The sequence below is a fragment of the Poecilia reticulata genome, chromosome 3, assembly GCF_904066995.2.
Source record: "Poecilia reticulata chromosome 3, P_reticulata-male-v2, whole genome shotgun sequence".
In the NCBI taxonomy this organism is placed as follows: domain Eukaryota; kingdom Metazoa; phylum Chordata; class Actinopteri; order Cyprinodontiformes; family Poeciliidae; genus Poecilia; species Poecilia reticulata.
In genome coordinates this window covers 29,114,801-29,229,053 of record NC_088832.1, presented here as the reverse complement: position 1 = coordinate 29,229,053, position 114,253 = coordinate 29,114,801, and the positions used below count along the sequence as shown (strand labels likewise).

General features: G+C 38.6%; 10 protein-coding genes and 1 pseudogene across 22 annotated transcripts; 10 read left to right on the top strand and 1 right to left on the bottom strand.

Annotated features, from left to right (window-relative positions):
* Positions 1 to 8,873: 8,873 nt before the first annotated feature.
* Positions 8,874 to 13,876, top strand: LOC103462681 (trans-1,2-dihydrobenzene-1,2-diol dehydrogenase-like; annotated as a pseudogene).
* A 1,441-nt stretch (positions 13,877 to 15,317) lies between these two features.
* LOC103462676 (trans-1,2-dihydrobenzene-1,2-diol dehydrogenase-like) lies at positions 15,318 to 24,639 on the top strand. 3 transcript variants are annotated; one of them, XM_008405604.3, is made up of 9 exons: positions 17,886 to 18,019; positions 20,068 to 20,173; positions 20,269 to 20,362; positions 20,922 to 21,033; positions 21,206 to 21,369; positions 21,481 to 21,733; positions 22,458 to 22,582; positions 22,730 to 22,880; positions 24,200 to 24,639. In XM_008405604.3, the coding sequence occupies exons 2-9, from the start codon at positions 20,121 to 20,123 to the stop codon at positions 24,307 to 24,309; spliced, it is 1,062 nt and encodes a 353-aa protein (XP_008403826.2). In that variant the 5' UTR covers positions 17,886 to 18,019; positions 20,068 to 20,120; the 3' UTR covers positions 24,310 to 24,639. The 3 variants fall into 3 exon arrangements, with proteins under 3 accessions (XP_008403822.2, XP_008403826.2, XP_008403823.2); XM_008405601.3 differs by having other exon boundaries at positions 20,257 to 20,362; XM_008405600.3 differs by lacking the exons at positions 20,269 to 20,362; positions 20,922 to 21,033; positions 21,206 to 21,369; ... (2 more) ...; positions 22,730 to 22,880; positions 24,200 to 24,639 and adding exons at positions 15,318 to 15,491; positions 16,084 to 16,192; positions 16,364 to 16,527; positions 16,619 to 16,871; positions 17,607 to 17,731 and having other exon boundaries at positions 17,869 to 18,019; positions 20,068 to 20,177.
* A 5,804-nt stretch (positions 24,640 to 30,443) lies between these two features.
* On the top strand, positions 30,444 to 34,543 carry LOC145551161 (trans-1,2-dihydrobenzene-1,2-diol dehydrogenase-like). The gene is made up of 7 exons (XM_081605423.1): positions 30,444 to 30,626; positions 30,692 to 30,803; positions 32,182 to 32,345; positions 32,457 to 32,706; positions 33,409 to 33,533; positions 33,671 to 33,821; positions 34,434 to 34,543. The coding sequence occupies exons 1-7, from the start codon at positions 30,537 to 30,539 to the stop codon at positions 34,541 to 34,543; spliced, it is 1,002 nt and encodes a 333-aa protein (XP_081461549.1). The 5' UTR covers positions 30,444 to 30,536.
* Positions 34,514 to 38,226, top strand: LOC145547539 (trans-1,2-dihydrobenzene-1,2-diol dehydrogenase-like). Its single transcript, XM_081605418.1, has 8 exons — positions 34,514 to 34,539; positions 34,634 to 34,727; positions 35,301 to 35,412; positions 35,585 to 35,748; positions 35,859 to 36,111; positions 36,825 to 36,949; positions 37,087 to 37,237; positions 37,771 to 38,226. Exons 2-8 carry the CDS (start codon positions 34,638 to 34,640, stop codon positions 37,878 to 37,880), a joined length of 1,005 nt encoding a protein of 334 aa, XP_081461544.1. The 5' UTR covers positions 34,514 to 34,539; positions 34,634 to 34,637; the 3' UTR covers positions 37,881 to 38,226.
* A 143-nt stretch (positions 38,227 to 38,369) lies between these two features.
* On the top strand, positions 38,370 to 47,280 carry LOC103462745 (trans-1,2-dihydrobenzene-1,2-diol dehydrogenase-like). The gene is made up of 8 exons (XM_081605422.1): positions 38,370 to 38,751; positions 43,792 to 43,945; positions 44,484 to 44,595; positions 44,765 to 44,928; positions 45,041 to 45,293; positions 45,989 to 46,113; positions 46,251 to 46,401; positions 46,853 to 47,280. Exons 2-8 carry the CDS (start codon positions 43,856 to 43,858, stop codon positions 46,960 to 46,962), a joined length of 1,005 nt encoding a protein of 334 aa, XP_081461548.1. The 5' UTR covers positions 38,370 to 38,751; positions 43,792 to 43,855; the 3' UTR covers positions 46,963 to 47,280.
* A 2,828-nt stretch (positions 47,281 to 50,108) lies between these two features.
* LOC145551160 (trans-1,2-dihydrobenzene-1,2-diol dehydrogenase-like) lies at positions 50,109 to 55,626 on the top strand. The gene is made up of 7 exons (XM_081605419.1): positions 50,109 to 50,246; positions 50,948 to 51,059; positions 51,604 to 51,767; positions 51,881 to 52,133; positions 52,790 to 52,914; positions 53,052 to 53,202; positions 54,607 to 55,626. The coding sequence occupies exons 1-7, from the start codon at positions 50,157 to 50,159 to the stop codon at positions 54,714 to 54,716; spliced, it is 1,005 nt and encodes a 334-aa protein (XP_081461545.1). The 5' UTR covers positions 50,109 to 50,156; the 3' UTR covers positions 54,717 to 55,626.
* Positions 55,627 to 55,955: 329 nt separating this feature from the next.
* On the top strand, positions 55,956 to 58,731 carry LOC103462677 (trans-1,2-dihydrobenzene-1,2-diol dehydrogenase-like). Of its 2 annotated transcripts, XM_081605421.1 has the most exons (8): positions 55,956 to 56,104; positions 56,672 to 56,783; positions 56,908 to 57,071; positions 57,386 to 57,457; positions 57,569 to 57,638; positions 57,713 to 57,837; positions 57,947 to 58,097; positions 58,266 to 58,731. In XM_081605421.1, exons 1-8 carry the CDS (start codon positions 56,015 to 56,017, stop codon positions 58,373 to 58,375), a joined length of 894 nt encoding a protein of 297 aa, XP_081461547.1. In that variant the 5' UTR covers positions 55,956 to 56,014; the 3' UTR covers positions 58,376 to 58,731. The 2 variants fall into 2 exon arrangements, with proteins under 2 accessions (XP_081461547.1, XP_081461546.1); XM_081605420.1 differs by having other exon boundaries at positions 57,386 to 57,638.
* A 930-nt stretch (positions 58,732 to 59,661) lies between these two features.
* On the top strand, positions 59,662 to 64,655 carry LOC103462679 (trans-1,2-dihydrobenzene-1,2-diol dehydrogenase-like). Its single transcript, XM_008405608.3, has 7 exons — positions 59,662 to 59,990; positions 60,765 to 60,876; positions 61,005 to 61,168; positions 61,713 to 61,965; positions 62,036 to 62,160; positions 62,246 to 62,396; positions 62,556 to 64,655. The coding sequence occupies exons 1-7, from the start codon at positions 59,901 to 59,903 to the stop codon at positions 62,663 to 62,665; spliced, it is 1,005 nt and encodes a 334-aa protein (XP_008403830.2). The 5' UTR covers positions 59,662 to 59,900; the 3' UTR covers positions 62,666 to 64,655.
* pkma (pyruvate kinase M1/2a) lies at positions 62,912 to 81,088 on the bottom strand. 4 transcript variants are annotated; one of them, XM_008405612.3, is made up of 11 exons: positions 81,030 to 81,088; positions 73,758 to 73,936; positions 73,453 to 73,544; positions 70,421 to 70,552; positions 70,151 to 70,337; positions 69,792 to 70,062; positions 69,541 to 69,691; positions 68,895 to 69,047; positions 66,673 to 66,839; positions 64,133 to 64,314; positions 62,912 to 64,023 (listed from the first exon to the last, which is right to left on the bottom strand). In XM_008405612.3, the coding sequence occupies exons 1-11, from the start codon at positions 81,071 to 81,073 to the stop codon at positions 63,917 to 63,919; spliced, it is 1,665 nt and encodes a 554-aa protein (XP_008403834.2). In that variant the 5' UTR covers positions 81,074 to 81,088; the 3' UTR covers positions 62,912 to 63,916. The 4 variants fall into 4 exon arrangements, with proteins under 4 accessions (XP_008403834.2, XP_008403835.2, XP_081461541.1 ...); XM_008405613.2 differs by lacking the exon at positions 81,030 to 81,088 and adding an exon at positions 79,739 to 79,848; XM_081605415.1 differs by lacking the exon at positions 81,030 to 81,088 and adding an exon at positions 77,536 to 77,813.
* A 1,072-nt stretch (positions 81,089 to 82,160) lies between these two features.
* On the top strand, positions 82,161 to 86,739 carry gjd6 (gap junction protein delta 6). The gene has a single exon (XM_081605417.1). The coding sequence runs from the start codon at positions 85,074 to 85,076 to the stop codon at positions 86,247 to 86,249; it is 1,176 nt and encodes a 391-aa protein (XP_081461543.1). The 5' UTR covers positions 82,161 to 85,073; the 3' UTR covers positions 86,250 to 86,739.
* A 2,503-nt stretch (positions 86,740 to 89,242) lies between these two features.
* On the top strand, positions 89,243 to 112,785 carry LOC103462675 (protein mono-ADP-ribosyltransferase PARP6). Of its 7 annotated transcripts, none has more exons than XM_008405599.3 (23): positions 89,243 to 89,559; positions 91,976 to 92,136; positions 92,570 to 92,647; positions 94,963 to 95,057; positions 95,271 to 95,331; positions 95,531 to 95,621; positions 95,810 to 95,876; positions 96,976 to 97,125; positions 98,691 to 98,841; positions 99,161 to 99,214; positions 102,329 to 102,424; positions 102,597 to 102,689; positions 102,873 to 102,998; positions 103,765 to 103,830; positions 103,972 to 104,039; positions 104,222 to 104,270; positions 104,385 to 104,497; positions 105,952 to 106,024; positions 107,927 to 107,996; positions 108,697 to 108,776; positions 109,003 to 109,066; positions 109,200 to 109,284; positions 109,691 to 112,785. In XM_008405599.3, exons 2-23 carry the CDS (start codon positions 92,134 to 92,136, stop codon positions 109,791 to 109,793), a joined length of 1,836 nt encoding a protein of 611 aa, XP_008403821.1. In that variant the 5' UTR covers positions 89,243 to 89,559; positions 91,976 to 92,133; the 3' UTR covers positions 109,794 to 112,785. The 7 variants fall into 7 exon arrangements, with proteins under 7 accessions (XP_008403821.1, XP_081461540.1, XP_008403820.1 ...); XM_081605414.1 differs by having other exon boundaries at positions 99,083 to 99,214; positions 103,768 to 103,830; XM_008405598.3 differs by having other exon boundaries at positions 94,948 to 95,057.
* Positions 112,786 to 114,253: the final 1,468 nt, after the last annotated feature.

Genomic DNA, 114,253 nt, shown 5'->3' with positions numbered 1-114,253 from the left:
TTTTTTTGTCTCTTTCATATTTTTCAAATAGTCACCTAACGAAGTATAAAGAAATTTTGTATTTTTGATAAATTGCTAGCAGCGAAGGGCCTAAAGATCCTGGTTTAGTTTGATTCTTTTTAAAGGTTTCTCCTATATGTAGAGACAACACTGGAATCAATAATCTTTCTTCCTGGAGGACTCATTGTCTCATGTGACCTACAACCAATTTAAAGAAAAAAAAATGTTTTGAAATGAAAATGTTCAGGTACTGGAGTGAAAAGTGAGAAATTTAGAAAAAAAAAGCAAGAAAGTATAGCAACATATGCAGAAATCAAATATCATTCAATATTTTTGCACAGTGCTTTACTGAATGACTGAAGACTCGCAAATATGTGTCCATATTTAGCACATTCAGATTTGCAAACATGTTTTTTCTAGTTCATCCATATAACAGATGGAAAGCACATGGCGAGAGTCAAAGCTAGCTCTGCCATGTTCCTCCTTATGTCAAGTGGCCTATAATGTTAGGACATTTATCCCAAGAGAGCTACATGTAGCAGCTCAGGGTAAAATCAGAATTGGTCATGACTGTTAGACCTCTGCAATGAAATTTTACCACAGCATTTTATTATGTAACATACAACTTCTCATTTACCTACTACTACTTCTACTCTGTTAAGAGTTAGAAATAGGTTTCATCATAAGGCAAGAGGACTGCTGGGCAATCAGCAGCACATTCAAAAAAAAGAGGCACCCAGAGAAGAGGAAGCAAAGAGGAGAATAATGAGCCCTGAGCCAAAAGGGAAACCTTGAGCAAAGATAATTAAGTTGAACATAATAACTACATAGTGTAAATTATAGAATACCTATGTACTAATTGACAGTCTGTACTGACTACTTTTGGTCTTCCGCTGACTGACGTTTGCGACAAGCACTTTCAAATGATTTCTGTGCTTTTTTCCAATATGACTTCACAGAGAATCAAATCACTTTCTGCTTGGGGAGATGCACAAATCACTCAGGCATTTGGTGATTCTCTCCCTCTGCTTGTCAGCTTTGCAAAGTTGTACCATTTATGTCAGACTCTTGTCTCTTTCCTGCACTGTATTAAATCAGCACTGGGAAGACGGAGCAGTTTCCGATCCTACATGAGTTTGTTCACTTAAACCATAAAAAACGACATGTTAGGCCAGCAGCAATGGCCGTGATCATTATTATTCTGTCACTTGGGGGCAGTAGAAACAAGTCAAGTTCATCAGTACAATAATAGCGTAACATTTATATTGTGTGCAAAATTAAATGTGGTCGTTTTTATATTTTTAGAAAAACTAAAACACAAAGACCCCAAAAAAGATGTAAGCTACAACATGAGATGAAAACGAGGTAATAAAGTTAGAGAAAACCCCACCGGGCAACTAAGTAGCAGGTTTCATCAAAACTAAGATAACAAAAATAGTCTCAGCAGAACATAAAGGCAGCACATTGTGCATAAATGAAGGAGAGTTGGTTTGCATTAGGAGGAATGAAACCTTCAGAGTATCTTTGATGTTTTTCACCCTAGGTGTTTCAAGACAAATTGTGTTTATGTGCAAAGTCTGCAAGACTCTTATTGTATGTAACTGTCTGTGTCAGCAAGTAGTCAGGGAGCTCATGAGAGGGAATTCAGTTCCTACAACACAGTCAACATCTCTACAGCTAAAAAAACAGAAAAGATGAAGACTTGAGGAAACTGAGCATGAATTATGCTTGACAGCACATATAGAGCCACATTTCTATTCATTTGAATCACATCAACAAGTTCATTTCTATCCAGGCAATTCAGTCCAAAAAGTGAAACCAATATATTTACAAATTCATTTCTGACGTAAAATACTTCCTGGTTTGCTTTGGTCAATTTTGTTATAGATATAACTCTGAAATCTGTCATTTCTGTGCCTTTTCTAATGCATGTTTTCCTTCCACTCATCTTTCTGTTAATATGCTTTGGTACTGAAGTCTGTGAGCAGTCGGCTTCATTTGCAGCTTCATTGACCTTTTGTGGCTAGACCTCCTTGTTGTCAATGACTGCTGGTGGACAACTGTCAAGAATTAATCTTGAGCAAAATGTTATGCAGTAGAACATTTTCCAAGAAACTGAATTTTGGGCTTTTATGAGCCATAATCATTCCTCATACAATGAGTGTGAGTTTTACTTAAAATTGGTTCTCTTGAGATAAAAACATTTTTATTTGTGAAGATTTGTTTTGTCCTACTCCACATGGTTTCGTATTGGGTTTACTTTGCAGTAGGAGGGATGAAGGAGGGGACCCTGAACAGAGATGGTTTATAACAGAGGAAGAAAGGAAACCAAAGAATTGGTGAGGTTCAGAGTGATTAATGGAGTGTTTCTGTAAACAGAGCGAGCATACTGTGCCTGTTTGCCAAACAGATGAAGAGACAAAAACATGACTTTTTTTTTTATATCCACTTATCTGATCACTTCATACTGTATCATTTCAGACTAAGGGAGGCAGGCTAATATTGATGTTTTTATTTTACACTCGATTTAATGATTTGCTCTTTCTATTATGATTACACTGTATAATAGAATGTTGTTTGTTGTCCTCTGATCAGAAATTTATCATTTTGTTTTGTTTGAGCTGTTTACTGTTCGCTTTATTTGAGTGAGTGCTTACTATGATGATTCTTATTTTCCACTGGAAACAAATTTACCCACATTCCCCTTACTCTTCATTACAATGGTAATACATATAAGAGTCCTTTCAGCATTGGGAGTAAAACTTAATGTGCCAATTAGCTGACATGTCTCTCACATAAAACCATCTTTGAGCTAAAAATCTACAGTAGGAATAATAAGCAATTGTTCAAATATGGTAAAACTGGTACCAGTTTTACCAAACTACTGTGTTCAAATGTAATTTGACAAAGTTAAAGTTTATGCAAAACAGAATCTAAGGATATATATATATATATATATATATATATATATATATATATATATATATATATATATATATATATATATATATATATATATATATATATGCTGCATTAAAACTTAAAACTTACAAGTTTTAATGCAGCATATATATATGCTGCATTAAAACTTGTAACAATGTATATTATTAAAAATGCAGTCAGGCGTATTTGAGATCAAGAGCATATCATTTCATTTCCTGCAATTTCACCACTTACAACCTCCTTCTGCTTTATCAGCTCGACTGAGCTAATTAAATTCAGTCACTGGATAAAATGCAGCTGCAGCTGACTTTGTAAATGATTGACTGAGTTTTAGCTGCCTTGTTTGAAAGCCCTGATCTTCTCAGAAGCATTCAGAAACACCAAAGTCAGTCACAGTTTGGAATCCAAACTATTTTCCTCAATCTCTGCTTCCCCTTTGAGACAGTGTGACTAAATGGCTGTATCCAATCACTGTGCTGAATCACGAGTGAAGGGAGTTCCAAAGTGAATTTTTATAATTCCCCACATAAGACGGAGCTTGGACTGAAAGCGCGATCCCAGCAAGGTGAAATCCACCTTCTAATCCCTTGCCAAAATCTCAGCTGGGAAAATAAGAGAGCTGTTCTTCCCTTGGTTTTATGTTGGTGGGTAGTGAGAAAACTAAAACTGCAATAAGAATCCTCTCTATTTCTCCAGCTCCCCCACTGACACTTCTTCTCTTCAGCTACTGCCAAACTCCAAAATCGCTCTGGCTGTGGACAAGCATACAGTTAATAAATCTAACAGCCAGCAGGGAAGAGCTTGCAATATAGTGTGCGTTTGTAAAAGTACCTCTATGTGTGAAAGGAACAGATAGTGACTAATAAAAGTAGCCATGAAAACAAAGTCGCCCAAAACTGCAAAGCGGTGAAAAAAGGTATATAGTTTTCAAAATGTTCTACAAATCTAAAAAAGACAAATAAAGGTTTTGGCTTTGAATAAAGATAAAAATAAAATCTAGTAAATCTAATTGCCCTCAGACATCTCTTTAGAGACTTGTGTTTGTCAAAACTTCAGTACAAACACAGTTATTCAGTGAACCCCTCAAAGGATTGTGACAAATGGCATTAAACAGAAAAAAAAAAACACAGATCAGGAATAAGGTCATGCAAGGGTACAATACACAAGAGGGATTGGTTTAATCAAAGTCTAGACTCAAATCCAATTGAGAATATTTGGCGAAACTTAAAATATGGTGTTCAGAAATGCTCTCTAATCAACCTGGCTGAGTTTAAAGTTATTCTGTAAGGAGAATGGTCCAAAGGTTTTGTCTTTCAATGCATGAGTGTGTAAAAGGTGTAAAAGAAAAGAATGTGGGTCTAACTAATAAGATCTCAGTAACTTATACACAAATTGCTGGTGGTTTTAACATGACTAAACATATGAGCATTGAGATGATTTCAGGCATTTTACCTGTTTTCTTAATCTGAAACCTTTGCCTTTGAATTTATTCAATGGACTGAAACATATTTCCACTGTGTGATGAAAAGCACCAAAAAAAAGTTTCAAAGTTCAGGTTATTCATTATCACATGACAAACTGATGACGAGGCATCAAAGCCATTCCGTATTTAGGTATGGATGTTCTTTGCCATGTCACGGCTGAAAGGATGGGTCATATAAATTGATATGCAGGTGCACGGAGGCACAGGGTTTCCTGCAGCATGCAGGCAGCTCTCTTGTCAGAGGTCTACTGAGGCATGACATGTAAAGCCACACACACTCGTACACACACACGAACACACGCCTCTTCCCTCTCGGCAGCCATCTACCGCATGACGACTGATAAAAATATCACAGGCCCTATCAGGCAATTAAACAGGGAGAGACAGCAGAGTGTGCTGGCTGCTTAATGGCTTCAACTTCCCCGCAGACACTGTGACTAGCCGTCTGGGGGGATTCAGACCCCTGATGGAGTGGGAATCACAAGGAGGGAGAAGCCCTTCCACTGGTCACAGTGAACAGTTTTCCTGTCATGTGCATGGAAGTTTCTTTGGACAGAGGCCAAAACTAAAAGTGGAGTTGTTTTATTCATTTAGCAATATATAAAGTGTTGCCTCTGAGTGTTAAATATAATTAAAAATTAATTGCTTGAGCATCAATATCATAAAAAAGGACAAAAAAGTCAAAGGTTGAACTCAATCATAAAAATGTATAGTTATATTTACATATATATATATATATATATATATATATATATATATATATATATATATATATATATATATATATATATATATATATATATCCAGCATATGAATCAGAGCTGAAAGTTTGAGAACAAGGGGGAACAAGTGCGCAAGTTTGAATTGCATTGGTTGGGAATTCCCTTCTTAATCCTAAACTGTAATTTTAGTTGTATGCAACTAAGTTTTAGAGGTTCAAACAAAGAAATTATATTTTTAAGTACTTAAAATAAAATCATGTATTCTCTTCTTTCCACTTCCCATAGGTACCCTGCTTTCAGTCGGTCTACTACATAATATCTCAATGAAGTAGACTAAGATTTGTTTCTATAATCAAAATAACATTGTGACAAAATTGAAAAAAAAAATTATAATTTTGCACATGTAGGTTATCCTGTAAACGGTCCAGTGCAACATGTTTTTTTTCCTCAATTAATTCTAGCATTCCTTGTAACCTTTTCAAATCAAATACATTGATTTATAATGTTTATATGTTTTATACTGACATAAAAATAAGGAAACATGACCAGCTGTTGCTGATCAGATGTCAGACACTATCTCCTTTGTGGAGACACCCCCCACTCTGATCTTGGGGCTTTGTAATCAATGAACAGCTCAGCTTTGTGTCGCAATCACTACCAAAATTGGTTTCGCCGTGATAAACAATTCTCAATCACCTCCACAACATTCCTGGAAACGTGGAAACGTTCTGACTCTGGAAGCCAGCCTGCCTGCATATGTGTGCAGCATCACATAGGTGACGTATCTACACTCCATAATGGACATTCTTGGAGGCCAAATGGACATTATCAGCAGGCTGAATGAGGTTGGTATCAGCTCCATGTCTCAGCCCCTGCCATGACCACCACTCTCACCTCAGCAGGGGTTCTTTGATGAACTCCATATAACCTCACACAATCACAGTGATACAAGGTGGTACCGTCCTGGACATGGACAGAGACATAGCTCTGTGTGGAGTTTGCGTGCAGCCGATACCATTGTGTACTTGAGAGACAGAGAAAGAGAGGCAGAAAATAAATCAAAGAGATACCGCAAGAATAAAAAAATAAAAAAAACGAAGTGAACGTGTGTTCAATGTTCCCTCGGTTTGGGCTTCAGCTAATGGACAGAGATAGTACGTTCTCCATTACAGAGCAGCATTGCCGATGACCCAAATGGACACAGACATTCTCCATGGAGGCGGAGAGTGTATTGAGGAGGGAGTGTTTTGGAAAAACCTCTCAACTGAGATATGAGCAATACAGAAAAAGTAGAAAAAGTGGAATATTGTACGTGTGAAATCATAAAAATTCTGACATGGATAAAGCCTTTTGAATTAAACAGGAAGGTTTTCAATCAGAGATGAAAATATTAAAACATCACAGTCCTAAACTAAAGCTTACTTACAGTTCTTCGTATGTTGGCTAATCTGAAGAATGAGGAGGTGGATTAGACGTTTGTATTTATATCCTGGAACATTTTTGCATATTTATTTCATTTATTTTACATGGATTTCAGGTGAAATTGCAACAAAAAGTAGTACATAATTGGAAAGTGGAACAAAAACAACATGGTTTGAAAATTAGTAAAAATCATAAGCAAGTTGGATGCAAATGCATCCAACAAATGCATCCAACTTGCTCTCCTGTAATACCCATAAATGAAGCTCAATCAGATTCATTACAGCACAAGAAGCAGCAATTTTCAAGACTTGCTACAGATTCTCAATGTGATCAATTCCTAAGATGAATACCCTTTATATGCTTAAGATCTTAGATCTTAGAAAGGTGAACTTCACCCTGATTATTTTGCAATCTTTAAACAGCCTTTCCAAAAGTTTAATTTTGTACTTATTGCCCTGTCCATGCCAAACTTCAAATGTCCTCTTTCTGACTTTATTTCATCACTGGCTTTCTTCTTGCTATTCTTCCATATATTTGTAAAGCTAATCATTTTCCTTTCAACTGCTTAAAAGACCTAAGCTTTGAATATCCACAGCTGTTTTGAAGTTACTATGTTAAGGTGGACTGTCCAGGCGTGGTAAGTTTGAAGTTATGCCACACTCTGTTTTTAAAATATGCATCATTTTTCTTAATCAGCTGATTATGTCAAACTTGCCTGGGGCATACTGAGAGATGTTGCTTCATCAGTGTAGATGTCAATTATAATGAAAGACAGATAAAGCCAAATATAACACACAGAATGAAAATCAAAATGGGGAAAATCATGTTTACATAATAGCGTAGTATCTACTTTCCTCTGATAATAACATCCAGAGTAAAAGAGCCCCCAAAGTCACTTGTGTTCCTGCCTGCGCTTCCTCCACAGCTCAGCCTCCCTGTGTGTGTGTGCTGCAGACAAAGATATGGCTCTCAAAGGGGCCTGCACAGAGCGGCTCAAAGGCTCCCATTTCTGCTTGCTCCTCTCAGTTTCCCTCAATCACACTTTTAATGGAAAAAAATCCAGTGTACACATTTCAACATGGTGTAGCACTGACAAAATGACTCATTACGCCTTGCTTCACACTTCCCTCTCCCCCTCCCAGGATTTTTCAAAATGGCTGGCACCTCCTTGTGCTGGTTTCAGTCAGTCACCCTGCCTTTGCAGTGACCTTGAGACGGAAATGAAGGCAGGATGTTGCTCCTGTAACTGCTGCAATACAGTTTCTCTCTCCCATTTGATTAACACCCACAGAGCAAAAATGTATCTCATTTACTGTGACATCCAGGGGGAGGGTGGAAAACACCCTGTTCATAACTATCAATCACAATAGGATTAGAAAGCCTCTTTCTGGTCCTTTTTATTTCTCATTAACTTAAAGTTGTTAATGAAGCACAGAACTGATTCATGACAACAAAGACTTTTTATAGCATCTACCATGACTATTCCAGCAAAGAACAAGTGTATAAAAAACATTCTAAAATCCCTAACTCTCCTTTATGTTCCCTCTGTTTCATTTAAAATACAGTACAATTTTTCATTCTTACAGCGATACATGGTCACTGCCATTGCTAATGGAAAAGAATGTTTCTGGCAGCAAGATGCTCAGATTAAGTGATGTGACCATGTGTGACACTAAACTGTCTGTTGTGATCAACCACTTCTGATGGCAAAAAGATCCACACCACCTGTGAAGAAACTTGAGACCATGTGATCCAGAAGGAACGCTATTCTTCCAAGTCTTGGTGGAATAAAGACGCAGACCCAGAAATAAACTAATCTATACATAAATGTGAAGCTGTAAAAGTGGAAGGCAATCGTACTGTCGGCTGAATTAATGAGGTGCTTCCTTCCATCCACATCTCAAGGTTTTTTAAAGCTCATCAGCCATCTTTACCATCCACTGATATTCTCGGGCTGAGCAGAGGAGACTGAAGGAAAAAAAAAAATCAAATGCCAGCCACTTTTTAAAAGAAATTAAAATCCGTTGAGCTTAAAGCTTCTTATTTTCAGCGGCTACTCATGGTTCAGCTGAGGATGAGGTTGAAATCAGGGGATCCCAGGGCGGAAAGGTCGGACCCCGTCCAAATCCTGTCCCACTCTGACCACCTGAGCCTCTGCTCTCACTGTTCTCTTTACTGGCACCTGTCTCAGGCAGCACAGAACCAATTTGTTGCTTCACACCAATTCAAGTTCCACTTACCCTGCTGGGTTACACCTATTCTCCTCTCACCTGTAGGACTTTTTTTTTTTCAGTACCGGAAGCGATTACACGGAAATACAGCAAAAGTAACTTTTACAGTTTGCTTAAACTAAAAAAGATTTAAAAAAGCATGTTGCATAGAGTAATTGGTGATCCCTATGGCAAGCAGGACTTGTGGTATATTCAGCATTATCAGGACAGGCCCAATGCCATTTGCATACAAATTGGCCAGATGGTACCTTGTTGTTATGACAACGGCACACAGCTCTCAGAATTCATTTGGAAGTGAACTATAAAAGGGGAGCAGGCACCAAGAACCACTATTATTGATACAATTCCTTTTGCTTTTATATAAAGAAAGGTGTTACTGAACCTTTTTACACACCTGAAGCTAGTTACAATAGCAGAGTCAATATACAGATACACTGACTGTGATACATTGGCCTTTGTATTAAATGGTGAACAAATTATTTCAAACCCTCAGCAGACAATATCCAAAAAACAACAGCCAAGTGCTTGAATATAACTATCCCGCCGTGATGCTCCAATTTCAGGGGTTCTTGTTTTATAAATCATTAGTAATTTACATCCAAGAGACTTTTTATAGAGCATTGTCCTCTTTCAGGGTTCCCTTGATTTTGTAAAAGTGTGTGCAATTCCTTGGTATGAGTCATATCAAATCCTGAGAGCCGGGGAGAGAACGCAAACTCTGCTGACGACACAGCGTCCTCTACTGGCAGAGTGTGGCAGGGAGTTTACACAACTGCTCGCCTTACTGAACAGATAATATTTACTGATGCTTTTCCTAAGTCATCGTGGCTCAGCTTACTGGTCAGGTAAATTGCTTTGCGTTGGACTCCTTGAGAATTCTTTTAACCCAGCATATTTATTTATTTCATAAACCCCCACGAGATGTTGGTTTAATCATTGGCCTCTGTGCAACAATCAACCATCATGGCAAAATATTTGTAGCCCGATTTGCAATGGGTTTTGGTTTGACCCCTCAGCTGATTTATGAAACACGTTACTTTTTCCTCCATAGTGTGTGAAATATTAGACTTCAATGACTGTCCTGTTACAGATTGTCAGAAACAACTGGCTCCAACTACTTCAGTCTGGACTGAAACACCTGTATCAGCAGCAATGCAACACTGAGGGTGTATTAGTATGTGCATGTGTGCATTACATCTAAACCTGAGGGTGGGAGCTAAAGGAAGGTGGCACATAGTGCCTCTCTAGCATATAAAAGGACCCCTCTGCCCTCTGGTGCAGCAGCATGACAGTTTTGTAAGTTTCTCCTCCACAAACGTGCAACATTTCTCAAGGTCATAACTTGCCTGCAGCACCGATTCTTGCCAAGGCAGCATCACACTAATTTGTCGCTTACCATCCAATTCAACATGGCAATTCGATGGGGACTCTGCGGAGCGGGAAAGATAAGCCATGACTTCAGTGTGGCCCTGAAGACTCTGCCGGCTGAAGATCATCAGGTAACAGAAGCAAGAAAGCTCACTCCGATGTCAATATTCAATTGTGTGTTGTATTCAGAACAAAAGCAGAAACATGTACTTTGTTCATTTTGCAGATAGCAGCCATTGCATCACGGAGCAGTGACCGTGCCAAAGAGTTTGCAAAGAAGCACAGTATTTTAAAAGTTTATGGAAGTCATGAGGAGCTGGCCAGAGATCCAGATATTGGTGAGCGAGAAGTTTAAAACAAGGAAGCTGTGCAAATACATAATAGGTTTTTGCTGTCAGCTAAAAATAAAACATCTGTGTCCTTAAACATTGTCTATTTGGGAGTGCTACACACAGAGCATAGGAAAGTTGGTCTCCTGTTCCTACAGGCTGGTTAGAATGTCCTGTGTGAGAAACCCTTTGCAATGAACTCCAGACAGGTCAAAGTCCTGGTGGAGGCCGCCAGGAAAACCAATGTGTTCCTGATGGAGGTAAGGTAGATTTCTGTCCATCGTCAAGTTTTGTGTAATTTATATTACACCCCATCACAATACTATGTTTCAACCTTTCATTTTAACAGTATAATATCATATAACAGTAACACTCCCATTTTGCCTTCCTTCATTTAACACAGCAGTATACATCATTTGATCAATTCATAAACTAACCAGCAACCGATATTTTCTAGACAAGTCATGTCATTTCCAGCTGGTCAATTTATCCTTTCATAGGAAGAAAAGTTTAACAACTTGGTGTTGTCTCCAAAAACTAACTTAACCAGTCATGATACTGTCGAACTTTGAACCTCCGCGTCTCATTATGCACACAGCATTCAGAACAGGCCGTGGATCAGAAGCGACTTGATTTCCCCACCTTTTGAACCAATGTGACATGTTTATTCAGAAAGTCTTCATGGGAAGTTAGGAAAAAGTGACATCAGCTTAAAATTCACCATGGAGTTAAAAGATGTATTTTCTGTACAACCTTTTCATGACATGCTGATGTCTATCAAGCAATTGGAGGTCTTGATTAGACAAATTGCTTTCTACGTAAAACCGGTCTCAACAAGACAGACTATGTTAAGAATTATCGTAGCAATTTGCAACATCAGCAAAAGTTGAGTTCTGCTGCTGTAGTGCTGGGTTGACTGTTTTGTCCCCTTTCAGGCCATCTGGTCCCGCTGTTTTCCAGTGCATGCCGAGGTGCGTAAGCTGTTGGCTGATGAGGCAGTAGGCGAGGTGAAGCTGGTGAAGTCCTACTTTGGCTCCCCTCAGCTCCACATCCCGCGCTCAGTTGAGAAGGAGCTGAGAGGAGGAGCTCTGCTGGATATTGGAGTGTACTGCCTGCAGTTTGTACTGATGGTGTTTAACGGCGAGAGGCCAGAGTCTATCCAGGCCTCGGGTGTGCTTCTTGACTTTGGTCATTTTCAGCATGCAGGACTTGAAGGAGGGCGTGGGCTGTACTTTATTATCATTAACCAAAGAGCATGAATCAGTTAATCGCAAACTGAGCATGACTGAAGTGGGAGTGAAAAATCCCTGAGTGACACATAAAAGTTACTTACACATAAACTTCAGAGTAAACACCTCCGGGTGTAATTGTTTTAACAGAGAATCCAAGATTTATTATCATTATGAAAATGTCAAACTCATACTAATGCTCACACGAGAACAGTTATGCTGTATATCTGGGAGGAAAGACTTTAGACCGTCTGATTATTATTTTTTATTTTATTTAACCACAAAAATTGAAGCTGAATTAATTAATGCATCCATATTATTATTTTTATTATTCTGTTGATTGTCATTGCTGTTTTCATTTGTATTTCCTCTTTGCTCTTGTAGTCTTTGTCATTTTCAATCTACTGCTTAAACCAAATATGGTTCGGCTATGTTAGTCAACTTTGAAATAGGGGGATTTTCTAATTTCTGCCCTTTTTAGAGCTAATCTGCCATTTACATTGATTGCAATCAGTCTCAACATGACAAGACATCTGAAAATAAATTACAATCATGTGACAATTGTCCACTGAAAACATTTTAATGCTTTGTATGTCACTGAAAGTATATAAATTTGTTTTTTGATTTTTGGCAGGAGTGGATGAGTCGGTAGTTGTGGTGATGAAAGAGGATGGTCCTCTGTGCCTTTTCAATAACTGCTCGTTTTTCAAATGATGTTATCATCAGTGGCACCCAGGGTTCTATTAGGGTATGTTTCACCTACACTGGGCAGAGCCATTTAACTTAATTAAGAAATAAATAATGCATATGCAAAGACACATTCAAAATAACTTTCTTGAAAAATCAAGTAGAAGATTTGAGACAAATATCTGATAACATAGTTAAGTCTGGACTGTTGAAAAAGCACCTTGCCTGTTCCCTTTAGGTGCTTGGGCCAATGCACTGCCCTACCACACTGGTGCTGAATGACAAGAAGACAGAGTACCCTCTGCCTGAACCGTGCCTTCCTCTGAACTTCACCAACAGCACTGGGCTTCGATACGAGGCAGAGGAAGTGAGGCAGTGCCTGTTAAAAGCTAGGTCAGGATGAAAGGGAAGGTGTGCATTTGTCTTCAATAGATTACAAGGTTTGAACGGCTCAAACCACTGTTTCAAAGAACACCGCAATTCAGGGAAATAGTTGCATTTTTGGTGGCTCCTGAAGAAACTTAAGATGAAAAATCATACACGATGTTACCTATCTTTCTGGATCAGTTTGGTTTCTGCTTTCTGTCCTTAGAATGTCCTCTACAGTATGTTATTATTAGATGCTTGTTTTTACCCCTTCTTGAAATTTGCATAATCTTTTTATCCCTGCTTTACCACACTCTTCACTTCATTATGAATATGTACATAAATTTTGCTGTGCTTCTGTCTCACTTTCTGATCGTCCTGCTTTGCTCGTCTGTTTGTGCAGGACTTAAGGAGAACCCACGGATGCCTCTGGCTGTCTCCGTCCTACTGACAGAAATCATAGATGAAATCAGGAAACAGGTGGGAGTTGTCTTCAGCCAGGACAGAAAATGACATCCATAGTCCATCGAAGTGAATTGTTCCTCTCCTACAGTGAACCTGCTCAGAAGGGGCAGAGGGAGTCCTTTGAGGCAGAGTTTGGATTGTTAGAAGAAGCAGATCACACATAAGCCTGAACACAGTAATTTTGTTTGGGATTTACTACCACAATCAATAGATTAGAATAAATATGTGAACTGTCTGAATTCTTTATTTATTTATTTAATTTTTTTTTTGTCTCTGGATTGTCACAGACATTTTTTTTGTAATGAGTATATTGGTACACATGACTGATTTATTAAAACATAGATAAAAGCACACATTTAATCAGAAAAATACCATCATAAACAAATAGACCAACTGTGTTGAGCTCCAGTATCATTTAATTCTTATTTGTGTCCTTTCCAGATAAACAAAGCAATCATTGTAAGATCCCAGATAACACACTATGAGTGAAACATTGACAGAGACACTGAATCTATGTAGAAGCCTGGCATTGAAACGGAATTGAAAGTGGTCGGTGACTTAATGTTGAATCAACTTCAGAGTTTCAACCATAACCGACTTTATATCAGTGTTGATTCAACAGTCATTTGTATGTCAATTTGCATGTATTTTTGTGTTGATTTTACATTGAATCAATGTTGATTCAACCATCATCTGAATGTGGATCTACATCCACATTAGGGTTGATTTTATATTGAATGAAAGCTAAGGATTTATGTACATTTTTCAGTCTGATTGATTTTTCAGCCCAATGATATGACGTAACATATCATTAAAGTTACTTCACTGGTGTAAAACACACTATTTTATTGGCACATGATGGGTATCATGGGTATATGTCATTCAAAATTATCTTGCATCAACATATTTCCAAAAATGTGTGTATAAAATGTTAAAATGGCATGTCACTGATGTAAAATTTTTTTAAGAAAAGAGGGGTAGATCTTTAAAACATTTGACTCCTTTTTGACTGTCAGAACAACAGTCTATTGTCCACAGAAGTGTTCATGAGGTTAAGCTTTGTACTGTATGAACCAGTGAAACTGTCAATCAGCAATCAATTAAAATGATGTGTGCTGAATCACTTAAATATCTAAAACTTGTAAGGCAGTGTGCCCTGAGGATCAGTGTTGAAAAACACTGGATTATACATTGGTATTTCAATCAATAGAGTTCGACCAGAAAACAACATTGATTCCATGACATATTTTCAGCATTAAGTTAATTGGCTGAAATCGGATGATTGTTTAATGGTGGATCCATTGTCAATTGTCAACCTCAACCAAAAACCAACTATTCTGACTACAATTCAACTTTGAATTACCATCGTGTGCCATCTGGGATGTGTGATTGATGAATCTAATAAATAACTGCTTGCAAACGTTTGTTTTATAGCATCATGAAATATGGAGATACTTCTGTCTATCAGTGTGTCAACATCAACTGCATTAAAATACATGTACTTCAAAAAATGATGTAAAAAAAACCCCGTCATGTTTGTAATAAAACAATGCATCATGATATAAGTGTTTTTAAATAATTCCCAATTTAAAAATGAAGTCTTTTATAGACCAAAATTATAATCTCAGTCAATTAGTGGATCATTCTTTTACCAAAAGAACTGGATGTATGTTTATGAACATTTCAAAACAGCTAGCAAAGGTAGATACAATTTTGTGGGAGAAATAAAGGCTCTATATTCTATTCGTTTGTTTATTTCTTAAGGGTTTATGATTATTGGTTGTGGTTATTCAGGCCGGAGAAATACTTTTGATACAGGCTCATGAATTATTATTGTAATTTTTACTTTTTTCTCTTGATTTTAAAGATCCTTATACTGAGAAGCATTGCAAATTAGCGATGGCTATGCTAATGTTTAAACACATTAATTGTTTCAACTTGTCCATATTAAATAAATCGACTTACCTGGAATAGTTTCCAAGCATCCATGCTGTTCACATATTAAATGCACGTGCAAGTCATTATTAGTGTGACGTTACTAGAAAACCGACCATATAAAAGGAAAATTGGCGCTCTATCGCCATCTGGTGACAGTGAACACTTACTACGGCGGCGCTTCCTTGTGAGGGCAGACAGCTGAGGACACTTGATTCAACATGGCAACCAGGTGGGGAATCTGCGGCGCAGGGAAGATCAGTGATGACTTCACTGTGGCTCTGAAAACTCGTCCTACAGAAGACCATCAGGTGGGTTTGTTAAGCTGCAGTGAAAATCACACAATTGAATTTATTCGCCGTTTGATTTAAAACATTATGTCGGGACCTCTCGGCAGTTCTTAGTAAAAGTTCAGCTAAAAATGTGTTTCTGCTTCCGAGCTCAACGGAGAGGCTTAAAATTTGCATGCAGTAGATGTTAGCGAGTTGTATACAAAGTTGCAAATTACAGGTCGACATTTATTTGGACAAACTAGAAGCTCTTGGCCTTTCAACGTAAAGTATGCAACATAGGGGCGTCTAAATGTTTCTCCCCCTTTTTTTTATATCCTCTTCAGAAATCATCTTACGGAAGACATTCATTTGAAATTTAGAGGACGCTGTAAAGAAATGTTCGGTGCATCAACTGCATATTTATGCCCCATGTTGTGTTAACATGGGAATTTTCAATAAAATGGATAAACATTTATTGTTGCATGATTGTGATTTGTGCTGTTAAAGTAACAAAACATTTAGTTGGAAATTGTCTATCATGTTGAAATGTCCGATTTCAATGGCGTTTAATACTTTTACAATGTACTGAGATCCTCAGGAAGGTGGTTGTACTGTAACTGACTATTTGCAGGTTGTGGCTGTAGCTTGTAAATTGGAGGACGCTCAGGAGTTTTCCAGAAAACACAACATCTCTCAGGCTTACGGCAGCTATGAGGAGCTGGCCAGAGATCCAGATGTAGGTCAGTGTCCGTCTGCCAGAGGTTTTTCAGTTTATTTTTAATTTAAAAACTTTGCAATACCTCCTGCTCAATATTAAATGTTTTGTTGTCCAGTTTTAATTTTCTCTATACATTTCATACTGTTTCTGAAAAAGATTGAAGAGTATCATTCAGTGTTTGACTTGTGTGCAGATGTTGTGTATGTTGGAGTCATCCACCCATACCATCTGAAGGCCTGTAAACTTTTTATAAATGCCAAAAAAAATGTTCTGTGTGAGAAGTCGCTGGCCATGAACACCAAGGAGGTGAAGGAGATTCTGGACTCTGCCAAAAAGAACAATGTCTTCCTCATGGAGGTAAGCATGTAGCAAACCAGGAAGAAATTATTTCTCTGTATACTGTGTACTATTAAACACTTGAACAGTTTAAAACATGTTTTCTCTCCAGGCTGCATGGACCCGTTTCTTTCAGGCCTCTGTGCAGATCAGAAATCTGCTGTCCTGGGAGTACATAGGGGAGGTGAAGATGGTCCGTGCGGACTATGGTGTGCCGCTGTTGCACATGTCAAGATCGGATCAGAAGGACCGTTGTGAAGGCGCATTACTAGGTCTTGGTATCTGCTGCCTTCAATTCATAAGTATGGTGTACAACGGAGAGAAGCCGGAGAGTATCCAAGCCAGCGGAACCTGCCTGGAGACGGGTAAGGAGTTAACAGGACGAGGCATTCATGTAACCTCAGAGGCTGTGCCAATTCAGTGAGATACTACTTTACATTCAAATGAGTTGAGAGTTTTGTAGTTGTGTGCTGATTCCTCCTGGGATGAATATTGAAAAGCTGCTTACTTTTAATTTTGACTTCTCACTGATCAACTTGTCAAGTATTGAAATCAGAAAATGTTACTTGTCTGATTCGATTAGTGAAATTCTAAAACATGCATTTTCCCCTGTTTAAATGTTTCAAAAGAACCAAACAACCATTTTTGGTAGGAGTTTGGTTTTAATGGGAAAAGTCAGATTGATGCATCTTGAGTTTTCACACAAACCTTGAGCTGTTCCTTTTTTTTCTGACTTTGTTACAGAAAATGATTCCCTACTGTAGTTGCATTTCTTTTACAACCTTCCTCTGCACTTAGAAGCTCTAAAATGCCAGAAAACTAATGTAAAGTCCTATTTTTAAAGTGAAGAAAATGTAGATCAAAAATCACAAATTAAAATAAGTACATCAGGTCAGACTTGGAAAATGGATAATTTCATACCTTACAAATCTGATGTAAAAGAAATGTAATCTAATTGGAATGTTCCCAATATTTACTTCCTGATAGAACTTGTAGAAACTTTAAATTAGCTCACAAGTCTTTACTTTCAGCTTTTGTGGCTGTATTTTGAGGTTTGGCACCTTTTATCTACACTGTGTTGTATATTCTCCTCCCTGTAGGGGTGGATGAGACTTTGGCAGTCATTCTTGGGTATTCTAAAAACAGAATGGCAATGTTTACCTGCTCTGCTGGAGTTGAGCTACACAGTGATGCCCTTATTGTTGGGACAAAAGGCACAATCCAGGTAGGTTACCAAAGATGGTATGGCAACAATTCAAAAAGACCATTGTGTATGTTTAGTAGCTTGAGTGTTTTTATGTAGAAGAAATTGGAAGCGTCTTCAAGCACTGGTTTGACATTAATCTTATGCATATGCTCCAGGTTCTTTCTCCTATGTGGTGCCCCACATCACTGGTTGTTAATAGGAAGGAGACCCAGCAGCTGGTACCTGAACCCTCCTTGTCTCTCAACTTTACCTACAGCACAGGGAAACGTTGCGAAATAGAGGAGGTCCGCCAATGTCTGCTCAAGGGTAATGAGACATCAGCATTTTGCCTTCTGTAGGTCTGGTACCATTAACTGCAGAACCTCTAAGATTCCAGAACCATCACAGAAGATAATGTTGTGCTTGAAGCTACTGTTTCTGTATAATCAACAAAGTTGTGATTTGTGGGGATGGCTTCTGTCAAAACAGTTTCATAAACTCAAGCAGACAAGATTCAGCAGAGTTGAATAACTGTTCAATATAGTGGTAGATATACAAACACCCTGCATATTGTACATGAATAGAAACATGATTTATAATGGCAATGGTTTGGAAGATCTACCAAACGATTATCAATCAGCATTTTTTTTTAAATAAAATGGACCTTGTAAAACAATTTTATACCTGACTAAATTTAAAGTGTTCCAAAATATACATGCAGAGGGAGCCTGAGGCATGTTATTTGGGTGGCAACAATTGTTGCAACCCAGATGGCTCTTGGTGATATTCTGTACTTAGTATTTGTGATCCAAACTGTCCACAAATGGCTAAAATCCACAAATTCCTGGGCTCCCCTATAAAAAAGTATACTGCCTATTGTAATGGTTCAAATACCAAATCAGTGATGTGCGGTCAGGTGAGGCAAAGCCTCAACTGCCATGAGAAAAAAATCATGCTAAAATAATTTATGTTGCTGTTTTCACCCTGTGGTTTAGTTTGTACTATAACTTACCTATTTTTCATTTGGCTTAACAAATTCTGATTGGAGTTTCCCATTCAAATGCTCTGAAGCAAAGCGGGTGAGACTGAAACGAGCTGAGTCTCACCTGAGATTGCGCAACCGCTCATTAACTGCGCTGGCTGCCATTCAATGAGAGCAGTTTTCTTGCCTCATGGCAGGGGACGCTCATGATCCCAGACATTGTGACTCCACAACTGCAGAGTAAGACTGTAACGGCGAGCTAGCCATTCAGTCAAGTGCAGCGATGTATTTTTCTTGTACCACTACCCTCACTGGTAACCCTTTATTTGAAGGGGTGTGCATAAGACTGACATGACACTGTCATAAACATAACACCTGTCATGAACATGAAGTCTTTTTGAATGTTTGACAGTTGTCATTAAGTCATTCAATAAATGAGACTTTTAATGCAAAGTTGCATTAAAAGTGCCAACTTTGCATGACTTTAAATGGCAATTTAATGCAAAATTGGCATTTTTAATGGACTTTTAGAGCAACATTGCATTAAGTCTCATTTATCAAATGACTTCATGACAGGTGTTATGTCATGTTTGACAGTGTCATGTCAGCCTTATGCGCACCCCTTCAAATAAAGTGTTACCCAATCACTTAATAATCGCAAAATAAACACTAGAAAATTCCTGAAGAAATTTAACCGGGTCCTGTCAAAGTGTGCCCGTCGGTTTGGACCCAGCATGCCGATGCTAAAATTAGCATCAATGCTAAAGAAAGCTGCAATGTAGTTGATGACGTGTGGAGTCGGAAGCATTTTGACAAAGCTGTACTTGTACCATTAAGTATGGTAAAATTAATGCAAAAATGACATTTCTGATATCAGTATTTTAATGGAGTCAATAAATCTAAATGCTTATCATAAGACATTTTTCATGATTAACAATACAATGACACTGGTATGACAAACATTTACACTTTTTTTTTTTTTTTAATTGGAAACACTAGTGTAAAAGTTGTACTAATCCTGAGTTGTCAGAAGACCCTGAGATTTTTTTTTTTTTTTTTTTTTTGATTTACCATTAGTGTTTAATAATTGGATGTCATACATATTCAATAAATGAAAACCATGAGTTCAGGTCTTTGTGTGAACTCATGTACTTTGTAGCAAACATCGGATAGCTGAGATATTAAAAAAGCCACTTTAGGAATACTCATGAAATATGGGATGCTTGGGGTTCAATGCAGTGGGAGGGTGTATGTGGGGGAAAATGGGAGGTATTGACAGGTGAACAATTAACATGTAAAACGGGGTTTAAAAGTCAACTGCAAAAACTCCTAATCTCTGAACTTCTGTGGAACATTTGTCTAGCAGCCGACTCATCAGTGTATCTCTTTGCAGGTCGGAAGGAGAGTCCAGACACGCCCCAGGCCTACACTCTGCTGCTGGCTGAAATGGGGGATGAGATCTGCCAGCAGGTGGGAGGGGTGTACAGCCAGGACTGCCAGTAAATGTTCAACTTATTCATGCTGTGATTAAATACAACCAGTTTACAATGGAGACCAACTTGCTCTGCTTCTGTTCCTGACGATCCTTTTGGAGGAACATGGCAACCAGGTGGGGAATCTGCGGCGCGGGAAAGATCAGTCACGACTTTACTGTGGCTCTGAAAACTCTTCCTGCTGAAGACCATCAAGTGAGTGAAACTGCTGCAACAGATATGAATCCAAAGTGTGATTCAGATTCAGTGTGCCTCCTTGTGTGTCATAGTAACATTCTTCTGGGTACTTGACACCCTCTTTTTGTAAGATGTATATTTTTTTTTATAAATTAAGTACACATGATCTTGAGTCGTGTCTTAATGATTTTGTAAAACATTTTCATTTTGATTAACTGCCAAGTTGCCAAACTTTCTACCGTACAGGACAAATGTAGTCATTTCTGGAAAATGAGTCTGGGAGTAACGTAACTGGAAATTAACAATTAAATTGAACGGCCTCAAGTCATGCATTTTTACCAGTCAGGCAAATGTGTTGCCGTTCCCCCCCCCCCCTCCCTCCCCCAACTGTGAAACAAAGTGAGTTTATATGAATGATGCCCTCTGCTGGATGACAAGTGGAAGTGCCAAAAAGATGTAAGGCCTAAAAACGGATTACTTGTGCAAGAGTTTTACTCAAATGGAATGGCTCTTTGTGAACTAAAAAACGATTTACCTCAGTATTTAGAATTATTCTATATCATCTGTGACTTCACAGGTTGTGGCTGTTGCAGCTCGTAAATTGGAGGACGCTCATGAGTTTTCCAGAAAACACAACATCTCTAAGGCTTACGGCAGCTATGAGGAGCTAGCCAGAGATCCAGACATAGGTCAGTGTCCATCTGCCAGAGGTTTTTCAGTTTATTTTTAATTTTGAACCTTTGCAATACCTCATATATTAAATGTTCTCTTTTATCTAGTTTTAATTTTCTCTATTTCATACTGTCATTTCTGAAAAATATTGAAGAGTATCATTAAGTGTTGTGTTTGACCTGTGTGCAGATGTTGTGTATGTTGGAGTCATCCACCCATACCATCTGAAGGCCTGTAAACTTTTCATAAATGCTAAAAAGAATGTTCTGTGTGAGAAGCCGCTGGCCATGAACACCAAGGAAGTGAAAGAGATTCTGGACTCTGCCAAAAAGAATGATGTCTTCCTCATGGAAGTGAGCATGTAGCAAACCAAGAAGAGAAAAATATTTCTCTGTATACAGTTTATTGTTACACACTTAAAGACCTTCAAAAGTTGAACAGTTTAAAACATGTTTTCTCTCCAGGCTGTGTGGACCCGTTTTTTCCCAGCCTCTGTAGAGATCAGAAAGCTGCTGGCTGAGGGGGAGATAGGAGAGGTGAAGATGGCCCGTGCAGACTTTGGTGCGCCACTGTTCCATGTGCCAAGATCGGATCAGAAGGACCTCGGCGGAGGCGCATTACTAGGTCTTGGCATCTCCTGTCTTCAATTCATAAGTATGGTGTACAATGGAGAGAAGCCAGAGAGTATCCAAGCCAGCGGGATCTGCCTGGAGGCGGGTAAGGAGTTAACAGGATGAGTCATTAAAGTAACCTCAGAGGCTGTGCCAATTCGGTGAGATTATTTTACACTCAAATGAGTTGAGATGTTTGTAATTGTGTGCTGATTCTTCTTGGGGTGAATATTGAAAAGAGAAGCTGCTTACTTTTTTAAATTTTGACTTGAGACTCACTGATCAACTTGTCAAGTATTGAAATCAGAAAGCTAACTTGTCTCTGGTTTGATTAATCAAATTGTAAAACGTGTTTCCACCCATCTAAATGTTTTAAAAGTAGGAACCAAACTACAATTTTTAGTAGGAGTTTAGTTTTAATGGGAAAATTTGGATTGAATCTTCAATTTTCACACAAACCTTGAGCTGTAATTTATTTATTTTTTCTGGCTTTGTTACAGTAAATAATTCCCTACGATAGTTGCATATCTTTTACATTTCTCTGCACATAGAAGCTCTGAAATGCCAAAAAATTAATGTAAAGTCCTCCTTTTAAAGTAAATGTAGATTAATCATCTCAAATTAAAATAAGTACATCAGGTCAGATTTAGAAAATGGATCATTTCAAATCTGATAAAGAAATGTAATCTAATTAGAATGTTCCCAATATTTACTTCCTGATGGACCTTGTAGAAACTCTAAATTGGCTTACAACTCTATTTTCAGCTTTTGTGGCTGTATTGAGGTTTGACATCTTTTCTCTACACTGTTGTATATTTTCATCCCTGTAGGAGTTGATGAGAGTGTTGCTGTCATTCTTCAGTATTCTAAAAACAGAATGGCAATGTTCACCTGCTCTGCTGGGGTCCATCTGCACGGTGAAGCCTTTATTGCTGGGACAAAAGGCATAATAGAGGTAGGTTACCAAGGATGGCATTGCAACAATTCAAAAAGACCATAGAGTATGTTTAGTAGTTTGAATGTCTTCATGTAGAGAAAATTGGAAGCATCTTCAAACTTTTTTTTTTTTTTTTTTAACATTAATCTTATGCACATGCTCCAGGTCCTTTCTCCTATGTGGTGCCCCATAGCACTGGTTGTTAATGAGAAGGTGACCCAATATCCAGTACCTGAACCCCACTTGCCTCTCAACTTTACCTACAGCACAGGGATGCGTTATGAAGCAGAGGAGGTTCGCCAATGTCTGCTCAAGGGTAATGAGACATCAGCATTTTGCACTCTGTAGATCTGGTACCATGAGCTGCAGAATCCAAGAATCCAGAACCATCACAGAAGATGATGTTGTGCTTGAAGCTACTGTTTCTGTGTAATCAAACTAAGTTGTGATTTGTGGGGATGGCTTCTGTCAACTGTTTCAGAAACGCAAGCAGACAAGATTCAAGAGAGTTGAATATATAGGTGGATATACAAACACCCTGTGTATCGTACATGAGTATTTCCATTAATATTTTGCAATGGTTTGGAAGATCTACCAGTCAATTATCGCAGCATTCTTTAAAAATGGAGCATGTTTCACAACTTCACCTTGTAAAACAATTTTATGCCTCGTTAAATATAGTGTTCCAAAATATACAAGCAGAGACCCTAAGGCATGTTTCTTTTGTAGCTAGCAATTGTTGCAAACCAGACAGCTCTTGGTGATATTCTGTACTTATTTGTGGGATTTGACCCAAATGGCTAAAATCCACAAATTCCTGGGCTCCTCTATAAAAAGTGGAACTGCCTATTGTAATAGTTCAAACAACAAATATATCTGCACTAAAACACACCATGGAAACCTTCTTGGCTCTTGTGCTGAAGCTAGCATCTACAGCCTTCATTATTTTTTGTTGGGTGTGAAAAGCTCCAAGAATAATCAAAGTTTCCTGGATTAACTGCTTTGTAAACGCCAGATAATAGTATCACGTAGCTCTGCTAATATTTATTAAACATTAGAGAAAAACCAAAAATGACATTTCTGATTTTTTTAAATGGAGTCCAACTCTAAATTGTCATAAAACATTTTTCATAATCAATACGACGATGCTGCCATTACAGAAACATGCTGGAGAGCAGCAATGATGAAGACATTTCCACTTTTTTTTTATTTTTTATTTTTTTATTGGAAACACTAACAGTTTTAGTAATCCCAGATTTGTTGGATTTACCCACATAAATTCTTTGTTTGGATGTTGTACATATCCAATAACCATGAGTTCAGGTCTTTGTGTGAATTCATGTACTTTGTTACAAACATCGTATAGCTGAGACATTAAAAAAAGCCACTTCAGGAATAGTCATAAAATATGAGATGCTTGCTTGTGGTTCAGTGCAGCAGGAGGGTGTATTTGGGGGGGAGGGGGGAATGGGAAGTATTGACAAAAGGTTGTACAAGAACATGACTAAAGAGGTGAACAACTAACATTTTGTAAAACGAGGTTTAAAAGTGACCTGCATAAGCTTCTCCCATCTCTGAACTTCTGTGGAGCATTTGTCTGTAGCAGCCGACTCATCAGTATGTTTGTCTTTGCAGGGCTGAAGGAGAGTCCAGTCATGTCCCATGCTGACTCTCTGCTGCTGGCTGAAATGGAGGATGAGATCCGTCAGCAGCTGGGAGTGGTGTACAGCCAGGACTTCCAGTAAAAGTTTGACTTATTCATGCTGTGCTTTAATGCGACCAGTTTACAATGGAGACTAACTTACTCAAGAATAGTAAATTTTGTGATTAAAAAGTTTGTATTTTTGTAGGAAAACGGCAATGCTTGACCTCAAAGTTTGATTAAGTTCATTTTTGAAATGTAAACCACTCAAAATGACCTCTTAACCACATGAGAAGTTGGGAAGCTGTTTTCACCAACTTTGTATACAGATGTATTGAAACTCACTGAGCACAGTCCACAATGAAAAAAAATGACAATCTGTCAAATGTTACAGCAAATTTCTGAAAAATAAAGCAAATCTTTTTCTTTGAAACGGTTTTAAAGTCTGTTCAGCAATGTGTCTATAAGGAGTTAATCTCCTTGAATGTGTTAAAATTTGTGTAAAAGTGGATTAGACTTTTTTTGCTGTTTTATATTATATTGGCAGCAAGTTATTTCTGAAATTGCAGTTTTCTTTAAATTGGTAATTGAGGGAAAATGTAAAACAAACCTGGTCTTGCGTTTTAAAAAAAAAGATCATGCCACAGGTGGTGTAGAACATGACGATGAGTCTTTACATCATGACTTTGTAGAGTTAAAGATTATGCTCTCAAAGGGAGTGGCTCACATTTCTGCTTTATCCTGTTTCCCTCAATCACATTTTTTTTGATGGGGGTGGGGGGAATCTAGTGTACACATTTCAACATGGTGTAGCACTGACAAAATGACTCATTACGCCTTGCTTCACACTTCCCTCTCCCAGGATTTTTCAAAATGGCTGGCACCTCCTTGTGCTGGTTTCAGTCAGTCACCCTGCCTTTGCAGTGACCTTGAGACAAATGAAGGCAGGATGTTGCTCCTGTAACTGCTGCAATACAGTTTCTCTCTCCATTTGATTAACACCCACAGAGCAAAAATGTATCTCATTTACTGTGACATCCAGGGGGAGGGTGGAAAACACCCTGTTCATAACTATCAATCACAATAGGATTAGAAAGCCTCTTTCTGGTCCTTTTTATTTCTCATTAACTTAAAGTTGTTAATGAAGCACAGAACTGATTCATGACAACAAAGACTTTTTATAGCATCTACCATGACTATTCCAGCAAAGAACAAGTGTATAAAAAACATTCTAAAATCCCTAACTCTCCTTTATGTTCCCTCTGTTTCATTTAAAATGCAGTACAATTTTTCATTCTTACAGCGATACATGGTCACTGCCATTGCTAATGGAAAATGTTTCTGGCAGCAAGATGCTCAGATTAAGTGATGTGACCATGTGTGACACTAAACTGTCTGTTGTGATCAACCACTTCTGATGGCAAAAAGATCCACACCACCTGTGAAGAAACTTGAGACCATGTGATCCAGAAGGAACGCCATTCTTCCAAGACTCTGTGGAATAAAGACGCAGACCCAGAAATAAACTAATCTATACATAAATGTGAAGCTGTAAAAGTGGAAGGCAATCGTACTGTCGGCTGAATTAATGAGGTGCTTCCTTCCATCCACATCTCAAGGTTTTTTTAAAATATGAGATGCTTGTGGTTCAATGCAGCAGGAGGTTGTATTTGGGGGGAAAAATGGGAAGTATTGACAAAAGTTTGTACAAGAACATGACTAAAGAGGTGAACAACTAACATTTTGTAAAACGAGGTTTAAAAGTGACCTGCATAAGCTTCTCCCATCTCTGAAATTCTGTGGAGCATTTCTCTGTAGCAGCCGACTCATTGGTATGTTTGTCTTTGCAGGTCTGAAGGAGAGTCCATCAGTCATCAGCCATCTTTACCGTCCACTAATATCCTCGGGCTGAGCAGAGGCTGAAGGGAAAAAAAATCAAATGCCAGCCACTTTTTAATAGAAATTAAAATCCGTTGACCTTAAAGCTTCTTATTTTCAGCAGCTACTCGTGGTTCAGCTGAGGATGAGGGTGAAATCAGGGGATCCCAACGCAGAGAGGTCGGACCCCATCCAAATCCTGTCCCACTCTGACCACCTGAGCCTCTGCTTTCACTGTTGTCTTTACTGGCTCCTGACTCAGGCAGCACAGAACCAAGTTGTTGCTTCACACCAATTCAAGTTGCACATACCCTGCTGGGTTGCACCTATTCTCTCACCTGTAGGACTTTTTTTTTCCAGTACCGGAAGCGATTACACGGAAATACAGCAAAAGTAACTTTACAGTTTGCTTAAACTAAAAAAAATAAAAAAGCATGTTGCATAGAGTAATTGGTGATCCCTATGGCAAGCAGGACTTGTGGTATATTCAGCATTATCAGGACAGGCCCAATGCCATTTGCATGTGTCCTATCAAATCCTGAGAGCAAGGGAGAGAACGCTAACTCTGCTGACGACAGCATCCTCTACTGGCAGAGTGTGGCAGGGAGTTTACACAACTGCTAGCCTGGCTGAACAGATAATATTTAGCTCAAGGGCAAGTGAACTGATGCTTTTCCTAAGTCATTGTGGCCCAGCTTACTGGTCGGGTAAATTGCTTTCTGTTAACCCAGCATAATTATATATTTCATAAACCCCCACGAGATGTTGGTTTAATCATTGGCCTCTGTGCAACAATCAAACATCACGGGAAAATGTTGTAGCCCACAGAGGAAGCAGTTTCTGACCTGTGATGGGTTTTGGTTTGACCCCTCAGCTGATCTATGAAACACATGTTACTTTCAGTGGCACCAAGGGTTCTATTAGGGTATGTTTCACCTACACTGGGCAGACACATTTAACTTAATTAAACAATGCATACGCAAATACAAATTCAAAATAACTTTCTAGTTCTTCAAGTGGAAGATTTGAGACAAATATCTGATAACATAGTTAAGTCTGGACTGTTGAAAAAGCACCTTGCCTGTTCCCTTTAGGTGCTTGGGCCAATGCACTGCCCTACCACACTGGTGCTGAATGACAAGAAGACAGAGTACCCTCTGCCTGAACCGTGCCTTCCTCTGAACTTCACCAACAGCACTGGGCTTCGATACGAGGCAGAGGAAGTGAGGCAGTGCCTGTTAAAAGGTAGGTCAGGATGAAAGGGAAGGTGTGCATTTGTCTTCAATAGATTATAAGGTTTGAATGGCTCAAACCACTGTTTCAAAGAACACCGCAATTCAGTGAAATAGTTGCATTTTTGGTGGCTCCTGAAAAACCTAAGATGAAAAATCATACACGATGTTACCTATCTTTCTGGATCAGTTTGGTTTCTGCTTTCTGTCCTTAGAATGTCCTCTATAGTATGTCATTATTAGATGCTTGTTTTTGCCCCTTCTTGCCATTTGCATAATCTTTTTATCCCGGCTCTAATATAAATACATTACTAAATCAGAATACCAAAGTCTTTATCATTTTTATTAATTCTGGCATAACTGGAACCACAGAAGATAAAGTCCCTCATAAAACACCATATCTTTTAATTTTCTTAAAGAAGTAGGGCTAATTAAATGATGTAAACAATACCTGAAAGTGGTTCCAATTTCACTCGTTGGCCAACCTGTTGAAACTATGGCAAATTTTAAATATCTTGGATCATTCCTGGACAGTCAGCTCAATTTTGCTGAAAACACTGTCTACATTTTTAAGAAACATCACTCTATTGTTTAAGAAGACCCAGTGCAACTCGTGCAAAACCTCTAGTTAGTTAGGTAACATTATCTAACATTACCTCTAGTTAAGTAACGTTAATATTTTAACACTGAGTTAAAATGTTAAAACTTAAAAATTTAACTTAAGTTTTAACTTAAATTTTAACTGTTGAGTGTTTTAGCTTTTCATCTCCTCGGCTGGTTTGGTCAAATGAGCTGCAGACTATCAGACAATCTTTTAAGAATACTTTGAATGGCAGGAAAAATAGTAGATAAATAGTGGTGAAACCAAACACAACTCTGTCTCAACTGTTTGCTGAAAGAACATGGAGGACGGCATAAAATATTTCAGCAGAGAGTATCCATCCTCTTTTTTTCGTCAGTTTGAGATCATGAAGGCGTTACTGTTTTCCTCTGGTAACTATAGAACATCTATTATAAGTCATTCATTGACAGTGCAATAATTATTCTTAGCCAAACTAAATTATAACATTTACCTATAGCATGCCAAGTGTTTTACTTGATGCAAAAATTGTTGATATTGTGATTCAATTAATTAGTTTTTTAGAGTCAAAGAAAAAATTCCACCTTGGAAGACTAAATAGTTTTTCCTGTATATAGGACTCTACCAACAAAACAAAAATGTGGATTATTGCTTGTATCTGTTTAACAATCCTGATTATTCATCTGTGAACCTAATTAATTTGTTCGTTACTGACTTTTGCTCAATTAAATTTCTTATGTATACATTGTATATGGTATTTTTTATTGTTGTTGATAATGTTGTTTTTCATGTTATTTTTTTTGTTCCTCCTTTAATTGATGGAGATATGGATATTATTTATAATGGATAAAGGTATTGTTTATGTCACCTAATTAGCTCTACATTCTGAAGAAAAATGTGGTATTTTAGAAGATAATTTATCTTTCACGTTGCCAGTAATGGCGAAATTAATAGTAAATAATAAAGATTTTGTGGCGTTCTCGTTTAATGACGTAATTATATTAGTTGTGTTACCACCCCCACGCCACTGGAGGCAGTAGCAGGCCCGAAAAGATGCGACTAAGAAGCAGATTTAGAAGTACACAGAAAGCTACGGAATTTGTTAAAAGCTGTGAGCTACGCTTAAGTAAATAAAAAAAAGAGAAGTTGAAATACATGCTGAGAGTGAAACTCCTTCCTACAGATGAAGCTATATCACAGATTTCAAAAGAAAGTTAAAGCGGGAGAACGCGGATAATATAGGAAATAGCGCCCCCTTCACTTCCGGAGAGCAATTGCCCCATTTCCAAATAAGGTAAGAGACTGACAGTGGTCCGTCCCGCCCCTTTCTGTTAGCTGCAGCGAGGTGTACTTGATATTATGTCTCTGCATATGCAGCGAACACATGCAACATAGACACATGCAACATTTACATGCAATATAGACTATAGACATCTATCAAAGACACATAGTAACAACATAGACCAACGACATCTACACAGATGACTTCTACTTATTTTTGACACAAATAGAACCTCATACAAAATTGATTAGATACTGGTCCTCAAGGCAAGCTGGCCTGCATGTTTTCAATTTAGCAAAACCCTGTCAATCATCAGTTAAAATCATGTGTGCTGAATCAGGGAAATATCTAAAACTTGCAAGGCAGTGTGTTGAAAAACACTGGCATTTCAATCAATAGAGTTTGACCAGAAAATTACATTGATTCAATTATATATTTTCAACATTAGTTAATTGGCTGGAATTGGATGATTGTTTGATGATGGATCAATTGTCGACCTGAACCAAAAACCAACTATTCTGACTACAATTCCACTTTGAATTACCATCGTGTGCCATCTGGGATGTGTGACTGATAAATCTAATAAATAACTGATTGCAAACGTTTGTTTTCAAATAGCATCATTTACAGAGAAGTATGCAGATATTTCTGTTTTCATTGTCAACATCAACTGCATTAAAATAGACGTACTCCACAAAATTATGTAAAAGAAAACGTCATGTTTGTTATAAAACAATTCATCATGATATAAATGTTTTTAAATACTTCCAAATTTAAAAATGAAGTCTTTTATAGACCAAAATGATCTCAGTCAATTAGTGGATCATTCTTTTACCAAAAGAAGAACTGAATGTATGTTCATGAAGATTTCAAGACAGCTAGCAAAGGTAGATAAAAGTTTGTGGGGGAAATAAAGGCTCTATATTCTATTCATTTGTTTATTTCTTAAGGGTTTATATTTATTAGTTGTGATTATTCAGGCTGGAGAAATACTTTTGATACAAACTCATGTATTATTGTTGTAATTTTTTTTTCTCTTGATTTTAAAGACCATTACTGACAAACATCGCAAAATAGCGATGGCTATGCTAATGTTTAAGCATATTGTTTCTACTTGTCCATATTAAATACATAAATAAAATAGATTTGCCTGGAATGGTTTCCAACCATCCATGCATTCATGCTGTTCACATATTAAATGCACGTGCAAGTCAATTATTTGAAAATTAGTATGACGTTAATAGAAAACCGACCATATAAAAGGAAAATTGGCGCTCTCTCGCCATCTGGTGACAGTGAACACTTACTACGGCGGCGCTACCTTGTGAGGGCAGACAGCTGAGGACACTTGATTCAACATGGCAACCAGGTGGGGAATCTGCGGCGCAGGGAAGATCAGTGATAACTTCACTGTGGCTCTGAAAAAACGTCCTGCAGAAGACCATCAGGTGGGTTTGTTAAGCTGCAGTGAAAATCAGGAAGGTGGTTGTATTGTAACTGACTGTATTTGCAGGTTGTAGCTGTTGCAGCTCATGAATTGGAAGATGCTCAGGAGTTTGCCAATAAACACAGCATCTCTCGAGTTTACGGCAGCTATGAGGAGCTGGCCAGAGATCCAGACATGGGTCAGTGTCCATCTGCCAGAGGTTTTTCAGTTTATTTTTAATTCAGTGATTCTTGAGATTGGGGGCAAAACGGGTCCTATGGATAAAGCACAAAATTTGAATAAAATGTACACTATATATATATATATATATATATATATATATATATATGACTAAACTAACCTGGGTCATGTGAGCACAACAATGTATATTTTCCTGGTGTTTGCTGAATATTTTTTATTTTAGACATTGTAGTAGGTGGCTGGTGTCTTTAAAATCCCTTGTCGAGGAGCAGAACTCGATGCATTATAATAGTTTAAAACTATTTAAAGAAATACTAAAATTATATATTATGACAATTAAGTATAAGTAGTCATATAAATAATTATAAAAGTATCAATGAATTGAAAATCATTTTATGTATTTTCCAACTTCATTGAAATTTGTCCCTAGTTTTTGTCAATACCATCAGACATGAAAAGAATGTAAAAAAAAAATAAAAATCAGGCATTATTGGGGGGCACCAGAACTTCTAAGGACCCCGTGACCTCTTTCTTTGCTAAGGGGGCTAGTTAGCTTATGTTATTCTTTAGTTTTTTCTTCTGCTTTATTCCTAAGTTGCTCGTCACAACCATGATGTGTCGACTCCATAACTGACAATTTACAAACTTTGAAATTTTGTGAAATAAGAGCTTAATTTTGGTATACAGTGAAGATTTCATGGACCTGATGAGCTACAATATGGCCTCCTTCAGAATAACATCATATAAATTGAGGTAATTTGGCTCTTTGTCAATTCCGTCAGTTTTTGAGACTCAGTGAAATTGTTGACAAATCTCACTTGAATGCGCAATTAATTCATTTTAATGTATTTTACATAAATTGCATTACTTCAAATGTATCAAGTTTTTCTTTTTACTCACTAGTTTGTCACCACCTTCAGCTGTCAACTCAATCATGCAGTGTCAACTCCGTCAGATGGACTTTTTTTTTGTTTGTTTAAAATATTTATTGTTTCTTGACAAGCATTTGTCTGTAAATATCGCTAATGGGGTATTTTAAAAATGATTTTATATTTATTTTTGTCAGATGGTGATGACAAAGTTCTGGGTCAGGTTGATTAAAAATTTATTTATTTATTTTTTTTAATGTTGCAACTGGGAGCCTGTACCTTAGCATCTTTAAATTTCCAAAACATTATTTGTCATATTTGCATACATAAGGTTGAGAAATAATCTCAAATTGGGGAAAATTAAAACCCTTTTTGTCCCTACTCTCAATCGCTGAATTATGAAACTTTACAATGCCTCCTGCTCTATATTAAATGTTTTCTTTTTGTTTTAATTTTATCTTTATTTCATACTGTTTCTGAAAGATTCAGTGTTTTACCTGTGTGCAGATATTGTCCATGTTGGAGTCATCCCCCCCTGCCATCTGAAGGCCTGTAAACTTTTCATAAATGCTAAAAAGAATGTTCTGTGTGAGAAGTCGCTGGCCATGAATGCTAAGGAAGTGAGGGAGATTCTGGATTCTGCCAAAAAGAATGATGTCTTCCTGATGGAGGTAAGCATGTAGCAAACCAGGAAGAAAAAAATATTTCTCTGTATACAGTTTACTATTACACACTTGAAGACCTTCAAAAGTTGAACAGTTTAAAACATGTTTTCTCTCCAGGCTGTGTGGACCCGTTTTTTCCAGGCCTCTGTGGAGATCAGAAATCTGCTGGCTCAGGAGTACATAGGGGAGGTGAAGATGGTCCGTGCTGACTATAGTTTGCCACTGTTGCACATGTCAAGATCGGATCAGAAGGACCTCAGTGGAGCATTACTAGGACTTGGTATCTATTGCCTTCAATTCATAAGTATGGTGTACAAAGGAGAGAAGCCAGAGAGTATCCAAGCCAGAGGGGTCTGCCTGGCGAAGGGTAAGGAGTTAACGGGATGAGACATTCATGTAACCTCAGAGGCTGTGCCAATACAGTGACATTATGTGAGATACTACTTTAAACTCGAATGAGTTAAGATTTTGTAATTGTGTGCTGATTCCTCCTGGGGTGAAAAGAGAAGCTGCTTACTTTTAACTTTTCACTGATCAACTTGTCAAGCATTGAAATCAGAAAATTTGATTTTGATTAGTCAAATTCTAAAACATGCATTTCCCAATGTTTCAAAAGTAAGAACCAAACTACCATTTTTGGTAGGAGTTTGGTTTTTAATTGGAAAAGTCAGTTTGATGCATCTTCAGTTTTCACACAAACCATGAGCTGTCAATACATTTTTTTTTCTGGCTTTGTTACAGTAATTCCCTACTGTAGTTGCATATATTTTACATTTCTCTGCTCATAGAAGCTCTGAAATGCCAGAAAACTAATGTAAAGTCCTCCTTTTAAAATAAAGAAAATGTAGATTAACCATCACAAATTAAAATAAGTACATCAGTTCAGACTTACAAATCTGATTATAAAAAATGTTATCTAATTAGAATGTTCCCAATACTATGTTCACCTCCTTATAGACCTTGTAGAAACTCTAAATTGGCTTACAGCTCTTCATTTTAAGCTTTTGTGCCTGTTATTTTGAGTTTTGGCATCTTTTATCTACATTGTTGTATATTCTCCTCCCTGTAGGAGTGGATGAGACTGTGGCTGTCATTCTTAAGTATTCTAAAAACAGAATGGCAACGTTTACCTGCTCTGCTGGGGTTGAGCTACACAGTGAAGCCATTATTATTGGGACAGAAGGCAAAATCCAGGTAGGTTACCAAAGATGGCATGGCAACAATTCAAAAAGACCATTGTGTATGTTTAGTAGTTTGAGTGTTTTTATGTAGAAGAAATTAGAAGTGTCTTCAAACTCTGGTTTGACATTAATCCGATGCACATGCTCCAGGTCCTTTCACCGATGTGGTGCCCCACATCAATCATTGTTGATAGGAAGGAGACTGAGCATCCGGTACCTGAACGCTGCTTGTCTCTCAACTTTACCTACAGCACAGGGAAGCGTTACGAAATAGAGGAGGCCCGCCAATGTCTGCTCAAAGGTAATGAGACATCAGCATTTTGCATTCTGCAAGTCTGGTACCATTAACTGCAGAATCTAAGATTCCAGAACCATCACAGAAGAAAATTTTGTGCTTGAAGCTGTTTCTGTATAATCACAAATAAAGAGTTGTGATTTGTGGAGATGGCTTCTGTCAAAACTGTTTCATAAACGCAACCAGACAAGATTCAACAGTCACTGTTCAATATAGTGCTGGATATATAGACACACTGTGTATCGTACATAAATAGAAACGTAATTTATAATGGAAATCCTTAATATTTAGCAATGGTTTGGAAGATCTACCAGTCAATTATTGATCAGTATTTTTAAAAAATAAAATATGAGATCATTTTTCACCACTTCACCTTGTAAAAAATTTTATGCGCAATTAGATATAAAGTGTCCCGAAATACGTAAGGCATGTTACTTGGGTAGCTAACAATTGTTGCAACCCAGACAGTTTTTGGCAAGATTTGTGATGCAGAAATTAGTGTTGAACAATTAACATCTTGTAAAACGAGGCTTAAAAGTCAAATGCATGAGCTCCTAATCTCTGAACTTTTGCGGAGCATTTGTCTAGCAGCTGACTCATCAGTGTATCTCTTTGCAGGGCTGAAGGAGAGTCCAGTCACGCCTCATGCCTACACTCTGCTGCTGGCTGAAATGGAGGATGAGATCCGCCAGCAGGTGGAAGTGGGGTACAGCCAGGACTGCCAGTAAATGTTCAACTTATTCATGCTTAATTAAATACAAGAAGTTTACAATGGAGACCAACTTGCTCTGCTTTTGTTCTTGACAATCATTTTGGAGGAACATGGCAACCAGGTGGGGAATCTGCAGCGCAGGAAAGATCAGTCATGACTTTACTGTGGCTCTGAAAACTCTTCCTGCAGAAGACCATCAGGTGAGTGCACCTGCTGCAACAGATATATGAATCCCAAGTGTGATTGAGATCAAACACGCCTCCTTGTGTGTGTGTGTCATAGTAACATTCTTCCAGGTATTTATTTCCCTCCTAGTACTTAAGATTTTTTTCCCTTTAATTACTTAAGCACGCATGTTGAGCCGTGAAGCAGACGACCATCAATTTTGTAAAATGTTTTCATTTTGATTAACAGCCAAGTTACCAAACTATCTACCATAAAGCAAAGAATAGGACGCATGTAGCTTTTTCTGGAAAATGAGTGTGGAAGTAACAGAACTGGAAATTAAGAATTAACTTGAACAGTCTGTCATGCATTTTTACCAGTCAGGCAAATGTCACTTTTTTTTCCCCAACTACAAAACAAATTCAGTCATTATGAATGATGCCCTCTGCTGGATGACCAGTGAAAGTGCCAAAAAGATGTAAGGCCCAAAAACTGATTACTTGTGCAGGATTTTTAATAAAGTGGAATGGATGTCTTTACCAAATAAGAAAATAACGATTTACCTCTAAAGTATTTAGAGTTATTGTGCATCATTTGTGACTTCACAGGTTGTGGCTGCTGCAGCTCGTAAATTGGAGGACGCTCAGGAATTTGCCAGAAAACACAACATCTCTAAGGCTTACGGCAGCTATGAGGAGCTAGCCAGAGATCCAGATGTAGGTCAGTGTCCATCTGCCAGAGGTTTTTCAGTTTATTTTTAATGTTGAACCTTTACAATATCTCCAGTATTAAATGTTTCCTTTTATCCAGTTTTAATTTTCTCAATATTTCACACCGTTTCTGGAAAAATATTGAAGAGCATCAGTCAGCGTTATGTTTGACTTGTGTGCAGATGTTGTGTTTATTGGAGTCATCCACCCATACCATCTGAAGGCCTGTAAACTTTTCATAAATGCCAAAAAGAATGTTCTGTGTGAGAAGCCGCTGGCCATGAACACCAAGGAAGTGAAAGAGATTCTGGACTCTGCCAAAAAGAATGACGTCTTCCTCATGGAGGTAAGCATGTAGCAAACCAGGAAGGAAAATATTATTTCTCTGTATAGTTTACTATTGCAAGCTTGAAGACCTTCAAAAGTTAAACAGTTTAAAACATGTTTTCTTTCCAGGGTGTGTGGACCCGTTTTTTCCCAGCCTCTGTGCAGATCGGAAAGCTGCTGGCTCAGGAGTACATAGGGGAGGTAAAGATGGTCCGTGCAGACTTTGGTGTGCCACTGTTCCACATGCCAAGATCAGATCAGAAGGACCTCGGTGGGGGAGCATTACTAGATCTTGGTATCTATTGCCTTCAATTCATAAGTATGGTGTACAAAGGAGAGAAGCCAGAGAGTATCCAAGCCAGCAGGGTCTGCCTGGAAACTGGTAAGGAGTTAACGGGATGAGGCTTTCATGTAACCTCAGAGGCTGTGCCAACTCGGTGACATAATGTGAGATGCTACTTTACACTTAAGTGAGTTAAGATTTTATATTTGTGTGCAGATTCCTCCTGGGATGAATATTGAAAAGAAAAGCTGCTTACTTTTTAAAATTTTGACTTGAGACTTGCTGATCAACTTGTATTGAAATCAGAAAATATTTACTTGCCTCTGATTTGATTAGTGAAATTCTAAAGACTTTTCCACCCTGTTTCAAAAGTAAGATTTTTGGTTTTTAAAAGGAAAAGTTGGATTGATGCATCTTCAGCTTTCACACAAACCTTGAGCTTTCTGTCAACTTTATTTTTCTGGCTTTGTTACAGTAAATAATTCCCTACTGTAGTTGAATATATTTTATAACCTTTCTCTGCACATAGTTTTCTGTCATTTCAGAGCTTCTAACTAATGTAAAAAAAGATGCTTTTAAAATAAAGAAAATGTAGATTAATCATCATAAATTAAACTGAAGGACTTCAGGTCTTAGAAAATGGATCATTTCATACCTTACAAATCTGATATAAAAGGAATGTTCCCAAAGCTATGTTGACCTCCTGATAGACCTTGTAGAAACTCTAAATTGGCTAACTTTTTATTTTCAGCTTTTGCAGCTGTATTTTGTGTATTTTCTCTACACTGTGTTGTATATTCTCATCACTGTAGGAGTGGATGAGACTTTGGCTGTCATTCTTAAGTATTCTAAAAACAGAATGGCGATGTTCACCTGCTTTGCTGGGGTCCAGCTGCACAATGATGCCATTATTGTTGGGACAAAAGGCAAAATCCAGGTAGGTTAACAAAGATGGCATGGCAACAATTCAAAAAGACCGTTGAGTATGTTTAGTAGTTTGAGTGTTTTTATGTAGAAAAAATTAGAAGTGTCTTCAAGCACTGGTTTGACTTTAATCTTATGCACATGCTCCAGGTCCCTTCACCGATGTGGTGCCCCACATCACTGATTGTTAATAAGAAGGAGACCCAATATCCGGTACCTGAACCCTACTTGCCTCTAAACTTTGCCAACAGCACAGGGAAGCGTTACGAAGCAGAGGAGGTCCGCCAATGTCTGCTCAAGGGTAATGAGACATCAGCATTTTGCTCCAACTCGAGGGCCGGTCGCCTGCAACTTTTAGATGTGTCTCAACTTCAACACATCTGAGTCAAATAATGAGATTGTTAGCAGGACCCTGGAGAACTTGACTGCACGTAGGAGGTGAATCGGCTGTTGGATTAAAGTGTGTTGGACCAGAGAGACATCTAGGAGTTGCAGAACACCGGCCCTCGAGGACCAGTATTATCTACAACCTTTCTTATTTTTCTTGGATGAACAGCTCCAAGAAAAACCAATGAGTTTTCTGCATTACCTGCTTTGTAAACACCAGCTAAAGGCATAAAGTAGCTCTGCTAATATTAATAAACATTTATGATATCAAAAACATTTGTGGAAAAATAGAAAGTATTGACAAAAGGTTGTACTGAACATAACTAGAGGTGAACAATTGACATCTTGTAAAACAAGGTTTAAAATTCAACTGCATAAACTCATCTCTGACCTTCTGTGGAACATTTGTCTGTAGCAGCCGACTCATCAGTATGTTTGTCTTTGTAGGGCTGAAGGAGAGTCCAGTCATGCCTCATGCTGACTCTCTGCTGCTGGCTGAAATGGAGGATGAGATCCGCCGGCAGGTGGGAGGGGTGTACAGCCAGGACTGCCAGTAAAAGTTCAACTTGCTCATGCTGTGCTTTAATATGACCAGTTTACAATGAAGACCAACTTACTCTGTTTAATTCCGGAATAGTCCATTTCATGTGATTAAAAGTGTTTATTTTTGTAGGAAAACGCTGCTTGACCTCCAACTTTGATTAACTTATTTTTTGAAATGTAAACCACTCGATGACCTCTCTCAACCACATGAGAGCAGTTAGGAAGCTGTTTAATATTTACATGTTACACACCAGCTTTGTATACAGATTTATTGAAACTCGCTGAACACTGTCAACAATGAAATGTAAAATCTTTGACAACCTGTGAAATAAATTTATTGCAAAGTTCTAAAATTGCAAATCTCTTTATCCCATCTGTAATGTTTTGTTCAGCAACATCTTATGGTAGGAGTTCGTCTCCTTGAATGTGTTAAAATTTGTGTAAAAGCGGACAATGGAGACTACCATTTTGTTTTATATGAATTGTATCTGCAGCAAGTTATGAAAAAATGCAGTTTTCTTTAAATTGGTGTTGTCCTCTGGTCAAAATGACCGAGATTTGAATGCGTTTTCCCTATACACAGAAAATGAGGACAACTGGAGGGTTAAGAGAAAATGTAAAAAAAAAAATCATGGTCTTGCAACAGGTGGTTGCAGAACATGACAGTGAGTCTTTATGTAACCTAGTTGTCTTTCTCTTGTTATAATTACACAATACATTTTTGTCCTTTCTAGTGTTCCTTACCTGACTGAAACGCCTCTAAAAATTAGTCATTGTTTTTAAGAGCGGAAGCCCCTCCTTTATATTTCTTCTTCTGTGGTATTGTCTTTAAATTGTTTGCGCCCCTTGGACCCTCCCCTTTTGACCTGTTGTCCTGTGGGAGAGGTGAGTATTGTTTTCATCTAAATGCATCCAGTTTATTTATAGATCTGTTAATTATTGTTTGTGTCGGACTTGGAGCGGGCAGCCTATAATACGGTTGTTTGCTGTATGTTCTCGTCAGGTATGTTGTGTAAAAAGGGTTTATTTTGCTTATTTGAAAGTTGAGACATAGCCCCCTCCCCCTCCTTTTGTCATGTTGTCCTGGGGGAGAAGACTCAGCCGGCAGCCTATAACACGGTTGTTTTCTGTATGTACTCTCAGAATCGGGGTCATTCTCTGAATTCGGTGCATTTTGTGTCCCACAGGTTTATCTCAAATATTTTCATATAATGCAAACCACCTTTATGAGAAAATCAAGAAATGGAAATATCCATATATTTGCAACATGCAAATATATTTAAAAATGTTTTTAAAAATGTTATGAGTTGTTGTAGAGGTCAGCCAAATGAGCATGTCCTCGCTGACCAATATTTGTCAAATAATGCCCAGTAACTGTTATTTGTACCATCTTTGGTAAACTTTAACCTAGATAAAAGAAATCTGAGAAAAATAAATGAATTGTTCATAAAATCGCACTTTTTAATAATGTCCCTACAAATTTCTTCAATCCCGTAACAGCATGCCAATCCTTCCTTTTTTTTATTTTTATTTTTTATAAATAATGCTTTGGTCCAATTTCCTCGGTACCCTGGAAGTGACATCACTTATTTCTCTTCCCTCTCACACGGTAAAGAAATTTAAGTGTTAGAAAAGTTTCTTGCCTATACAAGAAGCTGTATAATAACCCTCGCTATAGCGCGGTTCATCTTTCACGGTCTCGCTGCTTCGCCGATGTTTTTGTGCAATTTTTTTTACACTGTATTGTGTTCTGCGTCCTGATTGGATTGGCTAAACCAGATGTTCCCAAACTGTGGAGCGCGCCTCTTAGGGGGCGCGGGAAGCCGTCTGGATGATAAAAACCAAAACATGGAATGCTTTATACGCTGGGTTTTTACCTTAGAATGGCCAACTCTCTTATTCCTCTGTCAATTTGATACAGTAGGGGCTTCCGCACTTTCCATATCTGTGTCCTCTGTAAATTTTGTCAGCAGTTAAAACTGTTTAATCCGTTAACATGTCGTAACCTGTTTTTCCGAGCCGCCTTTAAACGCAACATGAGCGCTACGTCGCTCGCGCTGGGTTTACGTTTGTGTGGCACTGAAGGAGACCTGCTGCTGCTGTGTAGAGCTACGCAGGTGTGAGAATCATGGCAGCAAAACGCAAAGAACTTTTCATTTTTTTCCCTCAAACTAACAGACTGTTGAGTAAAGCTGTTGGATGCAGGTAAAGTTAGGTAAAAGGTGACTAGCTAGCTAAAATCAATACAGCTTGTCAACAAGTAGCTTGTAGGCTACTGATGTCTATGTTCAGATACAATTCATTTTGCCCCCAAAAAAGTTGATTCCCCCTCCCCCCTTGTTCGTCTGGAGCCGGGGCTGAGTATAACAGGGAGTCGCTAAGAATCCGCCCCCCACCCTCTTCGCTCATACACATCGTTCAACCAGTCAGCTATTTGTAAGCCCGGGGGGAGAAATAGTTTTGAAAGCACTGGGCGGGGGGTACAGGAGAAAAAGTTTGGGAACCACTGGGCTAAACAGTCTTTGCGCTTCTTCTCTACCTGTTTGCCAGTAACGTTACGGTATTTAGTAATACAGCTTGTTACGCATGTAAATTTTATTGTTGTTTGGGGGAAAACGTAGAGTGATATTTGAAACTCATTTCTTCTTTTCATATCATATGTTGCTCCTAGCTCAGAGGTTCCCAAACTGTGGGGCTTGCCATTGCAGGGGGGAGCGGTGTGGAAAAAAAAGATGAACGCTGTGTGCGCTGGCCAACTTTCTGTTATTCCTATGTCAATTTGATACACTAGGGGCTTCTGCAATCTGCACTTCCCATATTCTTGCCCTCTGTCACTTTTGTCAGCAGTTAAAACTGTTTAATCCGTTAACATGTCGTAACCTGTTTTTCCGAGCCGCCATCAAATGCAACATGAGCGATAAGACGCACGCGCTGTGTTTACACCTGCGCGGCAGCGACGGAAACCTGCTGCTGCTTTGTAGAGCTGCGCAGGTTTATGTTAGAATCATGGCAGCAAACCAGCAATACACAAAGAACTTTTCACAGTTTTTCCCCAAACTAACCGACTGCCTGCATCCAACAGCTTTACTCAACTCAATGTTAGCTAAAAGATGACTAGGTAATAATACAGCACCTTAAGTTTAACAAGTAGCCTGCAGGCTACTGATGTCTATGTTCAGCTACAGCAATTGCCCCAAAATAAGTAAATCCCCCACAACCTCCATTAAACTCGTCTGGAGATGGGGCTCAGATAACAAGGAGTCTCTAAGATTCTTTCTACCTTCCAAACCCCCAACACACACGCACACACACTGTTCAGCCAGAGTCTAACTCTCCCTATCTGTAATCCATATGGAGGACCCAGGAGAGAATGTTTGGGAACCATTATCCTTGCTGATGTGGACATAAGGCAACTTTTAGGGAAAATCATCAACCCCATTACAAAAATAGTGATTTTGTAACGGTGTTGAATGTTGGAATGTTGTTAAGCCAGCTAGACTGTTCAACCTTGTTATAGTCTGATCAAATTTTACACTGGGTTCAACCTCGTAACATGATGCATTGTTATGATTTTTTATAACAGCAAATATTAGACTAATATTTGTTGGACTAAATGCAAAGTTTGAGGTATTATTCAAAAACATTAAAAAGCCTGATTTAATGTTTATTTTAAAATGTATTTTCATGATTTATGAAAAGCCCTTTTATTTCAAGTTGCCATGCTCTACTTATCAGTCTTATTATGATTCACAATCAAATAAAATATACTTACAATTATTTTAATCAAGGGACAGTTGATCTCAAAGGAACTGGAAGAATTAATTTAATTTATAGAGTTTTACTCAGAAGAATGAAATTATCCCGTTAAGAGGTTAAATTTAAAGCCACCAAAGTAGCAAAGAAATTCATTTTAATGTTTGGGATTTCGTGTGTAAGGTGGGGAGACATATTTTCTTGGAGGTTCAAGAAAACAATGCAATAGATGCGCTGTTTAAAAACAATGTTTTGTGGTACGTTTTTAGTAACCTGAGACCCCAAATTCAGAAAATCATCCTAAAATCAAGAAAAAAATAAACATTACAAAAATAATACATGAGCTTGTATCAAAAGTATTTCTTCAGCCTGAATAATCACAACCAATAATCATAAACACTTAAGAAATAAACAAACGAATAGAATATTGAGCCTTTATTTCCACCACAAAATTTTATCTACCTTTGCTAGCTGTTTTTGAAATGTTCATAAACATCATTCAGTTCTTCTTTTGGTAAAAGAATGATCCACTAATTGACCGAGATTATAATTTTAGTCTATAAAAGACTTAATTTATAAATGTGGAAGTATTTAAAAACACTTATACAATGATTCACAAAAAGCAGAGATGCGATCCTAAGGCCACCAAAACGGATCCCCTCAACACCTCGGCTGCGCCTAGAAATTCTGTCCAGGAAAGTAATGAACAGAATCAGTGACAAAGGGCAGCCTTGGCGGAGTCCAACTCTCACCGGAAACGAGCCCAACTTAGTGCAGGCAATGCGGACCAGACTCTTGACACCGGTAATACAGGGACCTGATAGCCCGTATCAAAGGACCTGGTACCCCATACTCCCGGACATACCCATAGAGCCCCCCGAGGGACACGGTCGAATGCCTTCTCCAAGTCCACAAAACACATGTAGACCGGTTGGGCAAACTCCCATGCACCCTCCAGGACCCTGCTGAAGGTGTTGAGCTGGTCCAGTGTTCCACGACCAGGATGAAAACCACACTGCTCTTCCTGAATCCGAGGTTCTACTATCCGACAGGACCCCCGAATAGACCTTACCAGGGAGGTTTAAGAATGTGACCCCCCTGTAATTGGAACACACCCTTCGGTCCCCGTTTTTGAACAGGGGGACCACCACCCCAGTCTGCCAATCCAGGGGAACTGCCCCCGATGTCCATGCGATGTTGCAGAGTCGCGTGAGCCAACACAACCCTACAACATCCAGAGCCTTAAGGAACTCCGGGCAGATCTCCACCATCCCCGGGGCCCTGCCACCGAGGAGCTTCTCAACCACCTCGATGACCTCGTTCCCAGAGATTGGAGAGCCTGACCCAGAGTCCCCAGGCTCAGCTTCCTCAATAGAAGGCATGTTGGTGGGTCTTTGAAGTATTCTGCCCACCGGTCCACAATGTCCCGAGTTGAGGGCAGCAGCACACCATCACCACTATACACAGTGTTGGTGCTGCACTGCTTCCCCCTCCTGAGACGCCGGATGGTGAACCAGAATCGCCTCGAAGCCGTGCAGAAGTCTTTCTCCATGGCCTCTCCAAACTCCTCCTATGCCCGAATTTTTGCCTCAGCGACCACCTGGGTCGCATGCCGCTTTGCCTGCTGGTACCCATCAGCTGCTTCTGGAGTCCTACAGGCCAAAAAGGCCAGATAGGACTCCTTCAGCTTGACAGCATCCCTCACCGAAGGTGTCCACCAACGGGTTCAAGGGTTGCTACCGCGATGTTACGGTGTCGGTGTTGACAAGACTCCAACATTCAACCTCATTACAAAATCACTGTTTTTGCAACGAGGTTGAAGATTTTCACTAAAAGTTGCCTTAAGCCCACATCAGCTATGGAGCAACATATGATATAATGAAAACAAGAAATGAATATACTTTTCAAAGACAATTCTTTACTTTTTCCCAAACAACAATAAATATAATTTATGTCCGCAACAGTGTTGAAAGGTTAGAGATGGCTATGCTAATGTCTAAACATTAGTTGTATCTACTTGTCCATATAAAATTAATCAATTTGACTGGAATGGTTTCCAAGCATCCATGCTGTTCACATATTAAATGCGCGTGCAAGTCATCATTAGTGTGACGTTACTAGAAGACCGACCATATAAAAAGAAATTGGTGCTCTCTCTACATCTGGTGACAGTGAACGCCTACTACGGTGGCGCTACCTTGTGAGGGCAGAGACAGCTGAGGACACTTGATTCAACATGGCAACCAGGTGGGGAATCTGCGGCGCAGGAAAGATCAGTCATGACTTTACTGTGGCTCTGAAAACTCTTCCTGCTGAAGACCATCAGGTGAGTGCACCTGCTGCAACAGAGATATAAATCCGACGTGTAATTTAGATGAAACACTACTTCCTTATACTTCTTGTAAGATGTATATTTTTTTATAAATTGAGCACGCATGATGTTGAGCTAAATGAAGCAGACGACCGTCAATGATTTTGTAAAACGTTTGCATTTGTATTAACTGCCAAGCTTCCAAACTTTCTACCGGATAGTACAGAATAGGACACATGTAGACTTTTCTGAAAAATGAGTCTGGGAGTAATGGAGAACTTAAAATTAAAAATGTAATTCAACAGCCTCAGTCATGCATTTTTACAGGACCAGTCAGGCAAATGTCACTTTTTTAAAACTGAAACAGTGAGTTTATGTGAATGATGCCCTCTGCTGGATGACAAGTGAAAGTGCAAAAAAGATGTAAGGCCTAAAAACAGATTACTTGTGCAGGATTTTTAATAAAGTGGAATGGATGTCTTTACCAAATAAGAAAATAACGATTTACCTCTAAAGTATTTAGAGTTATTGTATATCATCTGTGACTTCACAGGTTGTGGCTGTTGCGGCTCGTAAATTGGAGGACGCTCAGGAGTTTTCCAGAAAACACAACATCTCTCAGGCTTACGGCAGCTATGAGGAGCTGGCCAGAGATCCAGATGTAGGTCAGTGTCCATCTGCCAGAGGTTTTTCAGTTTATTTTTAATTTTGAACTTTTACAATACCTCAGTATTAAATGTTTTCTTATCCAGTTTTAATTTTCTCTATTTCATACTGGTATTTCTGAAAAATATTGAAGAGTATCATTAAGTGCTGTGTTTGACTTGTGTGCAGATGTTGTGTATGTTGGAGTCATCCACCCCTGCCATCTGAAGGCCTGTAAACTTTTCATAAATGCCAAAAAGAATGTTCTGTGTGAGAAGCCACTGGCCATGAACACCAAAGAAGTGAAAGAGATTCTGGACTCTGCCAAAAAGAATGACGTCTTCCTCATGGAGGTGAGCATGAAGCAAACCAGGAAGGAAAATATTATTTCTCTGTATACAGTTTACTATTACACACTTGAAGACCTTCAAAAGTTAAACAGTTTAAAACATGTTTTCTCTCCAGGCTGTGTGGACCCGTTTTTTGCCAGCCTCTGTGGAGATCAGAAAGTCGTTGACTCAGGGGGAGATAGGAGAGGTGAAGATGGTCGGTGCGGAGTATGGTGTGCCACTATTCCACGTGCCAAGATCAGATCAGAAGGACCTCGGTGGAGGAGCATTACTAGGTCTTGGCATCTCCTGCCTTCAATTCATAAGTATGGTGTACAATGGAGAGAAGCCAGAGAGTATTAAAGCCAGCGGGGTCTGCCTGGAAACTGGTAAGGAGTTAACAGGATGAGGCTTTCATGTAACCTCAGAGGCTGTGCCAATTCAGTGACATGTGAGGTATTACTTTACACAAGATGTTTGTAATTGTGTGCAGATTCATCCTGGGATGAATATTGAAAAGTTGCTTACTTTTTATATTATGACCTGAGACTCACTCAACTTATCAAGTATTGAAATCAGAAAATGTTAACTTGTCTCTGATTTGCTTAATCAAATTCTAAAACGTTTCCCCCCCTATTTGATTGTTTCAAAAGTAAGAACCAAACTACCATTTTGGTAGGAGTTTGGTTTTAATAGGAAAATTCTGATTGATGTATCTTCAGTTTTCACACAAACGTTGAGCTGTCGATGTTTTCTGGCTTTGTTACAGTAAATAATTCCCTACTGTAGTTACATATATTGCAACCTTTCTCTGCACATAGAAGTTCTGAAATGCCATAAAACTAATGTAAAAAGTCAAAAAATGATTTTTTTTTTTTGTTTTATTCATTTTTATTTTTACAAATTTAAATGAACAAGTACATCAGGTCAGACTTAGAAAATTGATCATTTTATATCTTACAAACCTAATATAAAATAAATGTTATCTAATTAGAATGTTCCCAAAGGTTTTCAGCTTTTGCGGCTGTGTTTTGAGTTTTAGCATCTTTTCACTACACTGTGTTGTATATTCTCATCCCTGTAGGAGTGGATGAGAGTGTTGCTGTCATTCTTCAGTATTCTAAAAACAGAATGGCAACGTTCACCTGCTCTGCTGGGGTTGAGCTGCACAGTGAAGCCTTTATTGCTGGGACAAAAGGCATAATAGAGGTAGGTTACCAAGGATGGCATGGCAACAATTCAAAAAGACCGTTGAGTATGTTTAGTAGTTTGAGTGTTTTTATGTAGAAAAAATTAGAAGTGTCTTCAAGCACTGGTTTGACATTAATCTTATGCACATGCTCCAGGTCCCTTCACCGATGTGGTGCCCCACATCATTGGTTGTTAATAAGAAGGAGACCCAATATCCGGTACCTGAACCCTACTTGCCTCTCAACTTTACCAACAGCACAGGGATGCGTTACGAAGCAGAGGAGGTCCGCCAATGTCTGCTCAAGGGTAATGAGACATCAGCATTATGTAGGTCTGGTACCATGAGCTGCAGAATCTAAGATTCCAGAACCATCACAGAAGATAATGTTGTGCTTGAAGCTACTGTTTCTGTATAATCCAAACTGAGTTGTGATTTGTGGGAATGGCTTCTGTCAAAACAGTTTCATAAATGCAAGCACACAAGATTCAGCAGAGTTAAATCACTGTTCAATATAGTGGTGAATACTTTAGGAAAAGTCTTGAAGTATGGGATGCTTGGGTTTCAATGGTTTATATGGGGAATAAAAGGAAAAATAGGAGGTACTGACAAAGTTGGACAGAACATAATTGAAGTGAAATATTAACATCTTGTAAAACAGGGTTTAAAAGGCAACTGCATAAGCTTCTCCCATCTCTGAACTTCTGTGGAGCATCTGTGTCTGAAGCAGCCGACTCATCAGTATGTTTGTCTTTGTAGGGCTGAAGGAGAGTCCAGTCATGCCTCATGCTGACTCTCTGCTGCTGGCTGAAATGGGGGATGAGATCCGCCGGCAGGTGGGAGTGGTGTACAGCCAGGACTCCCAGTAAAAGTTCGACTTTTTCATGCTGTGATTAAATACAACCAGTTTACAATGACTTACTGTTTATTTCAAGAATAGTTCATTTCATGTGATTTAAGAAGTGTTTATATTTTTGTAGAAAAATAACACTGCTTGACCTCCAACTTTGATTAACTTTTGAAATATAAACCACTCAAGATGACCTCTCTCAAGCACATGAGAGCAGTTAGGAAGCTGTTACCTTTTCATATTTACATGTTACACACCAGCTTTGTATACAGATTTATTAATACTCACTGAACACTGTCAACAATGAAATGAAACGTAAAATCTTTGATCTGTGAAATAAATGTTATAGCAAAGTTCTAAACAAAAGGCAAATGTTTTTCTTTAACCCATCTTTAAAGTGTGTTCAGCAGTATATGTACATATAGTTGAATGTGTTAAATTTTGTTTGTGTAAAAGCGGACTGTAGAGACTTTTTCGCTTTTTATATTATATCAGCAAGTTATCTTTTCTGAAAAATTGCAGTTGTCTTTGAATTGGTAATTAAGAGAAAATATAAATGAATAAACCAACCTGGTCATAAGTTTAAAAAAATGGTTGTGCCGCAGCTGGTTGCAGAACATGACAATGAGTCTTTACATCACTAGACTTTGTAGAGTTAAAGATTTGGCTCTCAAAGGGAGTGGCTCACATTTCTGCTTTCTCCTGTTTCCCTCAATCACATTTTTAATGGGGAAAAAAAATCCAGTGTACACATTTCAACATGGTGTAGCACTGACAAAATGACTCATTACGCCTTGCTTCACAGTTCCCTCTGCCCTTCTTAGAATTTTTCAAAATGGCTGGCACCTCCTTGTGCTGGTTTCAGTCAGTCATCCTTCCTTTGCAGTGACCTTGAGACGGAAATGATGGCAGGATGTTGCTCCTGTAACTGCTGCAATATAGTTTCTCTCTCCCATTTGATTAACACCCACAGAGCAAAAATGTATCTCATTTACTGTGACATCCAGGGGGAGGGTGGAAAACACCCTGTTCATAACTATCAATCACAATAGGATTAGAAAGCCTCTTTCTGGTCCTTTTTATTTCTCATTAACTTAAAGTTGTTAATGAAGCACAGAACTGATTCATGACAACAGAGACTTTTTATAGCATCTACCATGACTATTCCAGCAAAGAACAAGTGTATAAAAAAACATTCTAAAATCCCTAACTCTCCTTTGTTCTGTTTCATTACAATTTTTCATTGTTACAGCAATAAATAGCCACTGCTAATGACGAAGAATGTTTCTGGCAGCAAGATGCTCAGATTAAGTGATGTGACCATGTGTGACACTAAACTGTCTGTTATGATCAACCACTTCTGATGGCAAAAAGATCCACACCACCTGTGAAGAAACTTGAGACCATGTGATCCAGAAGGAACGCTATTCTTCCAAGACTCTGGAATAAAGACGCAGACCCAGAAATAAACTAATTGATACATAAATGTGAAGCTGTAAAAGTGGAAGGCAATCGTACTGTCGGCTGAATTAATGAGGTGCTTCCTTCCATCCACATGTCAAGGTTTTTTAAAGCTCATCAGCCATCTTTACCGTCCACTGATATCCTCGGGCTGAGCAGAGGAGGCTGAAGGAAAGGAAAAAATCAAATGCCAGCCAATTTTTAATAGAAATTAAAATCAGTTGAGCTTTAAGCGTTTTATTTTCAGCGGCTACTCATGGTTCAGCTGAGGATGAGGGTGAAATGAGGGGATCCCAGGGCAGAGAGGTCGGACCCCGTCCAAATCCTGTCCCACTCTGACCACCTGAGCCTCTGCTCTCACTGTTCTCTTTACTGGCTCCTGACACAAGCACCACAGAACCAATTTGTTGCTTCACACCAATTCAAGTTGCACTTACCCTGCTGGGTTACACCTATTCTCCTCTCACCTGTAGGACTTTTTTTTCAGTACCAGAGGCGATTACACGGAAATACAGCAAAAGTAACTTTTACAGTTTGCTTAAACTAAAAAAAATAATTCCATAGAGTAATTGGTGATCCCTATGGCTAACAGGACTTGTGGTATAGGCAGCTTTATCAGGACAGGCCCAATACCATTTACATGAGTCGTGTCAAATCCTGAGAGCCAGGGAGAGAACGCTAACTCTACTGACGACACAGCGTCCTCTACTGGCAGAGTGAGGGGAGTTTACACAACTCGAATAATCTTTTTATCCCTGCTTTACCACACTGTTCGCTTCATTATGAATATATTCATAAATTTTGCTGTGTTTCTGTCTCACTTTCTGATCATCCTGCTTTGCTCGTCTGTTTGTGCAGGACTGAAGGAGAACCCACGGATGCCTCTAGCTGACCCCGTCCTACTGACAGAAATCATGGATGAAATCCGGAAACAGGTGTTAGTTGTTGTGACAGAGTGAACATTAGAGACGATTGCACCCCCTAACTTTTCTTACTTTGTTTAAATACTTCTGTTTTTCTGACTTTTCTAATCTTTATTTTACTATATTCTTAAGACTATAAGATGGGATTCCCATCGAGATGGGAAATGCATTGGACTGCAAGTTGCAACAGTTCGCCGCCAGGGGGCACATAGAGCACAGTGAGCGCTCCTGACTCAGCGGGCCAACGGAAAATGTAGCTCAGTAAAAGCTGGTCACCCGAGGCGCTCACTGTCGCCATTGTCTATCAACAGTGTTCAACGATTAAAGAACCTGCGAAAAACACACCGTCACCGACTAATCATTAAGTGTGAAACATTGTATTCACCCAGGACAGAAAATGACATTAGGGGCAGAGGAGAGGAAGTAGAGATCATCTACCTACTACAATGTTTAAAATAAAATAAAATATTCAGCAAACACCAGGAAAATATACATTGTTGTGCTCGTATGACACAGGTTAGTTTAGTCAGATATTTGAAAAAAATATATATTTTGTGTATATTTTATTCAAATTTTGTGCTTTATCCATAGGACCTGTTGTGTCCCTTTTCTAAAGAATCACTGATTATTATTATTATTAGTTTTATACATTAATTTTTTTGTGTAATATACGTGTATATATAATTAGATGCGTAGACACAGAGATGGATAAAGACCATCACGAACCACACTCTATACCAGTAAGTGGCGGTAATGCTAGTAACAGTTTGTTGCCAACCGCCAGTAAAACCAAGAAGAAGAAGAAGAAGCTGAGGACACTTGATTCAACATGGCAACCAGGTGGGGAATCTGCAGCGCAGGGAAGATCAGTCATGACTTCACTGTGGCTCTGAAAACTCTTCCTGCAGAAGACCATCAGGTGGGTTTGTTAAGATGCAGTGAAAATCAAACACTGTCTTTCGGTGCAAAGCAGGAGTTGTCATGGCAGACAGACGGGATTTCTACGAGTTATTGTCTGAGTAAAAGTTCTGTTAAAAATCAGTTTTTTGCTTCCCAGCTGAGCGGACAGGCTTAAAATTTGCACGCAGTAGATTTTAGCGAGTTGTATACAAAGTTGCAAATTGCTGACCGTGGTCGACATTTAATTTTACAAACAGTAGAAGTTCTTACCCTCCCAGCCAGCTAGGTGGGCCCCATATGGGGAAAAGGAGGACAGACAATATGGGTTTGGTCGTACAGGGAAGTCTAGCTGTTTCTCTATTAAAAAAATAAAATAAATAATGCACTTCAAAAATCATCTTACGGATGAGGATTGCAACAAGCTTTTTAAGGGAGTACTGTAAAAAAAAAATAAAAAATGCAGCACATCACTGCATATTTATGCCCCATGTTGTGTTAGTAATATAAAATGGATAAACATTTATTGTTGTAACATGATAAATTGTGATAGAGGTCAGTTATGCTGTTGCAATGTGCTGTAAAAGGAACAAAAGAACATTTAGTTAGAAAATATTGTCCATCATGTCAAAATGCCACAGATTTCAATGGAGTTTAATACTTTTGCAATGTGTACTGAGATCCTCAGGAAGGTGGTTGTACTGTAACTGACTGTATTTGCAGGTTGTAGCTGTTGCAGCTCGTAAATTGGAAGATGCTCAGGAGTTTGCCAGTAAACACAGCATCTCTCGAGCTTACGGCAGCTATGAGGAGCTGGCCAGAGATCCAGACATAGGTCAGTGTCCATCTGCCAGAGGTTTTTCAGTTTATTTTTAATTTCGAACCTGAACAATACCTCCTGCTCTATATTAAATGTTTTCTTTTATCCAGTTTTAATTTTCTCAATATTTCATACTGTTATTTCTGAAAAAGATTGAAGAGTATCAGGCAGCGTTGTGTTTGAACTGTGCAGATGTTGTGGCCTTTATCTGGAGAAACAGATAAAGGCCAAAAGGTTGTAACCCAGCGCTTAAGGCAATACGAGAAGATGAGAGGGGTCATTGTAATGTTTGCAGCTGTTTTCCTACCCCTTCTTAGCAGTTTGCATACTCTGTAACTAGAACACACCCAATTTGTAATAAGAGGTGTAGCGATGGATGAGAGCTTCAGAGCAAGGTGGAGACGGTAACTGATGCTCCTCATGAGTAAAATTTAATCACTTGTCTCCCTCTTCTTTGTGTTTATGTCAAAGTGTCATTTTAGGTAGCTTAAACCTGACAATTTCATACTGTTATTTCTGAAAAATATTGAAGAGGGCGTTATGTTTGACTTGTGTGCAGATGTTGTGTATGTTGGAGTCATCCACCCATACCATCTGAAGGCCTGTAAACTTTTCATAAATGCCAAAAAGAATGTTCTGTGTGAGAAGCCGCTGGCCATGAACACCAAGGAAGTGAAAGAGATTCTGGACTCTGCCAAAAAGAAGAACGTCTTCCTCATGGAGGTGAGCATGTAGCAAACCAGGAACGAAAAATATTATTTCTCTGTATACAGTTTACTATTGCAAGCTTGAAGACCTTCAAAAGTTAAACAGTTTAAAACATGTTTTCTCTCCAGGCTGTGTGGACCCGTTTTTTCCCAGCCTCTGTGGAGATCAGAAAGCTGCTGGCTAAGGGGGAGATAGGAGAGGTGAAGATGGTCCGTGCAGACTTTGGTGTGCCACTGTTGGATGTGCCAAGATCGGTTCAGAAGGACCTCGGCGGAGGCGCATTACTAGATCTTGGTATCTATTGCCTTCAATTCATAAGTATGGTGTACAAAGGAGAGAAACCGGAGAGTATCCAAGCCAGCGGGATCTGCCTGGAAACTGGTAAGGAGTTAACAGGATGAGGCTTTCATGTAACCTCAGAGGTTGTGCCAATTCAGTGACATTATATGAGGTATTACTTTACACTCAAGTGAGTTAAGATTTTATATTTGTGTGCAGATTCCTCCTGGGATGAATATTGAAAATAAAAGCTGCTTACATTTAATTTTGACTTGAGACTTCTCACTGATGAACTTGTCAAATATTGAAATCAGAAAATGTTAACTTGTCTCTGATTTGATTGGTCAAATTCTAAAACATGTTTCCCCCTGTTTAAATGTTTCAAAAGTAAGAACCAAACTACCATTTTTGGTAGGAGTTTGGTTTTTAATAGGAAAAGTCGGATTGATGCATCTTCAGCTTTCATACAAACCATGAGCTGTCTATAAACTTTTTTTTGAAAATGTAGATTAACCATCATAAATTAAAATGAATAAGTACATCAAGTCAGACTTAGAAAATTGATCATTTCATACCTTACAAATCTGATGTAGCAGAAATGTAATCTAATTAGAATGTTCCCAATACTATGTTCACCTCCTTATAGACCTTGTAGAAACTCTAAATTGGCTTACAGCTCTTTATTTTCAGCTTTTGTGGCTGTTATTTTGAGTTTTAGCATCTTTTATCTACACTGTTGTATATTCTTCTCCCTGTAGGAGTGGATGAGAGTGTTGCTGTCATTCTTAAGTATTCTAAAAACAGAATGGCGACGTTTACCTGCTCTGCTGGGGTTGAGCTTCAAAATGATGCCATTATTGCTGGGACAAAAGGCAAAATCCAGGTAGGTTACCAAAGATGGCATGGCAACAATTCAAAAAGACCATTGAGTATGTTTAGTAGTTTGAGTGTTTTTATGTAGAAGAAATTAGAAGCGTCTTCAAGCACTGGTTTGACTTTAATCCGATGCACATGCTGCAGGTCCCTTCACCGATGTGGTGCCCCACATCATTGGTTGTTAATGAGAAGGAGACCCAGTATCCGGTACCTGAACCCTACTTGCCTCTCAACTTTACCTACAGCACAGGGATGCGTTACGAAGCAGAGGAGGTCCGCCAATGTCTGCTCAAGGGTAATGAGACATCAGCATTTTAATTCTGTAGGTCTGGTACCATGAGCTGCAAAATCTAAGATTCCAGAACCATCACAGAAGATAATGTTGTGCTTGAACCTACTGTTTCTGTATAATCAAAGCAAACAAAACTGAAGAGTTGTGATTTGTGGGGATGGCTTTTCATAAACGCAAGCAGACAAGATTCAGCAGAGTTGAATCACTGTTCAATATAGTGGAGCATAAACAGACACTCTGTGTATCGTACATAAATAGAAACATAATAATTTCTAAAGGAAATCATTAATATTTAGCAATGGTTTGGAAGATCTACCAGTCAATTATCGATCAGTATTTAAAAAAAATTAAATATGAGAGCATTTTTCACCACTTCACCTTGTAAAACAATATTATGCGTAATGGATATAAAGTGTCCCGAAATACGTAAGGCATGTTACTTGGGTAGCTAACAATTGTTGCAACCCAGACAGTTTTTGGCGATATTCTGAACTCTTAGGATTTGTGATGTTTGTGACCAAGTGGCTAAAATCCACTAATTTCTGCTCCCCTCCAAAAGCAAGTATAATTACTGCCTATTTTAACAGTTCAAACACCAAATATATCTGTTTAGAAACCGTCTTAATACTTGTGATGAAGCCAACATCTACAGTCTTCTTTATTTTTGTTGGGGGCGAACAACTCCAAGAATAATCACTGAGTTTCCTGGATTAACTGCTTTGTAAACACCAGCTAATGGCATCAAGCAGCTCTGCTAATATTTATTGATTAACATTAGAGAAAAAAGTAAAAATAACATATCTGATAATATTGCCAGTTTTTTAATGGAGTCGATAAATCTAAATTCTTATCTTGAAATATTTTTCGTGATAAATGATAAACAATACAATGACACTGCTATTACAGAAACATGCTGATGGAGAGCAGCAATGATGAAGACAAACATTTCCACTACCTTTTCTTTATTGTAAACACTAGTGTAAAAGTTGTAGTAATCCCAGAGTTGTCAAAAGATCCTTAGATTTGTTGGCTTTACCCACATAAATAGATTTTGTTATTGGATGTTGTACATATCCAATATATAACCATGAGTTCAGGTCTTTTTGTGAACTCATGTACTTCAAGTTACAAACATCGTATAGCTGAGATATTAAAAAGAGCCACTTCAGGAATAGTCATGAAATATGGGATGCTTGTGGTTCAATGCAGCAGGAGGGTGTATGTGAAAATAGGAAAAATTGGAAGTATTGACAAAAGGTTGGACAAGAACATAACTAAAGAGGGGAACAATTAACATCTTGTAAAACGAGGTTTAAAAGTGACCTGCATAAGCTTCTCCCATCTCTGAACTTCTGTGGAGCATTTGTGTCTGTAGCAGCCGACTCATCAGTATGTTTGTCTTTGCAGGGCTGAAGGAGAGTCCAGTCATGTCCCATGCTGACTCTCTGCTGCTGGCTGAAATGGAGGATGAGATCCGTCGGCAGGTGGGAGTGGTGTACAGCCAGGACTGCCAGTAAATGTTTGACTTATTCATGCTGTGATTGAACACAAGAAGTTTATAATGGAGACTATCTTATTATGTTTAATTCAGGAGTACAGTGATCCCTTGTTTTTCGCGGGGGTTGCATTCCGAAAATAACCCTTGATACGTGAAATCCGTGAAGTAGTTACCTTTATTTTTTACAATTATACATAATTAAATACTCTACATTAAAACCAAAGAACAAAACCTGTTTTCAGGTCAGCGGATGTGCGTGTGCATCAATCGGGCCTTAATGGCCGGAGTCATGTTTTTAAACCGTCTGTCCTCCAAGCTGCTTTGCGATATTCACAGCTGTATCTACGGCAGAGCGATGGATCTCGTCAAGTGAGCCTCCGGTCGGGCTTTGGGCCACCTCTGGCCAGTTTTTCCAGCAGGCATTCAAAGTTTCAGTTTTCATCTCCTGAGTGGCCAAGATGTATTACTTATATTTAAATACCGTAACATTACTGGCACACAGGTAGAGAAGTACCGCCGAGACTGTTTAGCCAATCAGTACGCAGAACACAATGCAGTGTGGGAAAAAAACTGCACCAAAAAATCCGTAAAGCAGCAAGACCTTGAAAAGTGAACCGCATTACAGCGAGGGATCACTGTAGTCTATTTCATGTGATTAAAAAGTGTTTATATTTTTGTAGAAAATTACTGCTTGACCTCCAACTTTGATTAACTTATTAATTTCTGAAATATAAACCACTCAAGATGAACTCTCTCAACCACACGAGAGCAGTTAGGAAGGTGTTATCTCTTTATATTTACATGTTACACACCAGCTTTGTATACAGATTTATTAATACTCACTGAACACTGTCAACAAAAAAATGAAATGTAAAATCTTTGACAATCTGTGAAATAAATGTTATAGCAAATTTCTTAAAAATGGCAAATCTGTTCTTCTTTAACCCATCTTTAAAGAAAGTTTGTTCAGCAGCATATATATAGGAGTTCTTTAAGGTACATTTGTGTTACAAAGTACTTCTTTTTTTGCTTTTGTTTTATGTGAATTATATCAGCAGCAAGTTTTCACTTCTTAAAAATTGCAGTTTTCTTTAAATTGGTAATTAAGAGAACATTTAAATAAATAAACCGGTCTTAAGTTAAAAAGATCGTGCCACAGGTGGTTGCAGAACATGACAATGAGTCCTTACATCACTAGACTTTGCAGAGTTGCGTAATCGTCTAAAATGGCCTGAAATGAAAAATCTTGAATGAGTACTTTGTCGCCCCCGTGTGGAGGAAAACGGTGAATGTTCTCGACAGTCATTTTGGAGCAACATGGCAACCAGGTGGGGAATCTGCGGCGCGGGGAAGATCAGTCATGACTTTACTGTGGCTCTGAAAACTCTTCCTGCTGAAGACCATCAGGTGAGTGCACCTGCTGCAACAGAGATATGAATCCCACGTGTGATTTAGATGAAACACGCCTCTTTGTATGTCACAGTAACATTCTTCCGGGTACTTAATCCGTCGTACGTTTTATAAGATATATTTTTTATCAATTAAGCACGCATGATGTTGAGCCGTGTCTAAATGAAGCAGACGACAGTCAATTATTTTGTAAAACGTTTGCATTTTGATTAACTGCTAAGCTGTCAAACTTTCTACCGGATGGTACTGAATAGGACACGTGAAGCTTTTTCTGGAAAATGAGTCTGGAAGTAACGGATAACTGGAAATTAACATTAAAATTGAACGGCCTCAGTCATGCATTTTTACAGGACCAGTCAGGCAAACGTCACTTTCTTTCAACTATGAAACAAATTGAGTTTATATGAATGATGCCCTCTGCTGGATGATAAGTGAAAGTGCCAAAAAGATCTAAGGCCTCAAAACGATTTTTAATCAAATGGAATGGCTGTCTTTACTTTATAAAAAACAACAATTTCCCTCTAAAGTATTTATAATTCATGTGTATCATCTGTGACTTCACAGGTTGTGGCTGTTGCGGCTCGTAAATTGGAGGACGCTCAGGAATTTTCCAGAAAACACAACATCTCTAAGGCTTACGGCAGCTATGAGGAGCTGGCCAGAGATCCAGATGTAGGTCAGTGTCCATCTGTTATGTTTTGTTTATGTACATAATCCACATCAAAGTAAATGTTATGACAAATTGAGTAGTCTATTATTTTACTATTCTGTCTGGCTTTCATTTTCAAATGTTTGCATAGATGTGGTGTATATTGGGAACATCCACCCACACCATCTGAAGGCCTGTCTGCTCTTCATGAATGCCAAAAAGAATGTTCTGTGTGAGAAGCCGCTGGCCATGAACACCAAGGAGGTGAAAGAGATTCTGGACTCTGCCAAAAGGAACCAAGTCTTCCTCATGGAGGTAAACTACCAGTAGACCATAGATCAGCATGTACTTTGGTTACTGGGCAGGTACAAAAGTACTATCTTGTCATTCCATCATTGGTTATCTCCCCCTGAGCTACTGGCTCAGGGGGAGATAGGAGAGGTGAAGATGATTATTCCTTTTGGATGCAGTTTTTGTTTTTGCTGTTTGGTTGCCATTCATGTAAACCTTAAAGTAATCAATAAAAAAGAATTGCTCTAAAAGTAAAAAAAAAGACATTGGATGTTACAAATTGGTGTCATATATTCCTAATTCCAGCTGGTTAATATTCATTCATCCCTTGTCTCCAGGCCGTGTGGACCCGTTTCTTCCCAGTTTCTGCAGAAGTTAGAAAGCTGCTGGCTCAGGGGGAGATAGGAGAGGTGAAGATGATCCGGTCAGAGTTTGGCATTCCCTTGTTGCACAAGCCAAGATTAGTAGAGAAGGAGTTGGGTGGAGGAGCTCTGTTGAGTCTTGGCATGTACTGCTTGCAGTTTGTGTGTATGGTGTACAATGGAGAGAGGCCAGAGAGCATCCAGGCTACCGGGGTCTGCCTGGACACAGGTACCTAGAGAGATAAGTTCTATTTAAATATTACGCCTTTGTCTGTCATAGCATTTATACTCTCGTAATTCCAGGGGTTGATGAGACTGTAATTGTCACTCTGAAGTTCTCTGAGAAGAGAATGGCAGTGTTTACTTACTCTTCGAGCATGAAGCTTCCCAATGACGCCATTATTGTTGGAACCAAGGGCACAATTCAGGTAAATCATCAAGGTCACGTTATTTTGAGTCCACAATTAAATGTGATGTAAATGGGAGATTTTATGGTATTTTGTGTATTGTCTTTTTTTCTTTTTTTATATTTTTGAGATCCCTTCCTGGATGTGGTGCCCCACATCTTTAATTGTGAATGGAAAGGAGACCCAGTACCCCTTGCCAGAACCCTGTTTGCCTCTGAACTTCCACAATGGCACAGGAATGCGTTATGAAGCAGAGGAGGTCCGACAGTGTTTGCTCAAAGGTAAGTAGAAATTTAGCATATCTACACCAACATATCTCTCTGCATAATAAAATATTGCAGAGATGCCAGGACTTGTCTTAGTCACAAGTCCTGGCACCTTGTGACTAAGACTTAATGCAAATAATCATTAGTTACACAATGTGACTGTGCCTCTATTTGTCCCTGCAGGGCTGAAGGAGAGTCCAGTTATGTCTCACTCTGACTCTCTTCTGCTGATTGAACTGGAGGATGAGATTCGTAGGCAGGTGGGCGTGGTGTACAGCCAAGACTGCCTGTAAATGTTTTACACTCGGTATCCACACTTTGATTGAAGAATAACTGAAAATGACCTGATTACTGTGATCCAGCTGCACTTTGTACTTAGACACTACAGCAATGTTCCCAATTTTTTGATGACCTCACAAGTTCTGTGTTAAATAAGAAATACCTCACGCATAGCTGTTTGCTAATCCGACCTTATATTGGCTCAGGATTTTGTGAATTTTGCTGCATGTTTAAGAATCAACAATATCTGTAAAAGGCTTTGAAGCAATCAAAACCTCAATGAATGTACCATGACTGTAAACAGAAGCACTTTTAATCATGTCTAAATGAAGACTTCTAATACAAGTTTTTATAATATAACAGTGTAAAATGTTTCACTTGGGATTGATTAAGATTCTTACTCTTACTCCTTGGGAAAAAAAAGTATGGTTTTAATGTTCACAAACAAAATTGCACAAATGCATTCAACAGAAACAGGTATTTGTACTGCTGCTTACTTAATTTAATGCATAGAATAGCATTTATGTTGAATTTAATATTGATGTAATTAAAAATACACAGGTGTCTCAAAGTAATGTTTTTAAAGATGTAGTTCTGTAATTGAGTTACTCGTATCACAGATATATAAACTTTTATTGCTGTGAGGTGTTCAGTCTAGATCAGTGTTTCTCAACCTTTTTTGGCCCAGCGCCCCCCCCCAGCCTTTATCCAGGTCCCTCACCGCCCCCACCAAAGAATTTGCAGGCTACTTTGCACTGATTATTATTTTATCATTAATATTACTATCACTATTGTAGATGTTTTGATTTTTATGCTTGTTTCTGTATCATCAAAAATAATTTCCCAGGGAACAAAAAAAGTCATGGGAATAGAAATTATTTTCACAGGCGTCTACGAAAAATGCAATGAACATTCAAGTTAAAAGCGGTAGGCCTAACAGCAGCCAGAGTGGAAAAAATATTCTTATTCTGTGCCATTTTCTAGTTGTTAAATATTCCACAAAATGACCAGATAAAAGATGTACAACCTGCCAGTTTAAACTTTGAACTATTAGCAAAACGACTGAGCTCTGTAACATTAAAACATGGATAGAACTATAACTACATTAATCATAACTCTTCTTCTCTTCAGTGTTTCTGTGAGTTTCTGGTGGTGCAGCTCTGTGCTGCCTTCAGGAGAATGGGACATCAGAGTATCATCCATAAAACTTCACCCTCATGGCATTTATTGTGCAAACCAGTGCTTTCAGTGGAAAAACAAAAGTTCCAGATCTTTTTAATGCCATACAAATATGAGAGAAACATGGATTATATATTTATATAGACCTGTCTATTGATTTATAGATTAATAGTTTTACACAAATTACAAAGAACAAATCTGGTTCTTAATCAAATCCTAATGAGTAAATTGAAAGTGTCATGGAGTCATCAGCCTCATGACAACACTGGTTACAAAATAAAATCTTAAATGAGTGCTTTGTCGCCACCTTTTGGCAAGGTACGGTAAGTGTTTGTTTCTGATAATCAACTTTTGAGCAACATGGCAACCAGGTGGGGAATCTGCAGCGCTGGGAAGATCAGTCATGACTTTGCTGTTGCTTTAAAAACGCTTCCTGCTGAAGACAATCAGGTCAGTAGTTGCCTGAAATGTGTACTGAAGGTCAACATGTACTCTAAATGCAACACGCCTCTTTGTGACTTCCTGGGGCTTCTTAACTGCGTCTTTTCTGTTTGCTGGATACGTTTTTAAAAAAAAGTCAAGTAAACATGGTGTTGAGAATATGTGAACTCTCTAAAAGCAGCACGCGCTGGTCAATGAGCTTGTGATACGTTTACATTTTGACTAAACTGTCAAGTTACCAAACTATTACCGTAAAGGACAGAATAGAAAGGAAAAACTTTTTGGTACAGCCAGAGAGTAACGAATTTTAGTTTTAAAAAAATCAGTCAGTCAGTAACAATTAAGGCAACTAAATGGACTGAACTTATATAGCGCTTTTCCGATCATTTTGACCACTCAAAGCGCTTTACACCAGAGTCACATTTACCCATTCACACCGATATGCAGATCGGTAGGCAACTTGGGGTTAAGTGCCTTGCCGAAGGGCACAACGACAGGAGGAAGCTGGAATTGAACCTACAACCTTCTTATCGCAAGACAGTCACCCCTGAAGTTCACCTTTATAAACAGGTGAACTCGCATACGTTCACCTGTCTATAAAGGTGAACGTATGCGTATGATGACCTCTACAGGATGAGAAATGAAACTGCTAAATCCGAACACATTTCTGCAGAATTTTTATAAAAATGAAATGACTCTTTACATGCTACATCAAAAATGTTGCATAAGAAGTTTGCTTCTCAGAATGAGACAGTTATTGTCATTTTCTGACTGTATTTACAGGTTGTGGCTGTTGCAGCTCGTAAGTTGGAGGACGCTCAAGAGTTTGCCAGGAAACACAGCATCTCTACGGCTTATGGCAGCTATGAGGAGCTGGCCAGAGATCCAAATGTAGGTCAGTGTCCATCTGTCAGAGATTGCAATGTCTGCTGCTGTACATAATGCACTTCAAAGTGAATGTTATGACAAACTGAATAGTCCATCCTCTAGAGTTCTGTCTTTAATCATCAAATGTTTGCATAGATGTGGCATATGTTGGGAACATCCACCCATACCATCTGAAGGCCTGCCTGCTCTTCATGAATGCCAAGAAGAATGTTCTGTGTGAGAAGCCGCTGGCCATGAACACCAAAGAAGTGAAAGAGATTCTGGACACTGCCAAAAGGAATCAAGTCTTTTTCATGGAGGTAAACTAGCAGCAGTTGGGTTGATGAAGGGTGAGCCAATCTTTTCAGATCAAGATCAGGATCTATCAATTTTTCCTTAATCAGCAATCTGTCACACACCTTAGAAAAAGCCTGGTTTGTGGAGTTCTTTATGGATTTTTGTGTTCTCTTTGCTGTATATGCAGCCAAACCTGAAAATAATCACATGAAACAACCTAAAACTTCAAAACAGACAATTTACAAAAATGCCTAAAATATTTCTCATACCTGTTGGTAAATATTTATCTCAGGTTGTTGCTACAAAGCACCATTTGCAAGACCCAGCAACCACAGATACTTTCAAGCCTCACATCGTTTATCTGCATAACACAAATAATCTAACACTAGTCAGCTGCCTTATTGTGAAATATAAAAAGCATATTTTCATTATTTTAACATAAAAATACATTTAAAAAAATACATTAGCATATATGTGAGCTTGAGAAATCAAAGTAAAATGCCTCGTTTGTGCAAAAAAACTTGGCTAATTAAGCCAGTTCTGATTCTGTCTGCCGTTTCTCTCCAGGCCGTGTGGACCCGTTTCTTCCCAGTTTCTGTGGAGGTTAGAAAGATGCTGGCTCAGGGGGAGATAGGAGAGGTGAAAATGGTTCGATCGGAGTTTGGAGTCCCTGTTCTGCACACCCGAAGAGTAGTAGAGAAGGAGTTGGGTGGAGGAGCGTTGCTGAACATTGGCATGTACTGCCTGCAGTTTGTTTGTATGGTGTACAATGGAGAGAGGCCAGAGAGCATCCAGGCTACCGGGGTCTGCCTGGACACAGGTAGGAGCCAACCAAAGGATTGGGTCTATTTTTATGCAAATCATTTTATCTAGCCATCTTTCAATTACAGGGGTGGATGAAACTGTGATCGTAACTCTGAAGTTTTCAGAGAAGAGAATGGCGGTGTTTACTTACTCTTCCAGTATACAGCTTCCTAATGATGCCATTATTGTTGGAACCAGGGGCACCATCCAGGTAGTTTCAAAGGCTAAGTTAACAGATAAATGCAATGAGGTTGGAACATTCTTGTAGCGCTCATCTTTTTTTCAATATTTTTGAGATCCCTGCCAGGATGTGGTGCCCCACATCGCTAATTGTGAATGGGAAGGAGACCCAGTATCCCTTGCCTGAACCCTGTTTCCCCCTGAACTTCCACAACAGCACAGGGATGCGCTATGAAGCCGAGGAAGTCCGACAGTGTTTGATCAAAGGTAATGAAAGGTTTTGTACGTCTTAGTTTGTTTCTATATCAATGTCTCTGAAAGTAACAAAAGCACCGAGTTGCAGTTTTTCAGGCAATTGGTGGCAGGAGAAATTCAAATATTAGTTGGCATCAGGAAATGTGGTTATGCTTCCATTTCTCCCCATAGGGCTGAAGGAGAGTCCAGTCATGTCTCACTCTGACTCTCTTCTGCTGGCAGAACTGGAGGATGAAATCCGCAGGCAGGTGGGCGTGGTGTACAGTCAAGACTGCCAGTAAATGTTCTGTGTTCACGAAAAGATTAAATAATTACTCAAAATGGACTATTATGGAGATCCAGCAGGACTTTGTGTTCCAAAACTGCTGCTACTGTGTTATTTCTTTGTGTTTTGAGAGGCCTGACAAAGGTCCTACCACCTAAAGCTCAGTAAAGGTTCTGGATCCAAACTTTTTAAATCTTCCTTTGAGCTTACTTTCAATCCTTCTGTTCCCATTAAGTTATTTCAAAAACAAAAGGCCAGAAACTTCTGATAGGTGCTCACTTTATTGATAGAACCTCAGTCTCAGACATCTCCGTTCACCAGCTAATCATAATCCCCCTTTACATAGTTAGTTCTTAGTCTCTAGCATTACAATCAAAAGCATGTTAGAGGAGCAGGGCAGCTACAGTGGATCACCAACAGAGAAGACTATGAGAGAGATTTTAAACACGAGTTCTGATCTCATGATCCAAATCAAATGTTTACAATTTTCCCCCTCGGATATCATCTGAATGCAAAGAAATGTAAAGGCTCTGTGACACATCTAACAACACAAAACATTAACTCCTCTGGATTGGACACCCAAAACTTTATCTCTATAGTCAGACAAAATAAGCAGAATTGAATGTCCCAAAAAACAACAAAATAAAGTTTACCTTTCACAAAAGTCAAGTACAATTTAGAATGTAACAGTGTTTGGAGAAGGTAAGGAGTGCAACACTAACAGATACACTGAAACACAATGAAAGCTGGTTTATAAGAGAGGACACTTCATACTGAGAGCACTACACAAACGTCTGTTTAGGGGAGTCGTGGAGTCGAGACCTTTGTTTGTTCTTTACAGTTCAACAAGGCGCTCTTTAGGACTAGTCGGCTCCAAAGCCATCAACACCCAAACAGGAGGCAGACATGCATGCACACAGATGCTTCCACTCATAGGCTTTCATATGTAATATTACAAGTGTCGGAGTGAATAAATATAGCCGTTTTTGCTTGGGGTGTAATAATCTGAAGTTCTGACAACTGGTTTGACAAAAAGAAAAAAGAAAAAATCTGTTCATGGAATGATGACATAATTCGGAATTGCCTGGAAAAAAATCTGCTTCCACCCAAGCAGTTACTCGGTCATAGGGGTCGTCTTCTGATTAATTATTTGCATGAGAACCTAAAAACTAAACATCCGAGTGTTTATAGGAGTGAGGGGTTGGGATGGTGAAAATGAAAGACAGATAAACGTGAAGGGTCAGTGCAGGGCAGCTGCGTTGGCCGCTCAAGCCACCAGGACTACACGCATGGTGTTGGTGTAACCGGAGCCGGGACGCCAGCCAGTCAGGATGATGACAACGTCACCGTCTTTGAAGAAGCCTCTGGCCTTGCCTGAAGAAAAACAAAAATTGTATCAAAACATTTTTAGTAAAAACATGGAAACAAATTCAGATATGCTGCTCAGTTTAATTAAGTTGGAGCATTAAAAGTAGCTGCTCACCCATTTCCATTGCGAAGTTGACGCGCATGTCAACGTCCTCTGCCCACACGTCGTGAGGGGGCTTGGTGTACAGGACAGGGAAGATCCCGCGGTACAGGTGGGCCTGACGAGCCGTCTGGGCGTTACGGGTCACAGCGAGGATGGGAGCACGGGGCCTGTACCTGGAGAGCAGGTGGGCAGACCTGCAGACACACATGCATACATGGGAAGCTGAGAACTGAGGAAGAAAACGTTACATAATTTACAGTAACTTCAGCAGATTTGCTCTGATTATGCCAATTTTTCCCCATACAAAACATCTGACGCAACATAAGGTTGACCCCTCACCTCAGAGAGTCTATGTAAATTGAGTAGTCTGTGTAATTATGAGACCAGAAACTTTACAATACTACAGGTTAATAGCAACAACATGGACATAGGATGCAAGTTAAATAAAATATTTGGTGCTCATGGGGGAAAAAAAAAGTAGGCATGGGACTATTTCAGTTGACAGAAGCATCAACTACAGAAGAATGTTGGTAAATGTTGGTTGAAAAATTTGAATGTCAATGAAATCTGTAGTAGACATTAAGAATTTTGTTTGGCATATTTGAAATTTTATTCAAAATGAAAAGGGACAATTAGACTTGGTCATATACTTGAAGATCTAAATTTATACCAAGGTTTACACACATCTTGGTCAACACGCATATTGAACACACAAACACTGCAAATATTAAAAGAAAAAACAAAATTAATATGGTGAAAACCCCAGAAAACCAAAGTAAAATAGTGCTACCACCTATTATGGTAGATTCTGACTCACACAGAGAGCAGAGAATGCTACAGTTTTCAATTCAATAAACCTCATACAGTTGGAAACATTGTAGAATCTCATTTCAACAGGCAGTTATTAAAATTTCTGAGCAAAAAGTCTGAAAAAGTCAACGCAGTCAAAATAGGTGATGATACTCCTGATGCCCCATGGGAGTGCAGGGGCTCCAGGTCACAATAAGAAGTCCAATTGATGTTTACTCTAGTTAAATGTCTTGGTAAAAAGTAAATATATTTCAAAGACAAAAGATTAACATAAAAAAAAAACTTAACTATATGCAAATAAAAATTCTAGATTAACACTAACAATCCAAATGACCTAATCTCCCACATCACATTTCTCTAAGAATTTCTTCCAATGTTTGATCTGCTCATTTGAGTTTGCATGAATTTATGCATGAAAAGTACAGTTAGGTTCTCACTACATTTGAGTGAGAACCTAACTGTATGGGTAACATCTATGTTCCTTCCATTATGTTGCACAAATTGATTCTGTGCCATTAATCATTCCGTTTCATGATTTTGTTTGAGAAAAGCTTCACCCAAGTAAGGTTTCATATAACTTTGACCAAGAGTTGATAGTTGACTCCACGTTTATAGCAAGGTGCCTGATTTTTATAGCCAAAAATCAACCTTCCTCCTTCACAGCATTTGTATTCAGGTGTTAATGTTGACTTTACTCTTACAGATCTGAAAACACTTAACAAGCTGTAAGAATGTGTTCCATGTAAGAATGGATCGTCCTCACAATGACTTATATTATAATATTGCAATTTGGGAACCATCTTGTCAGTTCAACCTCTGATTATCAAATAGAATTAGTTATATTTGCTTTTTACTATGACACAGAGGTCAGATATTGGACATAACATTTTCTAGATAGGCATTTTCTATGGAGAACAGTGTTGATCAGAATTTGATCAAATTTTAGTTTTGCATTCACTTATAAGCTTTGGTGAGATGATTAACTTGCATTCTGAGCCAGTACATCCATTTGTGAACAGACAAGACCCCTTGATTTGGCTAATGTCATTCCCGCTCTCACTGTTATTCTCTACCCTTCATATCCACACACATCACCACACACATGCAAAATTAAATGTTAGTAATATATACGTTAGAGAATTAGGAGCCCGGGTTCCTGACCTTACCTTCAGGAACATTTTCAGACTGCATCCCTCACTTTCTTACCTTCCAGTGTTAGTGAGAATAATGATGGCACTAGCACAGCATTTGAAGGATGCTTCAACAGCTCCGACTGCTACAGCCTCGGAGGGGTCTCTGGTGAGGCGGGAACTTCTCCTCAGCTCCTCAAACAGCTGTCTGTGGAAGGTGGCTGCTTCTGCCTCTCGTGCTATCTAAGCCCCGAATGGAAGGTTACTCTCAAACACACTCCACTACAAACACATCAAGGCACTCAAACCACTGAACGACTGGCAAAAACAGGACTAGACTCTGCTGAATAAGGATAGTTGCAGAAAATCAATTAGGGAAGTTTCAAAAAACACATCACAATTTTGGGAAATACTTTAAATGTGGGGACATTTAGGTCCAAATAGCAGAACTTTGACATTAAAGTATAGCTGATGAGATAACACAGTCTAGTTGAGCTTTTGCCAGGTCTCCCAGTTACTTCATCAATGCCTGCCTCGCCCTACTCTCCCTCTCTGTGTGTTCAAGTCTCCATCAGACATCCAGAAGATGTCGGCGCCAGATAACCGGCCTACCTTCCAGAGCCCGTGAGCACAATGATCGCAGAGGCTAAGCTCTTAAAGGCGGCCTCGACAGCGCCGATTGCAATGGCCTCAGCCGGGTCGCTGCAGTGCGGCGTAGAACGACGCAGGTCCTCGAACACCTGCCGGTGGAACATGGCTGCCTCGGCTTCACGAGCAATCTGGCACAAGGGCAAGATGCATCGAGTACAGGCATTCCCACACCAGTCACACACACAGATGGAAAAAGAAATGAGGGGGGGAAACAAAGGGGAGAGAAGACATGGGAAACAGATTTACAAGGTTAAGAGGACATAAAAAAAGGAGTAGGAATGGACAGAAGAAATTAAGATAGTTAACGAGAGTTTAGGTGTGCAGTTAGTGTGGTGGAGAGGACACAGGAGAATACTGTTAAAACTGTCAGATGTTTAAGATCCTCACACAGCTAAAATGGTAGAAATATAAATGAAAAGAATTTGATGTCAAATGACATTAGTGAATTATTAATTTCTAAAATAGCTCAACACAAAGATGCAAAATAAAACTAAGGCACTTTAAAATCAGCCAGGAAAACATAAGACTTTGACACAGGCATTTAGAGATTAGTCCAAGTTAGTTTGTGTTTTGTTGTCCAATGTGCAGCTACTGATGAAGATGGGTGTTTACTCCAGATTCAGAGACATTCGATACACTCTCAGTGCAACAGGAGTACTGCATCTGCTGAGTCACAAAGACATCTGCATTGTGACTAGGAATAGCAACAGCTAGCCAAGAAGGCATCTGGAGTGAAGGACAGGCAAGATGGGATCAATGCTTCGTCACTCCAAACAACTGATAAACTGGGATATTTCTAAATTACCATTAATGGTATGGTATCTGAATCTTTTTTTTTTAATCTCTCCCTAACTGAGAAACAGAAAATGCAACAACATCGGATAAATTCAGTCTTGACACTTATGATCATTTGACCTTGTGATGCAGTCAGGTATGAGTACATTTTTTAAGAAAAATCAGCAATTTTGAAACTTGACTGCAGAGAAATAAGTAATATAGAATATGAGGTGCAGTAAATTTGTTAGATAAAAGAGGTGCAGCAGCTGCCATTTATTGTGGCTTTGAGAAAAAAAAAAAGCTTCCAACATGCTGTTCAAGTAATAACCACATGCACATTGTGAACATCATGCAGCGGTCCATGTGCTTGAAGCTCCTAAACACCCTTAAGATTACTGCATAGATTCAAAATATGTATAATTTGTAAATTTAAAGTAAATGTTTCAGTAGATGATCACAGAAACTAAACTTGCAAGTATGTACACTGCCTGCCCCAAAGAATACACACCATTTCATTTAGCCTTGGTCACAGCACTTATTTTCTGCAGCATTGTTTTCAATATTCTGCAATGTCGCCTTCATAGCCATCCAGAGTTGGATAAACATTTTTTGCCGACATCTTGTAAAGATGACGGGAGTCTGGCTGCAGCATGATACTCAATATTGTTAAGGTCTGGACTTTGTGATGGCCAATCCATGCATGAACATGATGTATGCTCCTTCAGTGTCCCCAGCACAAACTGAGTCAGAATAATCCTGACAGTCATCTTGGAATATACCCGTGAGATTAAAGAAAAATTTTACTGACAAAATAACCTTGTAATTCAATATATGCGTCTTTCTTAGAGCAACAACCCGAGATCATAACACTTTCCCCACAGGTTTAGAGACTTCATGCACCTCTCTTGCACTGATACAACTCTTTCTGGAACAAGGTAAATCTGAGTCCAGTCTTTAACTTTCTAAGCAAAATTGAGCTTTTTCTAATTGATGAGATTGAGTGATTTCCTTAAAGCTGGATTGCTATTTAGCTCCAATTACTTGAATTCTTTTTCCATTGTACATGTTGTAATGTTGCCATTTTGACTCTAATACGGTTGTTTAAGAAATGAGAAGCTACTACATCAGTTATGGTTAAATAACTTAATAATCAAGGCAGTAATTGAACCACTTGTTAAATCCAAGTCGTGATTTTTTTTTGGACAGGCAGTGTACATGCCGACATAAAAACAAGGCAGAACATACAGACAAAAGTTGATTCATGGAGAAGCAGCTGATTCGTAGCACAAATTATTATTTTTTTATTCAGTTTCACAATTACAAATTTTGAAAGCTTGTGGAATAATTAATGGTTATATGCTCAGCGGGTTTGAAGATTTTGCATTTTTAAGTGTTGCTGGACTCACCATGTGCTGTGTGCGCACTGCCTCCAGGGGGTAATCTCCCTTGGCAGTCTCTCCGCTCAGCATGATACAATCGGCTCCGTCCAGGACGGCGTTGGCAACGTCGCTGCCCTCAGCGCGGGTCGGTCTAGGCTTCTTGATCATGCTCTCCAACATCTAAATGGTTTAGCGAGATTCAACTCAGCATATCACCACACATTTACACCTCAAAATATCTTCCTTAAACCTAGAGGCCAAACCTTTAAATGCAACCTTCTTTGGTTTTTAGTTTTTAATATTTTAGCAGCATAATGGATCATTCTGTTTTGAATAAGAACAATTAGATTGTCACTTTTTGCATTACATTTTTGAGGAAATACTAGGATCTTAAAATATGGGATTTGTACTAGAGGTTAAAATCTGAGAAACTCACACTGACATGTGTCTGCATGCAATATTTATTAATACCAGTGGATCAGTACAAATTTTATGCTGATGTTATTGACAAAAATGCAGATAAAATCTGTATGCAAGTGTGTTTTAGATCTGTCTTGAGCTGAATATCATTTTGTGAAATCCTGCAATACATTACTGTCAGAATACCTTTTGTTAAAGAAATCCATCACCTTCAGAGTTCATAAGAATCAGACTTCCTGCTCTATGAACTAACCTGAGTTGCGCATGTGATGGGCTTGCCAGCTTTGTTGCAGCGGCCGATCATCATCTTTTGAGCTAAAAAGACCTTTTCTGTGGGGATCTCAATACCCAGGTCACCACGTGCAACCATGATGCCATCGCTAGCCTCCATGATCTCATCAAATCTGCAAACACATGCAACATATAATCAAAGATCTCAAACATAGAACATGACCAAGCCTATCATGCATAAAGCTGCAGTCAGCTTGTCAGTACCATACACACCTGCGTACACCCTCATGGTTCTCCAGTTTGCTGATGATCTTGATGTTTTTGCCCCTCTCTCCAAGCACAGCTCTGACAGCATGTACATCATCTGCTTTGCGGATGAAGGAAGCAAACACCATGTCGACTCCCTGCTCCACACCAAACTGCAGATCCTTGATGTCTTTCTCTGAAACGGCGGGCAGGTCGACGGCAGCGCCAGGAAGGTTCACCCCCTTCTTGCTGCCCAGAGTGCCTCCGTTTTCAATCTCACACATGAGGTAATCACTGCCTGGAGAACAAAAATGGACACAACAGCAGTTTTAACTTCCGTAAGAACTCACAAAAAGAACATTCATGTGTGAAACTGGTCTACTCACCAATCTCCTTGACCTGCAGAGAGATGAGCCCATCGTCGATGTAGACCTTGCTGCCAACTTCCACCACTTTGGTGATGTTCTTATAGTCCAGCCAGAGGATCTCATCACTGCAGTCGTCTTGGTAGGCATCGTCCAAGGTAACCTTGATCATGTTGCCCTTCTTCAGCTCAACCTCAGCTGTGCCACTCTGTCACATAAAAATGCATTTACTTCATATCAAATTGGAGTACAATATAAATGTTATGGTTTGAGGATTAATGCTAAACTCACTCCTTTAATAAGGCCGGTCCTGATCTCGGGGCCCTTGGTGTCCAGGGCAACGCCGATGGGTCTGTAATGGATACTGCCCGGCTCGAAGCTCTCACACGCCTCCCGCACATTCTTGATGGTCCCTGCGTGGTACTATAGTAACAAAAAGCTGTTTTTAAATTGCTTGCAGAAAACAAAATAAAAAACATATAAAGCAACTATCCTATGAACTGTTGAATTTCCCATCCAACCTTTGACCACATTACTCAATATCATCACTTTCATTTTTAAGTATGGGTGAATTTATATTAATTACATTAACTAAAAACTCGTTTGTTTCTCTTAATTCTGATGTTCACTGTGAAAGCTTCAAGACATGAACTGAATTCAATGTTAACTTTATGTGCACAGCACAAAAAACAGTTGACCAAAGTGCTTCACAATTGGATGTTGTTAAGGAGATCATGTAAACAAGATGGGGCTCCAAAACTGAATTACCGGTAATGGAAAAAAAAAAGAAAGAAAAAAAAAAAGGATTTTACGACAAGATGCATGTTCATACTTCTTTGTAGCAGCAAGAATATGAGCTGCAGTGCCCTGAACCATTTGTAAACGCTGCGGGAATGATTGATCTAACCCGGCATATAAAGAATTACAATAGTAAACATGAGAGGTAATAAAAGCATGAATAACCTTCTCAAGATCTATGAAAGGGAAGATTTGGCTTTACTTTGGCAATGAGTTGTACTTTGAAAAAGCTCAACTTGAGTTGGTGTTTCAAGAGCCAGCATGCAGACATATAAAAGACATTCTTGCTTTATGGGACTCCCAAAATTAAGACAAAAGTCAGTAGAATCTGATGAGAAGAAAAAGCATTGGACAGTTTCTCAGTGGCATAAATTCTCTTCCAGATTCAAATATTTATCACTTATTTGGGAATCCAGGTCACAGCACCTGAAGGTAGAATAGAGAGGCAGACAATCCAAGTTGCTTGAGGTCCAGAGCAAACTTTGAAAAGTAAGAGTGAGCATACTATATATTATTTACTGTTCAAATGTTAATTTTAGAAATCTTTCATTTGCTTTGTGTAATTTTTTGTTTCTTTTAAAACATAAAACAAATTAACTGAAAAGCATGATATGAATATATTGCTTGATTTAACAAATGGCAATATACCATTTATTAAAGTAGAAAGTATGAGTCTTACTTTAATTGGGATTACTGAATAAATTGATTTTCTAATTTACCTACATGGACCTGTACTGTTACTAGCTATCATTTTAACTGGTACAAAAATCACGGCAGGGCAATTAAAGTACAAGGTGTGTTTGACAACTCGCACAATCATAAAGTAACTCAGTAATGGCAGCGCTGCAATGATCAGAGTTTTTCTTCATGAATATTTAAAAACAAACATTCTAGAAATCTTTGCAAAGCACCGAAAATATGTGAAATGTCACTGCATTTATTAAGATGTCAAAATTGCTGGGTATAAAAAGTTAAATCAAACAGTCAATGTCTTAATCAGCAGCTGTCCTTGACCACAACTGGATTTTATGACATAATTACCAGTTTCAGGGCCAGACCTGCTGCCTCGTGTCTTTTTTTAGTAAGACATTTGAAGAGGTGTGGCCTTTTCTAAGAAGAGTATCCTGAAAATCCACAAATTAGACAGCACATATTCTAGTAATGTGCTAGTTTTATTTTTATTTAAAAAAAGACTTCACAAACAATCCAAAATTCACACTGGTCTATAAAATGTTGCAGTTAGAATGACACCCACTGTGACTCAACCAAGCTGTTGGAAAGTGGGAAGAAAGAGACACGGTAGTTGTGTTTTACAACCATTAGGGGGTTTAATTAACAGATAGTGCAGCGTTTATGGCTTTAAAGACAGCTGTCCGCCGACTACCTCTGTAACCTGAGCTTCCAGTAACAATGCAACTGGCAGATAATTACATTTGATGTAGTTTTTCTGGTCTTTTCCATTTGAGCTTAAATAACATTTCTTGTGATTACAAATAATGCTCAGCACTACTAGAAATCAACTTCCTACCTACAGCCTGAGACCATTCTTTAGCTTTAGTGGCACAATTTAGTTACTTTTAGTCGTTGCCAATGTGTTTTTGGCTGCACTGAAATGAAATTTGAGATATATTCAATAAAACTTTATCGTGAACCATCAATCTCTAAATAAAGTTTAATGTGTAGTAGACATTTGCCCTTTAAAGCTGGTAAAAAAAGTAATAGCTCAAAACACTAAGTGTGGCCTTGCCTGTTACCTCAAGGCCTGTAGTTAAAGACAACAGAATAAAAAGGTCAAAAAAGCAGTTCCTTCAAATATCAAGGAAAGTGTGGATGACAAAAGTGTTACTTTTAGTTGGTAAAGGGCAAACAAAGTATTTCATCAATGGTTTAAAAACAGATTAAACATGATGCCTTCTGGGCAAGATTCTTCAAGTGCCCTTCAAAGAAAGGGAAGTAGGGAGTAAGTTGTGGATGAAGTTATGTTTATATCAACTGACCATTTTATTACTAAGAAGAAGCTTGGGGTAGCCAGTTCTTCTCTTACACAATTTGATTCAAGTTTGCTGGTCAAGTTTCATTATTTGCTGCATTAAGTCGATTTCAAAATGTCTTTGTTCCTGTTATCAAGAAAATGTAAGCCTTTTGTAAGGTCATGTGTCCCTTTGTGTCTAAAATAGAGGCACATATTGAGCTACAGTTTTTTAAATCTCCCCGTCACTTAGGCCAGACATTTTTAAATTATTGATAAGGTATTGAAATAAAAGTGTGGGATTACTTAGCAACATCAACTATTTCTTCTGTTCATTAAACCATTTTGTGATTGCTTAGTAGGATTCCAGTCTACAACAGTTTATTACGCAATACATTCTAATTCACTGTCAGCATCAGATTTCACAATAGCAGGAAACTACAAATGATGACAAATATTACCTCTAAGCTCAATGTGCCGGTTGAGATAAAGCACAGAACTGTGTGCGATTAGATTTATAAAGCAAATAAAAAAATATTTTAGAAAAAGGACCAACCTCATGTGTACCATGGGAAAAGTTCAAACGAGCAATGTTCATTCCTGACTTGATCATCTCCTTTAGCATATCCACAGATCTGGATGCTGGTCCTGCAAAACGAAAAGGATTTTTTTTTTACACATTGGACAACATTTAAAATCTTGAGCTTTATTGCAATTTCTTATCACTGAGTTTTTCAAATGTTCTGTGAACAAATCAAGTAGAAGCCAAGCACTTTTTAAGATTTTTTATCACTAAAATATTTTAACAGGAAACTATTAAAATTTGATTTAAGGGAATGCAACTGGAAAGAATCGACTAACCAATGGTGCAGATGATGCCAGTGTTGCGGGCTGTGGTGGGTTCGGAATCGATGTCCAACAGGCACATGTGTTCCAGGAAGGTGTCGGCCATGGCAGCGTTGAGCTGCTGGGTCTGGATGAAGGCAGAGCCCATGTCTTTTGGCAGAGGCATAGCGATCCCTTTTACAGTTGGACAAATACTGCATGAAAAAAGGAAAAAAAAACAGGGAAGAAAGATTTTCAAACACAGCAACTAAAAGGTTACGACACTCACCATGTTTCACCCTTTTTACAAAGTAATTAAGCAGAAAGTATCTGAGCAAATTACCAGCTGCTTTATAGATGGAAAAATCTTAATGTTCTGTATTCTTGTTAATGTGCTGATGTGCAACTCGAATGCTCATGCCAATAATGCAGGTAGAAACTGATTTTGTTGCTGTGGGCTCTACCCTTACTTGAAGGTGAGGAGAATTTGGGGAAACTACCAATTGGCTTATTCTTCTTTTACACAGAATGCACCCAACAAACAGAAGGCAGCCATTTCAGAAAAAAATAAAACCTAGACATAACCAAGGTCCAAAACTCCCAAAGAACCATTTTTATTGTCAACATTCTGTTATCTCAGTCGTGAAAGTTGAAGGGAAAAAAGGTGGAAATTTAAGATTTGACTTATGAAATGCACACAGTGCAATTCTGTGCAAATACATTTTACTGTGAACACAGGTTTTTATGCAAGACTGCTTTTTCTTAAGTTCCTCTTAGTTTTTGGGTTGCACAAGCAGTGGACAAAATGAACAGTAGATAACCTCCCAACTATTTCTGGATTGTTTTGTTGATCTCTGAAATGCCAAGACTAATACCCCAAACCTATTCCACATAAAACAGTACACTGGTCCTCTGCACCACGTTGTAGAGCTTGTCCACACCCCACCAACCAACCCTTCTGAGTCATCTGTGCCAATGAACAACACAGTCATAAAGCTACAAATGTGGAATTTTCTAGTTTTAAGAATGATACTTAATGCAGACCAGAAATGAGGTTATGTAAAACCCCAACAGTTGCCCACAACCTCCACGCCCCTTCAATCTGTTAGTGGCATTCTAATGAGCCTGCTGAATCCATCTCAGAAAGACTAATTTCTTCTTCTTTTTTTTTTATTTAAAGAAAAAAAGAAATAAAAAAAATTAAACTAACAGTCAGGATCTATCTGAGCAAAGTGCAACAGTATTGTATCTGAATGAAGAATGCATCTCCCCTCCAAATGTTGTGGTTACATAAGTGCTGAAACAGCTCACCAGTTCAGATTTGCTTCACTAACCAGCCAGTGTTAGGCTGACAGCTATATCATGAATCACTTCACTCACCATGAGGAAGACTTTCCTAAACCAAATGTCATTCAAGAAAAGACAAGTATTACACTTGAGGCCATCTGAATGTGTACAAATCATATTTTAGGAAATAAAATAGTTCCAAAATGTCATTAATTTATATAAAGATCGTCTTATGAAAAGTCAGTGGATTAGAGTAGAAAAATAAAATTAAAAACCAGCATTTGTAAAACCATTACCTTCTTAAAACAATATTCTCTCTATATAGCTACTTGAATATAACATCTAACATAATGGAAATCGTATAATTTTAGGTATACACGTGACGTCACCAATATCATCATTGGTGTATTACCTCCTTGATGCCAACTTTTCCTTCACCCTCTAGAGCAGTCAATGGAAAGCTTGAGTTTCTTCATTACTAAATTATGCATGCAATCCACTCTCACTCAGTGAACAAGCAGAAAAAGTGATGCTTTAGGCAACAACCCCTTCATCTGGTTTTTGCTGGTACTCATGATCAGAGCCCGTTCCTCCTTCAGATCGACACCAGATGGTAAGTGGCAGCCATCAACATGTGCCACAGAGAGAAAATGGCTTCCTTTTCCAATGTCAACCAGCAAATGAAACCACAAATCAGTTTTACTTAGCAACTTGCCTGCCTCAAGACTACTGTATGCAAACGTGGTAGCACCTAGAAGTCAATTTTTAGGAGGTGGTGCAAAAGCAAACGAAGGCCTCCGAGAGGAAAATATTACACATTAATCAGGCACACCAGAAGTTTAACGTCCTCTTACTCATCACATCCTAACTGCAGATGAATCAAGACAGGGGATTCCAGGCAGAGTTGCTATACCAACATCAATGGCTCAGACAAAGACCGTACGTGAGTGCAGTCACATCCCACTGCAACCCCAGGCAACCTCTGTCTCTGGGTAAAACCACATCCTCAAAAAGAGGGGGGCAGACATCTGTTGAAAGAAAAAGCAGCACTCCACCATGTGCCTTTTAGAGTAGCCTTTTTACTGCAGTTTAGCCCAGAGGTTCCCAAACTGTGGGCTGTGCCATTGCAGGGGGTCGCAGGATGGATCAATGAAAAAAAAAAAGAACGCTGTGTGTGCTGGGGGATGGAAGAGTATAACATGGAGTCTCTAAGAGTCTCTCTATCCCCCACCCTCCCACCGGACACACATTGTATAAGAAGGGGTGTCAAACAGGGAGTCTCTCTAATCCCCCTGCCCCCACTACCCACCTTCCTACCCCCGGGGTCACACACATCATTTCAATAAGACCACCAAAGTCTAACTCTCTCTATTGTAATCCACAGGGGGGGAGGTCTGTGGGTGGGAGGTAGGGGGGGGTAAAAAGTGTTTTGGAAACTACTGGGGGGGGGGGCAGGAGAAAAAGTTTGGGAACCACTGGTTTAGCCTATATTTATCAAATATTCACTTGCAGCATTTTAAGTTATTGATCATAGCAAATTTAACTGATTGATATGAAGTGATAGGAGTCGAGTTGTTCGGTATATTTTTATTTTTGTAATATAATTTCACTGTTTCATTTAATTCCAAAGAAAATACAAACAAAATGAGTTCCTATGCTGTATCCCAAAACAATGTAAGCAACTTTGAGACATCTCTACACCGTGAACTACGAATTAAGAGCTGCAACATAAAAGCTACAAATTTGATAAAAAGCTCTCAAACTTGCTCCTCTGAAGCTATGAAACAGCTAACCAAAGGTATTAGTCAGCTTTAGAGAGACACCAGTTAATAGATTGGGGATTGACATTTGCCTATGTATCATTGATCAGCTCTGACTGGTGATCACAAAAACAATCTGAAATTTTGCCGTATTCAAAACCAAGAAATCCCACTTTTTCTGTCAATAAGTGCATACACCTACAGCATGTATTTATGCAGTTTTTTTAGTTTAGCAGAAAGAAAAAAGATTAAAACATTGCTACCTCATTTAAAAAACCTTGAGCATATGCCTTTGTGAATATCACCCACAACCTTAAACTACATAGGGGGAAAAAAAAACAAATGGAAACCATCCTGATAACACATCTAACTCACCTTACTAATGCCAGTTTTGAAAAAAAAAAATGAAAAAAAGTCTGTGACCCCAGCACAGCCTGTAGGCATCACAATAGGCCAGCACTGCAGTAGCATGACAACTTCAGAAGTTGGCTACCTAATAATCCCTTTCCAACACATCAACCATAAAAATAGTGTCACCATCTCATGCTTTTAAGATAACAAATCTCATATCTTGGTCATTTAGATGTGAAGTATCCCTATATAGTAATCAACAGCAACAGAAGCATGGCTGCCAGTGCGACGTGACATTCCCCATCATCCACTATGGATGTGATGTAACATGAGGCTAATCCAAGTTAGCTCTCAAGGACAGAAGCGTTGTTCACCCTCCCTAAAACTAGGTAGCATGTATAATTTGCACAACATACCCCCTGTAGATCCTCTGGTATCTCCTGGGGACAACCAAGCTCTTTACAAGCAAGGACCCCCAGAGCTGCCCCAGTGTGCTGGAAAGTCCAATGCCAGTGAGCAAGCCGTGCCTCACAGAAGCAGAATTGACCGCTGCAGTGCGTGTGCATGCGTGTGACACTTTTAGGAGCTCAGGTTTAAATCCATTCAATGGGGATAAAGAACACGAAGAGCACCTACTGCAACTGGGCAATCGCCCTAAACTGAACCAGCGGACGGACATGAGAATCCCACCAGAGCACATCAGAACAGTGTCTAACCAATGCTAATGCTACCGTGGGTCATACAGACCCTAGGCTAAAAACAGAATGTGGGCTAATTATAACACACAGCCTAGAAAGCTGGTGTGTGGAATATTGAACTCCATAATACATTCACTCTCGTGATTGTAAGCTATGCCTGTACCATCTCACAGCTCTCAGGAATGCAATGGGTTCCATGAAACTGTACCTAAAGTGGAATGCAAATATAAAAGTTAAGTTCTCTGAAACCTCGGAATGAGAGTGGTCTGAACAGGTAAAGGAATACCCATAAGTTGTAGAGTGAAGTGCTATTAAAGATAAAATGCCTGCACATGGGAGCAGGACCAGCTGTGATATGCCTGGCCTTCTACACAGACTGTCAGATCTGCTGCAGCTAAAACATTTTACCAAAGCAGTACGTCATAAAAACTATGCTAAAACAATTTTTTTATTACTGCAATACACAAAATCTTCATTCAGTGTTGCCTTATTTTGTTTAACTCAAATGTGCAAAGCATATGCTGCTGTTTGAAACTTTCATGTAGTTACTGAAACTACATGAAAGTTTCATTAACTTTCATGTAGTTAATGAAAAGGCAAAATAATTCAGATTTCTTAATGCATGTTCAGATCACTAAGCCATTTAACTGAAAACTGATTGCGATTTCTGGACACTACCAATAATGATACATGCATAATGTTATCTGATGTATCTGTTTTTATGCAATCACTTCTTAAAGAGGTCATGAATTTCTGACAACCGACATTTTGACTCACCTTGACCCTTTGAAAGTAAAGACAACATTTTGTCAACATAATTTTTTTTAAACAGGACAGAACCTGCTTGTGTTTGCACACAATATTATTTCTTGCAACATACTAACACACTTGTGAGTAGTCTCTGCCACTTTGGATGCATCTGATCAGGGTTCCATATAAATTAAGCTTTAAATTAAGGCCCTTTTCTAGTAATTTTGTCTAGTTCTGTCTGGAACAGATCACATTCTAAGGATGACAGTCCAGGCCTACACCGGCAAGGTGAGACCTGCCCTCACTTATCTATATTCAATGTCAATAATCCCTTTTTTCACGATTCACCACATAAAGCTACTGCATCACAGTTGCAGGAGAAAAGACATGTTCAGACTACATTTACATGCCAGCATTTTCCCTATACTAGTTTCATGGTTCTAGACAATTAAGAAAAATTTCTAAACAAAAGAAAAAAGTGTTCAGGAACTAAAACACTTCAGAACCAAGGACTGATCAAGCTTCATTTTTATACATTTATATACAGAACACACAGTATCTCGGTGTAAAATAGAGCTTCTGCTAAATTTCAGACGATGCGGCAAAGGTCACGTTCTCCCATCCTGCGTCACATTTTCCTGATCTGCAGACATCACTCGAACTGACCAATGGGAGGCGAAGAAACCGGAGGAGCCACACCCACAGCAGGAGGCAACAGGAAGCGATTCCACCACGGCTAAGACTTGACGCATCACGTTAAATTACCGTTTTAAAAAATTCTATACAAAACTACGGACTAATATAGCATAAGTTCATAACATAAAAGAGATGTAGGGTGGCCAAATATAAACAGCTGCTCAGTATTCGAGGGGGAAATGCCGTCTTTTTCTTGTCCACACACTGAATTTTAATATTCAATACTGACATAGTTGGACTTAAAACTCGTATCTAATTTGAGATACTGCTGTTATGACTCTTTCAGATGTATTGTATCGAGTTGCAAGAGGCAACAGTAAAATACTGACATCAATTATTGACCAAACGTGACAAAATTTGTCAGCAAGATACATAAAGCTACTAAAAAAACGAGAGGTTAAATGCTTAAGAGAAGCTTTCAAATGTCAAAACTATTTAAAAAACGCGAACTTAAACCCCTGTTGAAGGTACCCACCTGAACTCTGGTAGGGGATGTCTGCTGCGATGCGACTGCTGGCAGTCTGAGACCAGCTTCAAGGTGATCTAGCCTGCTATTTCCTCACTGCATGGAACTACTTTCTAGGGATGCTTATATCCATCCGACAAATCGTAAATGGAAAAAAAAGTAAAAGCAAAAGCGGGCGATCTCTTTGGGGAACCTTACCAGCGGCAAGCATTAAGGAAACCAAAGCAGATAAATGCATATTTATGTAAATACTGACATAAATATGGTAAGATGGGTATTTATAAAACGCAAAGAACGTGGCGGAAGGATATGCTAATACATGATAGGAGTGATTAGTAAAGTTAGAGAGCCAATGGGAAAGCGTGGAAGCATCACAAGAGCATAAAGTAGAGCATGTGACCGCATTCAGGAAGGTAGTCAGACTGTGTCGTTCGGATTAGTAAGCAACGTGGGTGTCCATTGCCTTTAATGGCTTTTCACTTTATTTAGTGCTTAGGATGTACGCAATATCGGCAGGTAAAACAATTAAAAGGCATCCAATTTTGACATGCTGCAGTATCCTGTAGCTGTTTTTGGAGTTTTTTAATCACCCCCCCCCCTGCATTTAGTTTATAAACCATGGAAAAAGATATTTATTAATTGTTAGCTATCAGCGCCATCTCCTCTGATTTACAATCAGTAAAGAGATGAAAGGGGTAAATTACTAATTACTAGTTGCTTCAATGTGGTGCTGCGTCGCCATCTACCGATGGATAATTATACGACATGACTGGGATTTCACTAATGATTTTGTGTTTAAGTTTGGGGGGAATCTTTTGCTGCAGTCAATAATTAAATCTTTGGTAATTTAGTTGAACAAAGATTTTGTGCTGAATAGAAAACATTATATACATGAGAACATAATAATAATAATAAAATAATAATAATAATATTGAATTCAATTCATCATCACTAATTTATAATTGTAAACTTTTTTTTTTTTTTTTAACATATTTTTATTATAAGTGTAAAATAAATTTTGTGGATCTAGTCCCAGGGTGTTTAATTATCTTGCCTCTTAATCAGCTTTGCCAAATAAAAAAAATGGCACAATGAAAGTAAATCTATGCCACATGCCTACCCATTCCATCTATAGAAAAATAATCAGCTCAAACAATTTCAAAACTACTTAGCAACGGTGCTTGGCAAATGTCACATTTACCTTCAAACTGATAAAACGATGAATTTATGTTTTCTAAACTGACAAAGTTTAATAAAGGACCTACTATGTCCCTCTCCATCTATTTGGCTTAGTTCCTACCTGTTAGCAGATGCACTGGTAGCGCTGCTACTCCCGCTGCCCATGTTGTTAACTAACTGGCTGCTGACAGCCTCTGAACCTATGAACAACACTACAGTGTTGAAGGGAGTGGACACACCTTCACAGGTGAGGGGGAAAAAAATCTGCAGTCCATTCTGTATGTCAACTGGTGAAGCTCCTGTCTGTCAATCAGCATTTAGTGTTGCTAACTCCTGGGCCACAGGTTACAGTGAGACACTCTATGAATCTGCTCAGATAAATCTGTTGAGCAGTTAGGATACCTAATGCTTCTAAATATATTATGGTCTTACTGTACAATGATAAATGAATAAATAAACTGAAATCCCAAAACAAAATAAAGAAACTGCAATAAAAAGAAACAGAGACACTCAAACAGGAAGGCACTGAATAACACTCAAGGAATATGTAAAATCATAATTTAATACACTTAGATAGTCAAGAGAACTTTATGTGGTGAGAAACCCATGAGAGCATACAAATTGTACACTTAAAGTCCTCAGTCTAAGTTTGAACTGTGAACCTTTATTCAGGGATAATCACATACCCTATTCATTTTATTTTAAAAAAAAAGAAAAAAAAAGGTAAATATATGTTCCCATGACAACAAATGTTTTAAAGATTTTTCTCTTTAATTTTGATTTGCCAAATCAGTAAAAATACAGTTGGGTTTTAAGCTTTGATTTAAAGGAACTCAGTGTTTGATCTGTTTTCCAGTTTTCTTGAAGTTGGTTCCATATTTGTGATGCATAGAAGCTGAATGCTGCTCCTCCATATTTGGTTCTGGGGATCCAAAGCAGACCAGAGCCAGAACTCCTGTATAGTCTGGAAGGTTGATACAACCTTTGTTGGTGTGATGCTAAATCGCATATACAAATATTGCTACTTTTCCTTTCTTTTCTTAAACGCAAACTAAGGGAAAGGTTGCTATTTTGACTGTCACATTGTGCTAAACCTGGAAAACAGGAATTTCTTCAGCTGAAAATCAGACAACCTTATGTGTAATGAAATTTGGGTGTCTGTATTGAGAGATACCACTTATTTTTCTTTTTCAAAAGTACATTTCAGACAAGCATTTACAATGCAGTCAAACACACTGAGTGGACAGTTGGCCTAACACCTGTTCATTAATCTGTCAGTTCATAAATAGATACCTAGAGACAATGAGGGTAAAGACTGATTAGCTCAGAAGCTCAGTGACCATCATTTCACACAGGCACACAGTGACACACTGATATTATAAAAGAGAGTTTTGCAGTATTATATTAGTTATTTATTATTTTAACATGCTTTCCTCAACTTTCTCCTAGTACTAGTCATCAGTTATGATTTATCTACAATTATTGGATAAATAATAATTGTAAACTTCACGTGCTCTCTGTTTTATGTCTTCATAAAAGTTAATTCAGAGATGGCGTTCTTCTTAGCTGTGACACCTTGCTTGAAGGTAGCATTGACAGAGCTATTGCTGCCAATACCTTCATGTTGTCTTTCTAAGTATGATACACTTGTCTATCTTTCTGTACTTATTGACCTCTCTTTCCAAGACTCCAACTAAAAGAGCTGCTGATGTGACTAACTTTGTTACGTACACAAATAGCTCTTTGGGGTACAGCCATACTGACTCAGGGCTTACAACAGTGTTTATCTTATGGATCAGTGGTGTCCAAAGTCAGTACCAGTACAGGGCCAGCATCCTGCATGTTTTAAGTTTTCTCCCTGGTTTAACACACCTGGATCAAATGATGGCTCATTAGATGTCTTAAGAAGATCATTGACATGCTGAAAAGGTTGTTACTACCACCAGGGAGAGAACTAAAACATGCAGGATGCCGGCCCTCGAGGACGGACTTTGGGCACCATTGTCCTAGATGAAGCTGCTAAAGAAGTTACTGCTACTACTTACTCTTTATTTCAATGTAAAAGTACTCCTAGATTAGTGCTTCCATGTTTTTGCATATATACTCTGTCTTCTCAACACCTTACATGGCAGCTGAAGATGGCAGCTCACACTGTTCCAGATTCTGTTGGAGGAGGGGAGTTGTCCTCTCCTCTGTTTCTATGCATGCTCAGTATTTGGAATTGCTGCAACATCATGCAATTGACTGTCTATTGTAAATGCATACCTGAAGTATTTTGTGGGGGTTGCTGTGGAAGTACCAGGTATCTGAGTGGCTTTTAAAGGCTATCCAATCAGTCTATTCCTAAAGCAAAAGCTGTGTCCCCATTCTCGGCACAAAGTCAAGACTTTTCGCAATGTGCATTGGACTCCGTCAGGGCTGTCCCTTTGTTAGTCATTCTGTTTCTGGTGTTTATGGAGTGGATCTTAAGGTGTAATCATGGAGACTAGAGTGTCTGGTTTGGGAACCAGACACTCTAGTCTCATCTTTTCTTTTTACACATGGCATGGCTATTTAGGCTTCTTCTGGCCACAACTTCCAGTGTGTACTGAAATTGTTTGCTTCTGAGTGTGAAGCAGCCTGAAATAGAGTCAGCTCGTCTAAGTCTGAGGTCATGGTCCATGACAGGAAAAAGGTGAAATGTCTGGGTTGAGGCCAGTCTCTGCCTCAAGCAGAAGAGTTTTAGTATATTTGTGTCTTCTTTGCAACCTATTGTTGGATGGAATAGCAGACGGATTGATTGGGGCTTCATCTGCATTAATGGTTGCACTGCTCCTGTTGTGGTGGATAAAGATCTGAGCAAAAAAGCAGAGCTCTTGATTTACCTGTACGTCCATGGTCCAACGCTCACCTAGAGTCGAAATGAGCTTCTTTGGCACGATGGCTTGACTCAGCGTAAGAGATAGGATCAGGACCTCCCTCATCTAGAGTATGCTCTATGTAGAGCTGCTACTTTTCCAAATCGAAAAGAGTCAGTTGAGGTAGTTTGTACTCGTACATATGATTTGGAGGCCCCTTGGGTTTCTTAATTTGGAGGTTTTCTGGGCTTGTCCCACTGGAAGAAGACTTTCAGAAAGACCCAGAATGAGCTGGAGGAATCATGTATCCCACCTAGTCTGGCCATGGTATCTGCCAGAACGAGCTGGAGGATGTCAATAGGGAGAGAGATGGCGGTGGTTCCCTCTTGGACCCATTACTCCTGTGACACAGTCTTGAATCAGCTGCAAAACAATAGACATAAATTATTTTATTCATGTAAAAAACACAACACAAACTTAGTCTTGAGACAGTGATACAGCTTGCCTGAGTGTTTTTATCTTGGAGCATATTTAGCCAAGCAGACCTTTCAGTTGACTTTTTTTAAAAACACAGATAACAGGACTGGCAAGTGGATTGAAACCTCTCTTAAATAGAAAAGCCTACCAGGCACCAACACTATCTCCCATGAGAGCATTTTTTTAATCAGCCATTTCTTTCCCTCAATAGTAGAAACATATTGTTTACGGTTTTTGCCTTTAATTGTCTTGCAAGTGAATACCTATGCTATAAATTGTGCAGATTGAATCTGACAGCATACATGGTTCGTTGGAATGTACATTGATGTTATAAGAAGAGCTCCTTTGCTTTTAGAGAACTAATCAGTGAAGAATGCTCTGTTACAGCACTATCAGTAGCTGCTCTTAGAAAGGAACGGGGATGTCGCTTGGTTTTAAAATGGATCCTCACTACAAGAGAGATGTGAGTGTGCCAAGTGACTCATGTCAAGTGGATTTTCTTATCTATGAAAGATGGGTGGTTCTAATACAGAGGCTCCACTGTGCACAGGGCAGCCAAGGGGGCTGGCAAACATTAGGAGACAGAAGAGGCTTTCTCCAGACATGAGGTGCTTGAGGTTAGAGGAACTAATCAAGGACTAAGCAGATTTAATTTCTAGAAACAACAAAGCTAAAAAGATCTACAAAAAAGAAAAGCTCCAATAGATTAGGTGGACCAGCGGGGAAAAAATTTTTCCAACAGGAATTTTACATTATCCGCTACTCTAAGCGAAAGGTGGAGTATTTTCATTTAAACTGTTCTATTCCTGGCAGCTCCTCCTTTACCGAAGCAACTAGCAGCAACAGGAATCATGACAGAGTGGACTTTGCTCAAACGTCTCCTGGATGCTGTCCATCATCACTCCACTATGATCGGACGCCTGTGGCTCACAGTCATGGTTATCTTCAGGCTGCTCATTGTTGCTGTTGCTACAGAGGATGTGTATACGGATGAACAAGAAATGTTTGTTTGCAACACTTTACAGCCAGGATGTTCCACTGTGTGCTACGACACATTTGCACCCATCTCACAGCCTCGGTTCTGGGTGTTTCACATAATCAGTGTATCCACCCCATCGCTTTGCTTTATCATTTACACATGGCATAACCTGTCCAAGCAACCACAGAATAGCTCTCAGATGCTGGGAAAACGACCAAGGCATAAAGCCACTGATGTAAAGCAAGAGGAAAGACAACAGACCTTCGACTGCAGCTGTGACTCGGACAGTTGCTCAATCCACTCCCATAAGCATCTAGGTCACAGCCTAGCAGATGTGCTGGAGGACCTCACTACACAGAACATTCAGAAAAAGGACCTAAACAATACAGTGAACTTGATCCATCCCCAAACCTGCACCTTCAGAGAGGACATTGAGGTAGCTCAAGTTGTTTCTGGTGGAGTTCTGTCCAAATGTTACATTTTCCATGTTTGTCTGAGGGCTGTCTTGGAGATCTGCTTTGTCTTGGCCCAGTGGAAGCTGTATGGCTTCCATGTACCTGTCCAATTTCTTTGCACCTCTTCCCCATGCAGGCAACCGGTAGACTGCTACATATCCAGGCCCACAGAGAAGACTATCTTCCTCCTTTTTATGTTCTGTGTAGGAGTTTTCTGCATTCTGCTGAACCTCCTGGAGTTAAATCATCTGGGTTGGAAAAAGATTCGTCATGCATTGAGGTTAAGAGAGAAAAAGTCTTGGGATGGCTGTCCAGGTATCCAGTGTGGATATAAACCTTTTCCACCTGACAGCCCTTCACTCACATCTTCTTTTGGATTTAGGGATGTGACCAGCACTACCTCTCTACCCACTCTGGACCTGGTGGTGGGTCACCAGCCTGATTGGAGCTGTGCACTTAGCCGTGAAGTTGTGGAAGTAGAAGTCAGGCCTGGACGAGCAAAGAGGTTGGACTCACATAAACACGAGAGGCAGCTTCTAAAGAGCAAGGAGATTGAAAGGTGCAAACAGAGGAGTGCTGAGGTCTGGATATAGACTGCCTGTGAAGAACCATGTTGTTTTGTGCAGAGAAAAATGATCAAAAATGCCTGCTGCTGTGGAATGCGAGAAAGCTTATTTACAACAGTTAACTTACAGTTAGCTTTAAGACACTTTAATGGCAGCTTTTACAGTTTGAAATGACAACTAAATGGCATGGCTCAATGTAACGTGAAGCAAATTTCATTAAGCATAACCTTTCTGTGAAATGTTTGGTACTAGTGTTTTATGAGTCTTTGTGCTTATAAACCCAGGTGCTTATAAACCCAGGCGAGACCATCCACAAGTTTTTCAATATTTATGAGCAGAAGGGCTGATAATAATATACCGACAGCCTTAAGGTTGTCCTCTTTTAAGTAGTCGATATCTTAATTTCAGATGAGTTTGGGATCATGTCCTTGTAATTTGAACAACACAACTAATTATATAAATATATTATAGCCTTGATCATTGGGATTAATATTTGCATTTTCTCTTCAGCAGTGTTGTTTTCAGGCTGGAACATTATTTGCCATTCAATAAAAATATTTTTTGAGAAACTTAGCATTTCTAGTATTCCTGCAGTCACTATTATTTTTGATGCTGTTTTCTAATTCTCAGAGATTTAACTTTGAATTTCCATGTATTTCACAGAGCTATGAAAATATTTTGTTTGTGTAGTTTATACTGCAAACTTTTAAGTTCAACAGGCTTTCTAAGAACTTCTAAGTAGTAAACAATTACCTTCTGTTTCTCATTTTGTTCCCATTTATTTCTTCTTATTTCCTTTACCTTTATTTCCTTTATTCGGATCATGATCTGAATGAAAACATATTTTGCAAAAAAAATACTGGAACAAAATTACTCCATACTGATGTAAAAGTATCCAGTTTTCACAAAAGCTTTTCATAAGCAATGGGGGATACAACAAGTGGATAGTTCCAAGGAACATTTTTGCTAATTATGTTTTACATAGAACCAAGTTGGTTTAAAGAGCTTCCTGTTTTCAAGAATTAAAATCAAAATAAAAAAAACACATTGTATTAAACATTGTGATGAAGTAGAAGCTGCAAATCTTAGTTTAGTGCAGTGTGTTGCCATACAGTGTATCGTGACCCATCTACATTGACTTGATGTGGAGTTTGAGGTGCAATTAATAGTCAGCAGTGGATGCCAACCCCTGCTGACACAACGTCACGGCTAGATAGGGATCTACATGGTCCATCTCAGTCCTACACTATAGAAAAAAAGACTGTAGCGTGGAAGATCTAGAGAAGGGGTCTCAAACTCAATTTACCCGGGGGCCGCTGGAGGCAGAGTCTGGGTGAGGCTGGGCCGCATAAAGGATTCCACAAAAAACATTTTAAAAATATCCTCAAATGTCATCAACATTTAATTATTTCTTCAATAGAAGAACTGCAGGCTTTGGCTTTGACAATGACATGATGAGGTTGTGACAAAATTTAGGGTGCGTTCACATTGCAGCCTGAAGTGACCCAATTCTGATTTTATTGTCAAATCGGATTTTTTTTGCCGGGCCGTTCACACTGCCACATATGCTACCTGGATGTGTTCTGCAGTCTGAACGGAACGGGCAAACGACCTGAAAGTGTCCCGCATGCGCAGTAGAGGGCGCAATAGCGTCAGCGTTCTCCGTGTTCTGCCAAACGCCATAAAAAGAAGAAGTAGTGCTCGGTGTTTGCGGAAGTAAACATGGAGGTTAACGGCGGAGCTTAGCTTGCACATTTGAAGTTGTCCAACCGAAGCAACATATTAACAACTTAATCCTCATTATGGTACCTCATAGTTGTTTTTCTTCCCACCTGCGCGTATCAGGACGCAGAATTTGCTGAGTATCAGTGACGTTCAGTTCGGATGAATGCGGCCTGGACGTTAGGTCGCATTTGAATCGGATACGTTTCGGATATGGGTCACATTCGAAAAGAATCCGACCTGTGCTGTTCATACTGTCATGAAAAGATCAGATACAGGTCGCATTACGTTAAAAAAAAATCGGAATTGGGTCACTTTAGGCTGCAGTGTGAACGCACCCTAAGTTTATTATACTTGGCGTCGCTCTTGTTCTACTTTTATAGAAGTCTTTCGCCAGCTAGCAACGTATGGAGAACGTCTCGACCCGTGACGTCATTGGCGCTTCTACTTGTCACAACAGCGCGGCGGATGACGAGCAGCCCTGTAGCAGTCGCCTTTCTCTGCGTTTGATCTGGCATTTGTTAATGGTAGAAAGTACCGGAAGAGCAACTGGTACCGAACTGTTCCATCATCCGCCGCACTATTATTACAAGCGTAGTGTGCATGAAGTCAGTGTAGCTTAGCCTAGCACCGAATGTCAGCCATGACATGGAACGGCTGCCGGGACTTCCTTCAGAGGTCCGCTTTCCCTTTTGGCCGCACTAATATTATACTTTCATATCACGGTAGGGGCCACTAGACATCGTCCTGCGGGACGCAATTGGCCCACGGGCCGCTAGAATGAGACCCATGATGTAGAGGAATTTAAGTATTGAGGACTGGTGAAAAATCAATTTTAAATTTGCCCCCAACCTTGTGGAATGTTGTCGAAGTATAAAATAATGCACTAATATTAGGGGGGGCTGAAAGTATATGAACAATTCTGGGACTGATGATAAAGAAGAAAAGATTCCAGAACTAAATAAATGAGCACAAGCTAAAGGAAGAATTTTGTAAGTATTTATCGTGGTGAGCATATGCTTTTTAATAAAGATTCATTCATTTTAAGGCTTTTTACTCCACTGAGTGCCCATAGATCTTTTCAACATTGTACATATCAACTGAAATCTACACCCTGAGTACCATGTAGCTTTAATAGATACTGACTTATGCAACTACACACATTACTCGCACACCACACAAATACAACATCAGAAGCACATACAGATCACACACATTTTTTTCTCTTCAATTTCTCAGCAGCAGTGCAGTCAGCTGCAAGTCACATGACTGGCTTGCCTCGTCTCACTGAGCATGCCCAGACCCCCGTTAGTGTTGTTAGGCAAAATCTAAAGAGCAGTAGGAGAGATCTGCAATAGATAAACACTTGCACACGCACCAGCTGGCGCGCTTGCAGACACGCACAATACGCATCTAGAAACACCGTCCAGAGCTGTGGTTGCTGCGTTCTTGTATTTTTTTTAATGGCTCTTTTGTCATCTGTCATTTCAGTGGAAAACAGCCACTGACAGAGGGAGAGATAGAGAGAGACACACAGAGAGAAGCAGGTGCGCCCTTTAAGAGGAAAGAAGCATCTGAGGCAAGGACAGCATCCCAGTCTCCATTCTCTGTAGAGGTAAGTGTGGATGGATGTGATGGGAGTCCGAAGCGTAGGGGGAGGGGGGCAATCCGCCTGAGCGCATCTGTGTTTGGGCTAAACTGCTATCTAAGGAGAAGGATGAATGGTGGAACGATCGAGGTGAATATATATATATATATATATATATATATATATATATATATATATGTGTGTGTGTGTGTATCTTTTTGTACGTGCGCACTGTCAGGGGGTGGGTGGGCTCATTTTTTTCTCTGTGACTCTATTGGTATGTGAGACGACAGAGGCCAAGGAAATGGCAGGGAGTGCGGGGGTGAGTGGGATCGAGATGTAAATGCGAGGAGCAGGCTTAAGGACGTAGAAAACGAATAGGTGCTGAGCATGGAGATGAGCAGGGTTCTGCAGGGTTACAAAGAAAAGATCAGATTAGTGCGATCTATCAAAGCAAGAGCATTTAAGCTCTTTTTTTGGTCAGTGAAATATTAAGGAACAGAAAAATTCGCTTTCTTGACTGTTATTAAGCTAAATAGGTGTAGCTTAGCTGTTTTTTTCTGTGTTATGTTAACATCATCATCTGCAGTGCAAATCTGTGTTGCTGTGCAGCCTTTGTTATGCCGATTTATTGTGCCTTACATTTAGTGAACTGAAATGTGTGTTGTGATGCTCAGCGGTTGATTTAGAAGGATATGGGACCCTGAAATAGAGCCAGTTTTGGTGCTATTCCCACAGAAATATCTAAATTGCAGTAGATTAATAAATAGGTAGACATCAACTTCAAGCCTTATGGGACTTGTCCACGTGAATATAGAGTATTTCTGAAATTAAATATTTATTCATAGTTTCCACACAATTCAAGCATCCTTTAGGCTTTCAACATGTGATTATACCTTTGTCATTTTCTGCCCTTGGTTTGGTTGCTTGGCACCCACCTTATTTGGGTATAAAGTGGAACCTTCTGCCTCGGGTGATTTTGTTTAAATCATGTATCAGTGCATAGCTGACAAAGAGGCATTTCTCACCTGCTTTTGCAACCAACAATTTGAACTTAAACTGCATTTAGTCATATTTTCAAATTTTTTGATATTTATTGATGCACATTTATTGATTAAACAGTGGAAAAATATAGAACAATCCCAGCTGGATCCATTGTAGGGGTTTGTAAACATCATTAATTAAAATTTATCATGACAACAATAAATAGAAATCTTATCATGATAAGAAATGTATCATGATAAATGCCTAACCCTAGGAAGCCACAATATTGCAATGTGTAGGTAAACAAATTGGCCAGGAGCTGTTTTTTTTTATTTTTTATATTCTTGGGGCTAAGGAGATGACATCGTCCATTTTTTAAATAGTTCAAACATATTTTTAAATAGTCTGCACAAAAATCCACCTATCCAAAAAATGTATTCTTGTTTTTCGCACCTCATAAAATATGTTGTTTGCAAAACATCCATTGGTTAAAGTACATATGTATTTGAGGGACTGAAACTTCCCTGGGAGATGCTACACTATCATTGGCAGCATTACAGCTAGTTATTGTTTACATGTGTTATCTGAATGAAAGATGAACCTCCCATTTGTATATTGGCATATGGACTTAAAACTTTATCATAATATTTAATGGTATTTTTTTGCAATTTAAAAAATATTGACAGTCAGTGTAGCTTTAACCCATCACTGTCACTTCTAAAAGTAAAACCTCACCTTTTGTTGAATGGTTCAATTTTGTACTACTCCCTGATAAACAGCACCAGTCAATTGTATTTAGTCATATATGTGGAAGAATATAGTTCAAAAACCCTAGTTTTTTTTTTTGTAGTTTCCACATATCATAAATTAGAATCTGTTGTTATTAACAGATGACAAATAATTGTTTAGTTAATAACATTTTATTAACCAATGCACATATTGCCCATCCTCAATAGACAGTGTGCTTTTGACATTTTGCATGTAATTGATTTTGTTTACAAAAATGTTTTAGAAATTTTAATATTTTGCCAGTATTCATTGACAGATATTCATGCCAACAAGGAGTAGAAACAATGGGTTCTTTTTATGCCATGGTTTTTGTGGTTACATCAGTGCTGTCTTTCTACTACACTTCTAAAGAACAAAATACAGTAACCTCTTGTTCTTTGGTATTAACAGACTAGAGTCCTGGAAAAAAATATCTAAACAAAGAAGTGAAGACATCTAGGGTACTGAACGTACAGCACAAATCTCCCACACACTTTCTCTCAACAGTGATTAATGCCACTCTGAAAGGAGGCAGAGATGGTTGTTGCTAGGATACATGGCAAGGTGAAGTGCAGGCGATTTAAACAAAAAAAGGAGGAGGGCACCGTTGACTAAGAATGGCATCACTAGCAGTACCCTGTGTTGCATGTTTTCTTCCTCTGCTGATTTTCTTTTTTTCAATTTTTCCAAGGCTGTGGAATTCAGAGGAGTGTAAAAAGGAACGGACGGTCACACAAAGCTCTTCATTTTTTTGTGCTCTTGCTCCTTTCACCTGGAGGTAGGCTGCAATGGTTGGCACTAATCAGAGGCCTAAACCTGTCTGAGAGAGCCCTATGAACAGCCGATCCAATGGTAAGACAGCTGGGATCCTATTGGTGTGTGTAATCAGTGAGTTTGATAAAACTGTCACATAATTGATTTAGATATTTGTGAAGGAGATTTAATAATGTTCCAGGTTGCATGTAGAATGGCTGATATTTTTTTTGGCATTCAGATTATTTTATCTTTATTTAAAAATAAACGTCCTGGTCCGTTGAGCTGAAACTGTCACGCTTTGACATGTCTTTTTTCATATTTTAAAAGTCATCCTTGTCATTCTCAGTTAGGTATTCTTATGAGGGAAGATGTCAGAGGATGTTCTGTGTCTCCTCTTTGAGATGCTATATAAAACCTTGTTTGAAGCCCTTGAACGGGAGGCTAAATAGGGAGATGAAAGGATGCTACCAAGGGGCTGTATTTTCTTTCCTCTACTATAATGGTGTTTTCACAATGCGTTGGCCCACAGGACATCAAAGGCCAGTGTTGGACCGACGAGGAGTCAGATGGGGAGAACGAATCTGAACAGTTCCTTTATGGAATCCAGGTAGAGAAGGCATTATCACTTCACTGTTGACGTAGTTTTGCTAAGATGTTACACATTTTGTTTTTTTCATAAATTTCTGTCATTGCTATGTATTTAATGTATTTTTTAAATGACATTGAAGTAAAAATTTAAATTACCTCAAAATTTGACTATTCTTTGTGCCACCTTGAGCCAGTCATCTATATGTTTGAGATTAGTGTTGATGAGTCATTTACCAGACTTTCTGTTGGCCTTTCAAAGTTGTTCTTTGAAATTTGGCTTCATTATCCATTTTTATTCAGTCTTTGTCCCTGATTATGTAAAAAAAAAAAGTTGTGTTTTTTAGTCCTGGGCCAAAATGAGATTCTCGCAATTTAAAAACCTTGAGCAAAAATACAATACTTTCTCTGTACTTGCACCAAAAAACAAAGTAAAAATGCATAACATGGCCTGACAGCTTTTATTAGGAACACAAAAATGACTCTTAGTGCTGCTTACATAAAAAAGTATTGATTTTAACAGCTTCATGTATGATTGCATACAAGTATTATTATAATTGATATGGATATCACAGGTTCTAATGTTACCTATTATATTAATTGTTATTGTATTTGATACACAGCCTAAGCAAAGATACATAATTCATTACTGTTTTAAACCACTCCTGAACTAAAGAAAAGGCATGAATTATTGCTAAGAGCTCGGAAGTTATATTTTCAGATTAATGTACATTTTGCATGTTATTTGGAAATAAAGGGTCCATATTTTTATTAGTTAGCAACATTTGCATTCATTGTTTAACAAGCACACATAACTCCTTTTTCTTATTGTTAGTGTTAGTTGGGGTAAGCTGCCTCTTTAAATATTTACATTAAATATAAATATGGTAAATATTTCCATCATAAAGTTCCACTGAGCAGGAAGAACATTTTAAATGGCTTCCAACATGCTGCTTGATATCTGAAACTTTATATTCTTTTTCATAATGAATGAATGCAAAATGCATTATTTGCAGCACATTTTAGACACTGACAAATTAATCTCCAAGACCATCAGGAAATTCATCATCTTTATCTCATAAAGTTGATAGCTCTTCTTCCACCTAAGATCTTAATCTGAGTTATCCCTTTTTCACTGTTATCTTCCAAGTCTTTTGATTGAAATGTAAATCCAGTAAAGCTCGTTTCAGCGAAGTCAAAGTACATGAAAGCAGTGCAGCTATGATAAGGATGGAACTGTAGTGCACACTGAGCTCAGAAGATGATAGTTTGACTTCAAGACACCAGATACAAGCATGAAATACTTTTTAGACCAGAAAATGATCAAGAACCAAATCTTTCTTCAAATGGTAACCAGAAATAATAAAAAAGACTTATCTAAATACTTTGAAAGAGTTCAAAAATCAGTATTGAGAAACTTCCTCTAGTAATTCAAATTCAAAAACGTATTTAAAGTAATGTGTGCAGTCAGTGTTTAGTAATTTAAGTTTGTAATGTGTGTTTTAATATTCACTTTTACATAAAATAAGCAATCTGGATCTTGTTGGGTGTTTGAATCTAAACAGTTTTTTAAAGCTATTATTATCCCTTCAACTTTTCATAATTTTGTTCAATTATAATCCTTATCAGTAATAAAAATAATATAATAATCAACCTATTTTCCATATATATTATTAGGATTTTATGTGATAAAGCAAGTTAAATTAATACATCATTAACACATTATTTTCTACATTTTGTATGGTGTGCACTTGCATTCAGACCTCAGATTTGATATTTGTGGAACAATCTTATTAATGTAATTACAGGTGCATAATGTTTCTACCAGCTTTGCACATTTAGGACCTGACTTGTTTTTTAATTTTTGTAAAGTAGCTCAAACTCAGTCAGGTTGAATATAAAATACGTGAACAGCAACTCCCAAGTCTTACGACACCTTCTCTCGCCTGAGGCGTATTCTGCATGGTCCTCTTTAATAGATAAATGTCCTTTGATCCAAACTATTCTGTATATGGTTCTTAGGGTGGTTAACCTACTAAAAAATTAACACCCACATCAGCCTTATGTCTTTAGCAGCCTCTAAAACGATTTCTTCCAGGATTGTACGGCATGTAGCTCCATCCATGTACATGTTTTATGGATGATGGGGAAAACCCACGTGCAAACAGGACATTGGCAGAGGCATGAGGCATGTTGCAGTTCAACAAAATGTGAAAAAGCTGAAGGGGTAGGAATAGTGCTGGTGCTGTGGGATGTTTGGGTGTGTGTGTGAAAATAGTCAGTATCCATTGAGAATTCATTCACTGCTATAACTGTGACCAGTGCTGCTTGTTGCAGGGGAGCTGTGCTGCCGACCTGTACCGCCACCCTCAACTAGATGCAGATATTGAAGCTGTGAAAGACATCTACACCGACAGTGCCATCTCTGTCAGGTACAGCACATAATCATGTCCTGAAAATCTTTAAAGGTGTCATGCTAGCTGTAATGAAATACAATTTGCGTCCTGATTTTTAAGCTAAATAAGAAAGGAGAACATAACCTTAATTCATCTCTCACTGAGTGTAATCAGTAGAAGTGAGCAGAGTCTAATGATTCACATTAGTTTTGACAGATTTACTGTATCTGTTGCTGCATCTCTGCGCAGGGAGTACGGAACCATTGATGATGTGGACATCGATCTTCATATTAACATCGGCTTCTTAGATGTGAGTCAGCACTCTCTTCTCACTGCAAACACCTCTTCCGACTTTTCCCATTACTATTTTAACGTTGACATTTTGCAAAGTAACACATCATTTATAATGCATCTGGTGCTCATAAGATATTTATGCAATGAGAAATAGCCCTAATTAGGCTGCTAACTGCGTGTATTTGTGTATTTGTGTGTGTGTGTGCCTGATTCAGGAGGAGGTTGCAACAGCCTGGAAAGTTATAAGAACAGAGCCCATTATTCTGAGACTGCGCTTTTCTCTTTCTCAGTACCTTGATGGACCCGGTGAGTAAAGGCGCAATGTGTGTGTGTTGGTTTTCTAGCAGGGACATTAGGTATTTATGCCCCTTACTGAGTGTGGGAAGTGAGTACAATATGTGTCACACACGTGGGACTGGGAAAAAAAAAACCCAAAAAACTTGAGTGTCTTTCTGTCGACTCTGTAATGATGTTAGTCATCTTTATTTATTCAGAGCCGTCAGTAGATGTGTTTCAACCTTCAAATAAAGAAGGCTTCAGTCTGGGCCTGCAACTCAAAAAGTAAGTGAGGTGATCATTTATAATTTATCTGTGAAAGTATTTATGCCCCTTGAAGTTTTTCACGTTTTGTCACATTATAACCAAAAACTGCGATGAATGTCATATATATTTCATCTCATAGTTTAAAAAAAAGTGGAGAATAATTATTAAGTGGAAAGAAGGAAAGATATCTGGGCAACACTGTTAAGGTCTGAAAAATGTGATATGAACTTATATTCACTTTTTAGAACCAATTTTCACCTCAGTAAGGACAGCAAGTATTTTGGGTGTCTCTAGATTTATACTAGATCTATACATCTATACTAAAAGTTTTGCGCATCTTTCTTTGTAAGTAGCTCAAGCTCACTTTGTTGAGTTTGAGCTACTCAGATGCAGAGCTTAAGCATTTCAATATTTTATTTTCAAACTTTTACTAGATTGAAAAAAGAATGTGAAATACTTTTTCATGCAATATATTATTTGTATTCTTAAATTGACTCCTTTTAAAAGGTTAAATATGTGTCAAACTGTATTTAAATAAAAATGTGAATCTTTGTGAAAGCAACCATTCACAATATTTTGTCAGCATGGAGGTTTAGTAAAGCTTAAAGTTTTACATATTTCATAAACATAGTTAAAAATAGATTTCTAAAACCTCCGTGTGTGGAAAAATGTGAAAAAATTGCATCAGCACATCTAACCATATTCACCTCAAAGTAGTGGAAGCACCTCAATTATTACCTGGTTTGACAGTTTAGAAGGGCAGCCATGTATCAATAGGTTTGCAGCTGGGCCATACTTTCTCTATTTCTTTATAATGGATTAAAACGAGATGTTTAAAACCTGGGTTTTTGTTTTAAAACCAAACACGACTTTAATCTTCTTTCCAACTTTATCCATGACCTGTGTGGTATATCCCGTAGTCTTTATGATGCTGTTGGTTCACTAATGCTTTTTAACAAACAAATGCCTACAAGTAAGATTACGGTTGTAAAATGCAAAGAAGTTGAAGCTTATGACTGATTAAGAATGTAATTTTTTAAAGTGATTTTCCTTTACAGTTTAGACGTATGATTCAGCACAGCTCAGATTCACTATAGTCATGTTTTTATTGTGGCAGGATCCTGAGCACATTCACCTCACAGCAGTGGAAGCACCTCAGCAATGAGTTCCTCAAGGCCCAACAGGAAAAGAGGCATAGCTGGTTCAAAGCTGGAGGGACCATCAAGAAGTTTCGTGCTGGGCTCAGCATTTTCTCCCCAATTCCCAAGTAGGTTTATTTTTTAGAAGTATAACTTCTATAAAATAAATATATATATTTTTTAGATATTTGTTAAAACTGTCACTGTGTCGTGACAGATAGTCTGTGAAAAGATTGAGCTCCTCTCTCCCTGAGCTACTGTCTCTGTCTGAAAAAACTGCATCACTCCCAGTCAAAAACAGCCAATCTAACAACTAACTGTAGCAAATATGACGAGAGGGGGAAGAAAAAGTCAACACAGCATCTTGAACCCCGACTTAAATTCAAAAGCTGACAAAAGTTCCTGAGGGAAGGAAGCATTCTTCTCACTCCCTCTCTAGGTTTGACAGGTATGAGTGCACAGGGATTGAATACTGACCCACTTGATGGTGGCCAACTCCACTAACTAGACTGCCCTGACATCCTAATGACTTGATAGCAGTCTCATGTCAAGGGGCTACTTGGATAAGGTACTGAGAGTAATGGCAGAAATGAAGACTGGTCCTTGTAGTCCAACAGTTAGTAACTGGAGTTACTGTCCAAATCGATTTCTGTTGGCTGTCTTGTGTCGACTTTTAGTATAGACTGAGAGACAAGAGCAGAAAAATGCCTCTAGAAACCCACCAAGGAACATAGTTGAGTTATTTTACAGGAAAAGTCAAGTACCTTCAAACCTGCAAACTTTCTGCTCTAAATCTAAACCCTTCTAGTACACCTTAGAATATCATCACAAAGTGACTGTATTTCAGTGATTTAATTTAAAAGTTGAATCCAGTCTATTGTATAGCTTCACTACGCATAAAGTAATATATTGCACATATTTACTGTATTTCTGTACATTTTGACGATTGTGACATAAAGAAAACAAAAATGTTAATTTTAGTTTCTCAGAAAATTTGTCATTAACATAAGTTATTTTCTTAAGCATATAAATGTTATATGCTGCAAAGGAATTTTGCCTGCGGAGACAATGGCTTATTTTGTGGGAGGTACAGTAAAATTGTTTTTTTTAAATATATATATATGAATGAACCTATATGTATATTTATCATGCAGCGTTTCAAATGCAATACCTATATTGTTAATTCATACAAAATAAATAATTCTAACATTAGCAGTGACAATATTTGTTTGTTTGTGTTTTGCAACACACCAAAATCTCTTCCCTGTGTCCTCTGGTTTGCTAATCCTGCCATTCCAGGATTAGTGACCCCCATTGCCACAAATATTTTCTGGAAGCACCCCTTGGTCAAAGTCCTTTGCAAAAGACTGTAAACCTTGCATTTTCTTAATAGAAATCAAATATTTTTCACATTTAGTCTAATTTTCTGAGAAACAGAATTTTGGATTTACATTAGCTATAAGCTGTAACCATCACACTTAAACGAAACAGACACTTGAACTATCACTCCATCTGTAGTTATTCTATATACCGTAGTATAAATTAAACTTATTGAATTGAATTAATAAGTAAAATAACTCTGATATTGTAACTTAATAAGATGAACCTGTATGTGTGAGAGACACACGTAGCATTTAGACTAAAACCTTTACCAGGATGGTTTAGTCTAAATAATTTTTAAAAATCTTTTCAGGTCTCCAAGTTTCCCTCTGATCCAAGACACAGTCCTAAAAGGGAAGCTGAGTGTCCCTGAGCTGAGAGTGACCCGCCTGATGAACCGCTCTATCTCCTGTACAATGAAGAACCCTAAAGGGGAACTCTTTAGCTATCCACCAAACAGCCAGGTGAGGGTCATTTTGGTCCTTTCACCTCCCAGACTTCTGTTATTGTGAAATTTACTTTCCAGTTAATTTAAGTTTTACTGTGTGGTGTTATTGCTCCATTTATTCTTTTCAGTTTCAACTACACGCTTGTCTTCGTCCACCTGTCACCTGCATTGTTTCACCTGAGCCTTTCCTCCACCCTTACCAAAACATAGTTGGTGTGCCCTTTTCCATAATGCTTTGTCTTCACTTGACCCATCAGACTGTAGCTGTCCCGGCGGCCAGGGCCCCAGCGCAGATTACCACGAGGCAGCTGATTGAATTGTTTTTTTCATCCCAGGCGGGCGGCCACTGCAAGAACATCCCTACTTTGGAGTACGGCTTCTTAGTGCAGGTTAGATCCTAAGAAAATATATCCTCATAGTCAAAAACATTTGTACTCCCTGTTTCAGTTATTAAATATTGTTTAGGACACAAGCCTATGGAGCTTGGTTAGTCTCTAACCCCAACATGAGTTTTCAGCTAAATAAAGCCAACGATATAATTCTATCTGATTTTATGTAATAGACCAACAGGAAGTAATAAATAATTGTTAAATAGAAAGAAAGAAGATCCATTGTTTTGTTGTTTTTTTATCTTAAAAGTGTGGCATATGTATTGGCTCCCCCTGAGTTAGTACCTTGTGCAACCACCTTTTGTTGTGATTGAAAAATCTTTTAGTGTTTGTCTCTACAAGCTTTGCGCAGCAGAAGATTGAATTTTTTGCTGTGCAAAATAGCTTTATCTCATTAAGACTGATTGAGGAGTGTCTGTCAAAAGAAATTTTCAAACCTTACTATTACTATTAATAATGAGTTCAATTAGTAGTAGTCGGTCTTACTTTTGATTGACCTATTTGAGAAATGATTTGAAAACATTCGGTTGTTGCTCTGGCTGTATGTTTATGATTGTCCTGCTGAAAGGTGAAACAGCCGCAGTTTCAGCTTTTAAAACTCTGTGAAATTTTATTCCAGTATTGTCCTGCATCTATCTCCATCTATATTCCAATCAACTCCAACGGATGAATACCAACCAGTAAAAGGATGCAGCTTTCCTTGCTGCAGGAAAAGTTGCGTCGTGATGTTGCCAACATAAGTGGAGTTCACTTTTTGAGAACTTTGAAATAATCAAGCTGTTTTTGCACGCTGAAGTTGAAGTGGTTGAATCTCATCCAGACATCATTTAGCTGTGCTTTATTCAGGATTGAGTTATACTGTGCTACTCAATGACAAACTCTGAATATTTTATGCAATAAGAGCTGCAACATTTTCCCTAAAAATGAGGTTGACTTGTCTAAAAATGGCTCATGTAGCTTTTAAACATAAGCATGTTAACTGAAGTCTCACGACCTAACCACCAAAACTTATTCATTTAACGAAAATGTTTTGCACACTGATTTAATTGTTTGCGAGGAGGAGACACAATGCAGATGATCTGAAAGCTCTGCAGCTCACTCTGACACACTTCTTACGATTCTCTCAAATGGGGCAGATTTAACTAAAATAGCACAGATGATTTTGGTTTAAATGTTGAAGGTTTTGTCTACAAGCATATAGGGGTGTAGTGATATAATAATTTCACGATACGATATTATGGTCACGATACGATGTGTACCACAATATTTGTTGAACGATTCGATGCGATACAATCCGATACGATTCAGTGCATTTTTACAATTTTCTGAAAGATTTTAGAAGGACAGAGTGATTTTAGTGACATTTTGTGTTCCATAGACTTGAATTTAGTTAACTGAAAACTGATTAAAAGCACCAATTACACAATACCTGTCTATGATTGGACAGTCTAACAGTCTGCAGCTGGACAAAATGAATCAAAGATGCAGTGAGAGAATTAGTTTATGTCATTTAATTCATGTGGATTTGACATAAAACTCAAAAGTTTAAACGGTAATCCAGGAGCAGAGTGGGGAGATTATCAGCCTCTGTAGACTCTCAATATGCAAATGATTGATTGCACTTATGTTTTTTCTTTTGGACACTGTGGCTGCATTTTGGAGTAAAAATGCAGCCACAAATGCAGTCTTTTGGACTATGAGAAAAAAGGGTTTTCTACCTTGGCTCCCGGAGTTAGCCGTGGCTGTGAGCTGCTTTCTTCTAACTGCTAAAGTCGTGGCTCCGCCTCACCCCGTAGTGATCGACTCCCTGCAGCTAAGCAGCGCCGCTATTTCCCTGCTTGGGTCTCTGAGTAGCTGCCTCTCAGACTGCCAGGATCTCATAGTTCTCTCAGTCTCTGATACTCTTTGTCTGTTGCTAATAAGAATGATTGATCAGCCATTGTTATCATGGAAATCCTCAATGCGCCGCGGATTCCGGCTGGGGTTTTTCCTGCTCAAAACACAGCGCCGCTGCGCGCCCGCTTCGAATGTTATTAACCCATGTTCATTCTTCATGTAATCCTTTATATACAGAACAGAAACCGCAAAGCTAAAAACTAATTATGAAGTGAATGCTACCAGTCGAAATTTGCATTAATTTCGCGATCTCACTGCTTTTGCAGATGCTCCGTTCGCGCCGCTGCTCCTTTCCGCTTCTCCGTTCCGCTTCTCTTTCATGGTTACTTGCACAACTTTACTTCGTTTCTCAGCAACAAAATACAGCCCATCGTTATTTATTGAAGATTTTACATGTCCAAAAACACAGGAATCTAATGTTTCGTTTCGTTTTGTACGTTTGGAAGCTCATTCCCTCTCACATAATCGGAAAAGCCGGGGAATGGCGGAGCTTTTGACATTTCTCTGACAATCGGAAAAATATGGGTTACTAATTTTAGCATAACTCTGGTTGTACTTGGCCAATTAACACAATTTAAAAACAGGTGTGTAGTTTATAATGTGCACTTTAAGCTCAAGTTGAAAGTGAGACTGAGGGAGGCGGAGTCTTGCTGCTACGCCGTAACAAACTACATGTTAAAAAGAGCTATAAGGCTATGGGCCCTATGGTTTAACGGATCGATACTCGCGGATGAAAAATCGATACTTTCCGAGGGCAGAAAATATCGATATATATCGCCGAATCGATTTATTTATACAGCCCTACAAGCATACTGTTATGGTATCATGAATTTGATTTGTTTTAGCTGCCATATAACCATAATTTGAAATTTTTTTTATCAGAAATGTGCATGAGTCAATGTTTCTTTCTCTTTGACGTTTTTGATTATGCGTTGACATTTTAAAGGACAAAGAAGAAATCTCTCACAACAAACCTGGTTGGCAGTGATTCTATAAGTGGGTTCAAAGCAATGCACTGTACATAGAGGACCACAAATCTGCTGTCTCACTTCGGTCCGTTTCTAAAACCCTATTGCAGATTAAACCACATAAAGTTGCAGTGACAAATTGTCCTTCCGAATTGATTTTTTCTGTCTCCACAGCCTTTATTCTTGTAAACATCAGTGCTGCAGGTGGGAGTTATAATTGGCAATTGCATTATGCTTTTTCTTGTAACAGATAATGAAGTACTCAGAGCAGAGGATTCCCACTCTTAATGAGTACTGCGTGGTTTGTGACGAACAGCATGTCTTTCAGAATGGGTCCATGCTGAAGGTATCAAGAAAAGAGACACACTCCTGTACTAATATTTGATTTGTTTTTTTATTTTCTATACACAATGGATAAACAAAACACATATCTACCTGTGTATATTATTCCATACATTTATTTTTATTTTCCTAGTAATAGCATATTAATCATGTTTTATCTCTCTTTTTATATGCAGCCTGCTGTGTGTACCAGAGAGTTGTGTGTGTTCTCCTTCTACACTCTGGGTGTGATGTCTGGAGCTGCAGAAGAAGTGGCAACAGGAGCAGAGGTAACAACAAACACATATATGCAGTATTTTAGGAGTCAAAATCTTGACATTCATATAGAAAAAAAGGTCACAAAACTTATACATACCGTTATAAGACTTTCCCCTAATTAGTTGTTCTTCTATTTTTATGTATACTGAAAGACATCAAACTAATTGGTATTAACCTTTTCTAACCCTTCCTAGGTTGTGGACCTGCTTGTGGCTATGTGTAGAGCTGCACTTGAGTCCCCACGCAAGAGCATTATCTTTGAGCCCTACCCATCGGTTGTGGATCCAAATGACCCCAAAACACTTGCGTTCAACCCAAAGGTTTGCATTCCCACTGCTTAATGCATTATTCCAAGTACCGTATTTTCCGCACTATAAGGCGCACCTGAAAACCTTCAATTTCCTCAAAAGCCGACAGTGCACCTTATAATCCGGTGCGCCTTATATATGGACCAATATTGAGCCACGGCAGGTCTAGCAACTACGGTAAGCAGCCGCCGACTTCATTTTCCCCCATAGAAGAAGAAGTGCGCGGTGCATGCTGGGATAGTTGTCAGAACGCTGGTTTGTTAATAAAGTTTGATAATACATTTAAAGCCAGGGGGGCGGAGGGGCGGGGGAAGAGAGACAGAGACTGCGGCGGCAGCGTGTCGGTTGGTCTGTGTTACCCAGAAAGCAGTTGGGCACAATATCGCAACACCAACACTGTGAGTGAAACAATGACTGGGGCAGCCTACTATATAAAGTACTCGGGGACTATTTCTTTACAAATGTGGATGTGTAATAATAAAGTACGCCACAAATTGGCAACCCAAACTGAAGCGTCTATTCTATGTGCCTTATAATGCCTTAATATGAAAAAAGTTTTAAAATAGGCCATTCATTGAAGGTGCGCCTTATAATCTGGTGCGCCTTATGGTGCGGAAAATATGGTAATTTGAGAATTGATTTAAGAAATGTGTAGTCTGTTTTATTTGACAAACTGCTGTCACAAGATTTTGTTTTATATTTATTTTAAAGTTGTTGTTTTTTTTCATAATAATTCTTTCCTTCTCCTCTGCATTTGTTTGCTTTCACCTGGACACAGAAGAAGAATTATGAAAGACTGCAGAAAGCACTGGACAGTGTCATGTCCATCCGTGAAATGACCCAGGTACAAAAAGGAGGCAGGAGGGACAAATCTTTATCAAGAAGAGAAAGTCCTTCTGTCTGTATATTAATTTGCATTTTCCAAGTACTTATTTGATTTTTTGCAGATGGAAATAAACAGCAGATGCTTCTCTGTTGTTTTCAGGGTTCATATTTGGAGATCAAGAAACAGATGGACAAACTGGACCCTTTGGCCCACCCTCTGTTGCAATGGTGAGAATCCATTCCAAAAATATGTTTACACTCATTCTTTAAAAAGCACGTTAAACTGGAAATATCCCACATATCCACACACATACCCCTACACTACTGCAATTAATAAAAATACAAATTGTAAAATGAAAAATATGCTTTATTATTATTATTATTAGAATGAATTCTGTGTTTCTTTGTAGGATCATCTCCAGTAATAGGTCTCATATTGTCAAGCTGCCTCTCAGCAGGGTATGAATTCAAGATATTATTCCTTTTGTCTCCAGAAACAAAAACACACTTTCATTATGGTTTTTTAAACATATTCTCTCTCGTTCTCTCTGGTTTCTGATTGCATTTTTACAGCAACTGAAATTCATGCACACGTCCCACCAGTTCCTGTTGCTCAGCAGCCCCCCAGCCAAGGAGGCTCGCTTTCGCACCGCCAAGAAGCTCTATGGCAGCACCTTTGCCTTTCAGTGAGTTAACCCTAGCTAATGGAAATTCCTACTATCTATACAATTTTTTACAAAACGCTGGGACAACCTATTTCTTCTTTTTTTAAAATTATGTAAAGTAGCTTTTTTTTTTTTTTTTTTTTTTTTTTTTACATTAAAACCTACCTCTGGCATCAAAATATTTGAGAAAATATAGCAGAATAATTTCCCCAACAACCACTATAATGTATTATTAGAGCAAGACACCCTAATTATAATGGATATGCCTGAGTGTAATTTTAATGAAACCATTGCAACAAAAGGACAAAGCAGTGACTGCTCTCTTGGACTGAGAGGACACCTTTCTAAGCTAGCACATGGAGCCAATGATGTTTATGTGAGCGAGATAGAGATTTGTCCTGCAGCAGATGGGGCTCTGCTGAATATTTTAGATACACTCAACCCATCTGGGCAGTGTCAAAGTAAAGCACACACAGTGCTGACACTCTCCCTTTTGCTGCTGGTTAATGCTTTAGATTTATTAATTCCAAATAAACATTTCTAGTATTTAATTGAAGCTGAGTATCATCGCTCTATTTTTACCTCAACAGACATCATGCAAAACAGAAATAGCTTCGCTTTTAGAATTTAGAAGACATGCCAAACAAAGGTAAATGGTAAGTTTATTTAATTACGACAGGAAAAATACATTTTCTCAAGTCCAGCAGCCACGTAGCGATCTTGATCTTGGCTCTTTTCAAGAGAGATTAAATACCTATACTGGAAAATCCAGTCAGTAGTCATACATATTTTAAAATCTAATTTATAAATAATAAATGACAGCTGAAGATTATCATGCATTTTTAAACAGGCCTGCATAATTTGTATAAATTGCACTACAGTTGAGACTTCGATCAAATCAAACATTAAACATGAAAAAACACTTCACACTTCTTTATAGTTTATCTTCAGTGCCTGGTCGAAAAGGAAATTACCAACACATTTAAAACAATAAAAACACAGGCAAAAAGAATACATTTAGAACAAAACACTACAATAGAAAAAAATATTTTAGTTTAGCTTAATTTTGATTGAGTCCATCAAATAAAATTTTAGTTCATTTCAGTTGAACTCTGTTTAATTCAGATTATTTAAGCCACATTAACTTCTAGTAAATTCACAGCAAATGCCATCTTCAAGAGAAAGAGGTGCAATTAATACCCAATTATATCGCAATGTATAACCAATCCAGTCCTCTGCAATCATATGATTTAAATTCAATTCAGTTCAGTTAATTCATTTCACATCAATTCAGTTCAGTTTAATTCAGATAATTTTAAATCAGTTTTTTTCACAGCAACAATTGACAACAAATTAACTCTTAAGATTGTTTACAAGGAGACGAGGGTCAAATGTGTGTCCAATTATTATGTAATACACAGATCCAAGTTGCTTTGCTCATACTTTGCCTTTTCTTTTTTCTCTCTTTACTCCAGTGGATCCCATATAGAGAACTGGCACTCTGTTCTTAGAAATGGACTGGTCAACGCCTCTTACACCAAGCTGCAGGTAGGTTACTTCAGCTCGGATTTATGAAGCTTCTTCCCACAGACAGTAAACCTCCTCTTTTTCGACGCAGGCTTTCCATCAGGCTGATCCATATTTGCTATCAATAGATGTCTCATCTTGTCAATTTTTCTTGAGAACAGGCCACAGTGGCAGATGTTTCTGGTCAATATCGGCTACTTTCAGCAGATACCATATTCCAGCTTGGAGCAGTAGGACTAGGTTGTGGTTTCAGTTGCCATGTCAGGAGGCTGCCTGTGTGCCCTGTGGGGGTCGGTCACACGCTAAAATGTTAGAATACTGTAGAACACAAAAGACAACTTTAATAGTTGTGAGTAAAGTTTTTTGGGGGGGCGAAGAGACGCTTCTTTTAAATTAGAACGTTCACATAAATAATTAATTCAAACCTGAAATAAACAGGACGGATACAATTTAAAAACCAAAATGGTAGAAATTAGCCTAAATCAACTTTCTCTAAAAATATCAGAGTGCTAATCCAGCACAAGAGAGAGCACAGCATTGCCTCATTTTCAGAATACAGCCGATAGTGGCTGCTTAGACACACTTGCATATCCTGAAAATAGATTAAACAGAATTCAATCAAAAAACTTGAGCTCATTGAATCATTCTTGTCAGCTGCGATTTCTCTGTCACGCTGATATGTCTCATTTATGTCGCCTTTGTTCTCCTGAGTTTTTGAACTCTCCATCTTGGATCTTGGCTCGGCGCTTTTTGCCTCCTCCTCTTTGTCTCAGCTGAAGCATCCGCACCCTTCCTTTGTCACCGTCTTTCACAGAACAAAGGAAACTGAGTCAGTCTCCACCTTCAGTTAACACACAAACCTCACGTTCTTCTGTTTATTCATTTTCTGTAAAAGTGTCTGTGTGTGCGTGCGTGTGTGTGTGTGTTCTCCCTTGTAATTATGTCTGTTTTCTTTCACTTATACCAATAGCATTGGCATAGATTACATAAGTGTATTTCTGGCAAATGTATTCATAAAAAATGTAATTCAAAGTTAAACCTTTGTCAAAACACAAACATCAAGTGTGAATGCATTACAGACAAGCACAAAATAATATATTTGTGACATGGAAGATAGAGGATGCTGGGTTTTAAAAAAAAATCTTTTTTGACAACTAAAGATTTTAAGCATGTTGCATTTGTTATCACCCTCTCACTCTCCCTCTGAACTGTGGATGCAGAGATCCACACCGCAGGTTATAGACTCTGCTGACAGGATATAATAATGTCCTTTCCTGTTGTAGTCAGATGAGACCAAAGTTAAAATGTAACTTTGTGGTCTGCATGCATGTTGGTAAACAAAGCAAAAAGGACATGTCCAAACGTGGTGGTGGCAGCATCATGCTGTGGGGATGAATGTGTAAGCATCGCTTTGTTTTAGATTTTCATTTGTAAACAAAATGTAAGCGCAGTTCCAAACCATGTGTCCTTTTTTCCCCCTTCACAATTGTGAAATATTTTGTGTTGGTCTATCACATAACATCCAAATGAACATTGAAGTTTATGGTTGTAAAGTGACACAATTAAAAATGTTCAGAGGATCTGAACACTCTTTGTGACACTGTAAATCTTCATTTTTTATCCAAATGTTACCTGAATACCACAATGTTAGAATTTCAACCACAACACGTTCCTTCTCCTTTTTGTTATCCACTTTCAACTATTTGGATTCTCTTATGTGAATGTTTTTTGGGTTTTTTTGGACAACTTTCACACAAGAAAAGCTGTGTGAAACTTTTCACACAACTTTCTTTTGGTGAAAAAAAAGTCAGCTTTTTTCACCAAAGTTGATTAGGAATAAATTGGGCTGTATTTGTGTGTGCCTTATTCGTAAATGTAAAGCTCAGTTACCCATCCTTCCTTCCTGCTCTTTTCAATCCCAAGCTGCACGGCGCAGCGTATGGAAAGGGCATCTATCTGAGCCCCATCTCCAGTATATCTTTTGGATACTCAGGTAGGAATATGTTGTTTTTGCCACTAAGACCTGCTATCCCCGCTTCTAATCAGTGTCTTCCTGATGTGGCCTGATCATCACGATGGAGCACGCCATTTTTTTTTTTTTTGTCTTACAGCCGTCAATATGTTGTGCTGCTGTTTTGTAGCGTCATGTCTGTTCATTTGTAAAAGCTGAGGCTTGTGTACAACCTGCCTTTCCATACTTTCTGTTGTGGTTGTTTTTGGTTTTGGGTTTGTAACATCAACATTTGTTTTTGCTTTTTTTTCTGTTTTCTCTTCTATTGTACAGTAATTTTGTAGTGTTTGTAGAGAGAATATGTCAGATGGTTGCAAATTTCCTGTTTGTTGACCAAGAGTCGAAGCAAATAATCAGAACTTATGTTAAGTTAAGAATGTCCAGGGCATTCTTGTAAAGAGTTTCCCAATATTTCAAAAAAAGACTACAATTTCAAATTGTTCTGTAGGCATATTTTTTTATTTATGCATGCAAACATTCTGTACACACTCATAAAAACGCTGAAATTGAATTAGTCAGTGAGCATATTATGTATTCCTATTCAGGCTGCTAACCAAAACCTTCAAAACAAAGTAATTTCCTTGAAAATGACAAAAAAAAATAAAGTTTACACAACCTGAGTGACTCAAAGTAGCATTTTTCTAAGACAATTTTATTGGCCTTGCTGTGCTGTCTTGTGTAGGAATGGGGAAAGGACAACATCGCATGCCCACCAAAGATGAGCTGGTACAGCGTTACAACCGTATGAACACCATACCGCAGGTGAGGCGCACATTGCACTCTTATTTGTGTTAAAATGATCAATTTTAAATTAAAACATTTTCTTTAAATATGTGCTTTGCCACTGTATTGTGGCAGTTATTGTTTTTTGTCTTATCTCAATACAGACTTTCATTGCCTACAAAGTAAAAAAAAAAAAGCATTGTCCTTTGAACACATCAGTTAGATCTTAATCTAAACTGCAACCCATGACTGTCTTTCACTGTAGAGCCGCCCAATACAATCAAGGTTTCTGCAAAGTCGAAACTTGAACTGCATTGCTCTTTGTGAAGGTAATAGTTCTAAATTATTTCACCTATTTTAATAAATGTCAAATAAAAATGTCTGGATTTAAATGAGGAGTCATGCAAACACGACAAAAATATTGAATATAAACTGTATTTTTTGTGTGTTTTTCTTCCCCAGTGATCACTTCTAAAGATCTCCAGAAGCACGGCAACATATGGGTGTGTCCGGTCTCCGACCATGTCTGCACCCGCTTCTTTTTTGTGTGAGTAATCCCGTCACCGTGACGAAAAGCACCATTGCCCTTTGATGGAAAATTGTTAAAATGAGTTGTCATTTTTCCAACGACCACCATTTTTAGGTTTTGGCATAAAGGAAAATATAATTTATTTATTCATCGAAACACTTATATTTATGTTTAAAACATTAGTTCTTTTTTTTAAAATGTTTTTAGCCAACGTTAGTAGAAGCCATTGTGCAAGGTCCAAATAGCCACTTCCGGCTCCGAAGCCGCATGGTTCAGACCCCTGGTGTATCACTTAAAATGTTCTGTATGTTACAATAAAGTTTGTTTAGGCAATGTAGTCATAAGCTGCTAAGATCAGCAAATGATCCAGTGTGAATACCTTTACAAGTCAACGTTTATAATAGGTGTTTGTGTATAATTGCAGGTATGAGGATGGCCAAGTAGGGGATGCCAACATCAACACTCAGGAGCCTAAGGTGCAGAAGGAGATCATGCGTGTGATTGGGACCCAAATCTACTCAAGCTAATGGAGGTTCTGCAGCAGATCTATCGCTGTCTCAGCAGGGGGGAAGCAGACAAGACAGACAATTGAAGCAAACGTTTTGAGCGAGCTGTCCTTAGGCCAGATACTGAGGGATGAAAAGCTCCTGAGCACATCACTACCGACATGGTTTAACTCTAGTGTTCTTGTTTTGTCCTCTTTCTCTTGTGTTTCACCTTCTCCGCATTGTTACGACTTACATGTTCGCCTGACCCTCAGTTAGGTTGCACCTGGTTTAAATCAGCTTTCCCCCAGTTTTTACTACTGTCTACACAAATGCACACATTTTTCTGGGCTATATTCTTGTTGCTGTGTGTTTACTTTAACTGATTCAGTTTTTTATTCTTCTTTGTGAATATGTAGTAAAACAACTATTCATTCCAAATGATTATTGACCTTTTTACGGCAAATAACTGGAGAGAATTATGCACACATGGAAGTTAGTTTTTTTAGAGTGTTTGGAAAGTTATTAATCTGCCATTATTTTCTGACTGAAGACATGAACCGAGGCCGTGATTAGCGGAGGGACACACACCACTTGTCCACTGATACTTCTGGGCTGTCAAAAGTAGTTTTTGAAATTCAAACTTAATATCAGTATATATACTTTGTTTTGTATAAAAATATTTACCTTAGCTAATCTGTTCATGATAATTGTTGTTTTAGAAACAGAAAACCGGAAATTCCTATTGACCATGAAAATTTCGATTTTTTTTGGCCTTTTGAGATTTTGGTTTGTTTTTTATTAACTATTTTAACAAACACAACACATAAAAGATGAAAAATTATGCAGGTTCTCAGATCGCAATGATAGATTTGAATTAAACAAAATAAGATCATATCATCTTAACACTAAACAGAGTACATAAAAGTAAATATTATTTAGTGATGCATTAACTGACTGAAAATTTAGGTTTTTAAGCTGCCAATTAACAGTTAAACCCATTTACATATAAAGTAGAAAATGGGCTGAAAAATGTGACCCATATGTGTCTTAGACATGCTACACAAAACAAATTGATTTCCATTTCAGACCTAGTTTCGTTTAATTAACCTAATCGGGTTACAGGAAGCACATTGTGAACCATAAAAACTCCTTAACCTGAAATATAAATAATAGAAAAAAGACATTTGCCCCACCCTAAATATTTCAAGAAATGATGGCATAAAATGTAGGATTTGTTGTATTTATAACTTTGTTTTCTTATTTTTTTGGAATTCAGTCCTTTAGTGTGTTGAGAACACACAAAGAGAGAATTATGATGGATGAAACATCAGAATAAAGCTGTCGCTATCAGAGGGTATAACAGTGATGCAAATTTGTACAGTTAAAACCAGATATTTACACAGTATGCTGCAAAAAATAAGACACAAATCTGCTTTTTTTTCCACTGTTTGAAATTTAACAGAGAGAGAGAATATTTTATGAATTTCTTCAACTTAGAAGTTTACATAACTTCACTCATTGTTTGGCAGAATAATATTTTAAACCATATGACTTAGCGTCATACATTGCAGGTTTCTTTCTAGAAGCTTCTCGCAACAGATTGACAGAATTTTGACAAGTTCTTTATAAATAGTTTGGTAGTGTACTTTGGTCGTTCTCCATTTGCAAAAAACCCATTTGTGCTCAAACATTAACTTCTTGGCTTATGTCCTGAAATATTGCTTCAATATTTCAAGTTTCCTAAAAATGTGTACCTTTGTAAGTATTTACAAACTCTTGTCTCTTTTGATTTCCTTTTAGAGTTTTGTCTTTTTCCTTAATCAGTGATCTTCATGTTGACCAGTTTCTCTGTGAATACTTACCCCTTCTTACTATCTTGGCTGATTTCTTTAGATTTGGACATCACACGAGAAATTATTTCAGATGTTGGAAATAATCAGTTGCTTACAAAATAATGACATCATTGTCAGGGGTTTCTCAAACTGTTTAAATGCATAGTAGTCACAGTCCATGCAGAGTTTTGAATTTGAGGAGAGGAAGAACAAAATATCTGGAGTGTTATTCCACTAAAAATAGGGAGCATCTGCTTCAAACCAATACCAATGGATGGATGGATTCTCTCTTTCATTTTGGGTGCATTTGGCAAATTAAAAAATAAAACTCCTGGCGTAAAACATTTAAACTTTAGTCTGATTTAATATCAAGGTAATGTGTTTTTTTTTTAAATGTTTTAAAATATATAAGTATCTGGTTTCAACTGTACGTTGGATTGCTGGGACTATCATGACTCAGTAGGGGAAAAAGCAGTTAATTTAATTTGCGATCATATTACTGTGATAGCCTTTTAACCTTTTGTGCATCATCGTTTTTTATGAGTCATCTCTACATAAAATGAATAATTTGCCGTGCTTATTTTCAAATGACCATCTGTGTGTATGAGCAACACTTTCCACCGGAATTCTACAATCGGAAAATGTGGACTTTCCCAAAGCCCCAAAAAATGTTCTGGCAGCATTCAGTCCAGGTGAGCTCTGTATTTTCTTGATATTACACCACACATTACATGTAATCAGGGTTTGCCTAAAATGGGGACAGTGACTATCATCAGACCTGGAGTAGACAGGAAGTAGAATACAAAAGGTGAGAATCAAACAAACTGAAATATACAACTTGTTGGCTACGGTATGTCTCCACAAAAATGAACTTTTAAATGTTATCAGAACTGGAATTCTAACCACTAAGTGGACTTAAAGACTCTAAAAAGAAAGCAAATTGTATGTGTGTATATATATATATATGGATGATGGACATGTGATGCTGACCCAGTGCAGTGCCAGACTCTGCGAACAGCTGATAACTGTTTCTGCCAAGATGTGTGAGCGATGAGTCTTTTTAGGGGGCTTATTGTCTCACCGTCTGTCTCTGCTTTGTGATGTCTCAGAGATTATGACGACAGCAATGATGGTGATTGTGGTGCTGGTGAAAGGCAGCCGTGCTGGAGAAAACGAATAAAACTTGATTTTGCACAGTTTTTACAAACAGCCTTATTTGCTTTGATGTCTGTTGACAATGTGTGACAATCAACCATAGACATTGTCTATTGTTGATGAGGTTTTCTACTGGTGTTTCAGCCAGAAGGGGGCAGTATTACTCCACGGCCTTTCAAGCAGGCTGACAGCTCAGTTTGCAGATGAAAGAAGATAAAATCAAACCCTTTTTTTCTGCTTTTTCACAATTCTCATGTATAATTTTTTGTAATCAGGGATATTTGATGGTGACACAAAGGAATTATTTATGATCTGCTCTAGTCACAAAGCCATCATGTCTGAGAATACTAAGCTGTTTCGGCTGTCTTTATCATGACTACGTTTCTTATCTGTGGGTGCCGAATAAAACATAAACTGACACAAGACCACTTTATTTACCGTAACTACAACAATGTAAATACAAGCATTTGTTTTTTTTCCGTAAACGGCTATGATTGTAGAAGAGAAGAAATGAGCAATTCTATCAACACAATGACAGGCACTGCAAGCCGTCTCCGTCTGGCCCCTCTTGGTTTCTGTTACTCTCTCCGACCACAGAAAGCTCTCCTATTTCAAACCTCCACAGCAGTCCGGTCTGATTGCTGTTTTGGCACACGGGGCCCTGTATGTGTACAAGCCTTGGCTGTGTTGAGAGCAGTCTTGATCATAGGGGAGCCAAAGCACTCACAGGCTCTTCAGAAGCACTTTACGTTTGTATGTGTAGCTGGTAATTGCCTCGTTTTGTAAGCTGACCTATTTGACATGGCACATGGTTTGGCCTTTGTGCTTATAAATGTACATAATGTATATATGCTCGTGACTACCAGATGATGCGTATAGTTTGCAAATGACTATGATCTAGGTTACCAGGACCTCATGTTGGACATGGTCCCCCGGTTTGGCTTTGTCGCCCAGTACCAAAGCCAGCTGGCTGGTTGCTTGCAACTGCAAATCGCTTCGATCCAAATTACATTTCATGCACAGTTACGTCTTTGACCACAGAGGGGAGCTCTTGTGTTATTCTGCTGCTCCTTTGTTTCAGTAGCTTTCTTTGCATACTTAACATACACTCCTGCAAATCCACACACACCTGCTGGTAAACAAATACACACACTCAAACACTCCACTGTGGTTGTTTGGTCAGATAAAGGAGTAGTGACGGGAGGGCACAGGGTCACTGAGGGTTGTCTGGCCCTCATCGGATGCGGCTGCTCTCAGCCTCGCTTTCTCCTGCCTTTGTAATAAGTGTGACCGCTTGATTCCTGCACAAAAGGAGCAATTACTGGGAGTTGTTTAATCACCCACATTTTTATTGAGCACGGGGTCTTTTAGCTTGCAGCTCAGGCCCTCGTCTGCGGCGGCAGCCGGTGACAGGAGTGACAGAGAAGGTCAGTGGTTTAACGGGGCGCGAAGAGGTTTCGTTTGAATTAAGACTTTGTGGACTACTGTGCGCACTGTGAAGGCCCTTGAGAC

Excerpts from the sequence above, each read along its gene's own strand:
- LOC103462676 (XM_008405601.3), top strand. The coding sequence starts at position 20,121 with ATGGGGGATGAGATCTGCCAGCAGGTGGGAGGGGTGTACAGCCAGGAC. Across the intron at positions 21,734-22,457 it reads CGGGATCTGCCTGGAGGCGG|GAGTTGATGAGAGTGTTGCT; the intron begins GTAAGGAGTTAA and ends TCATCCCTGTAG. Across the intron at positions 22,583-22,729 it reads GGACAAAAGGCATAATAGAG|GTCCTTTCTCCTATGTGGTG; the intron begins GTAGGTTACCAA and ends CACATGCTCCAG.
- LOC103462745 (XM_081605422.1), top strand. The coding sequence starts at position 43,856 with ATGGCAACCAGGTGGGGAATCTGCGGCGCAGGAAAGATCAGTCATGAC. Across the intron at positions 44,929-45,040 it reads ATGACGTCTTCCTCATGGAG|GCTGTGTGGACCCGTTTTTT; the intron begins GTGAGCATGAAG and ends TTTTCTCTCCAG. Across the intron at positions 45,294-45,988 it reads CGGGGTCTGCCTGGAAACTG|GAGTGGATGAGAGTGTTGCT; the intron begins GTAAGGAGTTAA and ends TCATCCCTGTAG.
- LOC103462679 (XM_008405608.3), top strand. The coding sequence starts at position 59,901 with ATGGCAACCAGGTGGGGAATCTGCAGCGCTGGGAAGATCAGTCATGAC. Across the intron at positions 60,877-61,004 it reads GGCCAGAGATCCAAATGTAG|ATGTGGCATATGTTGGGAAC; the intron begins GTCAGTGTCCAT and ends ATGTTTGCATAG. Across the intron at positions 62,397-62,555 it reads CCGACAGTGTTTGATCAAAG|GGCTGAAGGAGAGTCCAGTC; the intron begins GTAATGAAAGGT and ends TTCTCCCCATAG.
- LOC103462677 (XM_081605420.1), top strand. The coding sequence starts at position 56,015 with ATGGCAACCAGGTGGGGAATCTGCGGCGCGGGGAAGATCAGTCATGAC. Across the intron at positions 56,784-56,907 it reads GGCCAGAGATCCAGATGTAG|ATGTGGTGTATATTGGGAAC; the intron begins GTCAGTGTCCAT and ends ATGTTTGCATAG. Across the intron at positions 58,098-58,265 it reads CCGACAGTGTTTGCTCAAAG|GGCTGAAGGAGAGTCCAGTT; the intron begins GTAAGTAGAAAT and ends TTGTCCCTGCAG.
- LOC145547539 (XM_081605418.1), top strand. The coding sequence starts at position 34,638 with ATGGCAACCAGGTGGGGAATCTGCAGCGCAGGAAAGATCAGTCATGAC. Across the intron at positions 35,413-35,584 it reads AGCCAGAGATCCAGATGTAG|ATGTTGTGTTTATTGGAGTC; the intron begins GTCAGTGTCCAT and ends ACTTGTGTGCAG. Across the intron at positions 37,238-37,770 it reads CCGCCAATGTCTGCTCAAGG|GGCTGAAGGAGAGTCCAGTC; the intron begins GTAATGAGACAT and ends TTGTCTTTGTAG.
- gjd6 (XM_081605417.1), top strand. The coding sequence starts at position 85,074 with ATGACAGAGTGGACTTTGCTCAAACGTCTCCTGGATGCTGTCCATCAT.
- LOC145551160 (XM_081605419.1), top strand. The coding sequence starts at position 50,157 with ATGGCAACCAGGTGGGGAATCTGCAGCGCAGGGAAGATCAGTCATGAC. Across the intron at positions 50,247-50,947 it reads TTCCTGCAGAAGACCATCAG|GTTGTAGCTGTTGCAGCTCG; the intron begins GTGGGTTTGTTA and ends CTGTATTTGCAG. Across the intron at positions 51,768-51,880 it reads AGAACGTCTTCCTCATGGAG|GCTGTGTGGACCCGTTTTTT; the intron begins GTGAGCATGTAG and ends TTTTCTCTCCAG.
- LOC145551161 (XM_081605423.1), top strand. The coding sequence starts at position 30,537 with ATGGCAACCAGGTGGGGAATCTGCGGCGCAGGGAAGATCAGTGATAAC. Across the intron at positions 32,707-33,408 it reads AGGGGTCTGCCTGGCGAAGG|GAGTGGATGAGACTGTGGCT; the intron begins GTAAGGAGTTAA and ends TCCTCCCTGTAG. Across the intron at positions 33,822-34,433 it reads CCGCCAATGTCTGCTCAAAG|GGCTGAAGGAGAGTCCAGTC; the intron begins GTAATGAGACAT and ends ATCTCTTTGCAG.
- pkma (XM_081605415.1), bottom strand. The coding sequence starts at position 77,798 with ATGTCCGTCCGCTGGTTCAGTTTAGGGCGATTGCCCAGTTGCAGTAGG. Across the intron at positions 70,063-70,150 it reads TCTGCAGGTCAAGGAGATTG|GCAGTGATTACCTCATGTGT; the intron begins GTGAGTAGACCA and ends TTTGTTCTCCAG. Across the intron at positions 69,048-69,540 it reads CCATCACATGCGCAACTCAG|ATGTTGGAGAGCATGATCAA; the intron begins GTTAGTTCATAG and ends TAAACCATTTAG.
- LOC103462675 (XM_081605413.1), top strand. The coding sequence starts at position 92,540 with ATGGTGTTTTCACAATGCGTTGGCCCACAGGACATCAAAGGCCAGTGT. Across the intron at positions 97,126-98,690 it reads ATTTTCTCCCCAATTCCCAA|GTCTCCAAGTTTCCCTCTGA; the intron begins GTAGGTTTATTT and ends AAATCTTTTCAG. Across the intron at positions 106,025-107,926 it reads CCTCTTACACCAAGCTGCAG|CTGCACGGCGCAGCGTATGG; the intron begins GTAGGTTACTTC and ends TTCAATCCCAAG.